The sequence below is a fragment of the Spinacia oleracea genome, chromosome 3, assembly GCF_020520425.1.
Source record: "Spinacia oleracea cultivar Varoflay chromosome 3, BTI_SOV_V1, whole genome shotgun sequence".
In the NCBI taxonomy this organism is placed as follows: domain Eukaryota; kingdom Viridiplantae; phylum Streptophyta; class Magnoliopsida; order Caryophyllales; family Amaranthaceae; genus Spinacia; species Spinacia oleracea.
This window is the reverse complement of record NC_079489.1, coordinates 75767547-75911725: the sequence shown is the minus strand read 5'-3', so window position 1 is coordinate 75911725 and position 144179 is coordinate 75767547. Positions and strand designations below refer to the sequence as shown.

At 37.9% G+C, this 144179-nt stretch overlaps 5 protein-coding genes, 2 long non-coding RNA genes and 1 pseudogene across 20 annotated transcripts; 3 read left to right on the top strand and 5 right to left on the bottom strand.

Moving 5' to 3' along the window:
* Positions 1 to 4541: 4541 nt before the first annotated feature.
* LOC110801206 (uncharacterized) lies at positions 4542 to 12553 on the bottom strand. Its single transcript, XM_022006536.2, has 9 exons — positions 12202 to 12553; positions 10145 to 11756; positions 9649 to 9875; positions 9228 to 9560; positions 8099 to 8345; positions 6412 to 6540; positions 6110 to 6325; positions 5445 to 5568; positions 4542 to 5123 (listed from the first exon to the last, which is right to left on the bottom strand). Exons 2-9 carry the CDS (start codon positions 11711 to 11713, stop codon positions 4888 to 4890), a joined length of 3081 nt encoding a protein of 1026 aa, XP_021862228.1. The 5' UTR covers positions 11714 to 11756; positions 12202 to 12553; the 3' UTR covers positions 4542 to 4887.
* A 33703-nt stretch (positions 12554 to 46256) lies between these two features.
* Positions 46257 to 47455, bottom strand: LOC110801200 (cold shock domain-containing protein 3). Its single transcript, XM_022006524.2, has one exon. It carries the CDS (start codon positions 47355 to 47357, stop codon positions 46470 to 46472), a length of 888 nt encoding a protein of 295 aa, XP_021862216.1. The 5' UTR covers positions 47358 to 47455; the 3' UTR covers positions 46257 to 46469.
* Positions 47456 to 51632: 4177 nt separating this feature from the next.
* LOC110801208 (ferredoxin--NADP reductase, chloroplastic-like) lies at positions 51633 to 54805 on the bottom strand. Its single transcript, NM_001426470.1, has 9 exons — positions 54527 to 54805; positions 54197 to 54449; positions 53777 to 53910; positions 53459 to 53537; positions 53216 to 53307; positions 53033 to 53110; positions 52873 to 52935; positions 52558 to 52792; positions 51633 to 52478 (listed from the first exon to the last, which is right to left on the bottom strand). The coding sequence occupies exons 1-9, from the start codon at positions 54632 to 54634 to the stop codon at positions 52411 to 52413; spliced, it is 1110 nt and encodes a 369-aa protein (NP_001413399.1). The 5' UTR covers positions 54635 to 54805; the 3' UTR covers positions 51633 to 52410.
* Positions 54806 to 55221: 416 nt separating this feature from the next.
* LOC110801220 (elongation factor 1-alpha-like) lies at positions 55222 to 55720 on the top strand (annotated as a pseudogene).
* Positions 55721 to 77464: 21744 nt separating this feature from the next.
* LOC110801197 (uncharacterized) lies at positions 77465 to 81427 on the bottom strand. Of its 5 annotated transcripts, none has more exons than XR_008930663.1 (8): positions 81029 to 81427; positions 80801 to 80936; positions 80505 to 80601; positions 79312 to 79515; positions 79045 to 79160; positions 78848 to 78914; positions 78401 to 78504; positions 77465 to 77994 (listed from the first exon to the last, which is right to left on the bottom strand). It is a non-coding gene; the product is annotated as an uncharacterized lncRNA (long non-coding RNA). The 5 variants fall into 5 exon arrangements; XR_008930664.1 differs by having other exon boundaries at positions 79045 to 79151; positions 80801 to 80948; positions 81029 to 81426; XR_002536846.2 differs by having other exon boundaries at positions 79045 to 79151; positions 81029 to 81425.
* Positions 81428 to 103612: 22185 nt separating this feature from the next.
* On the top strand, positions 103613 to 105441 carry LOC110801195 (uncharacterized). Of its 2 annotated transcripts, none has more exons than XR_008929494.1 (4): positions 103613 to 103709; positions 103836 to 103863; positions 103962 to 104068; positions 105123 to 105441. It is a non-coding gene; the product is annotated as an uncharacterized lncRNA (long non-coding RNA). The 2 variants fall into 2 exon arrangements; XR_002536842.2 differs by having other exon boundaries at positions 104788 to 105441.
* A 1261-nt stretch (positions 105442 to 106702) lies between these two features.
* Positions 106703 to 111786, top strand: LOC110801201 (uncharacterized). Of its 9 annotated transcripts, none has more exons than XR_008930661.1 (6): positions 106711 to 106942; positions 107039 to 107094; positions 107677 to 108160; positions 108349 to 108520; positions 111101 to 111200; positions 111306 to 111786. XR_008930661.1 is itself a non-coding variant. In XM_022006526.2 (5 exons), the coding sequence occupies exons 1-5, from the start codon at positions 106838 to 106840 to the stop codon at positions 111401 to 111403; spliced, it is 390 nt and encodes a 129-aa protein (XP_021862218.1). In that variant the 5' UTR covers positions 106713 to 106837; the 3' UTR covers positions 111404 to 111786. The 9 variants fall into 9 exon arrangements, 4 of the variants coding, with proteins under 4 accessions (XP_021862218.1, XP_021862217.1, XP_021862220.1 ...); XR_008930659.1 differs by having other exon boundaries at positions 108349 to 108541; XR_008930662.1 differs by lacking the exon at positions 111101 to 111200 and having other exon boundaries at positions 106712 to 106942.
* Positions 111787 to 134037: 22251 nt separating this feature from the next.
* Positions 134038 to 136977, bottom strand: LOC130469121 (uncharacterized). Its single transcript, XM_056838091.1, has 5 exons — positions 136727 to 136977; positions 136409 to 136647; positions 134633 to 134702; positions 134423 to 134521; positions 134038 to 134321 (listed from the first exon to the last, which is right to left on the bottom strand). The coding sequence occupies exons 2-5, from the start codon at positions 136483 to 136485 to the stop codon at positions 134223 to 134225; spliced, it is 345 nt and encodes a 114-aa protein (XP_056694069.1). The 5' UTR covers positions 136486 to 136647; positions 136727 to 136977; the 3' UTR covers positions 134038 to 134222.
* Positions 136978 to 144179: the final 7202 nt, after the last annotated feature.

Below are 144179 nucleotides of genomic sequence, written 5' to 3'. Positions count from 1 at the left end.
CTTCCATTGCTTTGTGCGTGCAACATTAATGAGCGTTTTCAAAAAAAAAATTAAAATTTTTAATTCAAAATTAATGACAAATTAATAAAACATATTAATTTCATAATTTTAGGGCGAAAAACCGAAAATTTATTAATCAATTAATTTCCGATTAACATGGATTCAAATCTAGGTCATAAAAATTAAAAATTTAACATAAATTAACAATTTTTATGGTGGATTTTAATCATGGATACCTAATTAAATTATTAATTAATTATGAAAATCAAATTAATTCTAAATTATTCGAATTTAAACAAATTAATCATAATTACAAATTAGGTTGTATAATTAACAAGGCTAGGCATTCAAACTTGTTAAACATATACTGTAGGTCAATCAAAAATTCAAGATTTATCAACAAGAATCGCAAATATTTAATTTAACATCTTAAATTTACAAACTTTTGCGTTCGAAAAACTAAAACCTCCGAAAAGTCATAGTTAGGCTTCGAATTTGGGAATTCTGGGTTCGGCCGAAAATTACTATTTTTGTCAAAAATTTAGAATGCCTTTTACATGCGGAATTGACACAAAAATCACTCGATTTGGTTGAGTAACTAACATTCTGCCGAAAAACTGCGTACATATAATTAAATAAACGCAATTTGCAATTAATTAACAATTACGAAAATTAATCACCCCTTTTAATTCCTTGCAAATTTGTAATATTTAACCATGTTTATGCAATTTAGATTATGAAAATAATAAGAGGCTCGTGATACCACTGTAAGGTTATGATTCATATGACAAAACATAAATCATGCGAAAAAACCATAAAGCCAGGAAAGCATATTATTTACACATAATCATTTAGCATAGTTTAGATGCATACACTTTGTTGCGTGCCCTCCCTAGCTACGCCCGAACCGAACAAGAACAAGTCTTTAGGACTCCAAGTGTCGTCCCTCCGTAGATAGTCCACAGCACGTCCGGATCCGCCTTAAGCTTGACCAACTAGAATCGCCCTTAAGGTAGCTTAGGAATTTCGGCTATTTAGGTGCAAGTGTATGGCTGATTTTCTTCAAAATCTTACCTTTAGAATACTTCAATTGTGTCTATAAGTTATAACCCTAGCCTCCTATTTATAGAGGTATGGAAAAGGAATTATAATCCTACTAGGATTTGGATTTATTAATTGGAATCCAACTTGAACTCTAAATAATAAATATAATCTTATTAGGATTAGGATTTAATCAATACACGAATTCCGATAGGATTAGGATTCGTTACGAACATGAGCATCGTAAGGCCACGAGCATCGCACCACTCGCGCAGGCCTTGCGGCCCACACGAGCAGCCGTTGCTCGCAGCCCAACAGCACGCCCAGCGTGCGCGCGCCAAGGCCTTGCTGGGCCTGGCGAGGCGTGGCAGTTCCATGTTGAGCGCTCGGCTTGCTGGGCGCGGGTCTGGCTTCGTGTTGGACCTTCGTCTAGCAAGCCTCGTCCGATGCTAATTCGTACGATGCGCTTCCGATTAAATTCCCGGTTCCGGAATTCATTTCCGATACGAACAATATTTAATATTTCCGATTCCGGAATTAATTTCCGTTTCGAAAAAATATTTAATATTTCCGTTTCCGGAATTATTTTCCGATTCCGATAATATTTCCGATTCTGACAATATTTCCGTTTCCGGCAATATTTCCGATTCCGGCAATATTTCCATTTCCGATAATATTTTCCGATACGTACCATGTTTCCGTTTTCGGCAACATCTACGACTTGGATAATATTTATATTTTCGATACGATCCATATTTCCGTTTCCGGCAATATCATCGTTTCCGGAGTATTCATTTCTTGCTTGTGACGATCTCAGCTCCCACTGAAACCAAGATCCGTCGATTCCGAATATCCATAGATGGAGTATTTAATGCCATTAAATACTTGATCCGTTTACGTACTATTTGTGTGACCCTGCGGGTTCAGTCAAGAGTAAGCTGTGGATTAATATCATTAATTCCACTTGAACTGAAGCGGCATCTAGCTAGGCATTCAGCTCACTTGATCTCACTGAATTATTAACTTGTTAATTAATACTGAACCGCATTTATTAGACTTAATATTATATGCATACTTGGACCAAGGGCATTATTTCCTTCATTCTCTACTTTGGTTTTCGGGAGACAAGGTTGTTTCCCTTTGGGTGAAGGGGTTTGCCAAAGGGGTTGAAAATGAAATTCTGCCGGAAGTGATGGCCTCCGGAGGGAGGTGAGCTGGTTGTCGGGGGGGTGAAAAAATGGTTTAAAATGTGGTTGTTTTTTATAAGGGAAAAATTGTACTTTCACTTGATAACGCGGGCGTCGAATAAAGGTTAACTATTTTTATTCTTATTTTAATATTTGCACTAAAGTAATTTGTACTTCGTAGTACTCTGTAAGGACTAAAAAAAACAAAAGTAACAATAGTATGTGACTCTATGTTGAAATTCAAGCAATGGAATGAGACATGCAATAACAATAATAATACGGATTTTTCATGAAATACCCCCGATTTTTGCCATACCAAACGCCCATTGAGATTCAATAATTCATAAAATACCCCTATTTCAATACTTAATACCCCAATTACCCCTATTTCAATACTTAATACACCAAATACTTTTAATGGCGTCATCGACCCTATAATGAACCACTTTAACATCTAATTAACTCACAAATCCGAAACTAACCCCTTAATTAGCTCCTTAATCAACCCACCCATTAACCCACTAACCCACCCATTTCTTTTTCTTTTCTCTCTCCCTCTCCTTCTTCCCTTTTCCCATTGATTGACAATCGGCCGCCAGTCTTTTTCTCCCTGACTCTTCCGGTTTGGCCTGCTGATTTCTCATATCCACCGTCACCGGTGCAATCAGAGTGAAAAGCACAACGCATCATCACTCTCTAATTCATTCTAGGGTTTGTCTCTCCTCTCTTATACCTCTTCAGTCTACCTCTTCCTTCCTCTCAATCTCATCTGCTGCAACGATGATGGAAATCGGGTCGTCCCTTCAATTTAGATGGTTGGGGCCCTCTGGAAACCACCACAACCACCGGCGCAACCCCATCTCTTCCTCTTACCACCGTCGCTTCCACCAACGTCCCCACCAATGTCCCCTTTGCCCCCTTTTCTCGCTCCGACAAGCTCGACCAAATCGCCGATTGCACTTGGAACCTGAATAACCCCAACAACCTACGAAACAACCCTAACGACTCCGTCTTCGATTTCTGTGGCGACGATTCCTTCGCCGCCGCACTCGCAGCCGACGAAGACGCCTCTTTCCGCCGTGTCAATGGTAAAGCCCCTCCTCGCCCTAAATTTAGCCCAAAACCAACGCCAAAAACATGCCAAAAACACGATGCGTTGATTGGACGGTGGGTTTAAGAAATCAGATAACTCAATTTGGGGTTTTTGGTTCCCTTAATCTTTTAATCTTAGTTAATTGGTGAAAGAAATTCAAGAAATTTACCAATTAAAGGAGCATCAATGGTGGGTGATGAAAGGGTGGAGGCGAAGGGCCGACGAGGTTGGTCGTGGAAGGGGATAAGGTTGCCGCAGCAACACCTTCGCCGGTGGCACAATAGGGAGAAGATACAAGTGGGATGCTAGCTGCTTCCTTCTTATTTTCATCACCCAACTTCATCGGTCCTTCGCCTCCACCGTGTTGGGTTTGGGGATGACGAGGACGAAGGAGAAGGTGGAGGAGGTGGTGGTGGTGGTGGTGGCGGGATGCTAGAGGTACTAGCAGGGTGGCTTCCATGGAGGAAAGGGAATGAGGAACGGGGAGAGAGCAAAGAAAAAATATATGGGTCAATTAGAAGGTATGGGTGGGGTAATTATATGTTATTTGGGTTGATTAAGGATTGATGACATCATCAAGGGTATTGGGTGTATACAAACTTTTCTATAAGGCGGTCTTATACAAAAGACCACCTTGGTATCATATAAGTTAAGCAATGGAACCAATTAGTTAAGCACTTGAACTAATTAGTTAAGCACTGAAACCAATTAGTTAAGCAAAGGAATTAATTAGTTAAGCAATTGAATCAATTAATTAAGTAATGTAACTAATTAGTTAAGAAATTGAACCAATTAGTTAAGCAACAAAAGTGGTCTTTCCGATAAGGCGATCTTACACAAAAGTTGCCGATTTTGTGTATTAAGCATTGAAATAGGGGTATTTTATGAATTATGGAAACATAATGGGCGTTTGGTGAATTATGGCAAAACGCGGAGGGTATTTCATGAAAAATCCGATAATAATAACATGATTTCGAGAATTAACAAATGATCCCGAATAAATTACTATTTGAAAATTTCTCAAACCAAACCGTAATTTTGAAACCGTAAACAAAATCATACCGCTAAAATACGACTTGGTGGGACTTAAACCAAAATCTGAACGAGGGGAAAGGATTCAAAATAAATCAGTTTTTTTTGTGAGTACACAAATTTGTTTTGGGCAGAAAGAGGGGAAAGGGATTAATAAGGACATACCGGACATTATTACAAACCCAATATCATGCATAAAGCAAAGACACTTCAACAAAATTTCATCGGTGGTTTGGCAAATCCAAAATATACAGCTTGTTTGGGAGCACGGTCGTGCCATTCATCTTGCTCCAATCCCTTGGGAGTTTTTGCTGGATATCATAGTACAAAGTGCAGAGTGAAAAGGATCTTCACATCAATAAAAGAATATTTCCCACCCAGAAACTAGATTAAGGTCCATGTGTTATTTCTTAATTGAACTTGCCATCAATGGGTTTCTAAATTATTTTACTTTCAGACAAAAACTTTTGGGGAGACCAAATATGCTCTCTTTTACTCAAAATTGATTCAGTTTACAAAAAATCAAGCAGAAGCTCATGGAAATTGGATTGGCTCTGGCTGCAATGCCTTCTGCACGAGCCCAGTCTGTTCTTTGCTATGAACTGAGATAAAACCAGTAGCAGTTGCTGCTGATGGAGGGCGCCCAACATACTTAATGTCATCAGCACTTCCTCTGTCTAAAGATTTCATTGCAGTACATAGACGAGGTGCAATGTAGCTGTAAGCACCCATGTTCATTGGCTCTTCCTGACACCAAACAACCTCAGCATCTGCAGCAAATATGGTAAGTCAAAACTCTGATACAACCAAAAAATTGCTTAAATATTTGTTGAATAACACCTTCTTACATGCAAGATCCCCTCCTTACATGCAAGTTAAATGATTGAAGCTAGACATCTATTCCCCTTGCAAAATGCAATCCTACCAGTAACAACCCCCCCCCCCCCCCCCCCCCAAACACACACACACACACACAGTTTTGGGAGATATACAGCCAAACTTTGACGACTATGGATGTGTCTAAACTATCCAACAAAAACCCCACAATACATGAATATAACAAGTATAACCACACCAATTTAGAAACTTACTTGGATACCGCTTCAACTCTCGTTGGATGAGATCATATGGGAAAGGGCAAAGCTGCTCCACTCTACAGATGGCAACATCGCTGCCATTTTCTTTCTTCCTATGTTCGTCAAGCTCGTAGTAAATCTACACAATTTCAGAATGAGGAAAAGTGGCTCAACAAAAACACCAAAAATAACTGCTTGAACTTCAGAGGACGTGCAAGTCAACGCAACATTTTCATGTCAAACACTTACCCATAAGAAAAACGAAGAAAGCCAAAATAATTACTCCCTCCGTATTTTAAAAAGAGATACACTTTGACCGGCACGTAGTTTTAGCCTTTTCGGAGGGTGAGTTGAATTTATTAAAATAAGATGAGAGTGGAGTAGTGGGTGAATTATTTATTATAGTAAAAAAACTATGTGAGCAAGTGTGGGACCACAAGAAAGAGAGAAATACTAATATAATTGAAAGTGGGGACCAAAACATGTCAAAAAAGGAAAGTGTATCTCTTTTTAAAATACAGCGGTTTAAAGAAAGTGCATCTCTTTTTAAAATACGGAGGGAGTAGCTACTAATTTCTCCAATGCCAACCAAATGTTTTGTCTACTTATCTGGCAAAGAGTGCACAAAAAGAGGAATCGAAGAAAGATGCTGTAATGTTAACCAAATGAAAAGTACTCACTTTCCCAGAACAGAGAATCAAGCGCCTAATGCCCTCCTCGCGATCTGAGTGCATATTCTGATCCTTGATGAGACGCTTAAATCTGGTTCCTTGTGTATCAAAACCAAGATGGCCCTGAACATCGTCGAATTCAGAAAGATTTGATTTACATTCTTTGTGACGAAGCAAATTCTTGGGTGACGTGACAATCAGAGGCTTGCGAAATTCCCTGTGTATCTGAATACAACAAGAAAATAGTATGAACAATTGAAAGATCTGTTTTCACAACGTTTCAGAATATCGGAGCTGCTAATTGCACTCACCTGACGACGCAGAACATGGAAATAATTAGCAGGGGTTGTTACATTGACAACCTGCCAATTGCATTCCTGGATCTGTTTCCGTTGTGTGGGTTCCATCTCAGGTATGACATAGGGGTTGTCATCACTCATCTGAACGAAAATTTTCAAAGCACACTCAGTTAAGTTTGCTTTCCCAGGCTAACAAATGCAAATACATGAAACAAAGCCCAGTTCCAATTTTATGTAGATTCTTGAATAACAAGCAGTTCAACAGCTCTGTATTAGGTCACAAGCCATTCTAAAACTACCAAAAACATATTCGTTGTGAGATCACTGGCGATTAAATGCACTTAAACCACTGGTCACCCAGAAATAGCATATATTAATTGCAATTCAAGTGACCAAATATGAATGTGTAACCATCCTAGGGTAGCTGTCGTTGCAGTTCTAAAATACATACCAAGGAGATGGATATGCAATGACATTTTGAAGCAAAAGATCCATCGTACGGACACTAACAACTAACTTGTAGAACAGGAGGAAGGATTATTTTAAATTTTTTGTGCGAATGAGCCACAAGGGCAATACAAATTACTCCCTCCGTCCCGGAATACTTGAAACGCTTTCCTTATCGGGCCGTCCCGGATTACTTGAAACGCTTCTAAAAATGAAAACTTTACATAATACTTTATTATTTTCTCACCTTACCTAAGGGCCCACCAACAACCCTACTACCCCAAATAAACATTAAATAATTCATGACCCCCACCACATCTCACTATCTATAATAAAAAAATACCCCACTACTAACTACCTTTCAATTAAATAAGAAGTCAATTATAATGAATTAAACTCCGTGCCGGTCAAACGGTTTCAAGTATTCCGGGACGGAGGGATTATAAAAGAGCTAGGACAATTTTTTTAGTTTCTGTAGCGTAGATCAGTCCTGGACAAACTCGAAAATCGTAAAGCTCAGATCACAAAATTTTGGAGCAACTTAGGTTGGGTTCAGGGCCTTCAGGCTCAACTCAATCACATGAACAACATTTAGCCAGAAATAGTGTATGCACTCACAATCAGACTTAAGTTACTTGAAAAGCTGTTTAATATTTTATTAAAAATATTTCCCTGCAGTGCCTGCACGCACATCTAATTACTAGAACAAAATCTACTTCTCCGGAAATTCAACCCACTTTTTATACAAAATTGAAAAATGGCCACACTAAGGCTCTGTTGTGTTCACCTTATTCCCACTTATTTTAGGAAACATAAGTTCAGATAAGTTCAGGAAAAATAAGGGTTGACCAAGTATAATTTATAACTAAAATAAGTTTTGATAAGTTCTAATAAGTTCGGATTAAGTCCAAATAAGTTCAGATAAGATAAGTTCAGAAAAAACAAGTGAAAATAAGGTGAATAGAACGCAACCTAAACAGTGCCCATGATTCATAACACAGAGCAACAATTTAATTATTAGCTGTGCCTGAAACCTACCTCCATACTCCACCCAAAACAAATAAATGAAAGAAAGAATATGAAAAATCTTCCACCACCATGCAGCACAGTGTTGAGTAATACTAAATAAATAAATAACAGCACCAAATTCATATATCTGAGAAAAGCAACTAATGAGATTCATATTCAGCAGTTCAGCAATTCAGCTTATTCAAGTAAAAATTATCAATGAAGCCATCTAATGGGGAGATACCTGTAGGAAACGTTCCAATCGTGAACTTGAATGCTCAGGCCCCTGACCATCATATCCATGAGGAAGTAGGACAACAAGACCAGTTTGCCGCAACCATTTCGCTTCCCCACTGCTCAAGAACTGATCAAAAATTACTTGTGCCCCATTAGAAAAGTCACCAAACTGAGCTTCCCAGAGAACCAAAGAATTGGGATTTTCCATGGAATAACCCAATTCAAAACCAAGAACGCCAAACTCTGATAGGGAGCTGCACGGAGAACACAGATTGAACAATTAAAATAAGAATTGAACAATTAAAGAGTCCTCAGAAGTCAGAACTACTAAATGCCATAGAAAAGAGGCGGGGAGGGTGGGGAAGGTTACAACAGAAATCAGCATAACTATTATATAAATGAGAACAATCAAATCACCGCAACCAGTAGACATCTGTTAAACAGAATACAGACAAGTAGACAACCCCTCTGATTTTTCACATAAAGAATTGCTTTCTTCAAGGATCATACATTCATACTCTTTAACTTGTTTACTTTTGTTACCCTAAAAACCTGATCTTACCCCATCGATTGACATAAACTACAAAATCTGCAAATCCTATGCTTTACTAACATGGTTTGTATTGGCATAGAAAACTACCCGTTTACCCTTAAGGCTGACGGGAGAAGAACACACCGGCAAATGCAAAGGTGGTAAAGGCCAACTAGGGCTCTGCATAGAGAAGACAGAGAAAAAAGAAAGCTGAAAATCACCCTTATACCCCTTTTCTGCATAATAATGCAAGTCAATGGAAATGTCTTTTTTCTCTTGGAACTTAATTTTCTCTGAAAAACATTCCGAAATAGGAATTCCTAGTTGTGAAAATTTCCAGAGCAATAAGAAACCATGGTTGAATCCTTCCGATAACATGTGTCCTCTAGACGTAAGAGGAAAGCATCAACTAAATTAAGTTCAACAGAGGCTTAGTATAACATTTGAGCCCTTGTCCAAAAAAACAAAAACAAATAAAAAGAAAGATGTCATACACCTAAATTGAAAATTTGTCTGCAGGAGACAACCCGCAACAGACATTGTTTGCGTTAACAATTGGGCTAACACCCAATTAAATAAAAAACCAAGTTTAAAAAGTACTCACCTGTTACTAACAGTAAACATTTCTTCATTTTGGTTTATTATGACATGGTCCAATGGGCAGTATTTATCTCCAGTTTCTTGATCGTGGAGTACAGAATGCCTATGGCTGAATGTACCCCTCTCAACATCCTGACCACTTAATCGGACATGATTACCTTCAACTAGCAGAGTAGCAAAGGCTAGTGCTTCACCAACAGCCCAATCAATGCCCTCCCCCGTTTCAATCATCTGAGCACGTTGCTCATAAATCCTTTTCACAGCTTTGTGTGGCTTGAAAGTTTCAGGAAGTGAGGTGATTGCCTTGCCGACATTCTTCAAAATCTCTGGTTTAACCCTGATCCATGATGTATAATGACAATTAAAACCATAAATCCACAGATGAAATGACACATAGTTTAAAAAGTCTGAAAAGAGAGAAGTACCCAGTGTTACGGATTCTGGAAAGCTGCTCAGGTGACTTGAAACCTAACCAATAAGCAGAAAGCCAGTCCCTCCTTTGAGGCACATCATTCTTGCTGGCATCAAACTCCTGATTGAGGATTGTCATAACCTTCTTTTGTATCTGATCAATAACCTCCTTTGACATTTCTCCAGATTCAAGAACTTTATTCTTGTAGATATCAAGTGCAGAAGGGTGATTTCTGATGACCTGTAAAAAAAGAAATTGAAAGGTAAGACGAAAGTCTTTTTTCCTTTGTTTTCCTTTTACTAACCCTCTTCAGTGATGGTTTAGTAAGGAATGTGACAATCCATGTCTAGTTGTCTCAAGTACAGCAGTCAATCTATACTAAATATGCAGTGGATGAACATGCATACAGAAAGACTAGTTAGGTAGATCCTCAGCAAGGTGATATAATCAACTTCAAGAAACATACACCACGGAGAAAAAGAAATTTGTAACAGTCTTAACAGACGTACCTTGTACATTTTTGGTTGCGTGAAAGATGGCTCATCAATTTCATTGTGACCAAACCTGCGATAGCAAACTATGTCTACCACAACATCTGAATGGAAGGTTTGACGCCACTCTGCAGCAAGCTCACAGACATGAACCACAGCCTCCAAATCATCTCCATTTACATGAAAAATGGGAGCATTTAGAGCTTTTGCGACATCAGTGCAGTATTGTGAAGATCTTCCTGCCGTTGGATCAGTTGTAAAAGCAACTTGATTGTTCACCACAATGTGGATAGTACCACCAGTGGTGTAATTTGGAAGAGCACTAAGATGGAGTGTCTCATAAACCACACCTTGTCCGGCAAAACTACCATCACCATGGATTAAAATAGCCACATTCTTTGTCCTGTCAACGTCATTAGAATAGTATTGTTTAGCCCTTGTTTTTCCAACCACAACTGGATCCACAGCTTCTAAATGACTTGGATTTGCAACCAGTGAGAGATGGATCCGCTTACCACCCCTTGTAGGCCTATCATAAGAAGTTCCTAAATGGTATTTGACATCACCAGTTCCTGTGTAAAGTCCAACCTCGTCTGTAGGTTTAGTGCCGCCAGCGAACTCACTAAATATTTGTCGAAGTGGCTTTCTTACAACATTACCCAACACATTTAACCTACCCCTGTGAGACATTCCAATGACAATATTCTCAACACCAAGATCTGCTGATCTATCAAACATCTCCTTCATACCAGGAATGAGAGTTTCACAACCTTCGAGACCAAACCTTTTAGCTGTAGTCCACTTAGTTGCTAAGAAACTCTCAAACTGAGTACTCCATATAAGCCTGTCGAGCATCACTTGACGTCTCTCGCTGTTATATTCCATTGGCGTAGGGGTCTCAATTCTGTCTCTCAACCAGTTACACTGCTCACGATCAGCTATATGCATATACTCGTAACCAATGCTCCCACAATATGCTTGCTCAAGACGGTTAAGGATACTTCTAAGGGTCTGAACAGGGCGGTTCTCTGACAAAAACCCAGCCATCCTCCATACACCAAGGAAAAATTCACGATCTAGGTCAGCGTCGCTGAACCCATGAACTTCCAGGTTCAAATCATCAGGAATCGGCCTTTGCTCCAGAGCCAACGGGTCCAACTTGGCTTTAAAGTGACCATTAACTTGGTAAGCCCTCACCAGTAGTAGTAAACGCATACTCTCTTGAATAGTCTGCCCGGAGATCCCTGGTGAAGTAGCAGCTTGGCCAACAAAGTTCCTAAAGAAATTATCCCATGACTCATCAACACTGCTAGGGTCAGCTTCCCAAGCCCTTTGCAACTCCTCTAGGTAAACACTACTAGTCCCATCAAGGAAACTATCAGTAAGCCGTGAAAGGGGCACAGGACGTGGAACAGGAGCTGCATTTGGTTTCGAAACCGTGCTATGGAAATTACGGGTCTGTGAATTAACAAAACAGCTGCTTCGCGAATCAATAAATCGCGCTCTAGACACGTAAGAACGCCCCTGTGCTACAGTCCTCTTAACAGCAAGCTTTGCGAGGGAAGATCCAGCTCTGAACCAAGCCATTGCTTTGGATCACAAATTCACCAGCTTAACAAAGCATCAAACCCTAGACCCCCAACATAAAATCAATTGTCATTCAATCTATAGAACTATTGTATTAAAAACACCCAAGAAACAAAATTACATCACGTTTACATACAGAATAAACAAAATATTAACAGAAAATTATACTACTACATTTTTTTTCTCCTAATCTAACATATTCTAGAAAAACATTACAAGTCAAAGTTTCAATTGAAAAAACTAACTACATCCATGATAAAATGGATTCAGTAAGCTCGTGTAAATCTTCAATTTCGCAAATACTTCGTAATAAGCAATGAAATTATTATTTTTATAAAAGTTGAGCAAATGTACAGTTCGTTGATTATGAATTTAAGACATTAGAATAAAGAGAAAATTAATCTAAATTGAAGAAATAATATATGAGATTTGAACTTTGAAGAATATGAACAACCAAAAACTAAAACAAAAATTTAAAAAATTAATACCTGAATAGTATTGGATTTGAGTAGAAGGTAGTAGATCGATAACCCTAATTAGTAGATTTGAAGAAAGAATTTCAAAAACTGGGAAAGGAATGCCTTTTCTTTATTACGGAGTATTATTCATACAAAGTTCTACTTTCTTTTTTTTCTTTTCCTTTTTTTTTTTTTACTGTACTCCCTCCGTCCCTTAATACTCGCACCGGTTTGACCGTTGCGGAGTTTAAGACATTTGAATTGACTTATTAATTTAATGGGTGTTTATTGATAGTGGGGTATTTTTTTAATATAGTTAGTGAGAAATGTGTAAGGGTGAGGAGTGGTGAGTGAAGGGTGTTGATTTTTAAATGATTTTTTGTAGGAAATAGGGGTGTAGGTGGGGTAGTAGGTAAGTGTGAGAAATAATATAATATTAGTAAAGATCTCCATTTATAGAAGTGGTGCAAGTATTAAGGGACGGCCCGAAAAGAAAAGCGGTGCAAGTATTAAGGGACGGAGGGAGTAGTTATTACTGAATTTACGACCGTAAAATATTTGAATTTCCACGGAATGATTCGTCTGGTAAGTAGAGCTGGCAATTTCAACCGAATCCGATGAATATCCATCTACCCGATCCAGATTATACGGACGAAAACCCGAAAATAAGCGGATGGTTGAAGGATGATGGATGGATCGGATGACGGGTGGGTCGGATATGGATGAAGCACCACCCGATCCACCACCCGGTCCAGCAACCTATTACATTAGTTGTATGCTTTAATTTATCATAATTTACTTTCATAATATATTTATTATTGTAAATAAAACTATACTAGACATAAGTGTAACACCAAATATTGTGTTCCACAAAGATAAATCTAAAGCTTTGTAAAAGTTACGCAATGGTTTTTCAAAAAGAAAAATAGTCATGTGGACTATATGTGGACAAATTATTCCTAATTGTAATATGTGTCACTTTAAGTTGTTTTTATATATCTTTAAATTTATTTCACCCGACCCACCCGAATCACCCGTGGATGATGGATGGGTCGGATGTGGATGAAGAATTTTACGGATGATGGATGGGTTGGATGACGGATGAAATGTCATGGATGGATGCGGATTGAGCTTCACCCGATCCAAACCCGATCCATTGCCACCCCTACTGGTAAGGCAAGGACCAGATTTTTTTTACCTTTTAAAATAGGAAAATTTATCAGAAATGACCTTTTAAAACACAAAAATTACGATAAATGACATTTTTAAAAAAATTGTGATATAGGGCCCAATTCGTATTTTTGTTGTCAATAAGGACCAAAGGCTATTTTCCGGTGGTCAACATCAATTTCCCGGCGTTGACCGGCACGTGGCCTACACATGTTCATTTTTTAACATTTTGTTTTAAAATAAAATTATTCCTTCCGATTCCCCCCCCCCCCCCCCTACTTCATCTTCTTCAACTTTAACGTTTCAGTGAGAAATCAGTTGTAGAATTTGCACCATTGTTGGATTGCTAGATCGATCAAAGAAGAGAGAGAGAAAGATGATAAGAAATAGGTTGCAATGGCTGAACACAATAGTAAGAGCATGTACATTGGGGCTATTGGCTCTCCAAGTAGCTCTCCAAGTAGCTCTCCAACAAGAACTAGCTCTTCGCCAACATTGGGGCTCTTGAGTGGTTCTTGAGAGGCTCTTGAGTAGCTCTTCATGGAGAGCTACTTCAAGATAGCTCTTGCCCAAGAGCCCTCCAAGAGTTGATTCTTGTTGAAAATTGAGGAGTTACTTTGAAAAATGGATAGTAACTTTGGAAAAAAATACAATTAAGTAGTAACTTTTTTTACATTTAATATTTATGATTCAATAAAATGAAAAACTAATATGTTTAATATTTTTTTACGGAAAATCTACAATAATGGTTACTTTTTCTTTTTTCCTTCCCTATTTAACAAGCCTAATATTGGGCTATTTATTTGCAACTAAAATTATTTTGTCAGTTCTTCTTTTTAACCCATTGGTTGAAAATGAAATCTAATTATTGTTAATATTGCAGTAACCTAAAATTTTCTATCATAATTACTTAATTTATAAGTTATTACCAATAAATATTAAAATTGTTTGATATATATATAAAATAAATGAAGAATTGACATGGGACCACAAAATGGTAAAAAAAAAAATTGGAGATCTCATTTGAGGAATCAACCAATGTTGGGTGTTTTTAGGAATGAATTCTTGAGTGTACCTTGTAGAGAGATAATGGTAGAGAGAGAGTGGAGAGCCCTCCAAGAGCTCTTTTGAAGAGCCAACCAATGTACATGCTCTAACAGAACAACCTTACTTCTTCCATTTTCTAATATTCTCATACCTTCCAATTCGTATTTATGCTTCTTCCATCTTCTCTCCCTACATCTCTCTCCGCCTTCTTTGAACAACAGGAAAGCCACATCCATATCCACACGTTCTAACCTTTCTCTTAGTTATATTCATCATATATAATACAATCAGCAAACAATTTAGCTCAAGAACCCTAATTTCAAGAGTCAAAAAATTGGGGAAATTTGAACAAAAAAATTGGGGGTTTTACTGTATCCTTGTACGAAATTGCACGAAAAGAAAAATGGTTGCTCGAATTTGGTTGATTTGAACTGCAGAGAGGAAATTCGTGGATTGAAGGAGGAAGAAAATGGTGATGCAACAGCTTGAGGAGAGAGTATCGAATGGGTCAAGTAGGGGGGGAATTGGAGGGAATCATTTAAAAAATATAAAAAATGTTAAGAAAGGAACACGTGCAGGCCACGTGTTGGTCAACGCCGGAAAATTGGCGTTGACCACCGGAATAGTATTTGGTCCTTATTCACAACAAAAATAGCGAATTGGGCCTTATATCACAACTTTTTTTTAAAAGGTCATTTGTCACAATTTTTGTATTTTAAAAGGTCCATTCTGACAAATTTTCCTTTAAAATATTTCTTCCGTTTTTGTACTTGTACGTTTGATATTTCACGTTTGTCAATACAAATTTTTAAGTATTGTTAGTGGAAGAAGATTTAGCTTGGTCTTGAGTGTTGTACTCCAAGAATACCTGCACGAAAGTGAGTTAACTGGTCTCGTAGGTGTCCCGAGGAAAGCCCCTCTGATGCCTAAGTTAACTGGTCTCTCTAGGTTAATGTATGTGTGAAAGTCATAATTGAACGTATCTTTGGTATGTGCACTAAGGCGAAATATTTATATCGTTTGTGTAATAAATGCATTTGGGCTTTATTACAAGTGGGTTGTGGGTTGCTTGAGAGGTGTAGAGCCTTAATAGAGAGAGTTGAGTTATGTTGTACTAGTTTTATATGCACGCTATGCGTGCGAGATCCCTACCCTTTAAAAAGACAAAACATGGCAATTCACATTTTAATTAATGGCTACAATACCCCTAATATCCTTCATGAAAAAAATTAGAATTCTCTTAAGAATAGTGCACGGACGAAAATGCCCTTATGACTCATCTCCTCTTTCCCCACTAAGCGTCACTATTCCTCTTCGCCACCTTCCTCCTACTTCCTACAACATTAATCAAATTCATGGGGTAACTCACTCCAAACTCACTCTTCCGCCCTTCTTCTCCACCTTTACTCGATCATCTCTAACCAGAAAAGTTCTCCCTCATCATGGTACATAGTTCTCTCTCCTCTCAACCAATTCTTTTAGTTTCTGCAAGGTTCTTCTTTCCATTTTCTATTCTCTCTAGTATTTATCTTTTGAATTAATGGCGTTTTTTCCATTTGAATGATATCTTGGAAGATTTTTCTCCTACAAGATTTCTGATAGCAAGTCGATAGAGAGTCGTCGGCCATGTAGACGAAGACAGATCTTCCATTTGGTAAGAGATTATTGCATATTGTGGTCGAATTCCAACATAATTTCGCTACTGATTTGATATATAGTATGTGGGTGATTGAAAACTGGTATTTAAATTGTAGTCGCACCTTCGGTTTCATGATTTCAGGGGTTAGGGTTTAGATTGGGAGGAGTAATCTAGGGTTTGACAAACTCGAATTTGTGAATAATTATTCGACATACCGAGTTTTCCAGTGAAATTCTCTTGCCATCAAACGTTTATTTTTTTGGGTTTAATCCAACTTCATCATTTATATCTGAATTTTGGATCTTTGGTGCAAATTTATTTGTGGGATTGTGTCAACAACATGATTTTTGTTAGATTGTTTCAGATTTATTTGTGGGAAAAAAGATGTGAATTTTGTTAGATTGTGTTTTTGAGTGTTATAGGATGTTTGAGCTAAATTTGATCACCCTTTGTGATAGACTGATAGCTTGCATTAGTAATTGAAACTTTGGTGTTCATGCTTGTTCCCAATGGATGATTTGAGATGATTTGAGTTTCCCCTGTATCTACAATCCACAAACACTACCATTCAAACGATCACGAGGCTTAGGTAAGTTGAGAAGGTCCAATAGATTTTGTCATTGAGCTGGTGTTATGCCCGCTAAGCCTGCTGTTTCCGGAGAGCTTGGTTGTGCCTTTGAAGTACTCATCTGCCCCGAACCCACTGTAGTTTTGTTGGCACGAACAGAAGACTCACCCTTCCATGCATTACTCCCAGTCGTTCCTCCACCACGTCCTCTTCCAGCAGAAGCTCCATCTCGGCCCCCACCACGGCCTGAAGCTGGTCCACCGCGACCATACCCCCTCCCACCTTTAGGTCTATCTCCCCACCATTCCGGGAAGCCATGAATTTGAAAACATGTACCCTGGTCATGACCTTCACGGTTGCAATGGGTACAAAATTTGTCAGAATGATCAACATGCTTAGATTTACCTCGAGTATCGGATTGAACCTTAAAAGTCATAATGTTGTCACGATCATCTTTTTCTAATGTCGAGCTTCCACCACGCAACCTTTCTTCTTGAATCAAGCTTTGATAAGCACGATTTAATGATGGAAGTGGTTCTTGAGACAAAAAAAAGTGACCTTGCAGACCCATATGCACCATCAAGTCCAATTAAAAACCAATGCAATCGGTCTTCTTCCACCATTTGTGTGTATTGAGCACCAAGGCCACACGTGCAGTTGCTACAACCTCCACATGTGCATGCCGGAACAACCACATAGGTAGTTAAGTCATCCCATATTTTTCTTAAGCGAGCAAAATACATCGCCACAAACTCTGTTTTCCCTTGCTTACAGTCAGCCAATGAAGATTTGAGTTGACAAATCCAAGTCCCATTCACCACACAATATCTCTCCTTCAAAACCTTCCATACTTTACTTGCATCTTTTTAATAAGATAAAGACGAACGTAGAGTTGGCTGGACAGTGTTTGATAGCCAAGCCATCAACATAGAGTGCATTGTGTTCTAATCTTCTAATTTCTCCTCTTCTGTAGGTTTTGGGACAGTCCCTTCCAAAAACCCAAACTTACGCTTTGCCTTCAACGCAGTTCGTATAGCTCTCTCCCATTCATCATAATTATCTCCGCGTAATTGGACTGGTGTGATTATGTTTCCTGGGTTATCATTTGAACCCAGGAAAAATACATCAACCTTCTTGGTTTTTCCTTCATCGTCTCTTGCCATCTCTCAGGAATTGTGATTCTTTTTCTTTCTTTCTTTCTTTTTTTTTTGTGTAAAAAATAATTTCTCTAAGGTTGTAACCTTACGCTCTTGATACCATGTTAAGATTCAACTTAATCTTGTGTTGTCTTTCATTCATCATGTACAATTCCTTTTATATGCAAATACAAAGGAAGTTACAATTTCCCAAAGGCAATGAAACTACCATACTAATACCTCCTAATTAAGTAGGTAACTTCTTTAATAACACCTCCTAGTTAAGTACAAGAAACTCACCATATAACTCCCCTAATAACTTCTAATTAATCAAGGATCATAAACATCTCAATAGTATTATAGATGATGAAGGATTTATGCCCCATAATATGTTGAAAAGTTTTTCCCAACTTAGGGGGAGACAAGCTATAATAAGTTGGCAAAATTGAAAGATAATAAATTGATCCACATATGAGTAAGTGTACATGTCAGCTTTATGTCTTTGAAATATGTTTAGGCATGAATATCTATGACTTGATTATGTTAAGTTTTACCTGTCTAGAGACATAAAGGTATATGATAGTCATAGTGCTCAATGTTATCTTGCCAATATTTATTTAAATATTTACACGTGAAGTGTAGATTATATGTATGGTTCCTACATAGTGATGAGATATAGAATTTTTAATATGAAAAGGGCAAGACAATGCAGTTAATGATATAATTGAAATAAAGAAAACACGAATATATATAGTGTATGTAATACCTTGGAAGTGGTAAGATATCTGAACTATAATAAATGGCCTATAAGAAAAGATGAATGGTACCTATTGAATAAGTATTCAGATAAGCATTGGTGAATAGCATGCAAAATATATGTTGAAGAATTTTGATAATACCGGTAGATGATGGAACCGAAATATAATGCATATGCGAGAAATAATGGACTTTTGAATAGAGGATCGCAAATCTATGTCTATTTCGATGTAGACATAATTATAATGATCAAATGAGCTCGTGGACCTGAATTCCAACAAGTTATGATTTGAAATATCCACATTGTACAATATTTTGCGTTTAGAGTATTACATTCATATACATGTGTATTTAATAGTTAAATGCATCATTCATCATACATTTAATTTGTTTTATGTTTTATCATTGTGTGATTTTAATTTATCCAGTTATAAATTTTATGTTGTATGCAAAAGTTTCTAAACTATTATCATGACATAAATGAATATACATCCAAAGCATAATAAGACAAATTTAAAACTTCGATAGAAATTTAAAAGAAGAGATTCTTACTCCATTTGGGCTAATAGTTGCGAAAGAAGTATATATATAACGTTGATTTAATAGCATTTATGAATCATGCAAATAAGAAAAGCTCCTAAAAAACTTATACATAATGTTCTTAAACATCTAGCCTTTTAAGTTTTTCATTTGAATGTCACAACATTGATGAGATATTATCAAAACTCTAAAAGATTATTTTTGAAATGTCATCTCAATTTCTCAACCAGTAGTTTGAGTACTTGAGAGTTACGAAATATACATATTAATTTATTCACGAAAGAATTCTTGTATGAATATGAGTTGATTCAAAATATAAGATAAGAGTATGTAATTTCCTTACAATGAGTTTTATTTTATGGTACAGAAGAACCATGAATTACATTATTAGTTATATTATACCCTAGTTAATTGGACAACGATATTATTATTTATCATATATATGTATTGCCATGAAAGTATGACTAGAGAAATTTTGATCAAAATTGATGATTACTACTATTTATGACCTCTAGAAGAAGTTTTATATATGTCCAATATGTAAGGATACATTTTGTAATATAGTGTATGAGGAAATGTATTTATCTCAGGTGAAACTTCGTTGATCTATAGAGGTATACTTCAAAAGATCGGTGACATAAATATTCACCTCATTTGTTCAAGCTAGTGGATAATTGAAGATTCAAGTCAAATCATGAAAAATCAATTTCAAGGAGCTTCTTGTTGGTACATTTGAAAAGTTATTCAACTATATTAGATTCATTTCACTAGAAGATCTCAAGCGATGTATTCATCAGGACAGAAATACGCATTGCACTCTTTTTCCCTTAACCATGGTTTATAATGAAGCACCATTTCATTTACATTATAGGGACATTGTATTGTTTTAGATAATAGAAAAAAGGGTACTCGCGCGTGTTATGGACTTAGGGTTCAATAAGGTCTTAGGTACAGAAAAAGTAAAATCCAATAAGCTTCCTTTCAAAAAAAAAAAAAAAAACCCAGTAAGCAAGGTATAAAAGCTCCAATAAGTTTGTTTGAATGAGTATTTAATATTGTGATTACTTGTGTCAGTATAATTAGGCTTTGTATTAGATTAATATTTTATTGTGATATACTTCCTTATTTTTTATTTGCAATACTTTATTTTTGGCACTATTCGCATACACTACTTTGTTTATTTTTTATAATCTTTATTTAACGAAAAAATATTCATGCGTGATCTTGTTAGAATTATCTTCATGGATAATTTTTAGAATACCAAGGTTTATAATTTTTTACTTATTGATAATTAAATACTCCTTCCGTTCTTAAAAATTAGTCCTGTTTTGACTTTTCAACTCGTTTCAACTCAATATTTAAACGTAAATATCTCCAAATACGTATGTTAAAAAATATAAAAATTTGATATTGTTAAACTACATATTAAAACGAACAAAATAGATCTCACATGAATATGTTTTGAAGTACATATTGGAAAGAAATGAGAAGATTCTCTTCAATTGTGAATAATGTCAAGATTCCAAATGGGACTAATATTCGAGAACAGAGGGAGTATATAAATTCTTCTTGTTGAGAAGATTAACCCACATGTGAGTTGGGACAAAGTGTCGCACGTGGAAGAAATAGAGAGAGATTGACTAGCATATAAGATAAGTGAGCTACTCCACATATCACAAATTGGTTTTAGGATGGAACACCGCCAGACTTATATGTGGCCAATATCTTCTAATATACGGATTCGTGTATGGCCACGTGAGTTTATCATGGTACAGAGCCGACGTTCCTGACCATTTATCAACGCCCAAGAAGGGAGGGGCCATTGGATTAAGAAGACCGAAGAAGGACCAACAAGGAAATGGTGACCTATCCAAATTGCAAGAGAAATAGATGTCCTCACATGTGAGTGCAGTGGCGGACCCAGGGTTTGAAGTCAGGGGTGGCACAATTTACTTCTTAGTGTCCACAATATCGTAACTTTTGATGTAGAAAATGGGTAATTCGCATGATTTTTTAAAGTTTAGATGTGTTATTAGTTGATTGTAGACGTTACAAATTTCAAAACGATTGTGATTTTTTTTTTAATAAATACTCCCCCGTCACTTTTTATTGCTCCATTTTCCTCTTTACAGTGTCATTTTGAGAATGCTCCACGCCTTAAATTATAAGTTTTTCCAGTTGCTCTCTCTCTTCATATACCTACTTTATCTGAAGGAAATAATGCCCTTGGTCCAAGTATGCATTCTATGTTACAGTCTAATAAATGCGGTTCAGTATTAATTAACAAGTTAATAATTCAGTGAGATCAAGTGAGCTGAATGCCTAGCTAGAGGCCGCTTCAGTTCAAGTGGAATTAATGATATTAATCCACAGCTTACTCTTGACTGAACCCGTAGGGTCACACAAATAGTACATAAACGGATCAAGTATTTAATGGCATTAAATACTCCATCTATGGATATTCGGAATCGACGGATCTTGGTTTCAGTGGGAGCTGAGATCGTCACAGGCAAGAAATGAATGCTCCGGAAACGATGATATTGCCGGAAACGGAAATATGGATCCTATCGGAAATATAAATATTATCCAAGTCGTAGATGTTGCCGGAAACGGAAACATGGTACGTATCGGAAAATATTATCGGAAATGGAAATATTGCCGGAATCGGAAATATTGCCGGAAACGGAAATATTGTCAGAATCGGAAATATTATCGGAATCGGAAAATAATTCCGGAAACGGAAATATTAAATATTTGTTCGAAACGGAAATTAATTCCGGAATCGGAAATATTAAATATTGTTCGTATCGGAAATAAATTCCGGAATCGGGAATTTAATCGGAAGCGCGTCGTACGAATTAGCATCGGACGAGACTTGCTAGACGAAGGCCCAGCACGAAGCCAGGCCTACGCTCAGCAAGCCCAAGCGCCCAAAAACACGCTGCCAAGCCACGCCCGGTCCAGCGCAAGGCCAGGCCCAGCAATGGCCTTGGCGCGCGCGCGGGGCTGCGACGAGTGGGCTGGCGCTGTGCGTGGGCCGCAAGGCCTGCGTGCGGTGCTAGCGTATCACTCGAAGTGTGTTACTCGAATCCTAAGGCTAGCGGGATTTGTCATATGATTAAATCTAATCCTAAAAGATTTAGTTTATTTAATTAGAGTCCTAGTAGGATTATAATTAAATAAATTAGTATCCTAATAGGATTCCAAATCCTTTTCCATAACTCTATAAATAGGTGCCTAGGGTCACATATTTACATCGAGTATTCAAGTATTCAAAGTGATTTTTGAGAGCAAAAATTCAGTCACACTATTGCCTATAAGTGCCGAAAATTCTAAGTACCTTAAGGGCGATCCTAGTTGGTCAAGCTTAAGGCGGATCCGGACGTGCTGTGGACTATCTACGGAGGGACGACACTTGGAGTCCTAAAGACTTGTTCTTGTTCGGTTCGGGCGCAGCAAGGGAAGGCACGCAACAAAGAGTATGCATCTAAACTATGCTAAATGATTATGTGTAAATAATATGCTTTCCTGGCTTTATGGTTTTTCCGCATGATTTATGAATTGTCATATGTATCATAACCTAACAGTGGTATCACGAGCCTCTTATTATTTTCATAATCTAAATTGCATGAACATGGTTAAATATTACAAATTTGCAAGAATTAAAAGGGGTGATTAATTTTCGTAATTGTTAATTAATTGCAAATTGCGTTTATTTAATTATACGTACGCAGTTTTTCGGCAGTTTCTTCGTTACTCATCCAAATCGAGTGATTTTTGTGTCAATTCCACATGTAAAAGGCATTCTAAAATTTTGACAAAAAAAATATTTTTCGGCCGAACCCAGAATTCTCAAATTCGAAGCCTAACTATGACTTTTCGGAGGTTTTAGTTTTTCGAATGCAAAATTTCGTAAATTTAAGATGTTAAATTAAATATTTGCGATTCTTGTTGATAAATCTTGAATTTTTAATTGACCTACTGTATATGTTTAACAAGTTTGAATGCCTAGCCTTGTTAATTATGCAATCTAATTTGTAATTATGATTAATTTGTTGAAAATTGGAATAATTTAGAATTAATTTGATTTTCATAATTAGTTATAATTTAATTAGATACCTATGATTAAAAACCACCATAAAAATTGTAAATTTATGTTAAATTTTAAATTTTTATGACCTAGACTTGAATCCATGTTAATCGGAAATCAATTGAATAATAAATTTTCGATTTTTCGCCCTGAAATTATGAAATTAATATTATTTATTAATTTGTCATTAATTTTGAATATAAATTTTAAATTTTTATGCGATTCGCTCATATAACTTGCACGCACAAAGCAATGGACGCTACGTGTTACCCTTAAGGGGTGTTGTATAGTGCCGGCATGTGACGACGAGCAAGGGAGCTCGTCGCCCATGCGGTACGAATGCAATGAGCAAGGCCATGGTGCACGAGCACAAGGCAGCAGCCCTGCCTTGTGTCGTGGGCTGTGTGCAATGGGCGAATGGGCGAGGGTGAGAGAAAGGCACGAGCAGTCGCGTGTGGGCAGCAAGCGAGCTGCGTCACAGCGCGCACTGCCTCGCGCAAGCGTGCGGAGCCTCGCGCGCAGCGAGCGTAAGCTCGCGTGCCACGAGCGCTGCGCCCAGCGATGGCGTGCGAGTGCTTGTTGTGCGTGCGACGAGCGCTGCGCCCAGCGATGGCGTGCGAGTGCTTGTTGTGCGTGCGACGAGCGCTGCGCCCAGCGATGGCGTGCGGGTGCGTGTTGCGACGTGCGACGAGCGCTGCGCCCAGCGATGGGCTGCGGCAGCATGCTCGTGCATCGAGCGCTGGCGCGCGCAGCGAGCACCATGCGTGATGCCTTGCGATGGTGAGCAGCAGCGATGCGAGGAAGCGCATGGGCTGCGCGCACATGGCCAGCGATGGCTGTGTGCGTGTGGCCCATGGGCGTGCGATGCGTGGGATTGTTGCGTTGCAATTAGATCGTTTTGAAATTTTTAATTTGAAATTTTCAGTTTACGTAATTTTAATTAATTTTAAAATTAATAATTTAAATTATTTTCTTGGATTTTAATTTTGAATATTGTAATTATAATAAATTTTATTTATTCTAATTATTTTACTAAAATTAAAATCATGAATTAATTTAAATACGACTGAAATTAAATTAAACTTTTTGGATTCAATTATAAATTTATATGAGCTTTAAATTTTAATTAAATTTGTATGTTTCCGGTTAGACTAGAAATACATTTTTTATGTTTAAAATTAGTAAAGCATATGAATTTTTTGGTTTAAGTGGGAGCCCTTTTTAGTCATAAACTCTTGATTAGGTCTACAAATCCTTTAAGGTTAAAACAACTTGATTAGAATTAATAAGGACTGAATAATTGGTAGATTATTGGTGCCCTTGATTAATTGCTGCAAATGTTTACGTGATGCATAATGTGTTTTACTAACCAGCTATGTGGGCCATTCATGATAATGAATGGGTGAATGGTATATATTGTATATGTACTGTTTTGCAGGTTATGAAGTGACTAGTATGGCCCAAATATGATAGAAAATATGGTCTGCGTACCATTAATTTGAATGTAATTGGTCTAAAGTACCAAAGTTGTTTTTTCAATTCAAATGTGGTCTGCGTACCATCAAATAGTTGTAATTAGTTTTAATTATAGCGTATTCTATTTGAAGAAAATGGTGCCTCCCACGGAGATTTTCAAAACGGACTTTGAAGTTAAAGCTTCAAGATGAAGTCGGGCCATACTAGATCACATTTATCTTATGCATGTTTTAAGTTATTTATTGCTTTTAAATATGTCTTAAAATGCATGAGATCAAAAGCTTGATTATGTTGCATGATTAAGGATTTTAGTTCACTTAAAATCTAACCAACATAGTAAGAGCCTTAAGTTCCAAACTTAAAAATTGAGTTAAAAGGTGCCATGCCAAAATATACACTTGCTTGGATATCCTTTACATCAATCTAGTAATAGTTTTCGCTCAGCGAGGTGTTACTTATTGGTCCTAAAGGGGCAAGGTACACAAATAATTGTGAGTACATGTTAGTTTTGGTGAAACTCAACGATATAAGTAAGGAGTCCTTTTATGTCGTGGCAAAATCGATAGGTTTACCTAATAAGTTCTTAGACGTACCTATCAACCAAGAATAGTTCCTAGACTATTAGCAAAAGGCTTTTGCTTACCTAAGATGTTTTAGGATTAAGTCGACAAACTGTGCTTAGTTCTTCAATGATTTTAGGATCTTGGAATCATTTTATTCACACCTGCCGGAACACATAACTTGAATAAAATTCTTAATGAACATTGAATTATGCATGTATGCTAGAATTTAAGTTTATTAAGAGAAACTGTGAATGGTTATTTATTTGTTTATTCTTTTCAATTGTAGTTTTAAATATGGCAAACAACAATTCATTCAACATTCGATCAATTCTCGAAAAGGAGAAGTTGAACGGGAAAAACTTCCTTGACTGGCAAAGGAACTTGCAAATAGTTCTTATGCAGGAAGAAAAGGAGTATGTCCTAGAAGAGGCGATGCCCGAAGCCGCAGGCGACGGGGTCACTCAGGCAGCCCTCAAGCGTTGGATTGATGCCAACAAGGATGTGAAATGTCTAATGCTCGCCACCATGAGTGCAGATCTGCAGAAAACGTTCATCAACTCAGATGCTTTCACAATCATCAGTGAGTTGAAGAACATGTTCCAAGATCTGGCTCGAGTCGAAAGATTCGAGACTCATAGGCAAATTCTTGAGACCAAGCTTAAGAAAGGCGAGCCCGTAAGTCCACATGTTCTCAAAATGATTGGACTCATTGAGAATATGAGTCGGCTGGATCAGCAATTTACTCAGGAAATGGCTATAGACACCATCCTCCATTCTCTTCATAGCGGGTATGATCAGTTCAAACTGAACTACAGTATGAATAGTCTGGACAAAACGCTCACTGAGCTTCACGGTATGCTGAAGACCGCTGAAAAGACGCTCAAAAGTGATAAGCAGGATGTGCTTATGGTGCGTGGGGGAAAGTTCAAGAAATCTGGAAAGAAGAGGAATGCTAAGAAAGATGGCAACAAGGCCAGCCCAACTAAGAAAACTGGCGCCAAATCTGTAAAGAGGAAGGTCAGTCAACCCACTTCTGAATCCGAATGCTTCTACTGCAAGAAGAAGGGGCATTGGAAGAGAGATTGCTTGAAGCTAAAGGAAGATCAGAAGAACGGAACAGTCGTTCCATCTTCAGGTATTTTCGTTATAGAATGTATACTTGCTAATTCAACTTCTTGGGTATTAGATACAGGTTGTGGCTCACACTTATGTTCCAATCCACAGGGACTAAGAAGAAGTAGAAAGTTAAGCAAGGGTGAAGTCGACCTACGAGTGGGAAATGGAGCACGGATTGCTGTATTAGCTGTAGGAACTTATTATTTGTCGTTTCCCTCCGGGCTAGTTTTGGAACTGGAAGAGTGTTTCCATGTTCCAAGTCTTACTAAAAACATCATTTCAGTTTCTTGCTTAGATGCTAAGGGATTTTCCTTTTTAATAAAAGACAATAGTTGTTCGTTTTATTTTAAAGAGATGTTTTATGGATCTGCTAGATTAGTCAATGGACTTTATTTAGATCACGACAAACAAGTATATAACATAAATACCAAAAGGGCCAAAAAGGATGATTCAGATCTCACCTATCTGTGGCATTGTCGATTAGGCCATATAAACTTGAAACGCTTAGAAAGACTTCAAAAGGAAGGAATTCTAGAACCATTTGACTTAGAGGATTATGGTAAATGCGAATCATGTTTACTTGGCAAAATGACAAAGCAACCTTTCTCTAAAGTTGGAGAAAGAGCAAATGTGTTAGGTTATGATACATATGACAATTCATAAATCATGCGGAAAAACCATAAACCCAGGAAAACATATTATTTACACATAATCATTTAGCATAGAATAGATGCATACTCTTTGTTGCGTGCCTTCCCTAGCTGCGCCCGAACCGAACAAGAACAAGTCTTTAGGACTCCAAGTGTCGTCCCTCCGTAGATAGTCCACAGCACGTCCGGATCCGCCTTAAGATTGACCAACTAGAATCGCCCTTAAGGTACTATTATTTTCGGCACTTTATAGGCAAATGTGTGACTGAATTTTTCTCTCAAAAACTCACTTTGAATACTTTGAAACTTGTGTTATAAATTGTGAGCCCTAGCCTCATATTTATAGCGGTATGGAAAGGGAATCGAAATCCTATTCAGATACAAATTAATCAAACCTAGAATCCTACAAGAACTCTAATTTAATTAATTTATCAAATAGAATTAGGAATTTAATCATTAACCGAACTCTGCATGTTTTAGGAAACGTGCACGAACACAAACACTTGCACACACACGCACGACAGCCACGATGGGCCTCATGCGTGCGCGCGAGCAGCAGCCCACTCAGCGCCCGCGCGCGCTGCGCGCTGCGCGCGCTGTGCGCACTGTGCGCTGCGCGTGCTGTGCGCGCTGTGCGCGCTGCGCGCTGCGCGCAGCCTGCTGGGCCTGGCCTTGCTGTTTGTGCGGCGCGCTTGGCTTGCTGGGCGATGGCCTGGCTTCGTGCTGGGCCTCGTCCGGCAGGCCTCGTCCGATGCTTATTCGTACGATGCGCTTCCGATTAAATTTTCCGATTCCGGAATTCATTTCCGATACGAACAATATTTAATATTTCCGATTCCGGAATTAATTTCCGTTTCGAACAAATATTTAATATTTCCGTTTCCGGAATTATTTTCCGATTCCGGTAATATTTCCGATTCTGACAATATTTCCGTTTCCGGCAATATTTCCGATTCTGGCAATATTTCCATTTCCGATAATATTTTCCGATACGTACCATGTTTCCGTTTCCGGCAACATCTACGACTTGGATAATATTTATATTTCCGATACGATCCATATTTCCATTTCCGGCAATATCATCGTTTCCGGAGTATTCATTTCTTGCCTGTGACGATCTTAGCTCCCACTGAAACCAAGATCCGTCGGTTCCGAATATTCATAGATAGAGTATCTAATGCCATTAGATACTTGATCCGTTTACGTACTATTTGTGTGACCCTACGGGTTCAGTCAAGAGTAAGCTGTGGATTAATATCATTAATTCCACTTGAACTGAAGCGGCCTCTAGCTAGGCATTCAGCTCACTTGATCTCACTGAATTATTAACTTGTCAATTAATACTGAACCGCATTTATTAGACTTAACATAGAATGCATACTTGGACCAAGGGCATTATTTCCTTCAAAATGAACTATTGGGTTTAATCCATACAGATGTATGTGGACCAATGAGTACAAATGCTAGAGGTGGTTTCAGCTACTTTATCACTTTCACTGATGACTTCAGTAGATATGGTTATGTCTACCTAATGAAGCATAAGTCTGAATCCTTTGACAAATCAAGGAATTTCAGAGTGAAGTAGAGAATCAATTAGGCAAGAAGATTAAGGCACTGCGGTCTGATAGAGGCGGTGAATATCTGAGCTATGAATTTGATGACCATCTGAAAGAATGTGGAATTCTATTAGAATTGACTCCTCCTGGAACACCACAATGGAACGGTGTGTCGGAACGGAGGAACAGAACCTTGCTAGACATGGTCAGGTCAATGATGGGTCAGGCCAAACTTCCATTAGAATTTTGGGGACATGCACTAAATACAGCTGCACTCACTATAAATAGAGCTCCGTCTAAAGCTGTCGAAAAGACTCCATATGAATTATGGTTTGGAAAGCCTCCAAATGTGTCTTTTATTAAGATTTGGGGATGTGAAGTATACGTCAAACGATTAATTTCAGACAAACTTCATCCAAAATCTGACAAATGTATCCTTGTGGGCTATCCAAAGGAAACAAAGGGGTATTACTTCTACAATACATCTGAGAACAAGGTGTTTGTTGCTCGAGATGGTGTCTTTTAGGAGAAAGATCACATTTCCAAAATGACAAGTGGGAGAAAAGTAGACCTCGAAGAAATTCAAGTCGAACAACAAACTCTAGAGAATGCTCAAGATGACATTCAGGATGAAACTCAGAGATCTTTAGAAGAATCTGGTGAGAATCATGGTCAATCTAGAAATGTTACCCCGCGTAGATCGCAAAGATATAGATCTCAACCGGAAAGGTACTTAGGTATTTTGACGAACGAGATCTATGACGTTCTATTACTTGAAAGTGATGAACCTGCGACTTACAAACAAGCTATGACGAGCCCTAGCTCCAAGCAATGGCAAGAAGCCATGCAATCTGAATTAGACTCCATGTCTGAAAACCAAGTATGGGATTTGGTCGATTTGCCAGATGGCTACCAAGCCATTGGAAGAAAATGGGTTTTCAAACTGAAAAAGGACAAAGATGGGAAACTTGAAGTTTTCAAAGCTAGATTGGTTGCAAAAGGTTACAGGCAAGTCCACGGTGTGGATTACGATGAAACCTTTTAACCAGTTGCAATGCTAAAGTCTATTCGGATAATGTTAGCAATCGCTGCATATTACGATTACGAAATATGGCAGATGGATGTCAAAACTGCTTTCTTAAACGGTGTTTTAACAGAAACTGTGTTTATGACACAGCCTGAAGGTTTTGAGGACCCAAAGAATGCTAAAAAGGTATGCAAGCTAAAGAAGTCAATCTACGGATTGAAGCAGGCATCCAGGAGCTGGAATATACGTTTTGATGAAGCAGTCAGTGACTTTGGTTTCATCAAGAACGCAGACGAATCTTGTGTATACAAGAAGGTCAGTGGGAGCAAAATTGCTTTCCTAGTATTATATGTCGACGACATATTACTTATCGGAAATGACATTCCTATGTTGAACTCTATCAAGATTTGGCTTGGGAAATGTTTTTCGATGAAAGATCTAGGAGAAGCACAGTACATATTGGGCATCAAGATTTACAGAGATAGATCTAAAAAGATGATTGGACTTAGTCAAAGCACTTATATCAATAAAGTGCTTGATAGGTTCAAGATGGCAGACTCCAAGCGAGGTTACCTACCCATGTCTCATGGAATAACTCTAAACAAGACTCAGTGCCCAAAAACACTTGATGAGCGTAGACGAATGAATGGGATTCCATATGCATCATTGATTGGTTCAATAATGTATGCTATGATATGTACACGCCCAGATGTTGCGTACGCACTCAGTGCTACGAGCAGATACCAGTCAGACCCAGGAGAGGCGCATTAGACTGCTGCCAAGAATATTCTGAAGTACCTGAAAAGGCACAAAGATGACTTCCTGGTCTATGGTGGAGATGATGAATTAATTGTTAAAGGCTATACGGACGCAAGTTTCCAAACCGACAAAGATGATTTCAGATCACAGTCTGGGTTTGTCTTCTGCCTCAACGGGGGTGCAGTAAGCTGGAAAAGTGCTAAGCAAAGCACCATTGCGGATTCTACAACTAAAGCGGAGTACATTGCTGCACATGAAGCAGCAAAGGAAGCTATATGGCTAAGGAAGTTCATAGGTGAACTTGGTATAGTCCCCTCCATTAAAGGACCAATAACCCTGTATTGTGATAATAACGGAGCTATTGCACAGGCAAAGGAGCCTAGACACCACCAGAGAGTCAAGCATGTACTTTGTAGATTTCACCTTCTACGAGAGTTCGTTGAAAGAAAAGAAGTCGAGATAAACAAGATTGGAACTGATGACAACATATCAGATCCATTGACTAAACCTCTGCCGCAGGCGAAGCACAACTCGCACACTGCAGCTATGGGAATCAAGCATATTGGAGAATGGCTTTGATATCCCTGTTTAATGTTTTAAAGTTTTAGAGTTTAAATCTTTGTAAAACATTATTGGTTAATCATTCACAATAAATGAAAAGAATTCATTTTTCCATTTAATTTGTGGTTTATTAAATGATGAGTCCCTTCAATTTGACGATATATTCAAGATAGACTGTCAGGACCAGTCCTGTGACTAAGAAATGTCTATCAAGTGAACTTGAATGTCAAAGGTTGAAAATGGTCCCTAGTCGGAGTTTTCTATAAAATTGGACGCATAGAAAACGTTAGACGATTAGAATGCAAGATGACTAGTAGTTCTGTTTCTTGAACTATGTGGACATGGCAATGTCATAATCATTTGCATAGATACTTACTTTGGGAAGACTAGTATCGGACAAGACCTATGAAACTTTACTGTAAGAGATGAAAATCTGTCATAAGTAAATTTCATTAAAATTATTAGACACTAAATCCTCAATACCTGAGTGATTTGAGATTACTTGTTTGAGAACTGGTTGCTTTGACGTTGACCAACCGTCGCACCGTAAAAGGAGGCTATAAAGCCAACGCTCAGGTAATCACCTATCAAACGAAGTCTAATCTCAAGATCGCAAGATTGGGATTGTCCTCCCATAAATCGGGATGAGATGCTTAAAAGTTGTACAAGGCCACTCGGAGAGCTAGAAACTGTGAAATGCATGGCCGTGCTCGGATGAATCATAGGCTATGATTATCTGTTTATTTGATCAGTTGAACTCTGAAACCGAGGAACACCTCTGGACATAATAAGGATGACCACTCTTACCTTATGTTCAAGAGCAAGCATCGAGCGACAAATGAATTAGGAAATGCACACTTGTCCCTAAGGACAAGTGGGAGACTGAAGGAAATAATGCCCTTGGTCCAAGTATGCATTCTATGTTAAAGTCTAATAAATGCGGTTCAGTATTAATTAACAAGTTAATAATTCAGTGAGATCAAGTGAGCTGAATGCCTAGCTAGAGGCCGCTTCAGTTCAAGTGGAATTAATGATATTAATCCACAGCTTACTCTTGACTGAACCCGTAGGGTCACACAAATAGTACGTAAACGGATCAAGTATTTAATGGCATTAAATACTCCATCTATGGATATTCGGAATCGACGGATCTTGGTTTCAGTGGGAGCTGAGATCGTCACAGGCAAGAAATGAATGCTCCGGAAACGATGATATTGCCGGAAACGGAAATATGGATCGTATCGGAAATATAAATATTATCCAAGTCGTAGATGTTGCCGGAAACGGAAACATGGTACGTATCGGAAAATATTATCGGAAATGGAAATATTGCCGGAATCGGAAATATTGCCGGAAACGGAAATATTGTCAGAATCGGAAATATTATCGGAATCGGAAAATAATTCCGGAAACGGAAATATTAAATATTTGTTCGAAACGGAAATTAATTCCGGAATCGGAAATATTAAATATTGTTCGTATCGGAAATAAATTCCGGAATCGGGAATTAAATCGGAAGCGCGTCGTACGAATTAGCATCGGACGAGACTTGCTAGACGAAGGCCCAGCACGAAGCCAGGCCTACGCTCAGCAAGCCCAAGCGCCCAAAAACACGCTGCCAAGCCACGCCCGGTCCAGCGCAAGGCCAGGCCCAGCAATGGCCTTGGCGCGCGCGCGGGGCTGCGACGAGTGGGCTGGCGCTGTGCGTGGGCCGCAAGGCCTGCGTGCGGTGCTAGCGTATCACTCGAAGTGTGTTACTCGAATCCTAAGGCTACCGGGATTTGTCATATGATTAAATCTAATCCTAAAAGATTTAGTTTATTTAATTAGAGTCCTAGTAGGATTATAATTAAATAAATTAGTATCCTAATAGGATTCCAAATCCTTTTCCAATATCTATAAATAGGTGCCTAGGGTCACATATTTACATCGAGTATTCAAGTATTCAAAGTGATTTTTGAGAGCAAAAATCCAGTCATACTATTGCCTATAAGTGCCGAAAATTCTAAGTACCTTAAGGGCGATCCTAGTTGGTCAAGCTTAAGGCGGATCCGGACGTGCTGTGGACTATCTACGGAGGGACGACACTTGGAGTCCTAAAGACTTGTTCTTGTTCGGTTCGGGCGCAGCTAGGGAAGGCACGCAACAAAGAGTATGCATCTAAACTATGCTAAATGATTATGTGTAAATAATATGCTTTCCTGGCTTTATGGTTTTTCCGCATGATTTATGAATTGTCATATGTATCATAACCTAACATTATCAACCTATATGCAAAATCTACACCAAATTCTTAACAAAGTAAATTTTGACCGTGTAGCAAACAAACAAGGACGTAGAGAATATATCACTTCAAGTGTAAAACGAATGTAAAAATAATGACTACTATTACGATTGTGAAGTAGTTGAAGAAATGTATCTTATTCTAACCAAATTGAAATCTTTTTTCCTTTAAAGTTTAGTCCAATTAGCAACAAATATGAATATATTTCTAAAAAAAACATCAAAATGTGAAAAATACTATGGTTTATACGTAGTATTTTTTTTAAAAGAAAAAAAAAGCAAAAATGGACTAAAAATCAAAAAGAAATACAAATAAAATGTAAGTAAAGGTAATCGAACTCTTGACTAACAAAAGCATTTATCTAAAGGCCCATTAGGCAACAACAACCACTGTGCCAGGCTACAATATTTCTGATAGTTGTGCAAGTTTTTAGTATGTATATCAACTTTAAGTCTATTTTTAGGTTTTTTTCCTTTTTCCCGCCAGTGTGTGAGTGAGAGTTTTGAGAAGATTAACCCATATGTAAGTTGGGACTAATTGTCCCACGTGGAAGAAATAGAGAGAGATTGACAAACATATAAGATTGGTGGATTACTCCACATATCACCAATTGGTTTTAAGATTGAAACTCATCAGGCTTATATATGGTCAATCTCTTCTTATGTACGGGCCCGTGCATGGCCGGTGAGTTTATCAATTCTAGTTATGGGTTGACAATCATAAAAAAAAACAAAGTGTTGCCGGTATAAAAAGAAAATGATGAAGATTATTTTTAAAATTTTATTATTGGTTAACAGCTACGAATGATAGGTACGAGTAGTAATTACTTCGTACTTGAGTAAAATATTAACACAAATTCTTAATATTGAAGTATTAATTACTATTGGAGTATTAATTATTAATATTTTCGAAAATGATAAAGGTCGCAACATGCGACCTTTAAGTCGTGTCACAATGATGACATGACATTCTTATGTGTCATGATTTAAATTGGAAATTAAAATATTTAACTTATATAACCTATTATAAATGTTTCAAAAAAAGGTAGGAAAATCTTAATATTCTAATTTATTTCCTTCTTTATATCGACTACGTTATTTACATTTTTTCATAGTAAAAATATTGAATTGATAGTAAAAATATTCCGACGCATAGCCTAGGTGGCGCCTATATGTACCAATTAAACTTCGACATGTAAGATTGCGACAAATAAATATTGTCGCAACTTGCGACAAATAAATATTGTCGCAACTTGCGACATTTATCATCACCCTAATATTTTATACATTGTATAATTTACATACCTAATACTAATATAAAAGATGTAATTATCAATAAGAAAGTAATTAATAATTCTATTAATTTTACCTACGTTTGTTTACGATTTTAATTGTGATTTTGCGATAAATTATTTAATTATTCTAATTACTAAAGTTATAAAACAAAAACTTTTGTGTGCACGCTATTTTACTGTACATCCGGCCTAGCGCGTAAAAGTGGAAAATAGAACTCACTCAAGGTAAAAAGTGATCCACACCAAAGATAAAAGTGAACCAGACCAAAGATATAAGTGACCTTATTCGAGGACTAAAGTTATCTTACTCAAGGATAAATGTGGTCTTAACCAATGAAAAATGTGACCCTGACAATAGACAATGAAATGACTCTAATAATTAAGAGTGATATGCTTGTTACAAGTTATAAACTTATAACTATGACCAATACAACACCAACAATGAGAATACACCAACATACAAGTGTAATATAGGTAGGCTATGTGGGGCTTGAACCCACATCATGTATATTGCACATTGCTCGACCATTTGAGCTAATAGTCTTGAAAATAAGGTAACTTATAACTATAATAAAGAAAACTAATAACAACAATAAGGGTAACTAAAAGAACAAAATATGTGTGGATAACCTTCCTCTTTTCGGCCGCCTCACAATATATTATCGTAGATCAACCTTTCTGAATTTTTTTTGTAAGGTTTAACGTGTTTAATAAGATTCAATAAGGTGTAATAAGGTACAACAAGGTTTTATAATTTCCAAACAGATTCTATATATTCAGATAAGTTTAGATCAGATCAATTCAGGTATTATAAGATGGAAAAACGCACCCTATCCTACACATTTCCATGTATTTACAAAAGAATTGAATTCATTATACACGATCCTAATTATTTTTATAAAATTTGGCTTATCGTTATATATATACTTATAGTAACATTTCATTGTAACATCAAACCATTATATTCATAAAACAAATATATTACTTATAGTAACATTAATTAAGTAAAAGCATAACCAACTATATATTAAAATATGTTTAAATGTTTCTAAACAAGTTTATGTGATGGCTTCTTCCTCATTAAATGAGTTTTCTTTTCAATGAAACTATGTTGTAAAACGTTTTCAATGAAAATAATTTTCCATGGAAAATATTTTCTAAAGGAAAATGCAATTTCAAACTAGTTTTCATTTATTTGGTTTCTTAAAAGAAAATTAATAGAAAAAGAAAAATGGGAGAAGATGTGTAAACATTGAGGGGAAGAAGGAAGTGGGAGATAGAAAGTAGTTTATCTTTCTTTCAAATGGGAACATGTTTTTCCACTTTTGAGGGAGTTATGGAAAATCGTTTTTCATCCATTGTCAAACCAAACAACATAAGGGGGTGTTTGGTTAGCGGTTTCTAAGTATGACGTATGGATTTAGAATGGTCTAAACACATACCATGTGTTTGGTTGGAGTTTTTTAGAGTTTTAACCCATAACCCCCAAGGTATGAGATTTAGAAACTTAGAGCAAGATTAGCGGTAGTCTGAGCAATAGTATGAGCAATAGTCTTATTGAATATTAACTTAAGACCTCCCATTTAAGTGGAAGGGTATGAGAAAAGTCTGAGTAAGAGTTTTGGAATTCCAAGACTCTACTTAAGACGTTTAAATATACATTCAATGTTAATTATTATTATTTATTCTTTTTTATTTTATTATTTTCATAAGTTTGATAAGTCTTGAATGAGTACGAGGGGTGAAGTGGATAAATTAAGTAAGTCTAAAAGGGTTTCAACAAGAATCTGATTAATTGAAAATTAATAAAATTAATAAAAAGATGACGGGGAAGTCTTAGCTTATACTAGGGCTAATCTTGCTCTTATGGTGGAGGTGGGTATGACTCATACCTTTACTCTATGTATCAAACAAAATGAAAAACGCATCCTTAATTCAAACCAAACACAGGGTATTAAGAAACAAGTTGCAAACTCATACCACCTTGATATCAATCCTGATTCCATCCTCATACCAGTTTACAAACCAAACGCCCCCTAAAATCATTGGAAAGGGAAAATTATTTTCCATGAAAACGTTTTACACGAAACTGAACAGACCTTAAGTGAACACGTTTTAAAACTTAAAAACATATTATTTACAAGACCTGGGCATTGTCCGGGACAAAAAGAAACTAGTTGCATTCCAAATATAGGTATCGAGTTTGATCCAAAACTTATAAAAAAATACAAGCAGTGTTTAGTTATGAGAGACTTAGAAGAAAACAAAAGGTGTTTTGAGGTGAATTAGAGGTGTCATTATTTCAAAAAACTAATGGTAGTGTTTGGTCAGGAAAAATATGGGAAAATGTTTTGGAAAGCTACTCGGTATTTCTTAAAAAGTTCAATATAGGAACTTTTTACATTACACTAGAAGTTTGAAGAATTGAATTCAATAACAACTTTATCCTAATGTTGTCTAAAGTTTTGTCTAAAGTTACAAGTTTACAATCATTACTAACCTCCGTCAACACATTAACAATTATATATTTACTTCCGTCAACACATTAACAATTACTTCCTCCATTCTTATTTGCATAACACAATTGAGTTTTAGACACTATTTACACAAACTCTTTTAATTTCTTTTTGTGAGTTATACTTATGAAAAAAACATAGTCGTATGGGGTCTTATTAGATTCGTCTCAATAAATACTTTTTAAATATCAACTTTTTATAATTTTTTCTTATCCATAATTGAAGATATTAACGTTTGAAACCGTGTATTGACAAACGTGAATAAATAATTGTGTCATTTAAAAAAGAACAGAGGAAGTATATATTTGCTTCAACCAATCAAACCTGCTAATACAAATCGCTAATAATTAATCAAACCAGTTAACAACTACAGACTACGATTAATTATCAATGATGTCTTGTCCTAGTAGTTAAGAGTTAAGATTAAGGACCAGTGTATAATAGGTCTCAAGTGTAAATCTCCTACCCCATTTGTAATTTATATTACCCTCGTGGCTCATTCGCACCAAAATTTTGAGACTGTCCCAGTTATGTGGTAAGGGCGTTATAAATTCTAGAACCTTGTAATTCAGAGTATTGTAATATTTCTAGTAGTTACTCAAATTCATTTTCATTACATTAATTACAGCCTACTGTTCAGGTTAAGATGCATGATGATAGAAGTACACAAGGTGTGCAAGAGCATCTTGCACACCACCACTTATAATATGCCACCTCAATTTTAAAAGATTCCTCTATTTTGAAAATTTCAAACTGAAATTTGAAATGTGTTTTGAAATTTTAATTTTGAATTTCAAATTTGTTTTAAGTTCTCAACAATCAGCAATTAATTATCTTTAATTCCCCATAAATGCAATGAGTGCATTCCCCATAAAGGAAACGAGTAACCAAAAAATCATCTAATATTTTGATCTTTTCATGACTAAAATGATCCCGTAAAATAGTTTTGATCCGCAATTAAAAAAATTTGGTTATTTATCCTCTTGAGAAGAATCGAACACGGGTTTGCGCAGATAGAGTAGATGTTGTAACAGCTTAGTAGTGACCATTGTAGCAAGGGGTATCAGCACGTAAGTCATTGCAAACATAAATCTTTTAATCTAATTTTACCGAGTTTGAGGATTCTACATATGATTTATGTAAAGGTGAAATGATCCTTTATAATCGTAGATAATATTATAACACATTTTATAATCGTAGATAATATTATAAGACATCTAATTTTACCGAGTTTGAGAATTCTACATATGATTTATGTAAAGGTGAAATGATCATTTATAATCGTAGATAATATTATAACACATTCATGTGTTCTATCTATCTTTTCTAATCTTGGTGGTGGGTCATAATTTTGTATTATAACAAGAAGTAAACAACTTACTGGGTAGATGTTTATGAAAATGTTAGGAGTTACACATCTATTTTACTTGAGTTTTTAGCGGCGGGTGAACCGTGACTTTTATCGGCGGCTTTAGGGTTCATTAACTAAATTCCATCCCCAGAATTTCATCGCGCCGATGCCCAAAAACAAATTTCTCTCTTCGATGATCGCCACCTTCATTTTCCTCCTCCACAGACAATCGAAAATTGTGGTGGTGCTATTTTTTGGGCGGATTCATGGTGGTTACTTGCAATTTATGAATCCCAAATTAACGAATTTGCAATTGGAATTGGAATGTCCCAAATTTATGAATTTGCAACAAATCCCCGATTAAATAAAATCAGATTTAATAAATTAACAATTTATACTGCAACATAAAATCTATAATTGCAATTGAAGTTCAGATTAATCTTGGAAACGCAGAATCAGATTTCCTTTGTTCATGCTCAATAAAATATATAATGTATTTAGAGGATCATTTTATTGCCATCTAACACAGTAGGATGTAATTGAAATCTTATCATAAAATCTATAATCATTCTTGTTGTATACTTTGTATTGTAAATATTCAGGTGCTGATACCCCTTGCCAAGATGGTCACCAAGACGCACCTTGATTATGTACCCTGCACCCTTGTTCGAATCCTTGCAACTGCGTAACACAAATTTTTTTTAATCTGAATAGATAATTATTCGGGATCATTTTATCTTAGAGAAAATCAAAAGCGAAACTGAAATAACTTATTAAAATAAATACAATAAATTTATTTATGATATTGTTGTAGATGTGTTGATACCCCCTTGCCATATTGGTCACCGCAATACATTATCTTATAGAGGCCCTGTGTTCAAATCCTTGTAAATGCATAACACAACATTTTTTTTTATCTGAATAGATAGTTATACGGGATCATTTTATCTTAGAGAAAATCAAAGAACTATTCATTGGACTACACGCCGAGTATGATAAACAAAAATTATGTACAAGGAACTATTTATTGAACTTCCGATCCTAAGAGTAAAGTTTTTAAAATAATTTTCTAGAGTAAATATAAATCCAATGTTATATTTCCAATATACCTCTTTGATAATAGGGACATTAAATATTTGCGTACTCCCGATAAAAGTAACAAGTTACCAAAAAATTGTACGGAGTAGAACAAAATTAGCTCAGTTCTCTGATTTCTTTATCACTAAAATGATCTCGTACTTGATCTGTGACAAATTCAAATAATATGTTATTTCCTTGTAAATAATCATGGTGGCAAGCAACGAGTCTTTATCACTCACTAAAATGATCCCTAAACCCTACTATAATCTGATGACATTTTAATTTTTATCTATTTAGATTCAGATGATTTCACAACAATTATTGATTTTTCATTCAATTATAACATTTGGGTACCGTTATACAATTAGGTTAGCGTAAATAAAATATATATATATATATATATATATATATATATATATATAGCTTAAAACAAATCGAGGTGATTTCTAAACAATTATTTAAACATGTGTGTACCGTTATAAAATTAGGTTAACATAAATAAAATATATATAACTTGATACAAATTATTGTCATACGAACATTTTCGCATAATATTAAATATTATTTTTTACTATCAATTTGGGTTTTCTTAAGATCATGACTTATATATATTTTTTTTAAATTTAATATTTATATTAATTATTTGTTATAACCAATGTTGATAAACAATATGGATAATAAATGTTGTGTTAGTCCCCATAAAAAAACTTTACGGCTGCACATAACATGAAATATAGGCGTGAAAAAATAACTCATACTATATATAGTTAAATGAGACTTATAATTATATGTTGACGATTTTTACACTAAATTTAATAATTTCCATAAAAGTAATGAGTTACCCAAATAACATTCCAATTCTATAAATATGATTTTTTTATTAAAATGATCCCATAATTGATTTGTTAATATTTGCAACATAATTTTTATTTTTTTTATATTTTTTATATATAGGACTTAGATTGAAATTATTTCTAAACAATTATTTATTTTTCATTCAAATTATAATATTTGTGTAACGTTATACAATTAGGTTAATGTAAATAAAATATACGGAGTATATAACTTAAAGAAAATTGAGATGATTTCTAAATAATTATTTATTTATTTGTGTACCATTATAAAATTAGGTTAGCATAAATAAAATATACATAACTTGACACAAATTATTGTCGTACGGACATTTTTCGCGTATTATTCAATATTATTCTTTACTATCATTTTGGGTTTTCTTAAGATCATGACTTATATTTTTTTTAAATGTAATATTCATATTAATTAATTGTTACAACCAATGTTGATAAACAATGGGGATAATAAATTTTGTGTTAGTCCCCATAAACAAACTTTACGGCTACACATATCACGAAGTATAGGCGGTTAAAAATAACTCATATTATTCATAATGATACTATATATAGTTCAATGATACTTATAATTATACATTGACGATTTTTACACTAAATCTTATCATTTCCATAAAAGTAACGAGTTACCCAAAATATATTCTTAATTCTATAAGTCTATAACTATGATTTATAGTTTATTAAAATGATCCCATAAATGATTTGTTAACATTTGTAACATAATTTTTATTATTTTTTATTTTTTTATATAGGATTTAGATTGAGATGATTTCTAAACAATTATTTATTTTGATCAAAGTTTTCCGAAATTTTTGGGAGTGGTATATTTTACGTAAATCTATTTTTTTTTAATAGGACCACAAAATATTTAGTTTTGAACACAACAAATACAATTAACATGGTGTTAATTTTAGGAGGGGTTTGTTTTACATATAATCTCTTTTGTGTAAATGATCAAAACAATCAACTTTTTACATATAACATGATTTTAGTTTCAGAGAAGGGTTTATAGTACATAGAATATGTTTTGTTTTTAAAGGATCAACTATAATTACTTCTGAACACAACAAATAAAATTCATAATGATTTTGGTTCATCAATTGAAACAAACGTGGGATTTTTAAAAAATAAAATCCTAACCTATTGTTAAGATTCGAACACGGGTGAATGTTAGGCAAAAGCGTTGAAGTTACCACCACTATGACAAGGGGTATCAGCATGTCTACAATTGCAATACCAATTTATACGACTTATAAAAATCAATGATCCCATAAAAAGATGTCATTTTTTAAAAACATTGTTTTTGCTAGAGCCAGGATTGGAAGGCATGTTGATCGCAAATATATTGAAGTTCAAGAGGTAAAGCAATGACCATAAGTCCATGATGACAAAGGGTATCAGCACGTTAACATTTGCAACATAAAACATTTTTATCTATATGGAGGGAGTGAAAGAAATAGTGCCCTTGGTCCAAGTATGCATATAATATTAAGTCTAATAAATGCGGTTCAGTATTAATTAACAAGTTAATAATTAAGTGAGATCAAGTGAGCTGAATGCCTAGCTAGAGGCCGCTTCAGTTCAAGTGGAATTAATGATATTAATCCACAGCTTACTCTTGTCTGAACCCGTAGGGTCACACAAATAGTACGTAAACGGATCAAGTATTTAATGGCATTAAATACTCCATCTATGGATATTCGGAATCGACGGATCTTGGTTTCAGTGGGAGCTGAGATCGTCACAAGCAAGAAATGAATACTCCGGAAACGATGATATTACCGGAAACGGAAATATGGATCGTATCGGAAATATAAATATTATCCAAGTCGTAAATGTTGCCGGAAACGGAAACATGGTACCTATCGGAAAATATTAATGGAAATGGAAATATTGCCGGAATCGGAAATATTGCCGGAAACGGAAATATTGTCAGAATCGGAAATATTATCGGAATCGGAAAATAATTCCGGAAACGGAAATATTAAATATTTGTTCGAAACGGAAATTAATTCCGGAATCGGAAATATTAAATATTGTTCGTATCGGAAATGATTTCCGGAATCGGAAATTTAATCGGAAGCGTATCGTACGAATTAGCATCGGACGAGGCCTGCCAGACGAAGGCCCAGCACGAAGCCGGGCCATAGCCCAGCAAGCCAGCACGCCACAACGCACCAGCCAAGGCTGCACCAGGCCCACCGCAAGGCAGGCCCAGCGCGCGCCAAGGCTGCGGCAGCGTGTGGGCCTCGTGGCAATGGGCTGCGAGTGCTCGCGGGCTGCGCGCGCGCGCATGGCGCCCCTCGTGGGCTGCTGTGCGTGCGTGTGTGTGCGTTTGTGTTCATATACGAATCCTAAAGCTATCAGGATTCGATATATGATTAAATTCCTAAACGGATAAATTAATTAAATAAGAGTTCTACTAGGATTCTAGTTTAATTAATTCGTATCCTAGTAGGATTCCAGTTCCTTTTCCATACCTCTATAAATAGGTGCCTAGGGCCATAATTTATAGATACAATTGAAGTATTCTAAAGGTAAGATTTTGAAGAAAAATCAGCCATACACTTGCACCTAATAGCCGAAAATCCTAAGCTACCTTAAGGGCGATTCTAGTTGGTCAAGCTTAAGGCGGGTTCGGACGTGCTGTGGACTATCTACGGAAGGACGACACTTGGAGTCCTAAAGACTTGTTCTTGTTCGGTTCGGGCGCAGCTAGGGAGGGCACGCAACAAAGTGTATGCATCTAAACTATGCTAAATGATTATGTGTAAATAATATGTTTTCCTGGCTTTATGGTTTTTCCGCATGATTTATGTTTTGTTATATGAATCATAACCTAACAGGGAGTATGATTTTAGTTCTTTTAATCATATATATATTTTTTAAATTCCGATGGTATCAATTAACAAATCACCTCTTCGTATAATACAATAAAATAAGAAAATAACTTCATCACGAATGAATTAAGTCGTGAAAGCTTTCACTTGACAAATGAATTAATGTCATCACGAGAGTCTTCACCACGTCGAATTATGAACCCAAGTTGATTCCTGATGCACAAAGGGTAATTCAGATAAATTTGTTTTATTTTTATTTTTTGATGAATAAGTTCAACAAACACGAGTTTATTTTTTGACGGAGTGTTTTAATTGTGAAATATCTTGTTAATAAATGTTGCATTTGAAGAGATCGTGTTTTAATTTGTGGGATCATTACATGTATACTGAAATCGGAATACATACTGTTTATGAACTTCATTAGCTATCGTATCTTGTATAAAATTTTAGGTAGCCCACTATGATGTGCTGATACCCCCCGTTAAATTGGTTACTTGATTACCCTTCCACTAGCTAAACCCGTGTTTGAACCTATGTGGTTGTTGAAAAATAATATATTTTTCCCCATTCATTTTTTATTTATTTTAATGAGTATTTTTTATACAAATTCTACAACCAAAACACATTTAGTAGTATAGTCTATACAATTTCTAGAATCAAAATCATAACTTAATCAAACAGGTTTATTGCTATACAAAAGGTTCAACATTGTCACTTCCAATTCATCATCTCCGGATTCGTAGAAGACGAATAATAGTTACATCCATTGCAATATTAACTATTTTTTCCAGCCATTGCAATAGGTCCAACTTTTGTCACTTTCAATTCATCATTTCCAGTACATCTCAACTGAAACACTATAATAAATATGATTGAAAATCTCTTAGTAATTTCATCAAACAGGTTATATGCATCACTAAATCCATGGAAGTTCTTTTAATGGCAAACTTTTACATGCCTCGAAAAAAAATTATAACTCATTTAGATAGTTAATGCATTCGAAAATGGCAGAAAATAGAATGAAAAATAGAAATTCAGAGGGTGGGAAAAATGAATCACATACTTTGCAGTTGCTTTAGCAATATAAACCAGAAAAAATATCTCTTTGCAATTCTCTTATTATTAGTGGAGGTGAAAGATGAAAATTTGAGGTGAAGAGGTGTTTGGCGCAAATATGAAAAATGGGTATTTTGGCGCAATTAAATCCCGCTCAAAAAACAGAATGGCGCAAATGGCTGAAAATATTTGCCGCCCAAAAAAAATATTTCAGAAAGCTTTTCCCTCTCTGTTTTTAGTGGGATTTGTGAGATGGCATTGCGTAATTGGTGGTGTGTAAGATACCTTTGCACACCAAGTGTATCCCTAGCCTATTCCATATCCGGTTAAGATTATTGGATCATCTGAGGGAGGCATAACTGTTAACAATAATCCGCATTTTTATGTCTTGACTCTCGAGGAATCAAGGGCAGATGTTTCTATTGGCTTTAGGTCTTCAAAAAGTCTCATCATCAAATATCATCTTTTAATACCGTAATTAGAATGCAGACACAACCGTAGCACTATTTGTATTATCCAGTACAAACGGCAGCAACATCAGGCTTCCATTCTTACACCAAAATGACAATGGAGATTTCATTTTTGTTATCAGGTTAGATTACAACCTCACATTAGATTCTGGCTTACTGCATTGCAGCTCACTAAACAGCAAATAACTCTGCATCAATCAACTAACAAGCGAAATGTTCTGTATAATCCAGAATTCTACCAATTGGCGAACTAAAGGATGAGCCAGCAACTGCCAGAAAAGTTGGAAAAAGAAGTTGACCAATACACAGCCAGGCCCAGAATAATACTCTCTAATACACTGATATTTCATATTATCGGTATGCATCCGACAGGAAGCTAGGAAAGGCAACTTAAGCTAGATCAAAAGCTTGGTCTAAGGTTCAAAAATAGCCAATCCACTGGTGGCGATGAGAAAAATCAAAACTCGACAAGAGACTACTAAATCTCTTTTAACCATCCAAGTGCAATGAACCCGACTTCATTACAAATCAGCATATACTTCCATCTCCAAAGCAAAACCAAAGCTAGTACCACTAGGAATCAAAACTGGGATAGACCTGGCCACAACTAAACTAAATATAATTGGACAAATATAAACAGAGGCTAGACAGGGGTTATACCAAAGCTGTTAATCGCTACAACCACATGTTCCACACATAATTAACATATATAGATCCAACATTACATGGGATGTCTAATTCTAAACAATAACTTGAGCAAATAGAAACACCAACAGACAACAGATAGTGTTCTCCTCATTCTACAGCAACATATAACATAACTAACACTTGACAGTAAATTTTGAACAGAGCTAAAAAACAATCAGAAAGCTAGAAATAATGTCCCCTGATTAATAAAGAGAACTCTAAAGCTTAGAATAAACAACCTCCAATTGTACTAAAATCTATTAGCACTTTATAGAAGCATGTCAGAGGAGTTTCAATCCAACTTATAAATTTGATAAACAGATAGGAATGAGATGAGTGCTTTTATATAAGTTAATAAAATCTAAGTTTTTCACCAAGCAATCAAAGAAGATGATGGGAAGAGGTCAACTATCAAGAAGTATGACACCCCCTAGAGTAAGATTATTACAGTTAAAAATCAAGTACACTTGCTGGCAACCTGAATTTAATCAACAAACACAATGCTTCAGTTCTAGAGGAAACATATCATCACCCTGAGATACTAATCTTAAAACAAAACAAAGCGAGACTACAAAGCGTAGGAGATCAAAGCATATCTGAACATACATCTTTTACTAAGAAAATAGTCTCAAAGCTCAATTCAATCTGCAATTCTGCATCCAAGACAATCTTTTCTTTTGTAAAATCTAAATAGGTAGGTTCAAAAACAAGTCCCAACTCAAATTTTCAAGATTCAATTAATAATTGAAATCTGATATCTGATCCTTAATCTGAAAAATCAATACCAATTGCATACCCAAATCCATCACACGATGTCAAATATTCCATAATTCAATCATACGGCCCATATCTCATGCAATTCATAATGAGTAATTGAGGTGTAATCAAGTATAAACATCCACAAACAAACCGCAACAATTAATATCATCAGAAATAATTGAGGGGAAATCAAGTATAACATTCACAACCAAACCACAAACATTAATATCATCCAAACACACATCAAAACATTTAATCATCGAAAACTAATGTAATTCGAATATCAACGGTTTAAACTCCAATCCATCCTATGTATAACAAGCCGAGCCAAAAATAGGGTGGAAAAACTATAACAGCATAACAAAAAATCATTCTAATAGAGGAGTACTATTTTATACGAACTCCATGCCAAACTAAAGGAAGAGATAAAAGTACGTTACTCTAAGCCACCGCATTAGAGCAATCTCTTGCAATATGCCCCGGTTCCCCACACTGATAACAATTACGGCCGCCGCTAACACCTCCAGATCTCCGCCCAGAACTGGGCCTATCCTGGCTACAATCCCGAGCTAAGTGACCAGGCTCACCACAAGTATAACAGGCCCCACTACTGCCTCCAGCTCTTCCCCCAAATCTCCCGCCAGAACTGGCCCTTTCCTGAGCACAATCTCGAGCTAAGTGTCCAATGTCACCACAGTTGTAACAAGCCCCACCACCGCCACCAGCTCTCCCTCCGTATCTCCCACCAGAATTGACCTTATCCTGACCACAATCACGAGCCATGTGTCCAATATCACCACAGTTGAAACAGGCCCCATCACCGTCTGCACTAACCCTACCACCACGACCAACGTTGGAACCGCCGCCAGCACTTCCGCTTTGGCATGCTCGCGCAAAGTGTCCGGACTTCCCGCAGTTGTAGCAGTTTCCGCCTCCACCAGACCCACCGCCTAAATTATCCGAACCTCCTTCACAGTCACGAGCGATGTGACCAGATTCACCGCAATTATAACACTTTCCACCATCAGAGTAATTGTTTCTCTGCCGACCACCGCCACCGTTTCCAGAAGATCTGCGGGCAGCGGGAGGAGGAAGGATGGGAGCGCCGTCAGGTCCAGTAACATCGACGGCTTTCGGCTTGTTGTCTGAGCCGACGGAAAAAGTGAATTCGACGGTGGCGCCTGCGGTAAGAGTACGGTAACCGTCAGATTTGATGTCGCTGTGGTGGACGAAAAGATCTTCACCATCGTCCTCGGGCTTGATGAAGCCGAAACCCCTAGTGTCGTTAAACCGTTGTACGACTCCTCGACATCGAGATTCTTGCGCCATTGTTAAAAAGAGGCAAACCCTAACCCTAGACTTAAGAATTTTTGTGCGAAGGAAGAGGAGTGAGAAAATTGATCGGGACTGGATTCGGTATATAAAGGCTAAAGAGGCCGTTAAACCCTAGTGGAGTTTGGTATTACGGTGCTTTGTTCTGGAATTTTTTTTATTTCCCTGTGGACTCCGTTAAGAAACGGGTTAATATCTGGGCCCATTGAATCTCTTATTCCATTTTTTTTTTACTTTGACGATTTTTTTTATTTCCCTTGAACACTAGTGGATTTTTTTGGTTTTTTAAACTATGATTTTCTTTACCAATCAAAGGAAAAAATAACTACAAAGATGCACCAAAATAGTGACAAAAAAGCCCCCTTGGTCACCCAATTTTCATTGCACTCGGGTTTTTCTTATCTTTCAAAAAAAAAAAAAAATAGTGACCAAAAAAACATAGTTTTCCTTATTATTTACTCAGTTTCAACTATATTTTCTTCCCCCTTATCTTTATTGTTTATTCGATATCACTTATTTTTGTTAAAATTAGATCATACTATCAAATTAAACCAAATAACAAAAAATTTAGATTGGACCACACTAAACTAGACCAAATAAAGGAAAGATAGTCAAAGAAAACATTCAGACTGGACCATATCATAAAAATTCAGATCAGACCAAATTCTGAAAAATCATACTAGACTAGATCAGAAACTAAACAATGGAAACAGGAAAAAAAATAGAAAAATCAGACCAGGCGAAAAGAACAAAGCATTAGGTAGTTTTGTTTTTTTATGCCTATTAAGATGTAATTTTCCAATTATATGAATAGCCTATTGTTGATGATCAATAGGGGTGGACAAGAACAAAATTGTTCGTAAATAGTTTGAAAACGGTTCGATAAAAGTTCGGCTCGATCTAAATTCGTTTGTCAATGAACCTAGCTTAAACTTGAATTTGTAGTTTGACTACTTAACGAACCAAACTCAAAATCATTCTTGTTCGGCTCGAAATCTCCTGGGCACATTATTTGGAGAAAAATAATGCGTGTTCATGAGATTGTTATCATTTAATATTAATGTATAATCTGTCAATAGAATGACAAAAAGGGGTACTTTTTACATAAATTGTCCAAGAAAAGTAGTAACATACGTAGTATTTTTTTTTATTGTTGTAATATGCTTCATCCGTTTATCGAGTGAAGACTCGAAAAACCTCGAAGCTTGGCTATAACACAAAAATTCTTATCAAAACTAGTGCGATAAGGATTCTTAAGCTCGAGGTAAGTTCGAGTTCGAGTTCGAATTTGATTTAATTTAACCAAACCAAGCCGAACGATATTAGAATTCGATTGGATTCGGCTCCTGATTGATGAATAATAAACAAAGATTCACATAGTGACTTTACCCTAAAATTATCAAAGTCATCCAAAATAAGTCTTATATGTGAATTTACATACCCATTCTCATAAATACTTTGTACTATTTTTATGTGTAAACTAGTGTGTGGCCCGGACGTTGCCCCGCGTTTCGACTTTTACTAGGTTTTTTTTGTAAATATGTGCACATGTAGTTGGTGTCGTCCGAATTACGGTGGTGACACGTACAAGATTAGGGGCCGGACAACAACCTTCTCAATCTGAAGCCCAAAATATGAAAATAAAACAAAGTAGGATCATTTTCTTCATTATTTTTTTTTGAGGGAAAGAGCGAGCATTTATATTAAGTACTCGATGTCCACCAAAGTATGAATACTTTGGGGGAAAGAGTTCATACAAATTCGTTCTGTACTATTACCGGTTTCCCATCTAGCTATAGCATGAGCTACAATATTGCGCTTACTCATTTTCTTCATTATTAGTTGATTTATTAGTCAACCTCCGTTAATGTTTCCCCCCTTACTCATTATTACACTTTATTACACCGGAAACTTTTCTTTTTTTTGTTTGAGGCTTAAACTAAGAAAGCAATAATTGTACATTTATAAATTAATTAATCATTCTTTTTTTCCCCTTTTTTGTATTTATTTTATTCAATGTATTATTTTTGGTAAAAAGAATATATACGTTTATATAGAAAATATAACATAAGTTGTGGTTGGTTAAGGTGGTAGGATGTGTAACATTTAACAAAGTGGTATGGTATTCGATCCTTGTTACATGTTTTTTTGGTCATAATGACATGCAATAATGCTAATTAGTAGTGATGTGGCGTAATAACGAAAGGTATACGTGACACGTATACGTTATTAAGAACGTCTTTTAATATATTAACTAGTGTGTAGCCCGGGCGTTGCCCCGGGTTTTGACTTTTATTCGGGTTTTTTTTTAATTATGTGCACGTAGATATGGTGTCATCATCAAATTACGGTGGTCACATAAGAACAGTGGCCGATCAACAACCTCCCAGATCTAAAACCCCACATCCAAAAATCTAAACAAAGCCGGATCCTTTTCTTCAAAGTAATAACTGTACATTTATAAATTAAATAATCATTCCCTTTTTTGCATTCACTTTTATTCAATGTATTGGTTATTGTAAAAAGAATATATTTGCTTATATAGAAAGATATTACATAAGTTGTAGTTGGTTAAGATGGTAAGAAGTGTAACTTTTAACAAAGAGGTCTTGTGTTCGATCCTTATTAGATGTTTTTTGGTTGTAATGACATGTCATGATGCTAATTAGTTGTGACGTGGTGTAATAAGGAGAGGTCTACGTGACACGTATACGTTTTTCAAAACGTCTTTTAATATATTAGTATAGATAGATAGATATAGATAATGCATTTTATTTGAATTTCCATGTGTATATTAGGCTCCGTTTGGTTTGTTGTAAAACGTTTTCATGGAAATCAGTTTTCCTTTTTCAATCTTGTTGCGTTATTTGGTTTGTCAAGGAAAATAATTTTTCATAACTCACTCAAAGGTGGAAAAACCTTTTACATTTAAAAGGAAGCGAAACCACTTTTCCACCTCACCTTCCTTTTCCTTCTTTTCCTCAAGCTTCATCCTTGTTCTCCCATTTTCCTTTTTATATTAATTAAGGAACCAAACAAACAAGAAATAGTTTGAAATTATATTTTCCTTTGAAAAATATTTTATGCTAAACAAAACAGATCCTTAGTGTGAATATATTGTCAATTTTTTTTTTTGAGGGAAACGATCGCGGCCGCTACGATTGGTTATTAATCAAGCAAAAATCTGAAGCTATTACATCTTTTAGTACTCCCGAACACCCTCTAACCCACACTCGAGTAGAGAACTCAAGTGGGCAAAGATGTGCCATTGTGTGAGCAGCCATAATGGCCTCTCTATACATGTGTGAAAACTTGATATAACTAAAACTGCTAGCTATGGAACATATATTGTCAAGTTTTGAGTACATTTAAACGAGATATAACTAAAACTGCTAGCTATGGAAAACTTGATATATTGTCAAGTTTTGAGTACATTTAAACGAATTTTTCTATTTTTTCGCTTATATTTTGCAACTTTTTAATTGAATTAGCTTATCATCTTGGAATTCGATCGCCGGATTAATATTTCCCAATTCACGAAAGCTCAATTTATTTTCGATGTTGATACTGTTTTAGAGGATGTTTTATCTGTAAGTAGTTCTTTTAATCTAGAACAAACTAGGGGTGACAATTAGTCCGAGTTCAATCTGACTCCGACTCAAATCCAACAAAAAGTATCAGATCTAAAGCTTGTTCTTTTGGATTTAATTTCAGGTCCATTCATTTCAGTTCAGTTCAATTCAGATCCATTCAATTCAGTTCAATTCAGTTCAAAATTAAGTACAACATTATGTTCATATTCGTCTTTAATGATCTTATTTTCTTATTTCGTTTATTAATAATGTTCAATATTAACTATAAATTATATTGTAGTTCATCTTTATTTATTTTTATTTTTATTATTTATTATTGTTATTATTATTACGATTATCATTACTAGTAAAATTATTATTATTACTATTACTATATATTACTATTGTTACTCCGTTTAATATTATTTATTATTACTCATTATTATTATTATTATTATTATTATTATTATTTATTATTAATTACTATTTACGATTTCCTATGTACTACTTACTACTTATGATTTATTACTTATTAAATTATTTACTATTTATTCAGTTCGATTTAGTTCCATTTAGTTTGATCCATTCAGTTCAGTTGAGTTCAATTCAGCTAAAAAAGGTCAGAAGAACACGGCCTAAATTCAATATCCGACCTGAACCCTGCAGGGGATGAAGTTTGTGTAAAATCTGACAAATCCGACCCGAATCATATTACTAATGCCATTTCATCAATAAGTATATGAAAATTACATTATAATGTGTTATCCAAAACTCTTATATTTTTGAGATTTTAATTGCTAAAATAATCCGAATCCCATTGTGGCCGACCCAATACGAACCAAAATATCCCAACACAAATCCGATGAATATAACCAGAGTCCTAATCCAACTTAAAAAAATTCGAGTCCGAATCGAGGTGGGTTGAATACGGAATTCATAAAATCTGACCCGATCTGAACCATTGTGAAACTGACTTGACATTTCTTCCGGAGTTTGACAAGAGGCGCATGAATTTCTTTCAAAAAGAGCATATATCTATGACTCTATACGGAAGACTGTTGGGCATAATTTCCAGATAAAAGTCCCTAGTTTTGGAGGGATAGCCATTATCCGTTGAAATCCTATTCTTCTAGAATCTAGATGTTGTGGAAATTCATGACTCATGAGCAGGCAAAGTAGCAGAGCTTCACATTTGTAATGCCACAGAAGATATAAACAGATTAATAAGATGTTGACTCTGACTCTGATGAATTCCTCGTGTACAAGTGACTGTCAACCATGTATATATTAGCTGAAAAAGTAGTCTTCCAACAAGAGCTTTATACTATGGTGCTAAAATGCAATTGGCTTATCGTCATTACAATATGGGGAAAAAAACTTACCCACCTATCTACAAGGTGCAGTGAGATAATAATGGCAATAGATAAATATAGAAGATGCTTCACAAAAAGGAATAAGAGATCTTTGTACAAGAGTTATTAGTAGACTTCAACGTTCCATTGTTCTGCCTTCTTCAACTGCCTCTTGTATTCAATCCAATCAATGCCTGGAAAAACAAGAGAGGAAAGTATTAATAAACCCATTATGTTGCAGTTTAAAACAATACAGATTCCTTAAAGTTATACCTTCTGCAGCAGCCAATGAAACCATAATGTCGTCAATTCCCTTTTCCATTCCCTTGAGACCACACATGTAGACATAAGTATTATCTTTCTTCAACATTTCCCATAGCTCAACTGCGTATTGTGCCATTCGGGTTTGAATGTACATCTTCTCCCCTTTCTCGTTAGTTTGCTCTCTGCTCACTGCAAAATCCAGCCTGAAGTTGTCTGGAGCCTTTTCCTTCATCTTCTCAAATTCCTGTCAACGTTTTATTTTGAAAAACAGCTATGATTGTTGTCACATTGTTTAGGCTAGATGATAATAAAGATGTAGCTCACCTCTTTGTAGAGAAGAGAACTGCTTGTGGGTACACCCAAGAAAAGCCAAGCCAAGCCGTTAAACTACAAACCAGAAAAATTAAGGGAAGTCTATCAGTGAGACAAATGAAAAGGAGCTTATTCTAAAAGACAGTAGCACAAGCATGCATATTCAACCCACCTTGTAATCATCATGCTTTTCGAAGAACATCTTCCACAAGAATGAACGGAAAGGAGCAATCCCCGTTCCAGTTCCAAGCTACAACAATGGAGACGGTGTTCATTACTCATTAGGCTAGAATAGTGATGGAAACCATAAATAATATAAATAGAACACGATGACAAGCTCAGGAATACAATATACCATGATAATTGTCGCGTTAGGGTCTTTGGGCATGAGCATCTCCTTTCCAACTGGTCCTGTTAACTTCACTTCAGCACCGGGTTTCAAGTCACCTGCATAGAGTATACAAACTTTGAGCTGTAAAGTACAAGCTCTATGGTACTTTAAAGTAATGTAGAGTCCCTTGTTATACATAACTATACAACTAAATCATATATACTTGTACGTGATAAAGCAACGTTACAGAGTTTATGGCATCCTTACACAAGAAGTTGGAGCAGACTCCCTTGATCGTCTCTCCAGCGTCATTGGTGTAGATGAGTCGTTTTACACACAACGAAACCTAAAAGCACAGAGAAATCAAAAAATTTACGTCGCAAGAAAGATGGAAGTTTAATCAACATTACTGAAACAAATGGTAATAAAAGACTTTTAGGAAGTTGAAAACACTAATTTGGTACTCAAGTTAAAAACTGGTCAAATTTCAAAGTTGGGATTATGCAACTACGCGAATCCTTGGAAAATATGCACAACACAAACAACATTATAAATCCAGTAGGCAGTAGGGCCCTTGAAACATACAGATTTAGCATCACCAAAATCACCAAGAGCACTGCTGGCGATCGAGTACAATCTCAACTTATGGGGCTTTCCATTCTTGTCTTCCCCATCTGGAATAACCCCAACGGATTGCCCTTCTCTGTAAGGGATCTCTCCTACACAAACACACAACCAACTTCAGAATTCCAGTGGAACTAGCAATAATAACAACATCGATCAACATCACATAATTCATAATTCATAATTCATAATTCATAATTCAGTAACAAATTAAACTCATCCTAATGTTTGACATAAGAAATAAGGCACATATTTATATACTAAAATGTTGACTACATTACAAATTTACAATATATATAACCGAATTCTTAAATAATTATCTTACTCGAAAGTGCTTAATCATATGATCAAAGTGTGGCCGGATAGTAATATAGAAATTACCTTCATGGGAAAAAACCATGTGCCAGGTCTCTCCGGGTGCATCATCCCCAGTAATTTTGGTGTTAAGAAGACATCTTCCAACGTAAGGGGTCTTAGGCTTAAACTTGTTCACTGTAATGCCTTCCTCCATTTTCTTTGAATGTTTCTCTACCTTAGCAGGAGCAGGTGGAGGTGCCTCCACATCAGAGGCGATCTGGGCCCTGATGGGTCCCATTTTCCCAGTTGCAGATACATTCCTGTAGTACAAAGGAACCTGCAGCACCCAAATTAATCATCTCATCATCAAAATAACAAATTATTAATAAAAAACACAGTGAAATTGGGAATCACCTTTTTGTAGCTGATTTTGTCAGGGGAAATGACGGAGGAGCTTCGGGCGGAGAGAGAGGTGGTTTTGGTAGAGGGGAAAGAAACAGCGGCGGTGACAGCGGTGGTCATGGCGGAGTACGATGATTGGAAGAATAAGAAATGAAAGGAGGAGAGAGAAAAACAGAGTTAAGTTTGATTTAGTAGTGAAGTGGGTGATGGAGGAGTGGATTATGTATTGGGTGGAGGAGATTCAAGGAGCAAATTGGAGTGGCAACTATGAAGATAAGTTTATGCAAAAAAAATCTGCCATCACTTTTTTTTTTTTTTTTTTTTTTTCATGTGTTTTATAGTGTAAGTTAGACTAAGGTTTTCATTCATGGGTCCCTTTTTATTGGCCTTCAATGGTTTTTGTGGTTAATTGTTCTTGTCATCTCTTTGATTTTTTTTTTAAAACCAGTAGATATTCATTAATCGTGATCCCAAGCTTCCATCCTAATCTTTGTATCTATATGCCTAATTCCAACGTGATATCAGATTTTGTTTATATAAAGTTAGTCTTATATGCACGCGGGATTATATAAAAACTTTAAATTGTATTACAACCAATAAATATAAAATTAGATACAAATATGTTCACAAAGTTCATATTAAAAAAATTAAGGTTAAAGATTGGAGCCTTCGAGGTATTGGAACCGTGCTTGTAGGACGTGACTGGTGTGTTGAAGCCTGGTATGCTTGTTACCTTCGGTCCTACTGGACTGACTGCTGAAGTAAAATCAGTTGAGAATTGAGATGCACCATGAGTCCCTTCCAGAGGCTCTCCCTGGTGACAATGTTGGTTTCAATGTAAAGAATGTTTCTGTCAAGGAAATCAAGCGTGAATACATGGCATCTCACTCCAAGAATGACCCTGCTAAGGAGGCAGCTAACTTTATTGCCCAAGTCATAATCATGAACCACCCTGCACAGATCGAAAATGGTTACACCCCAGTGCTGGACTGCCACACCTCTCACAATGTTGTTAAGTTTTCTGAGCTTCTGAGCAAGATTGATAGGCGGTCTGGTAAGGAGATCGAAAAGGACCCTAAGTTCTTGATATCTCCAGCAACATCCAGTAACGTACTTGATATCTCCAGCAACATTCATCACTCAAATCAAACCATCAAACCATTACTGCAAATTAAACCTAACCAAATGAGATTTTATTTAGTATGACCACCTAACACCAACACCTAAAACTCCTCAGTTCCACATCTGATTTCCGAAATTCAACCGAAAATATAGCCGATAAACCACAAACCATATGACCACCTAACACCAACACCTAACACCTAAACCAACAATGCTATATCCGAACAAATAAGTTAAAACATGCATGATTCTTAAGCAAAGTCAAAAAACATACAACTCTAATCAACCCACAAATTATTAAGATAAAAATAAATTTTTGAGAAAAATAAAGCTGAAACAATAACTTTCAAAAGTTCACTCAGAGAGCCTAAACCATAAGGTCAGAAACTCTAGTCCACAGTAAGTTATCAGGTCCATGAGCACGGCCCGAGGAACGAACTGACTGCAACTCGCTTCGTTGTAGTACACAATAAACTCCAAAGTAAGATCTAATTCAAAAATGCAATATGATATAACCACTTCTTTCTGGAATGCTCTCCTGCTGCTATAAATGTGGTTCAAAAAATTGTAAAAAGGTTATGTTCCTCTATTACAATTTATCTGATATATATTATTACAATTTACATACTATTATTATTAATTATTATCCGTTTTCCGAGACAATAACAGAAAATGATAATAATTTACCCCCAACAAAACCACTCCACCAGCAAATGTTAGAAAGATAACTTCATACAGAAAGAATGAAAGCAGCAAAAGAAATAAATGTATTTCTTCATCAGTGACCAATATTAACTTAAAATAAAGTAAAATATTTATATTCACCTTAGAAGCAAAAAAAAAAAAAAAAAACATTTTCTTTATCAAGAAGAATAATTTCTAGAAAATGTTGGTGTTAGTGATCTAGTGAATGCTTAAGTGTTTTCCCCAATTTTCTACTGATGAAGTCCCTCACAGTTACTATAGTCATGGCTATTTACTAATCAGAAAACACTAATTCTGTGAAATATCCAAACAGCGAAGATTCACTGAAATTTTGTGCACATAATAGTTAATGCATATAAAATTCAGTAGTGTAAATTAATATTAAAATAAACAGAGCAAATCTAGTAAACCATTTTTTGAACATAATAAATTAAGGAGTAAAATGTTTACAAATATACCGATCTCCCTCTGCATTTCTCTCCCTCTGTGTCTGAACATTTCGTAGGCTTGACACATCACCGGTTTTGGATCTCTACCAACCTGAGAAAATGGCCGAAAGCAAGGTTTTTAAGAAATCACTTACTCTTTTCTAGGAAAGAGACACAGTAAAACACACGATTATGTTGATGAAAGAATTAATAACAGCAGGGTTCATAGACTATTGCAAACAACTACTACAGTGCTAAAATTTTAATAAACTAACCAAACCCTGAAAATATTACTCAAAACTACACCAATTAACGACAAAAAATATGAATTTGACAACAAATTTCACCTAACTATATCACATTTTCTTCAATTGGACAAAAACTCCCTTTCAAGAAACGGAGAGGCGGAGAATATTATGGAGTAAGAGAGAGAGGTGTTAGGTTAGATACATATAAATCATATATATTTCATGCGGAAAAACCATAAAGCCAGGAATCCAAATTAATTGCCACATAACAATTAGCATAATTTAGGATGCATACCCTTTGTAGCGTGCCCTCCCTAGCTGCTCCCGAACCGAACAAGAACAAGTTTAGGACTCCAAATGTCGTCCCTCCGTAGATAGTCCACAGCACGTTCGAATCCGCCTTAGATTTAATTAACTAGAATTGCACCTAAGGTATTATGTTTTATTTGAATATTTGAGGCAATATTAACGTTAGTTTTAATCCTTTAAACTATGTGAATATACTTGAAATTATGTGTTCATAAATTGTGAATGCCATCACATATTTATAGGGTAGGAATAATGGAATTAGAAGTCTACTAGGTTTCAAGTAATCTAATTCTATTAGAATTAGACTTTAATTAAAACTAGTAACTTTAGGAAATTAATATTTTAATCTAATCCTGATTGCTTAAGGATTTGATGCATGCACGAAATTCAACACACACACGCGCACGACCCACAAGGGGCGCAGGCCATGCGCGCGCGCGGAGAAGCCCACACGCTGCTCGCAGCCCAAACCCTGCTCGCAGCCCATGGGCGCGCTGGGCCTGGCTTTGCGCTGGGCCTTGCGTGCCTTTGGCTGCTGTTGCGTTTTGCCTTGCGCGCTGGGCTTGCTAGACGTGGGCCTGGCTTCGTCCTAGGCCTTGCGTCTAGCAAGCTCGTCCGATGTTTATTTCATACGACGCGCTTCCGATTAATTTTCCGATTCCGGAATTCATTTCCGATTCGAACAATATTTAAAATTTTCGATTCCGGAATTAATTTCCGTTTCGAACAAATATTTAATATTTCCGATTCCGATAATATTTCCGATTCTGATAATATTTCCGTTTCCGGCAATATTTCCGATTCCGGCAATATTTTCATTTCCGATAATATTTTCCGATACGTACAATGTTTCCGTTTCCGGCAACATGTACGACTTGGATAATATTTATATTTCCGATACGATCCACATTTCCGTTTCCGGCAATATCATCGTTTCTGGAGTATTCATAATTTGCCTTTGACGATTTCAGCTCCCACTGGAACCGAGATCCGTCGATTCCGAATATCCATAAATAAAGTATTTAGTTCCTTTAAATACTTGATCCGTTCACGTACTATTTGTGTGACCCTACGGGTTCAGTCAAGAGTAAGTTGTGGATTAATATTATTAATTCCACTTGAACTGAAGCGGCCTCTAGCTAGGCATACAGTTCACTTGATCTACTGAATTATTAACTTGTATAATTAATATTGAACCGCATTTATTAGATTTAGCATTAAATGCATACTTGGACCAAGGGAATTATTTCCTTCAAGAGGAGCGGGATACCAAGTAGAAGGGGGAGAATAATGCCGAACAAAGAATAATCAAATTTTGGGTTGAATACAATTGTGAAAGTGTGGAGGGTATCAACTATGAATACAAATTTTTGGTTGAATACAATTGTGAATACAATTGAATACAATCACATCAAATTCATCTATATCAGGCTATCATCTCTAGTCTGAACTCTGAAATGCAAGTATAAACCCTAATTTCACCATCATATAGTGATTCAATAGTAATGAGCACAATCAAAAAGTTCTCCTTATATTAAGGAAAACTAAAAAAGAAGGACAACCAAAATAGAATTCCCTAATGTGGGTTCATCTAATAATTAAAAATTGTTCAACAATTCCACAAATAAACATCAAATTCAATAAAAAAAACTAACCATTGTTGTTAAAACTTACGTATACTCGGATCTATCATAGGAGCTAGGCTCCGACCCATTCCCCATTTATCAAATGCACAAACCTCCATACTCGCATTCCCTGCATTCGCATCATCAATCGTTGATTCATCATCATTGGGTACCTCAGTCCTAGCCAACCCTCTGAATTGAGGCCCCATGAATCATGTATTCCAGCTAAACCTGATCATTCAAGATCATTAAAATTTCAATTATAAGTCCTTAAGCCTATCTTCAGCAACAACAACAACCTAAAAAGATTGGCGATTACATTTCAATTTCATGAATAAAATCCAATTTAAAATTCCCCCAATAAATTTAAATTCTAAGTGATCAGGGTATCGATTGAAAATCCAAAATCCAACCATATTAACGATGAATTTCAATAAGCAAGAACCCTATGTAACAAAACCGTAATTACACATTACCTCCAACGACAAAATTTTAATTAATCGGGGCTTAAATTGAAAATTCTGCAAGAAGTTGAAGTGAATTGAACTGAAACCCTAAAACCAGATTAGGCGAATCAATCACTGAATTGAAAAAGTGGAGAGAGAAGCTTGAAAAGTAAATCTGAAAGGATGAAATTGAAGGTGAGATATGAGAATTATAGCTACGTACCAACTTCTTGTTTCAATCTTCATATCTGTCTGTGCCATAAGAGCCCCTTTTTTGACGACGTTGCCGAGTCGGTCGATTACGCACGACGGCTTCAACGGCTCGTTTGAAAGCGCACAGGTTGTCCACTTGGAGAGCTGCTTTTCGCTTGGGTCCCCTCTATCACGCTTCTTCTCGGCGTACATATTCAAGTAGCAATCCCTTGACTCCGCGCAAGTTGAATCGCCATCGCCGCCGCCACCAAGAAGGTTGAAGTGGAGATTTACAGTGGAGTTTTGGGAGATGCCGGAAGAGCCGATGGTGGAGGATTCGTCTAGAATTTTCCATTAAACGAAAAGAATACAATCCCAGAAGTAGAAGACGAAGATGAATCGAAGAATGGATGATAGAGAAAGGGAGAGGATGAAGAATTACCATGGTTGCTGCTGAGGGATCGGTTTGGAATCTCCAGGGTTTGGAAGAGGAATCGAAGAATGGAAGATAGAGAAAACGGGAGTGAGGAGAGAGAAAACGACGGTTGAGGAGAGAGAGCGAGAGAAAATAGGGGCAAGGGAAAGAAGGAATGGTTGAATACTTGAATGTATCAGGGTATTTTAGTCTTTTGGGTTGGGGACACGAAAAGTGTAGTTACTAAACTGCCCCTCCCCTATTGGCTTATATAATAGAGATTAATTGGTACACTTTGATCGGACACATAGTTTAAGGAAAGTGAATTATTTTATTGAATTATGAATTATCGCTAAACGATAATTTCATGAGAATTACTAATTAGTTATGGGTTTAACTCGGGATATAATCACGAGATAAAAATTTTGGTTAACATTTGGTGAAACTTTTAAAATAAACTTTGGATCACGTAACTCGAGATCTTTATGTTATTTTCTACAAATAGTGTGTTGAGTTTGAAAGACTGAGATTATTCTTTGTCTAAGTATGAAATAATATAAGTGATTTATGTTTTGATACGATTTGATTGTGGATTTATATATCGTTTGTACTTTATTCATAATGAAAATTATTTATAAGATCTACGTTATAGTGTTGAGTACGTAACCACGCACGATTAAAAGAAAATCAAGTTGACTAGTCTTAATTGAGTTATTAAGCTAACTTGGTGTTGTACACATTTTAAAAGCTACCATTAACAAGGGTATATGGTAGGTCAAAGGCCCTAAATTAACAAAGGCCCAATAATTAAATCAGGCCCAATTTAGTTACAACTCCAAGAAGAAGAAACAGAATAACCCAATGAAGGATAAGCCCAAGAGAAACGCGAGCCCAGAGAGATCAGATTTCCAGCGTCAGACACAAGGAAGTTAAGAGGCGTGGAATAAGTCAAGGCTGACGTGGCCACGATCACCCATTTTCTCTCCTCTGTTCAAGCAGTTACTGGAGTAACTCCCACTCTTCCATAAACCGCTCTTCAACCTCTTCTCCTTAGGGGTATGTGTACATCAAGAACCGACATTTGGAAAGACATCATCAACACACAAATAAAATATTTTTTTACTTTCGTATCTTTCTGTAGCTTTAGCCCTAGCGCTTAGTGTAGTATGTCCTAGGCTCAGTAGCCTAGCAGTAGCGTAGCAATAGTTCGTAGCGTTTTCCTAATGTATTGAAGAACTTTTGGCAGTTACGTGTACATTTCTTCATGAATTAATGTTTGTCTGATTTTCATTATATATCAATCAATGATGTTTGCCTAACTTTGTATGTTGTTTTCTTAAGCATTTCATTTTGCATTAACTTTGTCATAAAAATCATTGCATTTGGTGATTTCATACAAATTACTCTCTCACGAGCGAGGCCTCTACATAATAAGGCTAGCCGTCATTTTAGGGAAGTAACCCTAGACACCTTTATTCGACCTACATAATAAGGTGTTATTGCTTGTTCGCGTATAACGTCAACAAGTTTTTGGCGACCACAGTGGGAGAGATAGTCAATAATCTTATAATCTCTTGCAATTCTAACTACATAATTTCTCATCTAAAATTACGCCACCTAAAACTATGAGAAACAGAAGAGGAAATCCACAAGAGGACGATGATCAAAACAACGACATCTCTCTAGAAAACCCTCCTTGACCGACAACTTTGTCCATGAGGACAGTGCACTTCCTCTCCTAAATCTTACAGAGATTAAAAGGCCACATGATGACACTAGAGCGTCTAACCCGAGACCAGAGTCAGACGATTCCTCTCCTATGAGGGGTGTTCAGGCCTCTACTTACACCAGAAATCTGATAATCACCTTGTACTTAGAGATTGTGAAAGGTCTATTGGCTAAACCTATGGAGAGTTAGAGGGTCCAATTTGATTCTAATTACTGTATGCTTGTAGAAAATTCTTCTAGAGTATTGACAATTATACTAAATAATGTATCTATGAGGTCAACTTCCCAATAGGGTTCCTTGAACTTACTCTCTAAATTTCACAGTCTAACCTAGCCATGTACAGACTTAGCCAATCCATCCCTAGAATTACATCTAGGTCTCCCAGACTAAACTCTATCGAATTAGAAGGAAGAATGCAGTCTTTTATATTCAAAGGCAAGTTCTTAAATAATTTGGTACACCTTATGGTTACACCAGTAGGCATACTAATAGGTAAATCAATTACCTCAAAATCTAGTAACTTCAAAATTTTAACAACAGAGGGCGAAACAAAAGAGTAAGTTGCCCCCGAATCAAATAATGTTTTAACTAGCACGAAGTTAATAGAGAAAGTACTAGAAACTACGTCAGCCGACCGTTCAACTTTATTTTGGCTCATCACGAACAGTTTACCTAGAGCCTTGTTATGGTTGTTATTCTCATTAGTAGGTTTATGGTAGTTTCCCTGGTTGTTCTGCGCCCCTACAGGCTTCGAACCCTGATTTCCTGACTGGTTAAATCCCGACTTCCCCTGATTACCACTCCTATTGCCATCCTGCTCCTTCTTTTGCTTAGTAAAGCACTCATACTCCCTATGACCCTTGTTTTAATAGTAGCTACAAGTCACTGAGTCTCCCTTGCAGTCTTTACCAGATGGTTATTGTTACACCTTTTGAAGTGGTACACTCTCTCAGATTAGTTCCTATTGTTGTAGTTGCCCTGATTGTCCTCCCTTGGAAATTCCTATTCCCATTCCTATTCCTGTTCTTCTTGAAATTTTCTTGGCTTCCCCAAGCATTATACTATTTCTTTTTCTCACCCACTACCACATTCTTCTTATCAAGCCGAGATTGAAGGCCATAAATGTGGGCGGCTCTCCAGTAAACGATGTCTAAAGATGAAAAAGTTTCACCACCTAACCCCGGCTGAATTTCATCAGTCAACCCTTCTTCAAACCTTTGGGCCTTTAACTCTTCAGTGGCTACTACCTCGGGTGCAAACCTAGATATATAGTGTTATGAATTTGCTATAATATTCTAATATGGCCATACCCTCCATCCTAAGGTTGATAAATTCTTGGGCTTTTTGTTTCCTCGTAAAAGCAGGGTAAAACTTCCCCCTTAAGGAAGTAACAAATGAATCCCAATTGAATCCCTCAACAGTGTTAAGTCTAGCCCCATTTTCTCTCCACCACAAATCAGCTTCATCCTTCAAGTACAACACAGCTTGATCCACTCTCATGTTCTCAAGACAGTTCACATCCCAGAACAATTTCTCAAACTCTCTAACCCAGTTCTCTAGGAAGGTAGGATCAGCTTGCCCCTTAAAGTATGGTGTCTTTGTTAGGTTATGATACATATGACAAAACATAAATCATGCGGAAAACCTTAATGCCAGGAAACCATATTATTTACACATAATCATTTAGCATAATTCAGATGCATACACTTTGTAGCGTGCCCTCCCTAGCTGCGCCCGAACCGAACAAGAACAAGTCTTTAGGACTCCAAGTGTCGTCCCTCCGTAGATAGTCCACAGCACGTCCGGATCAGCCTTAAGCTTGACCAACTAGAATCGCCCTTAAGGTACTATAAATTTCGGCTAATAGGGCAAGAGTGTATGGCTGATTTTTGCGAAAATCTTACCTTTGAATACTTGAATCTTACGTCAATAAATTTGTGACCCTAGGCTCATATTTATAGAGTTATCGAAAAGGACTTAGAATCCTATTAGAATACCAATTTAATTTTATTAGAATCCTGTTAGGACTCTTATTAAATAAAATCTATCTACTAGGATTAGGATTTAATCATAGAACAAATTCTAATAGCTTTAAGATTTGTATTGCACACAACCGTACACGAGCACGAACACGAGCACCACCCGCGCAAGCCTTGCGGCCCACGCGAGCTGCACTCGCTCGCAGCCCAAATGTCGCAGCCCATATTGCTCCGCGCGCGCCAAGGCCTTGCTGGGCCTGGCCTTGCGCTGGGCCTGGCGGGGCTTGGCTATGTGCGATTGATGCGTGTGGCTTGCTGGGCGATGGCCCGGCTTCGTGCTGGGCCTTCGTCTGGCAGGCCTCGTCCGATGCTAATTCTTACGATACGCTTCCGATTAAATTCCCGATTCCGGAATTTATTTCCGATACGAACAATATTTAACATTTCCGATTCCGGAATTAATTTCCGTTTCGAACAAATATTTAATATTTCCGTTTCCGGAATTATTTTCCGATTCCGATAATATTTCCGATTCTGACAATATTTCCGTTTTCGGTAATATTTCCGATTCCGGTAATATTTCCATTTCCGATAATATTTTCCGATACGAACCATGTTTCCGTTTCCGGCAACATCTACGACTTGGATAATATTTATATTTCCGATAAGATCCATATTTCCATTTCCGGCAATATCATCGTTTCCGGAGTATTCATTTCTTGCTTTTGACGATCTCAGCTCCCACTGAAACCAAGATCCGCCGATTCCGAATATCCATAGATGGAGTATTTAATGCCATTAAATACTTGATCCTTTTACGTACTATTTGTGTGACCCTACGGATCCATGTCAAGAGTAAGCTGTGGATTAATATCATTGATTCCACTTGAACTGAAGCGGCCTCTAGCTAGGCATTCAGCTCACTTGATCTCACTGAATTATTAACTTGTTAATTAATACTGAACCGCATTTATTAGACTTAACATTATATGCATACTTGGACCAAGGGCATTATTTCCTTCAGTCTCCCACTTGTCCTTAGGGACAAGTGTGCATTTCCTAATTCCTTTGTCGCTCGATGCTTTCTCTTGAACATAAGGTAAGAGTTGTCATCCTTATTATGTCCAGAGGTGTTTCTCGGTTTCAGAGTTCAACTGATCAAATAAACAGATAATCATAGCCTATGATTCTTCTGAGCACGGCCATGCATTTTACAGTTTCTAGCTCTCCGAGTGGCCTTGTACAACTTTTAGCATCTCATCCCGATTTATGGGAGGACAATCCCAATCTTGCGATCTTGAGATTAGACTTCGTTTAATAGGTGATTACCTGAGCGTTGCCTTTATAGCCTCCTTTTACGGTGCGACGGTTGGTCAACGTCAAAGTAAGCAGTTCTCAAACAAGTAATCTCAAATCACTCAGGTATTGAGGATTTAGTGTCTAATAATTTTAATGAAATTTACTTATGACAGATTTTCATCTCTTACAGTAAAGTTTCATAGGTCTGTCCGATACTAGTCTTCCCAAAGTAAGTATCTATGCAAATGATTATAACATTGCCATGTCCACATAGTTCAAGAAACAGAACTACTAGTCATCTTGCATTCTAGTCGTCTAACGTTTTCTATGCGTCCATCTTTATAGAAAACTCCGACCAGGGACCATTTTCAACTTTTGACATTCAAGTTCACTTGATAGACATTTCTTAGTCACAGGACTGGTCCTGATAGTCTATCTTGAATATATCATCAAATTTGAAGGGACTCATCATTTAATACTAAACCAAGATTAAATGGAATATGAAAATACATTTCATATATGATAAATGTTCAACCCCAATGTTTTACAACCATGGGCCTCAAACCCATCTTTAAAACAGTTTATGGAATTCAAAGCTATGCTTGATTTCCAGTGCTACAACGTGAGTGTTGCTTCTCACTTGTTGCATAGGTTTAGTTATCATGCTTTGCCAATCTTAATATCCTTTTCATCGAATGTTCTTCGAGATATGATGATAAGACCTTTTGAGTTTGTTTATTATGTAATCTAGTCTTTCTTACTTCGATAGCGGTTCTACGCATTTTGCAATGAAGAACCATTAAGTCAGCAGACATGTGATCCACCCAAGTTCAGTGAAGAACTCTTTAACGTAAACAACCCTGTTTTATTGCTTCTTAGGCAATAAGTACTTTTACTTCAACTGTATAGGTTGCTAGTGATGCTTTGGTTGGATTTACTTATCCAGGCAGTTCACAGATATGTGGAAGACTTTCCAGCTGTATCTTATAACATAGAAATTAATATTTAATTTCCCACGCAACAACTCATGGTCTCCAATCCATGTTGCCATTTCAAAACACGATGCTCTTTAGCTTGTCCTTGTCAATGGATAACTCCAAAGGAATCTTTCTTGATCCTTTGCCAGTGTTTATGCGTGTAGCATCAATATTTAGCATATCTTTATTTCCTTGAATCAAGAACTATTCCTATGTACCTTTTCAAGTACCATAAGTATTCTTGATCTCAATCTAGTTGATCTTCACTTAGATCAATAGAGATTGGTATATGTTCGTCATGCCTAAAGCCATACGATACATTTTTGGCGATCCTCATATTATATCATACATGATAAATTCTTTTGCAGAATAATTTCTAATTGAATTATATTCATGTAACTTTAGCTTATTCTAGTTTCAGTAGATACTGAATCCAGCTAAATGTGTTGACATATAATATAGGTTTAAGAATCTCACTTGGATCCTTTGATGTTTAACTTAGTAAATGCTTATACATAGTTCAAACATTCATTACTTAGATTTATTCATATGGGTCGAATATCTCCAATGGAGTCTTTCGTGTTTGATTTAGTAAATGCCATTACTTAATCTAAAACAATATTATAAGATCTTTGTAAATAGATCTTAATACCCAGTATGTACTAAGTTTCGCCTTGGTCCATCATTGATGAATAATTTCAAATCTAAGTTATTAGCATTTGAATGTTATTTCACAATAGAGAGATATGTGTATGACACACATAGGACCAATTTAGTTTTATGTACTCCCACTAAACTTCTTATATATCTATAAGAATCATGTACATTTTATGAAACTAAAATACTTATTAGCTTCACTAAAATACAATTCCAATTCCCAATTGCATGCTTAAATCTGTATTTAGATTTCATAAGCTAGCATTCATTTCAAGCATTATTTGGATCCACAAATCCTATGACATGTCATGTACATAGTTTCTTCCAACATTTGATTGAGGAATACGTTTTGTCATCCAATTGCCATATGTACCAATATGCAATCATTGCTTGAATTATAGACTTAAGCATTACGATTTTGCATGGGGTTTCAACACAATCCACACCGTGAATTTGCTTGTAACCTTTAGCAACTAATCTAGCTTTGTGTGTGATCACAATTTCATGTTTTATGGTTTTATCCTCAAAACAAACTTGCAACCAATAGGTGTGAAACTATTCTTGAAATCAACAAAATTTCAATTTTGTCATCAAAACATTGAGTATGTTTTATGGCCTCTAACCATTTAAAACATTTGAGTCTATATATGGCCTCTAACCATTTTAGGGAATCTGGGTTTCGTCATAGCTTTCTTACAGGTCACAAACTCATTAATAGTTTGACTGCAAGTTGTAGGTTTCTTCACTATCTAATAGAAGAATCGCATAGCTTCAGTGACCTGAACTCCATGTTTCTTCACTATCTAATAGAAGAATCTCATAGTTTCAGTGACTTGAACTCTATGTCTACTTGGGTATAGAACATCAAACAATAGAATATCAATAGCCACTTGAAAGTCCTTTGAATATTCTGTTCTCCTTGAAGCACTTGTAAAGTCTTCTAAGAGATGCCTATTCTTTAAAGCCACTTCTAAAGTCCTTAAAGAATACATGTTCGGATTTTCTAAAGAACTTCGAAAAGCCTCCTGAACGTCCGTTTATGTTTGTTGTTCGCCTCGAAGACTTTCGAGGTCTATTTTCTCCCACTTGTCATTTTGGAAACGAATCTCCAAAAGGACATTATTTCGAACAAACAAACATTATGTTCTCAAAAATTCGTGGTAGAAATAATACCCTTGTGTCTCATTTGAATAAATCACAATGAAACATATATCTATACTTGGGCCTTAGTTTGTTGAATAACAAACACTAAGCTCCCACTGAGTTTTAGGAACTCTTTAGATATATTATGAAAAGATATTCTGAAATTACTTTTCAATAGCTTTGACGAATTTGGTTTAGTTTGGTAGTAGTTGAGCATTTTGTTTTAGAAATTATAGGAAAAGTCTGTATGATCCATCATTGATCGAATCAAGTACTAATCGACTTCGATCATTCCAACTTAGATATGCCATATCTTATGGAGCTAGATCGTGAAATTACAACACACAATCATTGATGACCATTTTTGGTCTCAAGTAATCATCAACATGATCTATCCTAGATCTTTATGATTTCTTGCCATGTGGATTTTATACTGATGAATCTTTGAACTAGCCAAACAGATTCAAACTTATATCACTTTGAGTAAATAAACCAATATTCACTCAAATTTAGGTGAAATAATAAAGTCATAAAATCTCTTTCTTTAGCTTTGAACTCTATCGTCTAGGCGTTCTAACAATAGTTCATATCTTTTGTTACTTTCAACAAGTAAGACTAGTTGTCTTGAATTGATCTAGAAATCAATCAACTTTCAAAAGTCCATCAAAATAGAGCTTTTGAACGTTAACTTGTTGACATGGTCTAAGCAAAAATGCCAAAGATTAGTGGAACTCAAATCAAGGGGTTGATTTGAACCTAGTAAAGTTTTAATTGTTAAAGAGTTGTTTGTTTTTAATCAAGCATATTGACTCAACCCGTAAATGACCATTTCATTCAAATAAACAAACAAACATTATTTTTGTTTTTCTTGAATGTGAGTCTTTCTGTGTTTGAAACAGAAATTTAGGTATGCTGATTATATTTAAAGCAATAAATAACTTAAAGCATGCATAAGATAAATGTGATCTAGTATGGCCCGACTTCATCTTGAAGCTTCAACTTCAAAGTCCGTCTTGAAAATGGATTGGAAACTCCGTCTTGAATTTCGCCATGGGAGGCGCAATTTTCTTCAAATAGGATAAGCTATAATTAAACTAATTACAACTATTTGATGGTACGCAGACCATATTTGAATTGAAAAACAAACTTTGGTGCATTAGACCAATTACATTCAAATTAATGGTACGCATACCATATTTCTATCCTATTTGGGCCATACTAGTCACTTCATAACATGCAAAACAGTACATATACAATATATACCATTCACCCATTCATTATCATGAATGGCCCACATAGCTGGTTAGTAAAACATGTTGTATGCATCACATAAATATTTGCAGCAATTAATCAAGGGCACCAATAATCTACCAATTATTCAGTCCTTATTAATTCTAATCAAGTTGTTTAACCTTAAAGGATTTGTAGACCTAATCAAGAGTTTATGACTAAAATTGCTCCCACTTAAACCAATAACTTTATATGCTTTACTAATTTTAAACATAAAAATGTATTTCTAGTCTAACTAGAAACATACAAATTTAATTAAAATTTAAAGCTCATATAAAATTATAATCGAATCCATTTATTTAATTTATTTTTCAGTTAAATAAATTTAAATTAATTCAAGGTTTAATTTTAGTAAAATAATTAGTAATAATAAAATTTATAATAATTATAATATTCAAAATTAAAATCCGAGAAAACAATTTAAATTATTAATTAATTAAAATTATTTCCGAACTGAAATTTTAAAATTAAAACTTAAACACATCAATAGTTTGCAAGACGAGGCACTTGGGCTTGCGCCCAAGCCCCATCGAGCTACGAGGCTCATGCCTGTGCCATTGATCGTTGCACATTGCCCGCACAGCGACACCGCACACACGCCCCATGGCCACGTACACACGCAGCCCCGAGGGCCACGCTGCGCGCAGCTTGGTGTTGTGTCGTGGCTGCCTACCTTGCGGCAGGCTTGGTGCGTCGTGGCGTAGCGCTGCTGCCCACACGCATCTCGCTTGTTGCTGTGTGCCCATAGCCCTCGCCCATCGCCCTGCACGCACGCCTTGGCGTAGAGCCTTGCGTGCCGCATAGCTCGTTGCTCGATGCATTTGTACCGCACGGGCGACGAGCTCCCGTGCTCGTCGTCGCGTGCCCGCACTATACAACACCCCTTAAGGGTAACACGTAGCTTCCTTTGCTTTGTGCGTGCAACGTTTTCATAAAAATTTAAAATTTTTAATTTAAAATTAATGACAAATTAATAAAACATATTAATTTCATAATTTTAGGGCTAAAAATCGAAAATTTATTAATCAATTAATTTCCGATTAACATGGATTCAAATATAGGTCATAAAAATTTAAAATTTAACATAAATTAACAATTTTTATGGTGGTTTTTAATCATGGGTACCTAATTAAATTATTAATTAATTATGAAAAACAAATCAATTCTAAATTATTCGAATTTCAACAAATTAATCATAATTACAAATTAGGTTGTATAATTAACAAGTCTAGGCATTCAAATTTGTTAAACATATACTGTAGGTCAATCAAAAACTCAAGATTTATCAACAAGAATCGCAAATATTCAATTTAACATCTTAAATTTACAAACTTTTGCGTTCGAAAAACTAAAACCTCCGAAAAGTCATAGTTAGGCTTCGAATTTGGGAATTCTGGGTTCAAATTTTAGAATGCCTTTTACATGCGGAATTGACACAAAAATCACTCGATTTGGATGAGTAACGAAGAAACTGTCGAAAAACTGCCGAAAAACTGCATACATATAATTAAATAAACGCAATTTGCAATTAATTAACAATTACGAAAATTAATCACCCCTTTTAATTCTTTGCAAATTTGTAAAATTTAACCATGTTCATGCAATTTAGATTATGAAAATAATAAGAGGCTCGTGATACCACTGTTAGGTTATGATACATATGACAAAACATAAATCATGCGGAAAACCTTAATGCCAGGAAACCATATTATTTACACATAATCATTTAGCATAATTCAGATGCATACACTTTGTAGCGTGCCCTCCCTAGCTGCGCCCGAACCGAACAAGAACAAGTCTTTAGGACTCCAAGTGTCGTCCCTCCGTAGATAGTCCACAGCACGTCCGGATCAGCCTTAAGCTTGACCAACTAGAATCGCCCTTAAGGTACTATAAATTTCGGCTAATAGGGCAAGAGTGTATGGCTGATTTTTGCGAAAATCTTACCTTTGAATACTTGAATCTTACGTCAATAAATTTGTGACCCTAGGCTCATATTTATAGAGTTATCGAAAAGGACTTAGAATCCTATTAGAATACCAATTTAATTTTATTAGAATCCTGTTAGGACTCTTATTAAATAAAATCTATCTACTAGGATTAGGATTTAATCATAGAACAAATTCTAATAGCTTTAAGATTTGTATTGCACACAACCGTACACGAGCACGAACACGAGCACCACCCGCGCAAGCCTTGCGGCCCACGCGAGCTGCACTCGCTCGCAGCCCAAATGTCGCAGCCCATATTGCTCCGCGCGCGCCAAGGCCTTGCTGGGCCTGGCCTTGCGCTGGGCCTGGCGGGGCTTGGCTATGTGCGATTGATGCGTGTGGCTTGCTGGGCGATGGCCCGGCTTCGTGCTGGGCCTTCGTCTGGCAGGCCTCGTCCGATGCTAATTCTTACGATACGCTTCCGATTAAATTCCCGATTCCGGAATTTATTTCCGATACGAACAATATTTAACATTTCCGATTCCGGAATTAATTTCCGTTTCGAACAAATATTTAATATTTCCGTTTCCGGAATTATTTTCCGATTCCGATAATATTTCCGATTCTGACAATATTTCCGTTTTCGGTAATATTTCCGATTCCGGTAATATTTCCATTTCCGATAATATTTTCCGATACGAACCATGTTTCCGTTTCCGGCAACATCTACGACTTGGATAATATTTATATTTCCGATACGATCCATATTTCCGTTTCCGGCAATATCACCGTTTCCGGAGTATTCATTTCTTGCTTTTGACGATCTCAGCTCCCACTGAAACCAAGATCCGTCGATTCCGAATATCCATAGATGGAGTATTTAATGCCATTAAATACTTGATCCGCTTACGTAATATTTGTGTTACCCTACGGCTACAGTCAAGAGTAAGTTGTGGATTAATATCATTAATTCCACTTGAACTGAAGCGGCATCTAGTTAGGCATTCAGCTCACTTGATCTCATTGAATTATTAACTTGTTAATTAATACTGAACCGCATTTATTAGACTTAACATTATATGCATACTTGGACCAAGGGAATTATTTCCTTTAGTCTTAACTTTGGCTAGCCTTTCAAACATGTCTCCAGCAGAATCATGACACTCAGTTCTCTTTTGAATCAGTCTTTCCGCCAAAAGGCGAATAGCAGCAGCTAACTCACTGTTGTTTGCCATTTGTGTGCGACCTCAAATTAATGATTCTACCTTAGGTCCGATACATAACTTAATGACATTATCTACAAAGGAAATATTTGATTTGATCATAGAGATTGCATCAACAAACACTTATTCAAGAAGGTACAACAATATTTGAGTAATCATCGTCACTCATCCATAAAGAATATCCACATACTGCACATAAGGCATAACATTTTGAATCATATTGGTCATAAGGGTCTAGATCGCCCCTCATTTCCTTTATGTACTCAAATCACTTACAATTTTTTTGTGGAAATTAAATTCATCTATATATAATTAACCTTGAGTGTGCAAACAATAAAAGAATTAATCCCTTGTGTGCTACTTAGAGTTTGGAGTATTATCGAATTCTCAAAATGGAAAAGAATACTTTAACTTTTATTGCTAACTCTATCAAGGTTTATTATATCCTTGAAAAGAATAAAGAACAACTCAAACTTCTATTTCTTTGACTTTAACTATTGTTGCTTTGCTACTTATTCTTTAAAACATAAGAGAATTAACTAACTATTACAACTACAAATGCTTGCGGCATCTTGCCTATCTGTTCTTTCCTTGGAAACTTGCGGGGTGAAATCTAGATCTTCAGGATCATCAAACTCTTCCTCCGGGTCTGAGTCTTCTTCCATGTCTTCATCTTGATGAGGCTCACTTGCCACCTCACCATCACCTTCAGGCTCCACATCTGAATCACTAGAGATCTCAATGGTAGGCTCATAGGCCACTGGGTTAGGGTTCTTTGCCACAACCACTACATTCTCATCCTCCACGGCTACATCATTTCTCTCTAGGTCATTATTTGCACCAACTCCCATAGGTTCTATAACTGCATCCCCACGGCTACATCATTTCCCTCTAGATCATCATTTCCCTCTAGCATTCTCATCCTCCACTACATTGTCATATGCATATGCTTATGTTGGTATGGTTTTGATGTTTAAAAAACAATTATCAGGTGTTACAACAAAGTCTTGGTGGTATACAAATGTTAGATGGAACCATTCGTTATTTTTCTGAGCCCGCAACCCTCTTACCTCCAGGATATGTTGGTCATCCACCCCCACAATATATGACTCCCTATGTCTCTACTCTCCTTGAACCCACTTTCTCCTACCTCAATAATGGTGGTCATGATCTCTGAGTCGTATCTCCACCTACCATCCCTAGTCCCATAATTGGGCAAATTTGGGGTTCCATCATCATAATGCATGTCTTTAAACCTATCTTGAGCTCTAAGTATGGCATTTTGTTAGGTAAACAATGAACAATAGTGGATGCTATGATATCTTCTCTCATTAAGATGGTGTGAGGGGGTCGAAAAAGCACGAGGCTAATGCGTGACCTCGTCCCTCGTGGGTGTGACGATTCTTTTTATTCAATCAAGTGTAATTGGATTTCCTGTGAGTTTACACCCAATTGACTAGTAATATAGGAGTCACCATTCAGTTTTTAACGACAATGAGAAAAACTGACAAAACCCGATTATCGTGACATAAAGGGAGTGCAATTATGTTTGACCACGATGGCCGTAGGTTCCCTTGTGATCCCTGGTGTGGGGATCTCTCAACATACACCCGCAAGGTAGAGATTGAGGGTTTGGGGGACTGTAACTACCGAGAGGAGTACTCGCTCGTCGATAACTCCAGAGGCAGGATATCCTTACTAGCTCAGCATAAATAATTGAAGGGACATGCGTTATCTATTAAACTAATCTGAGTTGATTTTAGCAATATGCAACATATAATACTAGATCGATCGCGATTATCTGATTTAAATAGCATTAAGGGACCTAGCATGATAATCCAATTTCCCAAAAATATTATATTTGTTAGGCGTGGTAGAACAATCAGATTTAGTTAGTTTAACAGTTCATAAAAAGGGCGAGGAAAGCTATTAAATCATAGAAAAGGGGCACATTACGACGCACCCTTGAGAGGTGCGTCACGGTTCTCAGAAAACTAACCACTTTGACTTTGCTATTTCTCCTTTTTATTTAACAAATCTCAAATTATGGGACAGGATACGTTCTGTTCGATTTATGGATCGATTGCGACAGAACGCGTGAACAATTTCGCAGCGTGAGGCTTAGGCTAGGGGTTGGAGTCAATACTCAGAATATGATTTGTGTGTTGTGATTTCACTTCGAACTTGGGCTATATTTATAGAAAAGAGTTTGTTGAAAGATAGAATTGCAGAGCTCTAATCCACAAAGAATTAGAAAAAAACACGTACCCAGGTAATTCCAGCGCCCAGGCCTGGGCGCCGAAGATTTCGGCGCCCAGAGCCAGGCGTTGAAAATAGGGTTTGGGCTGTTTTCTTAGTCAGATTCGGATTCCTGAAATCCGTAGTGTTTGAGACTTAATCGAGTCTTTTAGTGCGTATCAATTTCATGACGGAATGCGTCGGGGCCCGTTACGAACTCTAGGCTTGTTAGGATTTTAATTAATACGTAACTCTTATTTCCGAATCATATTAGGAATAGGATTCTCGCAGTTTTCTATCTCATTTAGGATTTATGTTGGAGTGCAACACCTAATTCTGACAGGTTTCTATATTTTATGACTTGCCACTTTTAGAAGCTACCCTTTACGGCAGTTACTATTTTTAGCAGGTTTCCATAAATAGCAGGTTTCTATAAATAGCAGGTTTCAGGTGAAACGAGAAGGGTGATTGAGATTCGTTATTTTATAGGAGATGCATTGTCAAGTGGAGATTTATGTTTTCATCATCGAACCTTCCCTTTCGGGAATGGGGAAAAAAGTAGGTGTCTACAGTTAGCCCCCACTTTGACTGAGTCTTGGAGTAAGAAGATGGTCAAAGTATTAGACGGAGTGCGTCACACAAGCCATGGTGACCTATTTTTTTGTGAGGGTCTCACGAGCCCCCGAGTGATAACATTTGACTTAAGGGTCATCACTTTGAAGTGTCGACATATCCCTCACGTGTCATTGGGATTTGTCAACTGATAGTATAGAAACTTCCTCACTTTGTCATTGGAAGGATCTAAAGGTGCGTAGAAACTCCCTCACTTTGTCATCGGGAGTAGCTACAGATGTTTTCGAAATCAAAGCTGTAAAGTGTAATTGGGCCTGGCCAAGCCCAATCACGAGGTAAAAATGTTTTTAAAGATTCTCATTTTTAGGGTTAGCTAAACGAGAAAACCCCCTTGTTTTTATGGGACGTAAAACGAAGGAAAATCCAGCACATCGTTCTTTTTTTGGAAAAAACGGAAAACCAATCTTTGAATTTTTTGTGGAAAAAGGAAAGCTACTCACATCGTTCTTTTTTTTTTGGAAAAACGGAAAACCAAAAGCTACTCACATCGTTTTTGGGAAAAACGGAAAACCAAAAGCTACTCACATCGTTTTTGGGAAAAACGTAAAACCAAAAAGAGTTATCGCTGCAGCGACTAAGGACCTGCGCGGTTAGTGACGCAGACCCCACCGGCTAAAGATGGCGAGCCTGTCCGCTAAGGGTGGACACCCCGTCCGATAGAAGTGGACGAATCTGTTTTGAAATTTGTTTGTGTTTATTTTTTGAACATAAGGACCTACGTGGTTTGCGCCGTAGACCGCGCCGGCTGAAGATGGCGAGCCTATTTCATTTTGTTTTTGAAGATTCTATTTTTCGAAAACTGAGGACCTGCGCGGCTAGTGACGCAGACCCCGCCCGCTGAGGGTGGGCGAGCCCATTTTGAATTTCTTATTTTTCCTATGTAGAAGGGCTTTTGTGATTACAACCTGTTGGTGGGTCGCAATATTTCCTGATCAGGTGTGTCCTATAAGTGGGTCCACACTGTGTATATTTTTAACGATATTGCAAAATACCGTTCTTGGGAAAGAAATATCAAGATAACGGATATTTTACACAAAATAGGGGATTGCGCGTGCCCGACAGCGAATATTCGCTGTCTGGGAAGCATTTTCAGCGCCCAGCTCTGGGCGCGAGAATTTCTAACGCCCAGAGCTGGGCGTTGAAAATGCGAAGGGGAGACGGGTCTTTAAATTCGCGGACCGTCTCCTTCCTTTCCCATTTCCACCATTTTCGCTCAAGCTCCTCACCTCTTTCAACTGATTTCTTGCTCGTTTCTTCACTTTTCTTTACGAATTCTACTCCAAATCACTTCCTAATCTTCCCAATGTAAGTAATTTTCAGTAATTTTGAGCTTTTTTGTCAATTTGAGTATTTTTGTCAAGTTTTTTTTTGTGCATGAAATCGATTTGGGGGTTTTTGATTTTGTGCCCCTTTCCTTCAATTAGATAGTTGGAGATGTTCTACATAACATGTTAATCAGTTTGTGCATGTTAAGTTTCGCAAGTATGTTGATTTTTGTTGAATTTGGGCATTTTTATACTAGCCCCCAAGTATACCTACGATTTTAGTGTTTTCTTACAATGTAGGTGTTTTTTGGTATATTGCTTGCGTTCCTCATAATTCATGAATGACAAATTATGGAAGAATTTTGATGTTGTTGGAGTTAATTTTTACTTAGTGAATTTTTGCTCATTATGAACTTAGTATCATGTTTTTAGGGAACAAAAATTGTATGACTCCATTTTATGAGTGGAATGCACTCCTTTAGTGACTGGTGCGAGTGCCAGTTTTGTTAAAGGTATAATGCCTTATTGTATTATTGATCATCATGCCTGACGAGTCGTCACCTCCTTCTGGTGGCCACGAGGAGCGTGGCATGACGCGTCAGTCTGCTGGCGCGGGTTCCCTATGGGTGGGTCCTGAGCTCTCACTACTAGAATTTCCGTGTTATGGCGACGCCTTTTGAGCTGATTAGTGACGCCTAAAGGCGTCGAGAAAAAAGGCCTCGACGCCTGCCCTTCGCGTCGAGGAATCGTTAGTCGAGAATTCGCAACGCCTTTAGGCGTCGAGAATGGGGACGCTCTCCGCTGTCCAGGTCATGATTAAGGCGTCCAGAATTGCTATGCCTTACGTCTTCTGTGTAGTTCAGCGTCAATAATGGTGACGCCTTTATGTGTCGAACAGCTCGACGCGATTTGCTGTCCATGTGTAATTTACGGACGCTTTAAAGAGTCGAAAATTACTTTAACCCGCCATCACCCTTATATCTTTAAGCCAAGATCCCTACATAGAAAAGTGTCGAGAAATAGACAATTCTAATATTAAAAAAACGCTTCTATAACAAGCTAGCTTCAACAGCTTTTATAGCAGCAATAGGGAATATTTTCACGTTAACTCGTTATATTTCAAAAAATATGAATAAAAAAATATCAGTTACATGGGTATGCTTACATCAAAACTCCCTCCAATATAAAACCTAATACTTTGCAAAAAATTATCTAACAAAGAATACAATCAATAAATAACAACATGGCGTCAAATCAATATAGAATCCCAACTCTGTCTCCTCTCTAGCAACCTCATCTTTATGCATGAGAGTTATGCATTTCAGTTCGTACAAGCTTTTCATACGTGTTCGGCACCAGAGAGGGTGAATGATATAAATTTTCAGCAAGCACATGATTTGGCTTGGTGCTTAAAACACGATTCTCAGATCTAGCAGAAATCCTACTCGTATCACCTGGTTTAGGCAAATCATAAGAATGGAACTTCCTTGAAGACGATGTCTGCAATTGTCTTATCTTTTCTAGATCAGCTGTTTTGAATTTTTGCAGAGTAAACAGTGGGGCTGATTGGCCGATGATCCTCTTTTCTCTTATAAAAGAATCTTCATGGCTATCTTTCACATTTCTCTACAAATATCCAAATATCAGATGAGTATCACAGTTCTCGAAATAATAAAACTAGCATTTTTTCATTATGAAACACATAACACCAGTACCACATACGGAGTAATGGTCAAGACAATCAATGGACGATTGGACGGGAAAGAAATATATAATATCATACGATTATGCAAGAATTTTAAAAAGACAGAAGAACATTCCCTCAAAAAAAAAAAGACAGAACATAAAAATAAAACAAATAATTAAAACTAAGTCCAGAAGTAAAATATTCCCTAACCTACTTCACAATAAATAAAATAATTAATAAAAGGTAGAAAACAAGACAATAAAAATTTGCCTATAATAGATATATCTTGAGAATAATAGAACCTGAAAATTTTAAACATGTGTCTTGAGAAGAATAGAACTTGACCTGTTCAAATATCAAAATCTTACAGATGTTCTTCTGAAACAGTTTCATCTAGAAATGCAACAAAACATGTATCTTGCCAAACCCTTTCCAAATCAGAAGCATACCTGATCATAATTAAGGTGTTAAACAATAGAGGTTCCCAGAACCTCATATCTACATAAGAGAAAAATACAAAGTTGACTAATGAGGACGAGAAAATTCACAATAACAAACTTCAACACAACTATGAGATTAAATTCAAACTTATAAGCAACGACAAAACTAGTTAAATAATATCTGAAGCCTAATGTCGGGGATATTTCAATCAATCGACCATAAATCAGGGAAAAAAAATATCTTTTAACCAGCGAGTGTGAAGTAATCGATATTCTGCATTCTCTACAATAGTTTATTAGAACAATATCAGAACAACATCGGTCATTTCATTTCAACCAAAACATGAGGTACCTTGGATAAACACCACAGCCATGACATTGAATCTGAAATGAAGAATCGCTAATGGTCTTCCCCGCAACTGTGATTCGTGAGGACAATGAGAAGGATGAAGAATTTAATAAAAAATAAAAAATTTAGACTAAAGCAAAAAACGAAGAACAAAAAACAAGAAAAAAAGCAACGAGAAACGTAGGAGATGGTGGACGAACCTGAGACAATTTGGCAGGTATAATTCTACACAGAACATTCTCTATGAAACTCTAGCCTTCTCTTTATTTGCAAATTTGTAGATGCCGAATATCCTCCATTGCACTTGCTGAAAAAACTTGAAAATAAAGGCAAGTTAAATAAAAAATAGTATGCAATCGAATATATAACACGACTTGATGTAAAAGTTGAAGATCTTTTACTGAATGCTACTCTTAAGATGAAATCTTGTGTCTAAAATCAGTAAAGCACTACACCCTAAACGATACCTTGTATAGGTTTAAGACTTATGTTGTCAGTTTGGTGGCATCATACCATGCACGCCTATTTACCACTTGTGTAATTTCAGTCCGCAGCAGCGGCTGTACCAAATGTTTCTTTCCCAATGAAGTACGCAGAAGGATCCTAGAAAACGAAGGAACTACGTCTCTAGAAAGATCTGCACTCAGCAACACTATTGCTTTGACTGAAATCTGAATACAAAAATAATCCCTCGAGTTTAGGGGCATTCTTTAGGATGAATCAGAACAAAATAACTAGCTGCGTAGCGCAAATAACATTGGCTCAAGATCAACATCTACAGGTACGATGTCTGATTTATGCAGATATTTCCACACTGTACACCAATGGCAATAATATACATGATTACCTCCCATTATACTATCGAAAATATGAAAACAGTACTAGTAACATCAGCTAATTCCTAACCTTGAGATTTTATGGGGAGGAAAAGAAAAGCCTTTGTTTTCAGAAAGGAGGGGTGGGGGTGAATTCTGATAGTTTTTCAGAAGTCTTATTTAAACCACATAACCACGTATTGGAACTCGAATAATATCATTTAGATAATGACCATAAGATCAAACACAAAAGGTAAAATTCTGGCTTCATTTTCCATGAGGCCCATGACAAGTGAAGTGATCTCCAGCAAACATGCAGAAACTTTAGAAACTGTTCACCATCCATAACAACAATTCTCATGTTTCTTAACCTGAGTGACATCATCTCAAACCTCTGAAACGCAATCAAATTTAGCATTCCAGTATGAGTCCAGATTCCTAATTCAGATTCTACAATCATAACATAAGCTCTCTACAATGCACCTTGATTTACATTAATTCAGCCGCAACTTGGTAAGCATATAATAATATTACCCCTCCTACTACTTTCTCAAAATAAATTTCCTCATTGCTACTTCTAAGTTCTAACAGTTTTCTGTCCCTAGAAGATTTTCCATATTTCTTTTAGTTCGCCTAATGGAAATTATTTTTGAATTATACTGCATTTCGTTAAGCAAAACCAATATGTCTTGACAACAATCTCAAGACTAGAGTTACCTGAACATGGTAACACAAAAAGCACATATGTTCCCTTATTATAGTTAAGAGAAAAGAGGAAAAACTCTAGTTCCATCCTAGTTTAAGCAATAAAAAAAAATGATTCAAGAATGAATAATGGATAGAACCTGAGCAATAAAGTGCTCGGGTAGCCCGTGCTGTGGAGAATCCCATTCCCTTCAAGTTCCCGAACCAGATTTTGATCAACCTCAGGGACAACCATTTCTGCAGAAAGCAATCGTGAAGTAGATAATCAGGATTCAAAAATACCGGTTTGGTAAATATCAATGGGTTTTCAAGGAGGAGTTCAATTGTTGAAGATAGTATAAAAAATTAGCTAATGGGCACACCAATAATAACATTAAAATCCGGCATAAATAGTCCAATAATGCAGAATTGAGATGAATCAGGCGGAATAAAATACCTTGAGATTGAGCATCAACATCCATAGGAGCAGAATTGGAAGAATTAGGTGATTCAAAATTAATAGGTTTGGTGACTTCAGAAGTCTTATCCGTAAATTCAGTGTGGCCTGTTCTTTTAGTATGAAAATCTCTCTCCTGATTGAATTGCTAAAGGGGATCAAATTCAGAAATTGCAAAACCCTAATAAAAACACACAGAAAATGAAAGAAAATGAGACAGAAATTCACGGTTTGCCGCAAGAAGAACAGACGAGATTGACAACAGGTTCAGTGAATTCGGAGAAATTGGAGTGAGAGGTGACATCGGCATGTTCTTGAACTTCTTCAACGGATTGAGAAGGGTTCGGCAGTCTCCGCACGACATTGTCAGTCGCCGATTAACCAGAGTAATCATAATTTTATCAACAACAAGAAATTAAAACAGACAACTCACATTAATCATGAACAAGAAATTTACTATAAAAAAATAAGAAGAACATCAAAGAAACAGAGAAACGGACAAACCTGAGCATCAATGGCGATTTCGGATTTGCTGAGGGGGGGTTGTTGAGATTTAGATAATTTAGGGTTTCCAATGACGGTTTCTCTCGAGCTGAGAGTTTTAGCGGAATAGGATTTGTAAGCGCTGAATAGGCTATGATAATTTATTTCTTTTCTTTTTGTTAATTTAATTTTCGGACAATGATCTTTAGAGTATAACACGTGCAAGGCACGCTTTTTCTCGACGCCTAAAGTTGTTGCCAAAACCCTCGACGATGGAAGTCGTCGAGAAAACGTTGTCATCAAAATTGTCGTCCATTTTAGGCGTCGAAGATACGCGAAACTTAATTTTCTACCCAACGCTTACCCCCTAGCGTAGAGGTCAGGGCGTCTTGAAATACCCTGTTTTGTAGTAGTGTCTACGACGGCCGGGACCTGCACTACGACCTAGAGCACCACGTGACTTCCCGCCTTCACGCGAGGAGGGAGACTACGGTTCGCGGCTACGGTGCAGCGACGAGTGAGACTGTTTTTGGTTTCCTGAGCTCGGACGCCCAGGCTTCGGTGAGGGCGAGCTCACTGTTTCCGGTGGTCGAGACCTTCTGGGAGATACTGCGGCTTAACATCTCCCTGTCCTTTCTGCGGTCGTTCATGAGGTGGTGGTGGGATACCACCAACACTTTCCATTTTCCTTGGGGGGAGATGACGATTACTCCCGAGGACTACACGGCTTTGACGGGCTTGACCTTTACAGGGAACCCCGTTCGTCTGAGGTCGGATGGCCCACCGCCGACTGTTGCTGAGGGTACCAAGCTCCTGGGCTCGTGGATGGGCATGAGATTGCCTTCGTACCAGCCCCGTGGGATACCTTTTGCTGACCTGATGTGGGCCTTGGAGCATGGGGTAGAGGAGTCGTCTTCGAGACAGGCTCGTGTTCTACCTCCATTTCATTACTTCCACTTTTCTATCGGGTCCGACTGACACCTTTGACCCGAGGTGGATAGGCATGGTGGAGGACGTGTCTACACTGGGTGACTATTGCTGGGGCGATTTGGGCTATGCGATTCTCGTCGGCCAGATGAGCTTGGCGGTGCGCGACTCGGACCCGAGTAGACGTCACTTTGTCATTACATTGGCGGGAGTTCCGCGTTTGATTGAGGTATGTGCCTAGAATTTCTTTTGTTTTCTCGCTTTTACCGGGCCTCTTTTTTTTTGACATTTTATTGTCTTTTCCTTTTGCAGCTGTGGGCCTTTGAGCACTTACCTTGGTTGGCTCCCCGAAAGGGGCAGAGGCCTTTGGAGTACCCTGCCGGTCGTCGTTGGGGTTGGAAGAAGAAGCTGACTCCACGTCCACCGCCCGATACCGTGTGGGATCTCATTCGGGACGGGAACCCTGAGCATGTGCAGAATCTTATCCTCTATCTCGTATTTTGCCATTTTTTTTTAATTTTCTATGTGCGAGATCTGACCGTGTTTGTACAAAACAGGTGGTTTTGACCCCATGGCTCTCCTTCAGGGGTACTTATGCTTCGGTCAGGGATAGTTATGCCCTGAGCCAGACGCGGGTCTTGTTTGTTGGCCGCCGCGACCCTGTCTGGTACCTGGGAGAGCGGGTACGTATGCAGACGGTCGGGTTTTTTTCGGTGCCTAAGCCTCCGCCTGCGACCATGCTGTCCACTCGTTCGATAGGCGAGTCGTGGAGGGTCCACTCGAGGACTGGCGTGCCGGCGACGGAGTTGGTGATAGCGGGAGCTAGCTATTACCAGTTTATCCAGGATTCTCTTCGTCTCCCGGAGCCTGGCGCTGTGAGTTGCTCTCTCTTCTTGTATTGATTTTAATGTTTTCATGCCCGTGCCCATGTGTTTATGTTTACTGTGTTTTGTGCAGGAGTATCCTGACCCTTCGTTAGGGGGATGGGTGCTTTCCGATGCTCGGATCTCGTATACTGGAGAGAGTGGATCCGAGATTGTGGAGACTTTCCCGGAAGACAGGGTTTTCCATGCTCCGCTCCCTGAGGGAGTACAGGCGGTATGCACCTTTTATTTGTGCACTCTTTTTGCATCTTTTTATTTTTCTTTTGTTACTAACATTCCTGTTTCAGGTTCCGGCCCGTACGGCCAACGCGATGGTGGGGGTGATCAACCGGTTGAAGTCCGCGTTGGTTCGGGCCCGATCTGCACTTTCTTGCAGGAGCCCCCACTCTACTCGGGTAATGTGCCCTCTTTTTTTCTTTTGATCTGTACCTTTTGTTTGGCTTTCTGTTACTCACCCTCTTTTTGTCTTTTCTTGTAGACGGGTGCTGGACGAGCCGGGGCCGACGACGCGGGTCCCTCGGGCGGGGGACACAGTCGTGAGGAGAGAGAGAGGGCACGGCACTCCCCCTACGGCATCGCCGTTCCAATGCGGGGGTGAGTTCTTCCGGGGAGAGGTCCGAGCCGGAGCGTAGGCGACGTTCCGTGTCGGTGGCCCGAGAGCCTAGCCCCGAGTTGCAGTCACAGCCTCATTTTTGGGGTGATTCTGGCTGGGGGTCCTCATACCACGGGGAGTGGAGTGGATGGACCGGCGAGGCTTGGAGACATGAAGCCGATGACGAGTCTTAGGCTTACCTCCTGTTTTGTATATATTCATTCTTTTATTCCGTATGTATATATATTTTTTGCGATTTTTTTGGTGCAAGAATGTTTTGAGCCTTCCGTGGGATTTGCCTTAACATATTATAGTAATATTAGCTTTCTAAACCAACGACGAATTTTGAAAAGAGAAAGAATTCCGTAAAAATAATGAGTTCATACAAGAGTGCACACATATTTTTAGACTAGCCGACTACTTGGGGTATTACATATGCATGTTCACTATTTTTCGGTTTTTGCCGACTCTTGCCATACTCCTTTGTTGGGCTTGTTCCTGAAAATTCTTGTGGCTTTGTTTTTCATTCTATTTGGTCTTGCCCGTGCATGGGTTAGGGTATAGTGCCCTTTGCAATATCCTTTCTTCTTGATGCATTGCATGACTTTATTATTTTTTAATTTTTGTTGGACCGAATCCTTGATAAGGATTGCCTACGTATCTTGTCAGAATCAGGCCGCGCGTAGTTCTAGCTTTTTGAAATATTTTGAAAGGGTGTTCATTACACGTCTGCTTCCCCCCCAAATGTTCGTGGTTCTTTTGATGGTTCGAAAAAGGAGTACGAACACTTGCAGAAGCGGGAGGATAGGTGGCAAGAGAGAATGACGCCCATACACGGGCGTAGGAAATATCGGCGCCCAGGCCTGGGCGTGAAAAATAACAGCGCCCAGTCCTGGGCGTTAAAACATGGTCCTTCGCCTTTTTCTACTTTATCGAGTTTTATGCCGTTTGCTTAGAGTAATGTGCAGAATGCTTGCTTATGAGTCTTAACGTGTTTTATTAGATGCCTTAACTCCGGACTGAATTTTATTAAATATAGTACTTTTTCAATTGGTCTAAATTCGTGAGGTTAGCGAATTCCGCTCCATCTATGTTGGCTAGTTGGACTGCTCCGCCAGGTAGGATGGTCTTTACAAAATATGGCCCTGTCTAGTTAGGCCGAAATTTTCCTCGAGGGTCCGTAGTAGGCGCGCGGACTTCTTTTAACACAAAATCGCCTTCTTTGATATTTCGAGGTTTGACTCTTTTATTGAATTGCCTTGCGATGCGCTTTTGATACACTTGCACGTGATGTAAACTCTGAACCTCCGTTCGTCTAAAAGGGCGAGCTTGTGGTACCTAGCTTGAACCCAATCGGCCTCGGGCAGCTTGCTTTCTAGGACGATCCGGAGGGAGGGAATTTCCAACTCGATCGGTTGAACTGCTTCCATTCCGTATACCAAAGAGTAGGGTGTTACTCCAATGGAGGTGCGGATTGAGGTTCGATAGCCCCATAATGCGAAGTGTAATTTGTTAGGCCAATCCTTATAATTTTCGGCCATTTTTTCGATTATGACTTTAATATTTTTGTTGGCCGCCTCTACCGCGCCATTCATTTGCGGCCTGTAGGGAGAGGATTTATGATGTTTGACATGATATTTTTCGATTTGGTCTTGGACTTCGGCCCTAAAGTGGGAACCTTGGTCACTTATGATTTCATGTGGAACCCCGTATCGACAAAATATGTTCTTTTCTAGGAATCGAGCGACATGTTTGGCCGTTAATTTTGCATAGGAGACTGCCTCTACCCATTTAGTGAAGTAATCAATTGCGACTAAAACGTACTTGTGTCCCCCTACGCCTGTTGGTGTTACCTTGCCGATTATATCTATACCCCAGGTGGAAAAGGGCCATGGAGAAGTGAAGGTGTATAGTTCTGAGGGAGGCAAATGGTTAAGGTTACTGAAGATTTGGCATTTTGGGCAAGTTTTTACAAAGTGATGGCAATCGGTTTCCATAGTGGTCCAATAGTACCCTGAGCGGGATATTTTTCGGGATAGCATTTTTCCGTTCATATGGGGTCCGCACACGCTGTTATGGTATTCTTCCATTAGTCTTTGGGCTTGGTTTTGGTGGACACAAAGTAACTTGATTTTATTCGGCGTGTACTTGTATAGTTCTCCCAGAATTATGCTATATTGTGAAGCGAGGAGGCGTAGGGCCTTTTGTGCTCGCTGTGAGGGGGTCGAAAAAGCACGAGGCTAATGCGTGACCTCGTCCCTCGTGGGTGTGACGATTCTTTTTATTCAATCAAGTGTAATTGGATTTCCTGTGAGTTTACACCCAATTGACTAGTAATATAGGAGTCGCCATTCAGTTTTTAACGACAATGAGAAAAACTGACAAAACCCGGTTATCGTGACATAAAGGGAGTGCAGTTATGTTTGACCACGACGGCCGTAGGTTCCCTTGTGATCCCTGGTGTGGGGATCTCTCAACATACACCCGCAAGGTAGAGATTGAGGGTTCGGGGGACTGTAACAACCGAGAGGAGTACTCGCTCGTCGATAACTCCAGAGGCAGGATATCCTTACTAGCTCAGCATAAATAATTGAAGGGACATGCGTTAACTATTAAACTAATCTGAGTTGATTTTAGCAATATGCAACATATAATACTAGATCGATCGCGATTATCTGATTTAAATTGCATTAAGGGACCTAGCATGATAATCCAATTTCCCAAAAATATTATATTTATTAAGCGTGATAGAACAATCAGATTTAGTTAGTTTAACAGTTCATAAAAAGGGCGAGGAAAGCAATTAAATCATAGAAAAGGGACACATTACGACGCACCCTTGAGAGGTGCGTCACGGTTCTCAGAAAACTAACCACTTTGACTTTGCTATTTCTCCTTTTTATTTAACGAATCTCAAATTATGGGACAGGATACTTTCTGTTCGATTTATGGATCGATTGCGACATAACGCGTGAACAATTTCGCAGCGTGAGGCTTAGGCTAAGGGTTGGAGTCAATACTCAGAATATGAATTGTGTGTTGTTGTGTTTTCACGTCGAATTTGGGCTATATTTATAGAAAAGAGTTTGTGGAAAGATAGAATTGCAGAGCCCTAATCCACAAAGAATTAGAAAAGAACACGTACCCAGGTAATTCCAGCGCCCAGGCCTGGGCGCCGAAGATTTCGGCGCCCAGGGCCAGGCGTTGAAAATAGGGTATGGGCTGTTTTCTTAGTCAGATTCGGATTCCTGAAATCCGTAGTGTTTGAGACTTAATCGAGTCTTTTGGTGCGTATCAATTTCATGACGGAATGCGTCTGGGCCCGTTACGAACTCTAGGCTCGTTAGGATTTTAATTAATACGTAACTCTTATTTCCGAATCATATTAGGAATAGGATTCTCGCAGTTTTCTATCTCATTTAGGATTTATGTTGGAGTGCAACACCTAATTCTGACAGGTTTCTATCTTTTGTGACTTGCCACTTTTAGAAGCTACCCTTTACGGCAGTTACTATTTTTAGCAGGTTTCCATAAATAGCGGGTTTCTATAAATAGCAGGTTTCTATAAATAGCAGGTTTCGGGTGAAATGAAAAGGAGAATTGAGATTCGTTATTTATAGGAGATGCATTGTCAAGTGGAGATTTATGTTTTTATCATCGAACCTTTCCCTTTCGGGAATGGGGACAAAAGTAGGTGTCTACAGTTAGCCCCCACTTTGACTGAGTCTCGGGATGAGACGATGGTCAAAGTATTAGACGGAGTGCGTCACACAAGCCATGGTGTATGTGACCTGTTTTGCGAGGGTCTCACGAGCCCCCGAGTGATAACATTTGACTTAAGGGTCATCACTTGAAATGTCGACATATCCCTCACGTGTCATTGGGATTTGTCAACTGATAGTATAGAAACTTCCTCACTTTGTCATTGGAAGGATCTAAAGGTGCGTAGAAACTACCTCACTTTGTCATTGGGAGTAGCTACAGATGTTTTCGAAATCAAAGTTGTAAAGTGTAATTGGGCCTGGCCAAGCTCAATCACGAGGTAAAAAATGTTTTTTAAAGATTCTCATTTTCAGGGTTAGCTAAACGAGAAAAACCCCCTTGTTTTTATGGGACGTAAAACGAAGGAAAATCCAGCACATCGTTCTTTTTTGGAAAAACGGAAAACCAATCTTTTAAATTTTGGAAAAAAGGGAAAACTACTCACATCGCGTTTTTGGAAAAAACGGAAAACCAAAAGCTACTCACATCGTTTTTTGGGAAAAAACGGAAAACCAAAGGCTACTCACATCGTTTTTGGGAAAAACGGAAAACCAAAGGCTACTCACATCGTTTTTGGGAAAACGGAAAACCAAAAAAGTTATTGTTGCAGCGACTAAGGACCTGCGCGGTTAGTGACGCAGACCCCGCCGGCTAAAGATGGCGAGCCTGTCCGCTAAGGGTGGACACCCCGTCAGATAGAAGTGGACGAATCTATTTTTGAATTTTGAAAATAAGGACCTACGCGGCTTGTGATGTAGACCCCGCCGGCTAAAGATGGCGAACCTGTTTCATTTTGTTTTTGAAGATTCTATTTTTCGAAAACTGAGGACCTGCGCGGTTATTGACGCAGACCCCGCCCGCCGAAGGTGGGCGAGCCTGTTTTTGTTTTTTGAAGAACTTATTTTCTTTCGAGGGATGCTCGGATTTAGTTGCAACCTGAATGTGGGTTGACAACGTGCTTAGACGGACCATTGTCTTGTGGTCATCATCTTTCATGGTTTTGAGCTAGTCTTTACGGCTCAATTTTGCCACTACCTGGTCTTTGATCAGAGGACCATGCATAAGTGTCAATGACGACCTTTATCTTGAGGTCGTAAACCGGTTTTATCTTTTGAGACATCCAGACACGGGACTTCGTACAGCGTAGTCTGGCAATATTGTTTTACCTTTGCATAATATATAAAAAAGAACCATGACACAATCAGACCTAAAACAACTAGTCTCTCTCCTTTAGCATGCCTACCAACATCAACCTTCAGTTCAATAACAATCTGCTCCAGAGCCTTTTTTTGTGACTTCAATTTTGCCACTTTCTCTTCCAATTCACTCTTTTTAGGTGCAATTTGATCCCTCGCACGCTCCTCTATGAGCTCTTGTTCCCAGATGAAAAACCCACAATCCCGATTCTTCAGAAGCAAAATAAAAAGGAATTGTTAGCCCTAAAATTCAGAATTCATAATTAAATTGCTTTAAATAATTGAAATACTTACCGGCCAATATGAACAACCATAAAAGTAGCTTCCAACGTTTTCCCCACGTTTGGCTAGCCTTGCCTTAGCCGGGATGTTGTGGTGGCATTTTACGACGTTCCCAGATCGCTGACCTCTTGAATTTGATGAAGACCCAAAAGAGCTTAACTCCATACTTCAATGGAGATTGAGGCAGAAGATTGAAGGAGAAGACAGAAAAATAGAAAAGAAAGAGGAAGAGAAGAGCTTCAATGAAGTCCTTCGTTATTAATACAGTAATAAGGAAGAAGAAGAAGATAGGGGGTGGGACCCACGCTTAATGAAGTTACCGGCAATACTGAGTTCTAAATTTACTAAGACTGTTTATAGAAGACAAATCATATATTTAGGATTAATCTGGAATAATCAATACTTGGGATTATTATTGGAAGACCACCCATAGTTGGGATTATTAATGTTAATTTTTCCTTTAAATTATAAATTTCAGATTATGCAAATTATATAATAAAGTTATTAATTTTCAGATTATTAAATTACTTTGAAATATTAATTTTGATTGTTTAAAGTATGAAATTCAAGGTTTTTATAATTGTAAATCATGGTAGGGCAAGTACGGATTATTAAATTTATTGTTTCGATGTGCTAGGAACATAGATTGGCCTTGGGGAAGTTTTTAAATGAGTTTATATTGCTGAAAACTTAAAGTACGATGTTTGCAAAAAGTTTTCAACGAATTTCAATCACTAGTTCAATAATTATTGTAATCCCCCGTAATTTTATAAATTTTATTAATATATTTTAACGTATAGTTAATTATATTTAAATAGAATTTACGAATTTTAGAAATAAATATATAATTAACGTATATTTACTTTATTACATTAGAAATATTTTAACGATTTATGCAATCTAAAATAATTTTTAGAATTCTATGTCGAAAAGAATTTTGATTATGAAAACACAACTGAATTTAGAAAACAATCCTAACCATTTTGGGATTCAAACAAACTCAATTCTATATATTTTTGTTTTATATTTTTTTTGTTTTATATTTTTTTTGAGTACATGTATTTTTTGGTGGTACGTATATCTGAATACGTGTTGTACCCCTCCAAGTGTTCGTTATTGTTCCGTGTATGTGCGGATAAAATGACGAGCACTTCTGGAAAAATTTTAGCAAGCAGATAGATTCAGCGCCCAGGCTGGGGTGCTAAAGATTTCCGCGCCCAGCTCTGGGCGCTGAAAATGATTTCTGGGCGGATCTTTTTTGATGCGCTAAATGCTTCTTTTTCTTTTTAGACTAACTTTAGAGGCGCTTTGCAAAGTTCCTTTTTTATTATTCACATTTTATTTTTTATTTTTTTTCTTACGTTGAGCGTAGAATGTACTTTTCATTTATCTCTTTTTTTATTTGCGACTCAAGACGGCTTGAAAGATGGGTTGAATGAGATAGGATAATTTGTATAGGTATTGGTCAAGCATGAGGATTATATCTACTAGGACTCACAATTTGCAGCCTCAAGCTAGTGTCATGAGTTTACTTCAACCAAGGCTAATGAGTAGCATGGGGACGGCTCAAGGGTATATCAACAGGATGTATCCAAACAAGTTATATGGTCATTACGCTAATGGTGGCGTAAGAGCAGGTTTTGGAAATAATGGGTATGACGCACGTGTCAATGGCCGTGCGTGGTTTGCGGTTGACAACAAGTTCAAGAACAAGAGTCTAGGTAATGGTTTCTTAGGTTATGGCAATGAGAACATGGATGGGTTAAATGAGCTGAACAGGGGCCCCAGAGCGAAGGCGTCTAAGAACATAAAGATTGGAAAGGGTAGACCTCGTAGAATTTTATGATTTGGATTGGTTGACTCAATTCTTTTCCTTCGTTTATTTGGGTAAATTTCGCACTTTGGGAGGTAGGGGCTAAGCATTTCATGGCTCGCTCTTTTCGCTCTCCCTTTTCTCTTTCTTTTTAAGTATTTCATGGCTTGCTCTTTTCGCTCTCCCTTTTTTCTTTCTCTTTTTTCTTTTTTGCTTGGGATTCCCCCCTTTTTATTTGGGCTAAAAGGTAGATGGTTGTGGTCTTTGAGTCACGAAGCGAGACTGAGTGAGTCTCGTTTGGTAGGCCTATAGTGGACCTTTAACTTTAGTAGGCCTAGGGTGGACCTTTAATCTTAGTAGGCCTAGGGTGGACCTTTAAATTGTCTTACTTTGCAAGCGTTTTTAGTCGTTTCTTAAAATTTGCAAATAGCGTAGATTCAAAATGTTGTTTTTACCTTATTGAAATTTAACGAAAGAACTACATCGAAAATAATTTTTTGCTTCTTTTCAGATTCCAATTTTCGGGATTTAATTGGAAGTTGTGATTTAGACTCGAACTTTCATTAATTTTTTCTGATTATAACCCGTGTAGGAATACAAGGAGGTGGCCTAGACTCAAAATAATGACGTGGTGTAAGCCTATAATACTTGACCAAGCGACTCTCAGACTTAGGCTAATTGGACCATAACTTTCGTTGGTTGACACTTTAGATTTTAACCCTTGGGTGTTCATTTGTCATATGCCATTTTGCTTAATGTTGGCGAGGTAGTTAATTGGGGAGATCGAATTTTTATTTTTGCAAGACTAGAATCATTAGTGCGGCTTCTCTCTTAGTGTGTATTGCTTTACCCCAATGGTAGCCTTATGGCATGCCGATTTGGGTATTTTCATGGTTTGTCATGTTGCATTCATGGAAAATCTTTTAGTTCGTACTTAGGAATACTTCAAGGGGCGAGTGGCTGGAGAGGACTATGATAGTCGTGACCCAATGTGATCATAAGCCTTGAGGCCATTAATTTTGTGCCAACGGTATTGATACCTTAGGTTCACTTTGGGGGTTGTGCGACAATGGCGGAATGATTTTCAGAATGTGACTGTTTCCATTTTGCAAATACTATAATATATTCTTTTTATTGGTGAGAGAGAGTATTGAGGCCGTGGATTCTTAGCAAGGGATGACAATTACATATGGGTGCTTATTAATTGATTTAAATGTTAGGAGGGGAGACTCAATATGGTTTAACCTTTTAACTTGCAGAACGACACCAAGCATTTGGACCGATTCTATGGATAAGACAACTAAGACTTAGGATTTGGATTGTACTTTGGCATAGCCTAGTCTAGACTCGGATTTATTTGAATATTTATTTTTTTCTTGAATATTTTGCCCATGTGACATTCAAGGTCGTTTAATTAGCATGCTCGGTTTTGGTGCCGAGCATTGTCGTCGTAGGAGGCCTAACAACGACACAAAGAGTTATTTATTTTTTATTTTTTAGTCGCTTTTAGAGTCGAGTGCCTTTTCATACGCCCTTGCAGCAATTTTTACGAAAAGTTTTTTTTTGCTACATACATTTTTTCATGCGCGGGCACCGAGGCTGCTGTGCCTGACCAAAAGGCCAGGCAGCAACTTCAGCGCCCAGCAGTGGGCGTGAGAAATTGTGGCGCCCAGCCAGGAGCGTTGAAAATGCGTCCCTGGCTGGTTCTAGTTTTCTGTTTGCGTATACTTTTGTTTTTGCGACTTTAATTTTGCGTGCTTGCCTAATAACGTCCTCTACGCGTTGTGCAGCGTTTGTGGGATTCGTTACAGGCCATCCCGAGCGTCGCTTATTTTTGTGGCGATCATTCGGGTTTGCGGAACACGTATTTCGGTATAACTCTTTGGCAAATTAGTCTATGAATGTTTGGGCAATTTTTAAGGTCGTTGGTTTTCTAGGATAGTTTGTCACACACAATCACATATTTCGCTACACATAACTAACATTACATCATGAGGCGATAATAACATGTCATGTAGTTTATGATAGGCTTCTATGGGTAGTTATTTGCGCCTAGCTTGGTACCGCTTCTATCGTAGATCCAACACATGCCCCGGTCGAGGTAGTGTCTTCAACAGACGAATTTCGCTCAAGAGGCCAACCCGCAAGTGCAAGCCAATGGGGCATGCAGGCGAGAGGGACCTAATGAGCGAGCGATTGGGTTCGGGATAGGTGTACTACCTGCACAAGTACCGAGTGGGCAACATGCGCAGCGTATGCACCCCCCTATTGGCGAAAAAAGGTATCCTTAGTCCCAACTCCCGAGGGAGCCAAGATTCGTTATGCTGTTCTGCCCGTTCACATTAATATGCTGATTTTCAGGTCGTCCCAACTTGATGGGGAAATAAACGCGGGGTAGGATCGTTTCACCCTTTGGCTATTTTGATTACCTACAAGCACGAGTATTTCCTTCACTATCCCCAGTGGAGTCGCCACTGTGAGGGGGTCGAAAAAGCACGAGGCTAATGCGTGACCTCGTCCCTCGTGGGTGTGACGATTCTTTTTATTCAATCAAGTGTAATTGGATTTCCTGTGAGTTTACACCCAATTGACTAGTAATATAGGAATCGCCATTCAGTTTTTAACGACAATGAGAAAAACTGACAAAACCCGGTTATCGTGACATAAAGGGAGTGTAATTATGTTTGACCACGACGGTCGTAGGTTCCCTTGAGATCCCTGGTGTGGGGATCTCTCAACATACACCCGCAAGGTAGAGATTGAGGGTTCGGGGGACTGTAACTACCGAGAGGAGTACTCGCTCGTCGATAACTCCAGAGGCAGGATATCCTTACTAGCTCAGCATAAATAATTGAAGGGACATGCGTTAACTATTAAACTAATCTGAGTTGATTTTAGCAATATGCAACATATAATACTAGATCGATCGCGATTATCTGATTTAAATTGCATTAAGGGACCTAGCATGATAATCCAATTTCCCAAAAATATTATATTTATTAAGCGTGATAGAACAATCAGATTTAGTTAGTTTAACAGTTCATAAAAAGGGCGAGGAAAGCAATTATATCATAGAAAAGGGACACATTACGACGCACCCTTGAGAGGTGCGTCACGGTTCTCAGAAAACTAACCACTTTGACTTTGCTATTTCTCCTTTTTATTTAACGAATCTCAAATTATGGGACAGGATACGTTCTGTTCGATTTATGGATCGATTGCGACAGAACGCGTGAACAATTTCGCAGCGTGAGGCTTAGGCTAAGGGTTGGAGTCAATACTCAGAATATGAATTGTGCGTTGTTGTGTTTTCACGTCTAATTTGGGCTATATTTATAGAAAAGAGTTTGTGGAAAGATAGAATTGCAGAGCCCTAATCCACAAAGAATTAGAAAAAAAAACACGTACCCAGGTAATTCCAGCGCCCAGGCCTGGGCGCCGAAGATTTCGGCGCCCAGGGCCAGGCGTTGAAAATAGGGTCTGGGCTGTTTTCTTAGTCAGATTCGGATTCCTGAAATCCGTAGTGTTTGAGACTTAATCGAGTCTTTTGGTGCGTATCAATTTCATGACGGAATGCGTCTGGGCCCGTTACGAACTCTAGGCTCGTTCGGATTTTAATTAATACGTAACTCTTATTTCCGAATCATATTAGGAATAGGATTCTCGCAGTTTTCTATCTCATTTAGGATTTATGTTGGAGTGCAACACCTAATTCTGACAGGTTTCTATCTTTTGTGACTTGCCACTTTTAGAAGCTACCCTTTACGGCAGTTACTATTTTTAGCAGGTTTCCATAAATAGCAGGTTTCTATAAATAGCAGGTTTCGGGTGAAATGAAAAGGAGAATTGAGATTCGTTATTTTATAGGAGATGCGTTGTCAAGTGGAGATTTATGTTTTCATCATCGAACCTTAAAAGTAGGTGTCTACACTCGCGGGGAGGTGTTTGGGGGGAATTCCCCACTTGTTTTGTAACGAAGGATGTCCGTATACCATGGTTCTTCTTCGGTGTTTTCAGGTTCGGAGTCTATGGCACAGCAATAAGCCGGCTCTTTCCTTCGCTCGACCCGAAGGGTCATCCCGTCCCATTCATTCGGGATGTTGAGCATTGAAGCTAGCTTCGCTAGTGCATCCGCGAATTGATTGTCGTCTCTTGGTAAGTACGTATACTCGATTTTTTTCAAATTGCTCGACTATTTGGTCTAAGTGAGCTTGATATTTTGAGAGACTAGTGCTTCGAACCTTCCATCTTTTGGATATATGGTTGATTATTAAGGAAGAATCCCCGAAGACTTGTAGATGTTTGACTCCGAGGCTAACTGCGGCCTCTAGCCCAACTATGCAGGCTTCGTATTCGGCGGCGTTGTTTGTGGCCTCGAAGTCAAGTTTGACGGAAATTGGTATATGGGCCCCTTCGGGACTGACTAGGAGAACTCCGACGCCGCATCCTTTCTGGTTGGACGCGCCATCGAAGTATAGTGTCCAATAGTCGTCTCGTATCATCAGAAGTTCCTCGTCAGGGAGGAGGTAAGCTTCTGTGGTTTCCTCATTCGTAGCATGCTCGGCCAGGAAATCGGCTACCGCTCTTCCTTTGATTGTTTTTTCTGGCATGAATTTTAGGTCGAATTCTGAGAGCATGACTAGCCACCTGGACAGGCGACCATTTAGGGCGGGCTTTTCGAACATGTATTTTAAGGGGTCTAGTTGTGACACTATATGAACAGTGTGGGCCAATAGGTAATGTCTGAGTTTTTTGGATGCCCAGACGAGGGCGAGGCAGGTTTTCTCAAGTTCTGTGTATCTCGTCTCGTACTGTATAAACCTCTTGCTCAAGTAGTAAATGGCTCGCTCGGATCCATGTACACACTGTGATAGCATAGTTTCCGCTGCAGTATCCGTGACGGTTAGGTATAGGCGTAAAGGGATTCCAGGCAAAGGCGGGGAGAGGACGGGTGGTTTGCTTAGATATTCTTTGATTTTATCGAAGGCAGTTTGGCATTGTTCATCCCATTCGACTTTTTCTTCTTTTCTTAATTTTTTGAATATTGGCTCACAAGTCATAGTAAGCTTGGAAATGAACCTACTAATGTATTGCAGCTTTCCTAGGAAGCCCCTTATCTGTTTTTCAGTTTTTGGTGGGGGCATTTCGGTAATGGCTTTGATCTTGGATGGGTCAATCTCGATTCCTCGCGTACTAACAACATATCCTAGCAATTTTCCAGAGGTTACCCCGAACACACATTTTTGTGGATTTAGTCTCATGTTATATTTCAAGATTCGGGTGAAGAACTTTTTAAGTGCCGGGAGGTGACCGTGCCGGTCTTTAGATTTGACGATCATGTCGTCCACATAGACCTCGATTTCTTTGTGTATCATGTCATGGAGTAACGTGGTGGCTGTTCTTTGATAGGTGGCCCCCGCGTTTTTCAAACCAAAAGGCATTACAGTGTAACAATATGTACCCCAAGGGGTAATGAAAGTTGTTTTTTCCATGTCTTCTTCTGCCATGAGTATTTGGTTATATCCGGCGTACCCGTCCATAAAGGAGAGGAGCGCGTGCTCTGCGGTGTTGTCTACTAGTATGTCAATGTGAGGTTGAGGGAAGTCATCTTTGGGACTGGCTTTGTTGAGGTCTCGAAAGTCTACGCACATTCGCACTCGTCCATCTTTTTTAGCTACGGGGACTATATTGGCCACCCATTCTGGGTAGTTGGAGACTTTTATAAAGCCGGTGTCTAATTGTTTAGTGACTTCTTCTTTTATTTTCAAGGCTATCTCTGGTTTGAGCCGATGTAGCTTTTGTTTTACTGGCGTCATTTTGGGATCTAGCGGAATTTTATGCTCAGCAATTTCTCGATCTATTCCTAGCATGTCTTTGTAGGACCAAGCAAAGACACCCTCGAATTCCCGCAAAGTGGAGATTAGATCGGCCTTTTCAGTGGGAGTTAAGGTGAGGCCAATTTTAATGATTTTAGGATTTTCTTCTGTTCCAATATTTACCGATTCTGTGTCCTCAATTATAGGAGTTTTGAGTTCTTGCTCATTTACAGCTTTTATCAATTCGGTATATTCCTCTTCTGGTTTTTTTTCGTGCTCATTAGTGACGAGACATTCTGCATTATTACTCTGTTTTTTAAGCGGCATATACTCAAAAGTTTTGTGTATCTTATTAAAGTCATGAAGAATTACATCAAAAAGATCTCCCGGAGTAGATATTTCCGGGTCTAAACTATTTTTGGGAGGGGTTACAATTTTGCTAGGTTCGGACTCGGAGTCAGACTCGGATTCAGACTCTAATTCTTCGTACATCGGACCCTCTCCCGCAGATATCTTGAACTTCATCCCACGAGCATTAGTCCATTTGAAAGTCTTGCGCCACCCTCGTTGGATTTGGTCATCTTTTGAGGGTGATGGAGCGATCAATTTAGTAGGATCGAACAATTCATCTTGAAGAGCTAATGCCATAATTTCTGGTTCATTCTTCGCTCTTTTCTTTTCTAACCCAAACAATAGCCCGAAAGCATGTGAGTTGGGGAGCGTTTTTGGCATAGCACGATTCTTTGAGGCGAGTGGCCTTTGAGAACGTAAAGGGTCGTGTTCCAGAGCATGCATCTCTTGGGTTTGTGCGACCTCTAGGTATAGATGTTCGGGATATGCTTCTTCCATCGCGTTCCTTGATGGCTTATCACGGGTAGGTATTCAGGGGCCCTGCATTATTGTTGGGGAATAGGAGACACATTAGTTTGTTTCGTGAGTCGGTTTTTAGACATTTTATGACTACCCTTAAGTCGGACTAGTATATTTGGACTACTATGTGTGCACTATGAATTCTTTATATTTTCGAAAATCTTTGCCCGCGTGACATTCACAATTATTGGCATGTTCGGTTTTGGTGCCGAACATTGTCGTCGTAGGAGGCCTATCAAAAACACAAAGAGTTATTTATTATTTGTTTTTTTTAGTCGCCTCTAGAATCGAGTGCTTTTTCTTACGCCTTCGTAGCAATTCTTTTTTTTACGAACGTTTTTTGGTGCTACGTGTTTTTTTTCTTTTGCGCGGGCACCGAGGCTGCTGCGCCTGACCAGAAGGACAAGCAGCAACTTCAGCGCCCAGCGTCGGGCGTGAGAAATTCTGGCGCCCAGCCAGGGGCGTTGAAAATGCGTCCCTGGCTGATTCTCGTTTTCTGTTTGCGTCTACTTTTGTTTATGCGACTTCGATTTGCGTGCTTTCCTAATAACGTCCTTTACGCGTTGTGCAGCGTTTGTGGGATTCGTTACAAGCCATCCCGAGCATCGCTTATTTTCGTGGCGATCATTCAGGTTTGCGGAACACGTATTTCGGTATAACTCTTTGGCAAATTAGTCTATGAATGTTTGGGCAATTTTTAAGGTCGTTGGTTTTCTAGGATAGTTTTTCACACACAATCACATATTTCGCTACACATAACTAACATTACATCATGAGGCGATAATAACATGTCATGTAGTTTATGATAGGCTTCTATGGGTAGTTATTTGGGCCTGGTTTGGTACCGCTTCTATCGTAGATCCAACACATGCCCCGGTCGAGGTAGTGTCTTCAACAGACGAATTTCGCCCAAGAGGCCAACCCGCAAGTGCAAGCCAAGGGGGCATGCAGGCGAGAGGGACCTAGTGGGCGAGCGATTGGGTTTGGGACGGGTGTACTACTAGAGAAAGTGGCGAGTGGACAACATTCGAAGCGTGTGCACCCCCCGATTGGCGATGGGTATCCTTAGTCCAAACTCCCTGAGGGAGCCAAGATTCATTATGCGGTTCTGCCCGTTCACATTAATATGCTGATTTTCAGGTCGTCCCAACTTGATGGGGAAATAAACGCGGGGTAGGATCGTTTCACCCTTCGGCTATTTTGATTACCTACAAGCACGAGTATTTCCTTCACTATCCCCAGTGGAGTCGCCACTGTGAGGGGGTCGAAAAAAGCACGAGGCTAATGCGTGACCTCATCCCTCGTGGGTGTGACGATTCTTTTTATTCAATCAAGTGTAATTGGATCTCCTGTGAGTTTACACCCAATTGACTAGTAATATAGGAGTCGCCATTCAGTTTTTAACGACAATGAGAAAAACTGACAAAACCCGGTTATCGTGACATAAAGGGAGTGCAATTATGTTTGACCACGACGGGCGTAGGTTCCCTTGTGATCCCTGGTGTGGGGATCTCTCAACATACACCCGCAAGGTAGAGATTGAGGGTTCGGGGGACTGTAACTACCGAGAGGAGTACTCTCTTGTCGATAACTCCAAAGGCAGGATATCCTTACTAGCTCAGCATAAATAATTGAAGGGACATGCGTTAACTATTAAACTAATCTGAGTTGATTTTAGCAATATGCAACATATAATACTAGATCGGTCGCGATTATCTTATTTAAATAGCATTAAGGGAACTAGCATGATAATCCAATTTCCCAAAAATATTATATTTGTTAGACGTGGTAGAATAATCAGATTTAGTTAGTTTAACAGTTCATAAAAAGGGCGAGGAAAACAATTAAATCATAGAAAAGGGGCACATTACGACGCACCCTTGAGAGGTGCGTCACGGTTCTCAGAAAAGGGGAACATTTATTTTTTTCTTGAAAACTTTATTCGAACATTATTTTTTGAATATTTTGCCCATGTGACATTCAAGGTCGTTTAATTAGCATGCTCGGTTTTGGTGCCGAGCATTGTCGTCGTAGGAGGCCTAACAACGACACAAAGAGTTATTTATTTTTTATTTTTTAGTCGCTTTTAGAGTCGAGTGCCTTTTCATACGCCCTTGCAGCAATTTTTACGAAAAGTTTTTTTTTTGCTACGTATATTTTTTCATGCGCGGGCACCGAGGCTGCTGTGCCTGACCAAAAGGCCAGGCAGCAACTTCAGCGCCCAGCAGTGGGCGTGAGAAATTGTGGCGCCCAGCCAGGGGCGTTGAAAATGCGTCCCTGGCTGGTTCTCGTTTTCTGTTTGCGTATACTTTTGTTTTTGCGACTTTAATTTTGCGTGCTTGCCTAATAACGTCCTCTAAGCGTTGTGCAGCGTTTGTGGGATTCGTTACAGGCCATTCCGAGCGTCGCTTATTTTTGTGGCGATCATTCGGGTTTGCGGAACACGTATTTCGGTATAACTCTTTGGCAAATTAGTCTATGAATGTTTGGGCAATTTTTAAGGTCGTTGGTTTTCTAGGATAGTTTGTCACACACAATCACATATTTCGCTACACATAACTAACATTCATCATGAGGCGATAATAACATGTCATGTAGTTTATGATAGGCTTCTATGGGTAGTTATTTGAGCCTGGCTTGGTACCGCTTCTATCGTAGATCCAACACATGCCCCGGTCGAGGTAGTGTCTTCAACTGACGAATTTCGCTCAAGAGGCCAACCCGCAAGTGCAAGCCAAGGGGGCATGCAGGCGAGAGGGACCTAATGAGCGAGCGATTGGGTTCGGGATAGGTGTACTACCTGCACAAGTACCGAGTGGGCAACATGCGCAGCGTATGCACCCCCCTATTGGCGAAAAAAGGTATCCTTAGTCCCAACTCCCGAGGGAGCCGAGATTCGTTATGCTGTTCTGCCCGTTCACATTAATATGCTGATTTTCAGGTCGTCCCAACTTGATGGGGAAATAAACGCGGGGTAGGATCGTTTCACCCTTTGGCTATTTTGATTACCTACAAGCACGAGTATTTCCTTCACTATCCCCAGTGGAGTCGCCACTGTGAGGGGGTCGAAAAAGCACGAGGCTAATGCGTGACCTCGTCCCTCGTGGGTGTGACGATTCTTTTTATTCAATCAAGTGTAATTGGATTTCCTGTGAGTTTACACCCAATTGACTAGTAATATAGGAATCGCCATTCAGTTTTTAACGACAATGAGAAAAACTGACAAAACCCGGTTATCGTGACATAAAGGGAGTGTAATTATGTTTGACCACGACGGTCGTAGGTTCCCTTGAGATCCCTGGTGTGGGGATCTCTCAACATACACCCGCAAGGTAGAGATTGAGGGTTCGGGGGACTATAACTACCGAGAGGAGTACTCGCTCGTCGATAACTCCAGAGGCAGGATATCCTTACTAGCTCAGCATAAATAATTGAAGGGACATGCGTTAACTATTAAACTAATCTGAGTTGATTTTAGCAATATGCAACATATAATACTAGATCGATCGCGATTATCTGATTTAAATTGCATTAAGGGACCTAGCATGATAATCCAATTTCCCAAAAATATTATATTTATTAAGCGTGATAGAACAATCAGATTTAGTTAGTTTAACAGTTCATAAAAAGGGCGAGGAAAGCAATTAAATCATAGAAAAGGGACACATTATGACGCACCCTTGAGAGGTGCGTCACGGTTCTCAGAAAACTAACCACTTTGACTTTGCTATTTCTCCTTTTTATTTAACGAATCTCAAATTATGGGACAGGATACGTTCTGTTCGATTTATGGATCGATTGCGACAGAACGCGTGAACAATTTCGCAGCGTGAGGCTTAGGCTAAGGGTTGGAGTCAATACTCAGAATATGAATTGTGTGTTGTTGTGTTTTCACGTCGAATTTGGGCTATATTTATAGAAAAGAGTTTGTGGAAAGATAGAATTTCAGAGCCATAATCCACAAAGAATTAGAAAAAAACACGTACCCAGGTAATTCCAGCGCCCAGGCCTGGGCGCCGAAGATTTTGGCGCCCAGGGCCAGGCTTTGAAAATAGGGTCTGGGCTGTTTTCTTAGTCAGATTCGGATTCCTGAAATCCGTAGTGTTTGAGACTTAATCGAGTCTTTTGGTGCGTATCAATTTCATGACGGAATGCGTCTGGGCCCGTTACGAACTCTAGGCTCGTTAGGATTTTAATTAATACGTAACTCTTATTTCCGAATCATATTAGGAATAGGATTCTCGCAGTTTTCTATCTCATTTAGGATTTATGTTGGAGTGCAACACCTAATTCTGACAGGTTTCTATCTTTTGTGACTTGCCACTTTTAGAAGCTACCCTTTACGGCAGTTACTATTTTTAGCAGGTTTCCATAAATAGCAGGTTTCTATAAATAGCAGGTTTCGGGTGAAATGAAAAGGAGAATTGAGATTCGTTATTTTATAGGAGATGCGTTGTCAAGTGGAGATTTATGTTTTCATCATCGAACCTTCCCTTTCGGGAATGGGGACAAAAGTAGGTGTCTACGGATGGGTTGCTCTTGTATCTTAGCAAAATACTCACATCGAAAATTTCTTCACAAAGAGATGTGGGGTCTCGACATCGATCTTCTCAAGGGATCCTATGTTGGTGTACTTGGAAAGAAACATTTTATTCCTGAAAGAAGAAACTTAAGATCTCACTAACGATTTTCCAATCAAACCATAATCAAAGTTCGATAAAACAATAGGTGTGTGGGATCAAACAATTTCTCCTATGCACATTTAAATGCAACACTTAAACATTTAACACATTCACATATCAATTAACTTCTTATGCTAGAATTAACTAGCTACTAATGCACATAAAATTCTATCCTATATGCCCTTCCTATACTACATATCTCTCATAATATAATTAGAATAAAGTAAAACATTTAAGCAATTTGAATAATAAAACAAGAATGATTAGTAAGAAAAGAAGAAACGAAAAGTAAAATAAATAAAAGAATTAAATTATTATTTTTACGTGGTATTATAGCAGTGACCAGAATTTTTATTTTTTATTATTTTTAAAAAAAAATCGAATATATTTAATTTAAATTCGAAATAAAAACACACTTAATTCACACAAAAGAAAAAGTTTTGAATCCTATAGCATAAAATTTGAACTCCCTTTTCCCCCTTGAAAATCAATTCGGACCCTTTCGAATAATAAAAGAAAATATTTCGATCTATTTAATTTAATTACGTGGAGCTCAATTCAACGAAATTCGTTTTAAGTAAATAATTATTTAGTTAGGCGCCTAAAACTTAAAATAGACACGAAGGGTCAAAAACATATAGCTCCCAGATACCACTTTGTAACACCCCGACAATTCTATCTTTTCGAAAATAACCTTTTAATATAAAACATAGAGAATTATCAAGGTATTATCGCCCGTGTGTAAACGTATCGGCTTATTCAAAATTTTGCAGCGGAAAACATAAAACTAACTTTAAGTTTATAAATAGTCAACTACGGAATTAACTCCAAAATCAACGAATGAAAAACAAAGTCAACATAACTAATTCGACGAGTTCAAAGTCCACTTAAACAAAACCAAAGTTAACTTAGAATATTAAAACTAAACTACAAGCTCTCCGATCCCGAACCCAATGATGCATCATCTTCAAACCTGTAGATGGACAATGCTTATTGATCCCAAGAGACTGCTCACCAAAATAGGTTATCACAGGATCAATAAGGCATAGCCATGATCAACACACACAAACAAAGCACGTAATCAGCAAAGTTGAGTACTACATAGTAAAAAGGTAAATAAATATTCCTAACATGATATTAATCTCTATTATATAAGACAAGAGGGGAGGGACATTTCGTAAAACCACTTTTGGTGTCCCCTATAAAAAAATTACTAAAATGCCCCTATTAACCATAACTTATACTAAAAGTAATTATTAATTACAATTAAAAGGCAAAACAAAATGTCAGACAATATCCCACAATAAATCACGTTATAAGGCAGAAAGTCAGAAAATAGAAAAAAGGAAAACAACAAATAAGTTCCTTAATCATAGCAAATTTCCTTAATCATAGCAAAATACTTACGAAACCCAAAATTACGCTAGACAATGGTATATCAAGTTAACAGCATGCAAAATGTCAAAGTTAAAAAAGGAAAAAATAGTTTACATGAGGTTAAGATGGTTAAGGGGTCGATGGACTTCATGGGAATAAATCAGTATACAACTTATTACATGTATACTCCGGGCTAGCAGCAGGAATGGCGTGATGGATTTAATTGTATGCTATCCTCTTCCCCATTTCTGAAACTCTTCTCTCATATATATTGTAGCTATGTTCTGTTCTTTTTCATATTTTCTTTCTTTAAGTAACTGTTTTCTGTTGGTACATGATTACTGCAATCAGTAAAAATGGTGTCCCAATCGGTCCTAAGGTAATTTTCTGCAACCCGGCCTGTATGTGTATATAATACATGATGCTAAGCGCGATCTATCATACGTAACATACAATTGTTTTCACCTTTGTATGTAGGAAAACTCTTACTGGCTTTATGAGGTACCATGAGGTCTATACAAGGGGATAAACTTCATCAAGGAGCGTAATGACAATCCCCCGTATGGTCATTCTGTCTGAGAATGGTACCACTCTAAAAAAAACTTTTCATCATCTTAATCATTTGTTGCAGTTTTAATTATAACCTATACTACGAAAATGTACATGATTGTTTTATATATAAGAAGATTAGATTCAGAAGCAATTAATTAATAAGAAACTTTTCATTTTTGTATGAAATGCAAGTGTGGATGATCCGGGTAATGTAACCTTCTAGAGGAATTTTGGTTATAATCATGTGTGGTTTTATTTTATGGGGTTTTTGTGTGATTATGGTTTTTGGTTATGGTCGTTGTGGGGATGCTTTGAGGAAGCAGTAGGGGTGGAAATAGATTGTAGGAGGATGAAGGTGAGGAGAATAAGTGCCCCCTCCTATACCAAATTAGGGTGTTTAAGTTTTGGTGAAGTGCGTCTTTGGTTAGTGGTCTTGGCATTGGTGTTAATCTGGTTAAGGGAAGGAGGTTTGTGTGGAAGTAGGGCTTGCTGTTCATGGGGTTTGGTTGTTAGTTGCTTCTTGAGAGTTAATTTTTAAATTAATTCTCATTTTAGGTTAGCGGTTAGATTTATTCTGGTGGCTTTCAAAATCCTTTATTTAAACGCTGCTCCTCGACTTTTGGGGGTTCATAGCATGCTTTTTGAGTCATGGGTAATGACTCTTTTTTGTGAGCAAAGTGTTTCGCTTACAATGTTGTCTCAACCAACTCGTGATGGTCCTTTTCTTCCCCTTCTTTTCTTGTCTTCCAAGTGTCACAGGTTTCCAGAGATCTCTCCTATAGTCTAACATTCCAGCTTCGGGTCTGTCCTCGACGAAGAAATGACAACCAAATGTGGAAATTAACCACTGGTTTTGAGCAACCAGAGAATACAAGGAGAAGAAACTAACTCTTTTGTGTTAATTAGTTTTTGTATAATAGCTACTAAATCCCAGTGTAATGTTTTGGTAGCTTTTAGTTATAGGTTGTAGTCATGTTTTTAAGTTCTATGTAAATTTAAGCCTATGTCAAAAAAAAAAAAAAAAAAACCCTTCTAGAGGAATTGCATGATGCGAAAGAGTTCACTAATATACATGAAAATTATTAGGTGCACTGAAAAAGACCATCAATCAAAGGGGAGAAAATGTTGTTGGCTACTTTGCGTGGTCATTGGTCGACAATTCCGAATGGAGATTGGGATATACTTCACGATTTAGTGTAGTGTATGTTGAATACAAAGACCTTAAGAGGTATCCAAAGATGTCTGCTTATTGGTTCAAAAACATGCTTCATAGAGGTTAGAATCGCTCAATCGAGGATCATACATGATACCCTCTGTTAGTACTTAAGTACTTATGCTTTGTAATGAATTTGATGATATTTGAAATTTACAATGTTTTTAAGTTTAATAAAGATGTTCTTTAGACCATCAATCTCGGTCCTTTTCTCCTAAAGCTTTATATTTGAGAGGATCAAAGCTCATTCAATGTCTCAAAATTATCTTTGTTCTCTCTATACTCTTTGCATTACACATTGACAATGTTCAATTTCATATGTACACTTGCGATTTTCGGATTTTATGTAGGTTTTATAGTTCGTCATTATATTTGATAACCGTCGTCGATAAAATTTAGTATAATAAGGTATGTTTTCCACCAACCGCTTAAAATAAGTACGGAATACTTCTTAATATGAAGTAATAATTGGTTATAGGTTTTTTTTATGTCATTTAATGAACAACTTATTATGTGCATCAACAATTTTATTTTTAAATATAAGAAAAACTACCAACATTGATTATAGAATTACAAGATTACAATTAACAAAGTTAGAAAAAAACTAACTAAAAGCCAACTTGAACTCCATATTGTTCCACAATCTAATACAACACATTTTAAGTCGCACCAATATTCAAAACTCAAACCTTTGTGTTGGTTAAATGTAAACTTACAATTTTTAGGTTTTGTATAATCTCGCACGCATCGCGTGCATATAAAACTAGTAAAACATAAGTAAGGACAACAAAAACATATTAACTTTGAAGACCACATTTGACTATACTAGACTAGACTTTTTTATAGCGTTAATATTATTTTAATTGGAACACTCAATGTACCGAGTTGTCTAACTAGAAGCCTTCACTAAGGAAGACGAGGTACGGGCGTGACTCCATAACCCCAATGACCTGAGACACCGAGAAACCTTTTAAATAAAATAGAACGCGGTGATCAATCCGGTCCCAGAAAAAGCCACGGGCTACCACCATGAACCCCAACTCCTGATTGTCCGTCACTTCAGACGTGCACAGTCTAAAGCTATTGCTATTCAGTTTCACTTTACATGATTTCTTAATTAATACTTTGGTATAACTCGTGAATCAAATAAATACTTTAATCAACAAGTATTCACAACTATTTTTATTTTGGAATTAAATAAGTGATCACAAAGCCACTACAAGAAAATCAGGCTTGGGCGACGAGTTATAAATGTATGGGCGACGAAAATTATGTTTGTAGCCCAAAATAGAATAAAAGGCGACAACTTCTAATTTCGTTGCCCAAAGATATGATTTTGTGCGACAAAGACATTTTCTGTAGCCCAAAATATTTTATGGGCGACAATGCAATAATAAATTTTGGGCCACAAAATTTTATGTTGTTGCCCTTAACTATATTTGTGCAACACCTTCTTTTTATGTGGTTGCCCATTGTAAACTAAATGACTCAGCCGACAATTTAGCACTCGTTTCCCTAACCCAAAAAAGGCGGAAAAAAGCCCGCTTTCTTATTTCCGGCTACTCCACGACCTACTCCACGATTCCAAATGCAGAAACAGAACAACTCCTCCCTCTCCTTCCCCTCTTTCTCTTCCAGATGTGATTCCGAGTGCTACACTTCTCCGACGTTTCTTCTTCACGAAAATTACCAGGTAAATTATTGAGAACTACAATTTCATTATTTTCTGTCAATTTCAAGAGAGATTGAGCGCTCAATCCCTAAATTAATTAAATTTTTTTAATTACAGTCTGGGAGGTTGGTGGATCGGCGGCTAGGTCATTTCCGGCACTTCTCTTCTTCAAGGTTCTTATCGCCTTTGCCTTTCTTTTTTACTTTTGCACTCATGAGTTAAAAATTCTCTGCAAATCGATCTCCATAACTGTTGTTTGATTTGTTTGATTGAAATTAATTTTTTTTTTTACTTTGGGTTGAATTTGTTGATATGTTGGTTGAATAAAGATTTGAAAATTTTGTCGTTTCAGTTAATTTGCATCAAGTTCAATCATTATGTTTGAATTCCGTTATTTCATAATTTGGATTTCGATTTGTGTGGTATTTTAGGTTTACAAGTTCAATTTTATAATTGAAGGATGAATTATATAAGTTAGTTTTTTCATACGGAGTACTAATCCACAAATTATGCTGAATTTTGTTTTTATATAAAAGTGCTAGATCCCTTCGCTGGCAAATTTTGGGGAACTGCAAACTTCTCTTTTCTTCACCTACGAATCAATGTTAATGAATCAATAGTGGGATAAGTTTCAAACTGTAGGAGTTTAGGATTATTTTGGATTCAATTCGTTGTCATACCCACATTTAGATAGTTTGCTATCTTCTTTACCTCCAATGCACCAATCTTATTCCTATTTTGATTTTGTTTTTCAGGCAATTTGTCAAAAGTGGATGCACTTCGGTTAGAAAATTTGTAACTGGGTCAACTACTACACTAATTGTAAGTATAATTCAATTTACTTCTTTGTTTTTTAATATAATAAATATTTTGAGACTAGCTTTGGTTTTATTATTCCATTTTCTATTATCGATAATTGAAATTCTCCAAGATATAGGATTTGGTGTATGTTATACAGACTTGCATTGAATTGGTTAGCTTAGATATAGTTGAGGTGTATTTGACATATAGTATTAATCATTTATAATCCATGATCTTGCCTTGAACTGGTTAGCCGAATTACAGTCAAATTACAGTCAAATTACAGTCATTGATGCTCTAGCCGTGCAGGTGCCAAATCTTATTGCTTTGAAAGAGTTTTCAGAGGTAAAATCTTATAAGTTTACAATTGTTAGATGTCAAGATTTCTTCTTGGGTTTGGTGCTTCAGCTCATCAACGACATCCTCGACCTCTACAAGGTTAATTGAGTCGGGTTTTATATTATTGACCTTGTATTATTCAATTTCTTGAGACAGTTTCTTAGTGTCCATAATTTTCTTAGTTAGCTGCAGTATTCATGGGATTGAATTCTTAAGATGGGTTGTCTCTAGAGTAAGAGCTTCAGGATTGGTTTCATCTCATGTCCTTTTTCTTATGTTCGCTGCAGGTTAATTAAAGATTCCTATTTCATATTTCATTGTCATGGAAAGGTGTTGCTGTTGATAGTTAGAATGGGGTTACTATAGTAATTCCCAAAGGGAGTACCATACCTTGTGTGAAGGTTGTGACCATGCTTCGGTTAGGTACATTTACCGTTGATGTGCAGTATACAGATGCCAGTAAGATCAGTTCTTACATGGGTTAGTATACTCATGGTCAATTTATGTTATCTATTTAATTATGTAGTGATAATACTGATCGAGGGAAAAACTAGGTTGTTACTAGTCTCTCCTAATCAAACAAATTACCTAAACTAACCACTAAACACAAGTAAAGCGGTAAGCAAGGGTCGAAATCCACAAGGACTAAGGTGCGCTAATTTATGCTAATCGAACAACAAACTAGGTCGAAACGGGGTTTTGGAAAATCCTAATAGACTAAAACTAATTAAACTAAACTAAGAAACCAAAAGTAAATGAGATTAGGGAATGGGTCAAACAACATATCATGGAATGGACATAAAAGAATTGAAAACGGGGAAGATTCACAAGCACTACATGATAAGCGTTGAATTCACAAATAGCTCCAACTATCTCCCGACGTGCGAGCAATTTCCCTAAGAATCAAACATGAACTCCCGTTCTACACTATCATCCCGGGGTAAGTCGAAAACCCAATTCAACTACATAATCAAGTTTAGGTCTTTAATCCCTTTCCAACCCAACTAGACTACTCCAAGCAATCATCGCACACTTAATTGATCAAGTTAAATGCAACATGTATTGGAAATGCCTAAACATGCAATAATTTAATCATGAAAATCCCTAATTTCCAATCACAAACAACAAAACCAATCAATGTTGAGTTTTCACCAAACCCTAATCAATAAACTACTCAGTCAACATAAAAATAATAAATTTAAAGACTTTAATAACTAATAACATGATACTAAGCAAAAACAACAACTAATTTAAAGATTTAATTATAAAACTAAACATTAAACTAATCTAATCAAGAAACATATAAAACAATAAATAAGACAATAAATGAAGAGAGAAGAGTAAAGAAAATCTCATTGAAATCAAGTTCCCCATCTTTGATTCTTCAAAATCCAATTTCAACCCATGTTTCTCTCACTTTCTCTCTCTAAAAACTAACTAAACCCTAGAAAATTAAAGAGAAAAATAAACTAATTATGTACATTGTTCTCCCCCTTTTTTAGAAAATGGGATTTAACTATTTATATCCATCCAAAAATAAAATAAAGAAAAATGAGTAAAGAAAAAAAAAAAGAGAAGGAATTAAAAAGAAAATAAAAGAAAAATAAAAAATGAAAATAAAATAAAATAAAGAGAAAAGAAAAAAAAAAAAAAAAAAAGGAACACAAAGCTCCCAGCCTCCCACCAAAACCCCCGTAGCTTCCCCTCCACTAGAAGACAAAAAAGAGTGAAAATAAATAAGGAAAGTAAAAGATAAAAAGGATTAAAAAAAAAATGAAAAACCCCTTCCTTCCAAAACCAAAACACCAGACCCTCCTTTCTTCGTCCTCTACGCATCACCATCATCTTTAATCATCGTCAGCAATCGACCATCATCCACCATCGATCTTCTATCAACGCATCATCATCAGCCCGAATCACCGTCTATCACTCATCAATCATCCATCACCATCACATTCTAATTCGATTCCATGGCTCTAATTCGCAGCTCATCTTCAATCAATCGGAGCCGTACGATTTCATTAATTCCGTACCAAATTTGAGCGCTCAATTATTCGTCCGAACACATGGGAAGTTCGACCGAACGTAATTTTGGTTTGGGCGAACTCTATTGAGGTTCGACCTGACCTCATACTTACAGGAACTATTATAAACGGGTTCGGTCGAACTTAATACGGGTTCGATCGAACCCAATTGCTCTGTTTTTCTCTGTTTCTTGATTGTGTTTTTGGGCGTTTCTTGGTGTTGTGGTTGGGTTGGATGTGGCGCATAGGTGTTGTTGATGCTGATTGGTGTACGAAGATGAGGTTGGTGCTGCATAGGTGTTGCTGAGTGGTTGTTTCCGGCGGCTCTTGTTGATAGGTGAAGGGTGTGGTGTAGGATAGAGGAGGGTGTGGTGTAGGCTAAGGAGGGTAGCTGATGTTTGTGTGTATTAGACTCTTGGGCAGCCCACAAGCAACAAAGCTCATACCCCAATTTTCTTGCTCTTTGACATAGTAACACAATTTGACTTGGCCTTTGAAACTCATATCCCAAACTTCGAGCAAGCACGCCTACACAATTGAAAATAATACGAGGCGCGAAACTTGACATGTAAAAAAAAATAAGACGAATATAAATAAATAAATAAAATTAACAATAATAAATAATAATAATAATAATAATAATAATAATAATAATAATAATAATAATAGAAATAAAAATAGAAAATTAATAACAAAAACTAAATAATTAAACTATAAAATTATAAAACCAATAAAATAAATAAATTAAGAAATTAAGATCTAAAAACTAACAAAAATAGCTAAAAGCACTAGACTAAGCAATAAATAATTAAAATAAGAAATTAAGGAAAATAAAGACTAAAAATGCTAAAAATAGAATAAAACTGACTCAAATAATGCCTAAATTACTACCTTATGAGTGACATAAATGTCACTCATCAAATACGCTATTACAACATGCAATTTGTTGTTTATTTTCCCGCTTCCACTGCCATTTTCAATATCCTTTCGCTCTGCACCCGTTTCTGTGGAACAGATAGATTGGCCCTTTTCAATCGAGCAACGGTGATTGTGCAATGCTTAAGATCAGAGTGCGGTTGAATCTGCATGGAATTGTGTCAATTGAATCAGCAACGGTGACTCTGCTACTAATTTATTATTGGTGGTGAGACTGGTGACAGTGATTTGTACTTTAATGGTTAGTTTGCTTATGAATTTTTTTTATTTTTTTTTATTTCCAGCTCTTGGAGGAGAAGAAGTTGAGGTTCATGTAGTTAAAGAGACAAAATGGACACTGATGATATTCCAACTGAGACTCCCTCTGGTGAAGCTGATGTAAACATGCAAGATGCGAAGGGTCACTAGAGGAAAAAACGTGATAAGTTGCTCTTAAAAGTGGCTTATAAGTTGCCCTTCGTAAGTGCCACCAATTGGGGGGTCACTTTTGTAAAATTATCAAAAGTTGCCCTTAAAAAGGGCAACTTATAATCTTATAAGGTGCCCTTGTTGCAAACAAGGGCACCTTATGTGAAACTTATAAGGTGCTCTTGTTGCAAACAAGGGCACCACTTATGTGAAACTTATAAGTTGTCCTTGTTCCAAACAAGGGCACCTTATAAGCTGCACATAAGTTGCTCTTGTTGCAAACAAGGGCAACTTTTGAGTTAATCTGCAATATAATTCCTAATATTCTGCAATATAATTTCTGATTTTGAAATATAATTTCTGTTTCATCAAACATCAGCTTGACATTCTCAAAAATGATATAAATTTCAAATTTCCAATAATATTACCGAATTAATTCAAATGTAATTAATTAAATCGATAAATAACAAAATAATGTAAGAGTCACGAATAACTACAAGCCTTCTCTATTTATTACACTGAGTTTAGTTCACAATCGTTGAAGTAAGTAGCCCACTTGTCTCGAACTTCATCCAACTCCTTTTTGGTAAAGGCTCCTCGCTTGGAGTTTTGAAAACCTTTAAAAAAACACCGTACATGCAAACCAATAAATTAAATTAAGTTTCATATGCGAAAACAAAAATTATATTGGTCGCGAAAATAATTATATTGGCCAAAAATGACATTTTTGAACCCAACTACCAATAAACGAACCTCTTTCCACATTTTAACCCTTTTTCATGATTTATAAGATTAGTCAGATGATTATAAGACTCATTTTAAGTTCGTTATGCACGCCTATTGGTCATTTGGATCGATATAGGTCATTTATGGCCAAAAATGGCATTTTCGATCCCAACTACGAACAAACGAACGTATATCCACATTCTAAACCTTTTTCATGATTTAGATGATTGGTTATATGATTATAAGACTCAGTTCAAGTTCGTTATGCACGCCTATGGTTCATTTGGGTCGATATAGGTCATTTATGGTAAAAAATGGCATTTTCGATCCCAACTACCAACAAACAAACCTATATCCATATTCTAAATGTTTTTCATGATTCTTATGATTAGTTATATGTTTATGAAACTCATTTCAAGTTTGTTATGCACGTCTAAGGGTCATTTGGGTCGATATAGGTCATTTATGGAAAAAATGGCATTTTCGATCCCAACTACCAACAAACGAACCTATATCCATATTGTAAACGTTTTTCATGATTCATATGATTAGTTATATGATTATAAGACTCATTTCAAGTTCATTATGCACGCCTATGGTTCATTTGGGTCGATATAGGTCATTTATGGTAAAAAAAATAGCATTTTCGATCCCGACTACCAACAAACGAACTTATATTCATATTCTAAATGTTTTTCATGATTCTTATTATTAATTATATTATTATAAGACTCATTTCAAATTCGTTATGCACGCCTAAGGGTCATTTGGGTCGATATAGGTCATTTATGACCAAAAATGGCATTTTCGATTCCAACTACCAACAAACGAACTTATATTCAAATTATAAACCTTTTTAATGATTAATATGATTAGTTAAATGTTTATGAAACTCATTTCAAGTTCGTTATGCACGCCTAAGGGTCATTTGGGTCGATATAGGTCATTTATGGCCAAAAATGGCATTTTCGATCCCAACTACCAACAAACGAACCTATTTCCATATTCTAAACGTTTTTCATGATTCATATGATTAGTATTATGATTATAAGACTCATTTCAAGTTCGTTATGCACGCCTATGGTTCATTTGGGTTGATATAGGTCATTTATGGTCAAAAATGGCATTTTCGATCCCAAATATCAACAAATGAACCTAAGGACACTTTCTAAATCTTTTTTATGTTTGATATGATAAGTTAGAGCCTTAGAGGTTACTAAGATTTATTTCAAGTTCTTTATGCACATCTAAGGCTCATTTGGCCCGATATAGGTCATACCGAGACAAGTATAATAAATTCTAACTTCCTCTATTTTTACTTTTTATGTCAACCAAACAACTAGCCAATCTATAAATTACCATGAATTTCAAATTCCCTAATTTTTAGATGTCAACCAAACAACCCCTTATACTTTGTGTATTTCCTTAGTTAAGTCTGTTTTTATTAAAGATGCAGACGAAGTATTATCTGAATTATTTCTAATCAATTTTCCTTTTTTTGTTTTGTAACTGAAGTAATAGTTAATACAATTTGCATTAAACTTCAAGTAAACTTATTTTTCATCATAGCATTTCAGCCAGGAAGCATACTATGAATAAGTACACAGAAAGAAAGCACAACAAAAGTCTAACCTGGATAATAATAATTGTAATAGCTAGCAAGTGGATTATACACATCTTGCCCAGCACCTGACTCTTGACCAGTCTCACCTTTGACGTTGGGGACACCCTGATTAGATGAGGTGAAATCAGAAGTGATCCCATTGTCAGATGCGACCTAGTGAATGTCAAAGAAAGACTTATGAGTTTTACTTTGCATAGAAATTCCAATCCAGCAAAGATGAGCAGGGGTGGGGGGTCTTTGAACAATGATTACACATACTAATCATAACACACTACTTAAGAAGTCAATTACAAGAAACCCTATCAAGATGGGCATATCATTCATAACAAATTAACGACGTTTCTTCCACCTTTATCCTTTCTTAAAGAAGATACCACCTTTATATTGTCAAAGGCAACAATATCACTCATAAGAAAAGCTGAAGGCATCATCACTGCTTTTTGTCCATAAATTTTCTTTACTGTTCGACATGCACATGCACCTATAGTTTGTAAAAGCAACATGTGACATTCTTACAAAGCTAAAGCACATTCAACACTTTTTTTTTCATCATTTTTTTATTCATAATTAATTAATTACCCTTAAACAGTTCGACAATGGACATGCAACTCTCCCCCCACCCCTCCTCCAACATTATGCAACTACATTTCAACGGTTACGATGAACCGTAGCAATGTCATGTTCACTCTAATATCAGCATACCAGTTCCTATTGATTCACATCTACCTGAACAGCAGCTTCTAGTAGGTGTTAAGGTACAACCGTTCAAGATCCAACCCTCATAAAACCATGATCAAATCAGTGCCCCAACACTGATAAAATAAGATCGGGAAATGGTCTTTCAGAAAGATGAGAAACCAACTGAAAACAGGCCTGCATAAACCAAAATAGACAAAATAGAAGGACAGGGGAAAAGTTTTCATGAACAAGAGGATGAAAGCAAAAAGGCCAATAGCAAAATAGTTATCTCCTCGTCCCGTATATATAATAATTGTTTAAATATATAATTGTTTTTTCTTAAATTATTGAACCAAACACTATGTTAAGCCTTGTTATTTGGATACATTTCTGATATAGAAGTGCAAATTTTCTATATTTGTTACAGCCCTTACAGTACCTTCTCATACTCTAATCATTTCTCCAATGTATATATGACAGCCCATGTTCACAGATACATACAAGTTTCAAACAGAGAATTCAAATAAGAGGCATATCAGTTTCCAGAAAAAACAAAGCGCGGGAAGCAACCTAGGCCAACAAAAATACTATGCTCTTAGAAAGTAATATGACTTATTTATATACCACGGACATGCTAAAATTTGAATACAAAGACAGTTGCGAACAAGGAAAACTTCTATGATGTTTATTTACTTTTTCCTTGGAGAAATATGGACTTGGAGTGGATGCTTCATCACTGTAATGAATTCTTGCTTCTCAGATAAACTCTGAGCAGAAGCAATATCCACCCTATTCGAAAAGGATACGAGTGCTACAGCAAGTTGTCGATCTCTTAAGGTGATTTTTTGCTAAGCTTCTAGCTTAAGAGTAATTTCACTTACCTTCTTATTGTAGTATTCTATGGTATCAACCATATTGCTGCAAAGCAAGCCAATACGATTGGTAGGTCTAATTCCCTCAGGACTACCAATTGTTCTTGATTGTACATAAATTGTTTCCCCTCATCCATGGTAGCTAGGGTTCCTGCAACATAGTATAAGAAGAAAGTCAGTTTCAAAAGATATAACACTACTAACATAAGGAAACTGATTTCCCTCTTCTTATTTTCATCTTCTTCTTGCACAAGTAACTGCTAACTAAATCATAATGAACGTTTACAAGGTATCAAAACAAGAAAAGTGATATAATTCTATTAGAAGTAAGAACATGACTCAGATCATGCAGGGCCATGTTTAGAATCAAAATAAAATTATTGACCCTGCTCAGTGAAACCAACATTGTGAGAACAAAACGTTGTTAGGAGGCTTCTCTCTGTATCAAAGAATAATTAATCTAGCCCTTAGTTACAGGGCTTTAGGAAAGCGAACATGACAACAAGGCTACACGCCATCCCGATTTCTCCATTGATATAACAAAAAAAATCTTGGTGACAAATATGTGCCCGGATATTGTGGCAGTGACACAAGCACAAAAATATAGAATCACACCAACACTTGAATACAGAAGCATGTTGCCTAAGGGATTCAAGACTTACTTGCGCCATTCAGAAGCTTAGATGATGTATTTCTTGTTGAAGCCTTTTCAGATATTACTCTAGGTATATGATCACAAAGTTTCTTGTATGGTCTGATTAAATAACTACTCTAACATGTATAGTATCATTGTCAGAATATCAGCTCATGGACACAGTTGGGTCATATGTTGAGCTTACAACCTAGTGTTCTATATCTTCTATTCTATGAAACCCAAGGATAATACATTTTAAATATTTTTTTTGATAAAAGTTTTAATAGTGAGATTTTGAATTGAAGTATTTTATTAAGTTGCAAATACTTCCATTAATTGTCAGTAAGGAAACAATCTAAAGTACGGAGTAACAAGACTACTGAAGACGACGACTAGCTTTGCATTAAGAGAGACTTTTTGGTTAGTAGAAATATCAAATTATGCACTTTTATAGATTATCTGGATCAGTCTAGAGTCTAGTAATATCAGTTAGTCCAGCACTCCACCACTGAAACACCAACTCTTTGCTTTATAGAGAACATCCTCCAGCACTTAGTATACATCCAACCATAAGGCAAAGTTTTTCTGCGGTCTCAGGCTAACATCATTGAGAAACTGCTAAAATATCAGCAAGATAAAAGACCAGTAAAACTTTTTATGGGACTCAACGACAATTATGCATTACTAGGAGGCATTATTCTATTAATGAAGCCTTCACCTAATATCATCTTGTTATATAACAACAGAAACCTAAAGAAGTCAGTGACCACACACAGTTTTTCCCCGAGTCAGCAGTAACGATAATGCTCATTGCGTTTCTATTCCAACTCTAGATTCAACTCTACTCCAATAAAAGAACCTGAATCTGCTTCACTGAATCATTTCTATGGTTTTAATTTCAATGTAACTCAATTTAAATAATCTTAGGATAAAATTCACATAGGCCATTAAATTATCCAACTCAATTTAAAAAGAGAACGTTGAGATGTAGCCATACCTCAATTGCTGCTGATCGATGAATTCAATTTCAGCTGCGTCAGAGTTTAATCCGAGATCCTCAATCAACCCCTAGAATTCTGCATAAAATCAAACAAAATCAAGTAAGGTTTAATAATCGGAAAATGAAGAGGAATCTGAAACGAATTGCAAATACCAAAAAGAAGAAAACCCTAACTATTACGGAGGAATTATATGAGAGAAACTGAGTTTTCTAGTCGGTGATGGTGGTTGAATTCGAGGTCCTAGCAGGTGAGGGATGAGGAGGAGAGAAAGAGAGCTGAGACAAGCAGCATAGCCACTGTACGGAGATGAGAGAGAGGGGGGATACAAAGGATGCGCTTGTTTTTCACCGGAGCTTAATAATTTTATTTAAAAAAAAAACCACAAAGGATGCGCTTGTTATATAAGGGCATCCTTTGTGTGGGAGCTTTTAACAAATTTTCTACTAGTGGGTGGTGCAGAAATCCCAGCTGCAAAAAATGGTACCCCTGTATCAGTAGAAAAGTCTACTTCTGAATGTGATGACAAGCCAAAGCAGATGGATACTGATGCCAAGGTATGTTAAGGGCTCGGTCTCTTCATTTTTCTTTCGGAGCCAGGATGTTGTATGTAGTCTTATAGTGCAATAAACTCATAGATTTTGGTGTCATCCTTCCTCTTTTTCTGAACAAGTCATTTTTTATATTGTTGGTTAGCAAAGTTACCTCGTGTTATGTGAATATTTGGACACTGATGTTTCTTTTTGGGTTGTTTAGGGTTGCATGACTTTTATAGACAATAACTTTGTTTTGTGAGGTTATGACATAAACACATATCAGTTACCCTTGTGTTATGTGATTTTTTTGATTTGTAAAAATGAAATGAACACATATTTTTGTCTAAGTTTTCTATCTTATTTATGATAAATTCCTTTACATATTTTAGGTAATTGAATATATATGTGTCAATTCCTTGCTCCGTCACACTAAATCTAGGCCTGAATGTTGAAAAGATAATTTCAAGGCCCATTGCATAACAGATGTAGCTTTTAGATACTTGGTTGATTTGCTACCTGGTAATTGCACATATAACTATTTCAGTTGAGTCCTTACAAGTTTCATGATGCGGCTGTGTGGAGCTTCATTTTTAGTCGGTATGATGCTCTGTTGTATTTCGTGGACTTCTGGGATTGCATTTCGTTGTTTACAATGTGTTTGACAAGTCCTTGAATATGAATGTTCTTCTCTTCTGTTACTTGCTTGCATATTTCTGGTAGACTTCAGTTTCCTTATCCATGCTATATTGGTATTTCACGACCAACCTAATTTAGTTTCTGTTTCTCTACTTTGAAGTTGAAGTGCAAGTGTGTTTGAAATATAAGTAAAACGAGTTTTCCTTTCATTTTCAAATTTATTTGATTTTTCCTTTTGTTATCTTTTACGTGTTAGAGATTAGTTTTGGTTTCTACCAATTATACTATGTTCTTGATTTCTAGTGTCGAGCCTATGTACCCATTAGATTATATGCAACTAAAGATTAGATTATATGTTAAAGATTAGACTGGTTACCATTTTTTTTAATCACACAAGTACCTAATTTGGCACATTATTTTATCAGGAACAATGGATCAAGAACATTGTCCTAAATTGGGTCGAGGAACGCTATTTGAAGTATGGATTCAAGTTTTCCCTATATGAACTCCTTGGACTACAACTAGAGTTAATTATTAGTTTATTCCAACTTTTAGTATCTATGGAACAATATTTTGTAAGATGATTACATATATACGATGTTAGAGTGACATTTATGAATTTAAAATTTATTGTCTTTTGATAACCATGTACTTGTTATTCAAAATTGTTTTTTTTAATTGTTTTAGAACACATTATCATTTATAATTTGGCAAGTGATTTAAACTTATGTGCAACAAGAACTTTCGTTGCCCATAATACTATGTGCAACAAGAATTTTCGTTGCACAAAGTACCATTCAAAAAATGAAGACTCCTTTGGGCGATGGAATCAAAAGACTAGTCGCACCAAGTGACAATTAAAGGCAACGAAAAAGAAAATTTGTCGCCCAAAGATATCCACTTAAGGACAACAAAAATGTATGTCGTTGCACAAAGTTACCAACATACGAAAACAAAAGTAAACATCGCCGCACATTTGTTTACTCTTTAGGCGACAAATATAAAAGTCGTTGCCCAATAGAATCTTTGGGCGACGACTTTATACGTCGCCCAAAACTCCTTTTGTGCAACGAGATTTGATTTCGACGCCCAAATGTACCAAGGGCTTCGAGCCTATAGCAACGACCTTAGACCTGGATAAAATCGTCGCCCTAAACTTAAGGCGACGAATTTCCCTGTTTGGGCGACGACTTTTTCCGTTGCCCAAAACAGTTTTCCTTGTCGTGAGCTTCCAAGCAAGAATTCATTCCAACTAATTTAATCTTTCCTTTACCAATGGTTAACTACCTTTTATAGGTGTAAAGTATCAACTTACTGAACAAGGTCCACAACCCTTAAAGTAGTGAAATGCTAAAAGGGAACAACGATCAATAATGATCTATACCAATATATTAAATAATATAAAGTTCCCAAAATGACATGCTTGCACCAATAATCCATGCCAACATGATATAATTCTCATAATAAAACTCTATGCTCAACGTTTTCACCCAACGACATTGAACATGTAATTTCAACATAAATAAGTTCATAAATATATTCAACATGGTTTCAATCATAGTAGAACATCCACAAACACACAGGTAAGTACGTACCTTGTGTAAACAAATTGCGAGGCCACTGTAATAATTCAAAAGTCACCTATGGAGAATTCTCCACCTAAACACAACAAATATAAATTCATATCAATCCTCCATGAATTTACAGCAACATTAGAATACTTCAAACCCTTCTTAAACATAATTAGAACATTCCCCAATATCAAAACTTAACTACTAAACCTCCTAGCATAGTGATTACTACACTAATGGTTACAAATCATCATAAACTCCAATAAACACGCCCTTTACAAATTTCCAGCAATATAAGATAATTAAAACTACTCCAAAATATATTCAACATGCTTAAAATCAAAAAAAATAGTAACTTTAATAATCTATAATCATCCTACCATGATTTAAAACTAAAAATTCATGCTTTATTAATCTAAAACTTTATTTAAATCAAATTTAAAAATTTAAAAATTTATAATTTAATTATGCATAACATATAATCTGAAATTCATAATTAAATCATAAAAACTATAAATTTAATTCAAGAAAACGTAAATTAAATTGTTAAAACATAATTAAAACATTAATTAGTTTAAGGGTTTAATAATTAACCAAAGAGAGAGAAGGAATGAAGGTTGCCCGGAGGTGATGCAGCGGCGCGGCGGCAAGGGGGAAAGCTGGACGGCGGACGGTCAGGACCGCGCTGGGCGGAGGAGTACGGTGGTGGATGTGCTAACTTGCGCAAGAAATAAGAAGAGAAGGAGAGAATTCCATGTGAAAGAAGAGAGAGACGAGGTCGGCGGAGGAGCTGGATGACCGACGGTCAGGGCGGCGCTAGGCGGAGGAGTACGGTGGTGGCTGAAGCAAAGAGAGGGTTTGAGATTTTTTGCGTTAAGGTTCACGAGAGGGTTAGAGCAAATTACGTGAATTGTTTTCTTTTTTGTGGGTTTGTGAGTTGAGAGGAGAGAGTCTAATTGTTAGTAACTTTGGGGTTTGGGGTATATTTACTTGTGGACTTTACTAATTGGGATAGGATTAGAATTGCTTTTAGTGTTTGAATCCAAAACCGATTAGAAGTATTTTCCAAATTCAAACGTGTTTTCGTAATTCAAATTCTTTTCAAAGTATGATTCTAAAAATTATGTTTCATTGCATAAATCATTAAAATATTTAGAATATTATTAAATAAAATAAATGTACATTAAGTATATATATTTATTACTAAAATTCATAAATTCCATTTAAATGTAAATAACTATACGTTAAAATATATTTATAAAATTTATAAATTTACGGGGAATTACATACTTGCACCTGGTAACTGCACTATGGGGCACGAGAAGCCGATTTGTGGTCGTGGGCTTGGAAGTTAGATGGTCCGCCGAAGCTGAGTCATTTTCTATAGCGTGCGTGCAAAGTTAGTCTCGCAACTATGGGTGTTTTGTTTAGACTCCATGTACGACAAACAAGTGATTGTCCGATTTGTGGAGCAGGGGACGAGTCTATCTTACACTCCTTATTTTCGTGCAAGCACGCAACTGCTATATGCGAATGTAGTGAATTTGGCGACATACTTGTAGATGCTCCAAGCATGACTTTGGTTGATCGGTTCATATGGGTTGCTGGTAGGCTCACTAAAGATAAGCTCCATTTATTCTCTTTCCTTGCTTGGGCAGCTTGGTGTAGTCGTAACAAGGAAATCTCTGAAACTTCAAATGTTGATGCGGTAAGATTGGCAGCAGGTTTTGTGAAGCTAGTCGAGGACTACTGCACCTACAATGCGAAGGTTTGTATGCATCCATCACCTGTGAGGGTGCTTTCTTCTATTCAATGGTTTCCACCTCCCATGGGAACTGTGAAGGTGAATGTGGATGCCCACATTTATGACGGTACGTGGTTAGCTTTGGGGTTGTTAAATGGGACGGAGAAGGTAAAATTTTGGTAGCGATTTTCAAAAGGGTAGGTGCGAACTTGGGGACGGAGATGGCAGAAGCAAGAGCGGCTTTGTATGGGCCGGAACTGGCTAGGTGGCTGGGATATGAGCGAGTTGTGTTGGAGTTTGATTCCTTGAATGTTGTTCGAGCCATTGCAGAGACAAGAGAAAGGTGTTGCACCTATTTTCTTTTTTTACGAAGACTAGGATTTGGGCCGCGCGCTATCGCGCGTGCATGCCCGCCGGAATGAGCGATGATTTTTTATCTGCAAACTCAAACACAGTAGAGGCAAAAAAAACCAAAAGCAAGAAAAGTATACAAGGATAGCCTAAGTCCAATTATATTTGGTGTCAAAACTTTTCGTTTTCAATTTCAATCAATTTTCATCCCTTCTTTTCATTACAATAACTAATTCTTATTGCCAAAAAGAGCAAAGACGGTAATTTATGGTTTCCATACTATCTACTCTCAATCCCATTTTCACTGGATTAGTCTAAAAATTTCAAGAATCGCAGTTAGTTGCAGCAAAGATTATCATTGGGAAGTTTGAGCAGGACAAATGTTGGTTTTGTTGTATTTTTTTGTTTAATAGGCTAGCCGACAAGAGAACATGAGACAGGGTAAGCCTGCCAAGTCAATCAATCAAATTAAGCTAACATACCCATAGAACAAATCTAATTTGTATGAAATGTCATCTTCACTAATGAGCTACAAAATAAATGCAGTTAAAATCAACAGTATACTCTCGAAGCTTGTCTGCAACCTTGATCAGTTGGTTAAAAACAAGTTTTGTACTCATCTTTAACCAGTCCAGATGTATTCGAGATTGACAAACATGGAAAGTGCCTTGTTGACGACTTCACGCTTGTTTTAGACCATCACAATAGTTGAACATACCCAAATTAAACAAACACCCAAAGGGAAAGGGGGCCTTCTACTTAAACATCTCTTGGAATTGAGGCTAGGCACTGGCATCATAGGCCCTCCTTCAGCATCCACGGGTTGGATCACAGCCTGTCGGCTGAAGCTCATTTGATAGTCGTGCTCTTCTGGGCTAATTTTACACCTTTCATCTATGGCCTTAACTGGCGCATTAGCTATCTCATACTCTCCGTTATATGCAAACGCATCCTTGTACCGATCAACTTGATCTCCAAACAGCGCGCCTCGCATTTTGTTACCCTGAGGAAAAAAAATCCTTGAATATTAGAATAAAATCACATACGGAGTAACAATTAGGATACAAATTACAAGTACATGTTATAATGGTGCAGTAACTTAAATATTTAACCATAACTCCCACGCTTGCCATCTACCCTGCAAAGAAATCTGTTTTCAAATTTTCATCAAACAACGAGGATAGACAACAATCAAATCCTTTCACTGGATCCTAAATACAAACTGATATCAGCGAGTTATCATACTCGGGCTTAGGAGCTCGATACATCTCACTTTTATATGCAAAGAATAACACAAGGCGACGTTGTAATAAACAAGTTGTATATAACTTGGAAATCACCATAAAAAAATACTTGTTATAATAATTTGTACATATATAGGTCGCAACCAGTAATATCTGAAAACAGAGTTTCTTGTTTGAAATTATAAATATTTCCTAGAAACCACACTTAGTTTGGTAAGGCCTTTATTAACAAATGTTGTCTGGTTCAGGAAATTCTGTTAGGTGATAAATTGTTAACACTAATTTAGGGAGTATATGGGGAGACTTGTGTATTTATCAAACTAAAAGGTGTTTATTCTTGCAACCCTTTAGAGAATGCTTTCATTTGTAGGACTAAATGTGCATGAAATGCATGAAAAAATTGATGCAAAACCAAAGTTGGACTTTTAAGCCTTGACTTTTATATAGGTATACCTTATCATCTTCAAGAAGTAGTGACTGATACAACACTCCCTTCTTCGGAGACACCTTGGCTCGCCATTTTTCTATGATTTTAACCTTCACTTTATTGCCCTTGCTGTTACTTAGCATTCAGCTCATCGAGGTAACTAGATTCCATCTTTCACACCTTCACAAAGCCAAATGCAAAAGATTAGTGAACACATCATTAATCACAAAGCCAAATGCAAAACACGTTATGAACTACTTATGCAATCATTACAGGTTTATCTTGGCTGGTACTTTTGATCATCACTGTTTTGGACAAATTCGACTTAGGGACGAACTTGTCTTGATGATGGTGCTAACAATCGATCGAGCTAGATAATTGAATATGGTGAGAACAAGTTGTAAAAGCATAAGGTAATTGTAAGTTTATTGCTTGAGAGTTGCGTATATAAAACAAACACGACTAAGCCATTTTATAGGCATTTACAACATGAGTGTAACGTTTATGGAATAATTGCCCATAATTAGATAATAAATCCGTAATGAAATCCGGCTCCATCAACGGTTGTAACGTCCGTTTTGAGCCCAGCAGTTGGGAAGACCGTTCGAATAGTACCACCTCACGCCCTGTTGGCATCCACGCACACAATTCCTGCCACGTATGCCCACGTCACCAAGAGGTTATTTTCCCCCCTAACAATTGTCCCCAACCCCATTTTGAATTTCATTCCGGGAAGTTCAAAAAGGAAAAATGGGTTTCATGAAATAGGAAAAGGAGAAATTGCCTCTTAACCTCCCCAACACTGACGGCGTTAGAGTCATGATGATCTTTGCCTTGGGGAAACCAACCGCCCAACTGCGCCAATAAATAAGGCTGCACTTCCAACCATCCGAAATCACTTCTGCAATCTCTCTCCTCTCTTTTTCCTAGAAAAAACGATCGGCGCCCTTTCTCTCTCCTTTCCTCAGGTAACTGCTCAATTCTTCTTCTTCTTCTTCACTTTCCCTCTTCTTCTCCGATTTTCCTCATGTCGCAGCGAATGGGAATGAAATCCACTCGCGCGAAGAACAAGAAGGTGGTGGTGGAGTGCGATCTGGTTGAGGGCCCAATTTTTGCCCCTACCCATATACTGGACAAGAAGAATGCTCGGCCGACCACTTGGGGAAAGCAGAATGTGGAGGCACTTAGGGAGGAGTGTGGCTTTCCTCCGTCGGCGGTAATTCGGTTGCCGCAGCCCGATGAACGGGCCGACTGGGTATCGGACGGTTGGGTGTGCTTCTACGAGTACCCCTTCAAAATTGGATACACTTATCCTTTCTCGCCTCTGGTGAGAGGGGTTCTGAGGGCGTTGGCGGTGCCGCCGGCGCAACTGATGCCACAGGTCTGGAGGGTAATGCGCCTGGTTGACCATTTGGCGGGCCAACTGGACATGGAGTTCCGGGTCGAGGACCTTGTGTACACCTACAAGGTCCAGAATTATGGGGCTGGTAGGTACTTGCTGCATGTCAAGGATGACAGGGAGGCCCTTCTTGGTGCGGATAAGTTGAACGACCGTGGGTGGATGGGTCGGTTCTTTTTTGTGGAGTTGGCTAGTTTAGGGTCTGACTCCGACTTTTTGACGGGAGAGTGGATGGCTAGAGGTATTTGTTTGTTTTTTGGTGTTTTTGGGCTTGTTGATTTGACTTTGTCTCACTTTTTTGTTTTTGTAGGTGCATCCTTCGACACAGTTGGTGTCGGTGCTGAAGCCATAAAGAAGACTGCTGTGCTGCTGGGAATTCCTCTAAAGGACAGAGCCTTTGTCGGCACCAAGTTCGAGCGCGAAGAGCCTCAGGAAGAAGAGATCTCTGAACCTGTGAGCATGTCGACATCAACAGGTAAACATGGGTTAGGATTAGTTTACAACTTCAGGTTCGTTGCCCTTTTTCAAATTACAATCGTTGAGACGAGACTAAGTCGTCAATAAATATTGTTTAACAGGAACTGGCCCCTCGACTCGTTCTGGTAAGGCTCCCTCTGCGGATGCACTGCTGAAGAAGCGGCTCGAGTCACTAGGGAATACGTCCCAAGCCAAACCCATCACCATGTTGTCACCTCCGAAGCCGCCAAAGACCTCAACGGACACCACGGTGACAGGGGAGACCAGCTTGCTCATGCCTACTGAGAAGAAACTGCCACCTCCGCCCCGGAAGAGGAAGTTTTCAGTGGAGTTCCCTGACGACTATGGGTCGACAGACGCGCCAAGGGTTCAGCTTTGTCCCGAGGTTGATCGTTTGTGGATGCCGTCAAGCCGGGAGCGTCAAGAGACCTTGTCCCCAGTAGCTGCAACTGTTGAGAGCGTCTTGGATGCCTGGAGGGTATGTCTCAACTCCCTTTGTTATTTTATTGTAGTTTCGTTCCCTGCATGCCATCTTCGTTTCGTCAGTGTAGTGACACTTAAATTACTTTCTTTTTTTGAACAGTCCCTGCAATCTGCTTTAGCCACATGTCATCATGTCATAATGTTAGAAGATCAAATAGTAAAATTGAAAAACGACATGAAGAAGGAAAAGCAGGAGGCTAGTCGTCTTGGCGATGTGGCCAAGGAGGCGACGGAAAGGGCTGAGGCGCTGCAGGTGAGTCAGGAGAAGGGGGCTGTTGAGGTCGCGCAGCTGAATGCTGAGAAGGAGACGCTGGTTGTCCAAGTTGACGAGCTGAAGACGTCTCTCTCCAAATTCAAGGCGAGGATTTACGAGTGTGCTGGTTACTACACTTGGAAAATGAAGGCCGAGATGATGGAGGAGTTCAAGGCGGGCGAACATGTGAACTGGACGCCTGACGAGGTCATTGCTCAGTTTAACACTGCATTCCCCGAGGACTATATCCCCCTGGTGCCGTTAGCGATGAAGAGGACGTCGAGGAGGGTGCGACTGCAACAAGCCCCGATGTCGAGACGACGGCGGCACCAGGCGATGGCGAACAAGGGGAGAATGCAGGCCCAGCAGACCATCAGGAGTAGTTCTGTCCCCCCTCCTTAAAAAATTAAGTATTTGAATAGTGTGCTTGTCAAACAATGGTTTCTTTTGTTTTTTAAACAATGTTTTTGTGTGATCGGCCTTTGGGAAGGTCAAAAAAATATTTGTGGCTGTGTTTCGCCTTGAAGGCGGCAGTCTTTTGGATGTTTTTGGGCTTGTCCAAGGGGACAAGTCATGTAAATATTTGTGTGGATTTCCAATCTTGTGTTTTCTTGTTTGTGTTTGGAAAAAATGTGTTTTGTTTTTGCAGGTTGGGCACATACCTCAAGATTGACTTTAGCGACGCCTCCAGCCTGTCAGAGAAGAATCTGCAAGATGTAAACTGTAGAAAATGTATAACTGTATTCCATTGTATGTGTATTGTACATTGTAGTGTACCAGGCGTTTTTGTAATGGCCTAAATCGTGTTTTGTTATTTGTACAGTTGTTTTTCAGGCATTTTGTATGGCCCAACTCGTAAGATGTAAATTGTAAATGTAAGCTTCGTAACATGTAATGTATACAATCAAGTTTGAATAAAACAGGCGTTTATTTCTCATCACTTTGTGTCTCTGAATACGCGTACACAATTTCAATTATGCTCTCTTGTATGTTGTACCTTCACCATGTGGGCATCATACTGTCAACATAGCAGAGCGTGAGGATTGGCTGTTGGTGGAGCCAACGGCCCTCCGATGCTTAAGTCAGTATGGAGCGACATGAAAATGAAAGCAAATTACGACAAGGAGAAAAAAGAGAAAGAGGGAGTTCGAGGAAGAATACTGGACGAGGTCGAGTCGAATCCTTATGTTTGCTGTTCCTCCCAAGTATACACTTATGATGTCGTCATGATGTTGTCTGCAAAACGAGATGGTGGCGTGAGAATTGGCCGTTGGTGGTGCCAACGGCCCTCCGATGCCTAAGTCAGTAATGGTGATATCATGTAAAAAGGAAAGAAAAAAGATAAAGGGGAAGAACTTAACTTCTGGTTGCCTATAAGTGCATACAACCCGAGATATTCTCGATTCCACAATATGCCGTGCGCACCCTATCTCGGGGATGTCGACATAATGGTGACGACTGCTAGAGTACCTGTTGCGTTTAAAAAGAAACTAGAAAGAAAAAAACATGTGAGTGTTCAAAAGTGGTATAGTTTTAAGTGTGTTGCGTTCCAACTTCTTGGGATGGGTGTGTCATCTTTGTCAACCAACTCATACGCTCCATGACCTGTTCGTCTTACGATCCGGTAGGGACCTTCCCATGTCGGGGCTAGTTTACCGTGTCGAGGATCCTTTTTGTTTGGGAAGACCTTGCGTAGAACCCAATCTCCCTGCTGAAATACTCGAACCCTTACATTTTTACTGTAGCTGTTTGCTACTGTTTGCTGGTAGGATGCCATCCTAACCAATGCTGCTTCTCTGAGTTCGTCAGCGGTATCGATGTCGTAAGCCAGGACTGAGTTGTTCATCCTTGGAGTCATGAAGTTACTTCTTGCTGTGGGGAGCTCGACTTCGGGAGGAATGACTGCTTCGCAACCGAAGACCAAGGAGAAAGGAGTGTGATTGGTCGCCGTCTTGGGTGTCGTTCTGTCGGCCCAGAGGATCATAGGTAACTCGTCTGCCCATCTCCCTTTGGCGTCGTCGAGACGTTTCTTGAGGTTGTTGATGATGATTTTGTTACTGGATTCGGCTTGGCCGTTTGCTTGAGGATATCTCGGTGTTGAAGTGTGCAGGGCGATGTTATACCTGCTGCAGAATTCCTTGGTTTTGTTACTGATAAACTGAGAACCATTGTCGCAGACGGTCTCGGAAGGGATACCGAACCGACTGAGGACGTTGCGTTTGATGAACGAGATGACTTCAGTATCTCGAACTCGCTTGAAAGCTTCTGCTTCGATCCATTTGGAGAAGTAGTCAGTCATTGCCAGCGTGAAGACGCGCTGCCCTGACGCTTGTGGTAATGGCCCCACTATGTCCATCCCCCATTTCATGAAGGGCCAAGGGGATAGGATGGGGTGGAGTACTTCACAAGGTTGGTGAGAGATGGATGCGAACCGCTGGCAGGAGTCGCACTTCTTTGCAAAGGTGATTGCGTCCTTCTTCATGGTGGGCCAGAAATATCCCATGGTAAGGGTTTTGTGGGCTAAGCTTCTTCCTCCGGAGTGGTTTCCACACTCGCCATCATGTATGTTGCGCAGTGTCGACTCGATCTCGTCATGATCTAGGCACCTTAGGTATGGTCCTGCAACTGATTTTCTGAACAATACTCCGTGGATGAGGATGAATCTGGAGGCTTTCATGCGGAAGGACCTTTCGTGGGTAACTCCAGGTGGGATGGTGTTGTGTTTGAGCCAGTGTATGTATGGGTCGCGCCATGAGGGCGTTTGAGTGGGTTGGGGCTGTTCGGTGATGGGCAGGTTATCTTTGGTGATGGCTGGATACATTAAGTGGACTACGGGGATGGAGGTGAGTTTAGGTTTGATGTTGGAGCCGAGATTAGCTACGGCGTCGGCCTGGGTGTTTTGATCTCTTGGTACTTGTTGTAAAATGCATGAGTAAAACTTGTTCACGAGCCTTTTTGCTATTTCCAAGTAAGCCTGCATCTTTGAATCCTTTGCTGCATAAGAACCATTAATCTGACTGATAATTAACAAAGAGTCACAACGTACCTTAAGTCGGCGGATGTTCATGTCGAGCGCTAGTGATAATCCTAGGATCAAAACTTCATATTCTGCCTCGTTGTTGGTAGCTTTGAACTCGCAACAGACAGACTGCACTATGGTGTCCCCTTGTGGTGATTTCAGCACGATGCCGAGGCCTGTTCCCCGTATATTCGAGGAGCCGTCGGTGTGTAGGGTCCATGTTGAGGAGGATCCAGCGTCGGTTAGTGTGTTTACTTCAAGATCGACTTCGAGTTGTAGGTTCGGGCTGAAGTCGGCCACAAAATCTGCTAGAGCTTGTGACTTGATGGCTGTGCGAGGTTCATACCTGATGTCGTAACAACCTAATTGAATGGCCCATTTGGACATCCTGCCAGATAACTCGGGTTTCCTCATGATTGACTTCATGGGATAGTTAGTTCTAACAATAACAGGATGGCATTCAAAGTAAGGACGTAATTTAACGGAAGCAACAACAAGTGTAAGGACAAGTTTTTCGAGATGAGAGTACTTTGTTTCGGCGCTAAGTAGAGACTTACTGATGTAATAAACAGGTAGTTGTTTCCCGTCTTCCTCTCGTACTAATACTGTACTGATGGTCGACTCCGTCACCGCAAGGTACACCTGTAATTCTTCATTGTCTTTTGGTTTGGATAGCAGGGGAGGGTTCGTCAGGTACCACTTGAGTTGCTGTAAAGCGGCTTCGTGGCGGTCGGTCCAGCTGAACTTCTCATTCTTCCTAAGAATGCGTAGAACAATTTGCATTTGTCGGACGACCTGGAGATGAAGCGGTTGAGGGCGGCCACTCTGCCTGCTAATTTTTGCACGTCTTTCTGGTTCCGAGGTGATTGTAGGTTGACGATTGCACGGATCTGATCAGGACTTGCTTCGATCCCTCTTTGCGTAACCATGTAGCCTAAGAACTTTCCAGAAGAGACCCCAAATGAGCACTTGGTGGGGTTGAGCTTCATGTTGTATTCTCGCAAAACGTCGAAAGCTTGTCGGAGATGTGTGATATGATCCGAGGCTTTTTTAGATTTTACGAGCATGTCGTCGATGTAGACTTCCATTGTGTCGCCTAGCTGGTTTCTGAACATTTTGTTGACTAAGCGTTGGTAGGTGGCGCCGGCATTCCTTAAGCCGAATGGCATGACCTTGTAACAATAAGTACCCCGCTCCGTGATGAAGGCGGTTTTCTCTTGATCTTCTGGGTGCATCAAAATTTGGTTGTACCCACTGAACGCGTCCATGAATGAGAGCATCTCATGTCCTGCAGTAGCATCAACCATGGCGTCGATGTGGGGTAGAGGAAAAGAATCTTTGGGGCATGCTTTGTTGATGTCGGTGAAATCTATGCAGACTCGCCACTTCCCGTTCTTCTTTCTTACTACGACGACATTGGCTAGCCAGTCCGGATACTTCACTTCCCTGATCTTCCCTGTATCTAGCAGTTGCTGAACTTCGTCATTGATAATTTGGTTGCGCTCAGGAGCGAACTTTCGTCGCTTCTGCTTGACGGGCTTATGATTGGGGTCGACACTGAGCTTGTGAGTGATGACGTCTGGGCTAATGCCGGGCATATCTTCATGGGACCATACGAAACAATCTGCGTTGGCTTTGAGAAAAGCGACAAGTTCCGACCTGATGTTGTCAGGAACATCGCATCCAATAAAAACAACCTGGTTTGGCTTTGCGGGATCCAGGATGACCTCATCGAGCTGTTCGGACTTGGGCTCGTTGTAGCTTACCGGTTCAGAACTGGACTGTAATTGCTATAAAGAGGATTTGTTAGTGGCCGAAGGCTTCAGGGCCGCTTTGTAGCACTCTTTAGACTCTTGTTGATCTCCCTTGATTTCCTGAACTCCCCATCGAGTTGGGAACTTAATGGTTTGGTGATACGTCGAAGGGATGGCCTTCGTGTCGTGGATCCATGGCCTGCCCAAGATAATGTTGTAAGATGAAGGGCAATCAATAACACAAAATTTTACCTGTTGGTTTATCCCTTGAGCGTAAACAGGTAAGGTGACTTCTCCGAAGGTAGTCTTTGCTTCGCCGCTGAACCCTATCAACACGGTGGATTTTTTAACGACGTCCGTATCTGGGATAAGCCCCATCTCTTTGAGGGCATCGAGCATCATCACATTAGTTAAGCTGCCGTTGTCGACGAGGACGCGTTTGATCATGCAATTCCCAACTGGAATGGAGATCACTAGGCCATCGTGATGTTTATCCGAGATGTCCCCTGCATCAGATTCGTCAAAGGATATAGGGGTTAGATACTTGGCGGCTACGGCTCGGGCCGGTCTATCTATCTCGTTCTCTCGAGCGTGTCTCTTCGCTACGGAATAAGTTAAACCACAAATGTCAGAACCTCCAGCAATAAAATTCACAGTTTTAGTATGAGGAGGAGGTGGAGGAGGTCTAGATGGAGAGTTAGAATTGTTTTTGTTGACGACTCCACGAGCTTTGTCTGACATGACGTCCTTTAGCTGTCCGTTCTTTAATAGATAAGCCACTTCTCTCCTTAATGCGACGCAATCGTTGGTTGTGTGGCCGATGTCAGCATGGAAGTCGCACCATTTCGAGGGATCCTTCTTCGACTCAGGTTTGCTAGACTTTGGCGGCCATTGCACTGCTTTCCCCATCTTTGAAAGGTGGTTCATTAGACCTACAGTGTCAACACAAAAAGAGTATTCGTTAATTTTTGGAGGTAGATCCGGGCTGTTCTTCCAGCCGGAGTCGTCATCATCTTCCACCACTGCTACGTGATGAGGTCGAGAATAAGGAGCAGGACGATCATTGCTTCTCTTGGGGTAGGGCAATCGTCTTTCCGTCTTCGAGTAGTCGTTGCCCCCTTTCCGAGAATAAAGAGTCTCTTCCAGCCTCACTTGGGCCATTGCTTTAGCTTGAGCATCTTCGAACGTCTTGCAGGGGTATTTGATTAGATCCCTCCAGAGGTCGGTTTCGCCATATAACCCTTGTCTGAATGCTTCGATAGCTGTTGGGACATCACATTCAGGGACGGTCACTTTCTCCCTAATGAAACGGGCTATGTAGTCCTTCAGAGGTTCGTCGGGGCGTTGAATTATTCGGTACAAGTCACTTGTTTGCTTCTCTAGGCACCTGCTGCTGGCGAATTGTTGATTGAACATATTGTCGAGATGAGCAAAAGAGGTGATGCATCCATTTGGTAGGCTGGTTAACCATTTCAAGGCGGGCCCAACTAGCGTCGAACCGAACCCTTTGCAGAGGCTGGCTTCTCTCATTTGTTTGGGAACTGGAATGGTCATCATCCGTTGTTTATAGGTCAGGATATGTTCTCTTGGATCGGACGTCCCGTCATACATAGGCATATTGGGTGGACTGAACCGTTTAGGGATGTCTATTGCATCAATGGGATCAGCGTACGGCGAGTCGGCATAACTGTCTAGGCTGGTTTCTTTGATTAGTGTTGGTACTCCTGGAATTTTGTTTATCATGGTCATAATTTGTTGGAGTTGGTAATTGGTGTTCTCGCAGATGCTGTTGAGCACCGGGACAAGTGGGCTGAAGGTTTCGGGAATACTGGCGTGGAGATGCTGATAATAGGTATTTTGGGGGTATACACCATGAGGCTGGTGGGGAGTAAACTGCGGTACCACTTGCTGCATATATTGGGGCGTTCCTTGAGTCGCGTGGGTACCTGCAACATAAGGGAAAGGTGTTACAAAGCCGTGACTAACCGGAGCGACTGACCTGTTAAGAGGAGTGTATGGAGAATAGTTTCGAGAAGAGTCAGGTCATATTAGTGCGCTTGGCAACACTGTTTGTGGCGCCTGGTTGGCTGGGGGAGCTGTCATCAACTGGGGGAGCGTTCCTGGTGCCGAAGCGACTACGTTGACAACAGGTTGGACGACTTGCTGGGAGAGGATCTGGTCCCGTTGCATCTGAGCTACCGGCGCCAATCCTGGTGTTGGGAGTGAAACGGGTAGAGGCATCGACATGGTCACCATTGGGGGAGGTAACGGTCAGGATGCTGGAGCGGAGGTAGGGATCGACATCATGGCGGATGTCGTCGTGCCGGCCTGAGATGGGATGACCCGAGCAGCCGTCGTGGTGACGGTTGTCGTCGATGTTCCTGCGGAAAATGGTTGAGTTGGGGGTGGAGGAAGCCAACTCGGGTTAGAGCGGGGATGATTCGGTAGTGGATCGAACTCGCGGATCTGCTGGAGAACAGGACCTTCAGGTTCGCCAAAGGGTACGTGGAGGGGGTGATCCGGGGCAGCATCGAGATCCAAGCGGCGGTTCAGCCCGGAGGTGTCGCGTCGGTATTGGAACCTGGATCCGGTGGCGATGGAGGCGGTAGACCTGACTTGGGATTGCAGCCACTAGTGGAAAAAGGGTCATTTGCATCGCACTTTTAAGCATATTTGCGTCGCACATCGTGCGTGGCAAAAGCTCTCGACGCAAATGACTAAAAGTCATTTGCGTCGCACATTTGTGCGACGCAAATAACCTTATTTGCGTCGCACAATTAGCAAAAGTGCGTTGCAAATAACTTTTCAACATGGTGCCTGAAAAGTCATTTGCAACGCACATTAGCTAAATGTGCGACGCAAATAAGGTTCATTTGCGTCGCACATTTAGCTAATGTGCGTTGCAAATGACTTTTCAGGCACCATGTTGAAAAGTTATTTGCAACGCACTTTTGCTAATTGTGCGACGCAAATGACTTTTAGGCGCAAAAAAAAAAAGTCATTTGCCACGCACAATAGCTTAATGTGCGACGCAAATGACAATTTTAGCGCCAAAAAATTAAGTCATTTGCCTCGCACATTGAGCTAACGTGCGTTGCAAATGACTTATTTTTTTAAAAAAAAATATTCGTTTTTTAATATTAGTTGGAAATTCCGACATGATCGTCTTTGAAATTAGACGGTTCATTCCCAATACCGGGAATACATTTATAATTAATACCTGTCACAAAAGTTTACAACGTAATTAACGTTCCCAATAAAAGGCAATTAAATTCGTCATAGATCGATCAACCAACATGTTACAACAAACATAAAATTATTACAACAAAGGTACGTAGCTAGCTAGAGATCAAGTTCATATTACAAATTAAGCTAAAAATTCGACATTGTTCATGAAGTAATCTGCCCAAAAATCTTTCACCTCATTAATCTCCTCCGCTGAATAAGGCAATGTTCTTGAAAAATCCTAAAAAAGTGTAAATAATTCAATTTATCAACGATTGATCAATATAATAGTTTTGTGTACTTCAATTTATTATATAAAGTACGTAGTTTATGAGAACATACCTTAGTAAGATCTTGACTATTACAATGATTCATTATTATGTCGTACATAAAACGCATGACGTAGTAGCCACAATCTAGTGATCCCGGTTGTTGAGCACACTAAATGCATTAAAATAAATAACACAAGTAAAATTTCTATCACATTGTATGTTATAATTTTGAAAAACTTATTTCTTAGGTAAATAATAAACTAATTATATATATATATACCTGTGCTGGAATCCATGTTAATTTAGTTCCCTTAGATTGTCCACCTAGTCTCTTGTAACTCCGAAAAGCACTACACATTCGATAAAATATGCAATTATATATACTTTGTTTACACATGTAAATGCAAAGAATATTTTACATGTAAGTGCAATTATATACTTTGTTTACACATGTAAATGCAATTATATACGTAGTAGTCACATTTAAGGCTAATTGGGTCGTACGTTCTAGGTCATTTTTAGGCAAAAATGATGTTTTCGAACCCAACTTTGAACCAAAGAACCTAAGGAATGTTTTCAAACTTATTACACGTCTCATATGCATAGTTATAATTTTCTAAGGCCCTTTACAATCTATTATTTCACATTTAAGGCTAATTGGGTCGTCCTAGGTCATTTTTAGGCAAAAATGATGTTTTCGAACCCAACTTTGAACCAAAGAACCTAAGGAATGTTTTCAAACTTATTACACGTCTCATATGCATAGTTATAACTTTGTAAGGCCCTTTACAATCTATTATTTCACATTTAAGGCTATTTGGGTCGTCCTAGGTCATTTTTAGGCAAAAATGATGTTTTCGAACCCAACTTTGAACCAAAGAACCTAAGGAATGTTTTCAAACTTATTACACGTCTCATATGAATAGTTATAACTTTGTAAGGCCCTTTACAATCTATTATTTCACATTTAAGGGTAATTGGGTCGTCCTAGGTCATTTTTAGGCAAAAATGATGTTTTCGAACCCAACTTTGAACCAAAGAACCTAAGGAATGTTTTCAAACTTATTACACGTCTCATATGCATAGTTATAACTTTGTAAGGCCCTTTACAATCTATTATTTCACATTTAAGGCTATTTGGGTCGTCCTAGGTCATTTTTAGGCAAAAATGATGTTTTCGAACCCAACTTTGAACCAAAGAACCTAAGGAATGTTTTCAAACTTATTACACGTCTCATATGCATAGTTATAACTTTCTAAGGCCCTTTACAATCTATTATTTCACATTTAAGGCTTTTTGGGTCGTCCTAGGTCATTTTTAGGCAAAAATGATGTTTTCGAACCCAACTTTGAACCAAAGAACCTAAGGAATGTTTTCAAACTTATTACACGTCTCATATGCATAGTTATAACTTTGTAAGGCCCTTTACAATCTATTATTTCACATTTAAGGCTATTTGGGTCGTCCTAGGTCATTTTTAGGCAAAAATGATGTTTTCGAACCCAACTTTGAACCAAAGAACCTAAGGAATGTTTTCAAACTTATTACACGTCTCATATGCATAGTTATAACTTTCTAAGGCCCTTTACAATCTATTATTTCACATTTAAGGCTATTTGGGTCGTCCTAGGTCATTTTTAGGCAAAAATGATGTTTTCGAACCCAACTTTGAACCAAAGAACCTAAGGAATGTTTTCAAACTTATTACACGTCTCATATGCATAGTTATAACTTTCTAAGGCCCTTTACAATCTATTATTTCACATTTAAGGCTATTTGGGTCGTCCTAGGTCATTTTTAGGCAAAAATGATGTTTTCGAACCCAACTTTGAACCAAAGAACCTAAGGAATGTTTTCAAACTTATTACACGTCTCATATGCATAGTTATAACTTTCTAAGTCCCTTTACAATCTATTATTTCACATTTAAGGCTAATTGGGTCGTCCTAGGTCATTTTTAGGCAAAAATGATGTTTTCGAACCCAACTTTGAACTAAAGAACCTAAGGCAAAAATTTTGGCAAAAATGGCATTTTCATATGCATACTTTACTTACTTGTTTAGTGGCTCCTTAATCATCAAATTTCTCTTCTTCTGTTGAGAATCAAATATGTAGACCTCACGTTTAGACATAAGATGAATGTCTTAGAACTAAGTGCACTCATGGACCTCGTCATGTACAATAGAATTCGATCTGCATCGGACTTTAACATGGTGGCCGAGATCATCTCCGGGCACATGAATCCAATACTATTGGGGTGACAATCATCGTGAAAACACAACTCACTCAAAGCCCTATAATATAGAGTGTAAGAACGTTAAGACAATCATAAAAATCAAATTTAGGGGCAAAATATGAATTTAGGTAACTCACGTAGCAAAAACTTGTATTATTGATATATTGAGCCATGCTCCCGAGAGAAGTTGATCGGTGTCTTCAACGGTGACACTAATTTCAAAGTCCTTTTCCATATTGAATGTCCTTTTAGTGCAATGTACCTTAACGTGCTCCCCTTCTTTTAATCCCAACATCATAGTTTTCATCACATTGCACTTACCACTCAAATTTTGCACTTTATAATTTTCAAGGAAATAGGTTTTTGATTTAGTGTTGGACGCTTTTGTTCCACTTCCCCCAACCACTATCTCTTTCCCTTTGTTCCCTTTCCCTTTAGGCTCTTTACTTGTAGGCTTGTTTACCTGAGGTATGATTTTCAAATAACGATATACATATTAGTGAGCATACATGGTATAATAGTTCTACTTCAAATTATCATGCATATGTTAGTTACCTCCTCATTCGTAAGCGACACCAAATGTTTTGGCCACTGAGTGAAGGTACCATGAGCTTGAGCAAGTTTCTTAATATATTGAGAAGGCACGGGGACGGGAGCTTCTTTGTACGCGGGCTCAAAATCATCAACGCTCACTTTCACGTTATCGGACGTGACGTCGTTGTGGTGATCAAGGAGCAACTCTGGACATATGGTACCATAGGCAACAAAGACTTTCTCCGAGCCTATGTTCAGGTATAGATGGCACGGGACAGGTTCCTTATTATTTATTTTGAACAATAACGCAAATACAATGTAACATGTTAGAAAAGTTCAATAGAATTAACTAGAAACAAAGTACTTGAAAAACACAAATTATCATACCGTAATGTCGGCAAATGGATCTAAACCCCCGGAACGACAACTACTATGAACATTTGCGTCTATCCTCATATGGCTTGGTATTTGGACACCAAGTTCTTTAGCAAATGTGATAAATTTCTCCATGACCATGGCATTCATCTTGGAGTTCATCTCTTGTATTGTCTCATCTTTGACCCTTTTGGTCACTCTTGCTTCCATTTCCTCCATCTCCGCATCTCCATACCGTCGAAAGCTACGCCGCTCTCCGGTCCCCCACACAGCTTTGATGCCTACTCCACCACCAAATGTTAGTGGTCTCCCTTCTTTAGTCTTACCAAGTGCACGAGATAAGACATCATCTCGTGCACTTTTGGGAACAAATTCCCCTTCATCTTGTTTCCTTTTCCATTCATCCTACATGAAATCAAATGGTTTTGAGAAAAGTTCAACACTTGGTTTCATATTTAAGAACATATATGAAATTAGAGGAATCACAACATTACGCAAAATTGTTAAATGAACTTACAATATTTTCTTTGACCTTTTGTGTGCCCTCATCCGGCAAGTAAGGATTTCCTTTCTCATCTGGTTTCGATCTTGCAAGAAGCCATAAACATGTCCTACTCGGCAAACTTGAAGAAATTGTAGACGCAGAGGAACCTTCAGATGACGAAGAAACTGAGGGAATGTACCCTTTTCTCTGCCATTCACTTGTCATTTCAGCATATGATTTCTGTCCCATATGATGAGGATATACGTTGAAAGATTGACTTTGTCTTGCTTTCTCACTTATTTCCTAATTTTAGGGGGGTAAAAGAAATTATTACAACAAAATAAAACTTAGATTATAACAAGACTTTAAATAAGAATAATTTTTATACCTCAGCTTCTTCGGAGATACGTATCTTCACAAATTCCTTCCATATATCCTTAGTTATATAACTATACAAATCATATGGCATCTTTTCATCTTTTGGCCTTTTCCTTGTACCCCGAATCCAACCAGTCGTCAATCTTGATTTGAATTCCCTCCAACGCTTATCACAACTCTTTAAGACAACTTCTTTCTTAGTTTCATCTGTGATATGAAATTCTCTCTAAATGAAAGAAAAAGAAAAGGAACAAGAAAGTCTTTTAGCACATGAAAAAGACACGTAGATATGTACAACTGAATTTCCAAAATAAAACCGGTTACCTTGACGTCTTCCCACAAAGTGTCTTTTATTCCTTGTGAAACATCTTCCCAGGTTCTGATCAATATTGAAACCTTTGCGCGACTTATCTCGCCAATGTGATTCTTGTAATCCGTTGCCCATTTCCCTGTGGGTCGGTCCAAGTGATCCCATTCAATTTTTCTTGGAACCCCGGGCATGGATTTTATTCCTTTTGTAGGGCCTCTTGGCTTCTTTTTTTGCTTTTGGGGCACTTGATTTGGTGATTTGTTAGAAGGACCTGAATTTGCGTGTTGATCTTCATCCATGCCTGACGCTACTGCATTGGAAAATCATCAAAATTACATACCTTCAAAAGCAGGATTTTAAAATAAAAATAAAGTTCTGATCAGTTCTGTGCACTGATCTGCACAGCTCAGATCAGAACTGTGCAGATCAGTGCACAGAACTGGTCAGAACTGATCAGTTCTGTGCACTGATCTGCACAGCTCAGATCAGAACTGTGCAGATCAGTGCACAGAACTGATCAGAGCTGACCAGTTCTGTGCACTGATCTGCACAGCTCAGATCAGAACTGTGCAGATCAGTGCACAGAACTGGTCAGAACTGATCAGTTCTGTGCACTGATCTGCACAGCTCAGATCAGAACTGTGCAGATCAGTGCACAGAACTGGTCAGAACTGATCAGTTCTGTGCACTGATCTGCATAGTTCTGATCTGAGCTGTGCAGATCAGTGCACAGAACTGGTCAGCTCTGATCAGTTCTGTGCACTGATCTGCACAGCTCAGATCAGAACTGTGCAGATCAGTGCACAGAACTGGTCAGCTCTGATCAGTTCTGTGCACTGATCTGCACAGTTCTGATCTGAGCTGTGCAGATCAGTGCATAGAACTGGTCAGTTCTGATCAGTTCTGTACAAATGCTGGGGAATGAATTTGAATATGCAAAATTTTGGTCCACAAACCCACCCAAAAACAGACTGTTCTTTAAAGATTAAGCAACAAAGAAAGCACAACCAAGCTCCTGAAATAACCTTCAGATACTAACAACCAGCAATTAGATGGTACACAGGAACTTAGCAGACACTTAAATCCAAATAAGATGTTTTTTTTCCGGGTTGGGAGGTAGTTTGGGAGTGCAAACATGGATGACATAATATCCAGCTCCATGAGCATAATATAGAGACCAGTTGCATAAGAATTCAAGGAGTATGGAAATTCCCTGAATAAAGAAGTATCAGGTGTAACCATCCATCATCCTTTGAACAACCACCACTATCCTAAAGCCTCGTACTAATCTATTATTCCACATTTAAGGGTAATTGGGTCGTTATAGTACATATTTAGGCAAAAATGACGTTTTCGAACCCAACTTTGAACCAAAGAACCTAAGGAATGTTTTCAAACTTATTACATGTCTCATATGCATAGTTATAACTTTCTAAGCCTCGTAATAATCTATTATTCCACATTTAAGGGTAATTGGGTCGTTATAGTACATATTTAGGCAAAAATGACATTTTCGAACCCAACTTTGAACCAAAGAACCTAAGGAATGTTTTCAAACTTATTACATGTCTCATATGCATAGTTATAACTTTCTAAGCCTCGTACTAATCTATTATTCCACATTTAAGGGTAATTGGGTCGTTATAGTACATATTTAGGCAAAAATGACATTTTCGAACCCAACTTTGAACCAAAGAACCTAAGGAATGTTTTCAAACTTATTACATGTCTCATATGCATAGTTATAACTTTCTAAGCCTCGTAATAATCTATTATTCCACATTTAAGGGTAATTGGGTCGTTATAGTACATATTTAGGCAAAAATGACATTTTCGAACCCAACTTTGAACCAAAGAACCTAAGGAATGTTTTCAAACTTATTACATGTCTCATATGCATAGTTATAACTTTCTAAGCCTCGTACTAATCTATTATTCCACATTTAAGGGTAATTGGGTCGTTATAGTACATATTTAGGCAAAAATGACATTTTCGAACCCAACTTTGAACCAAAGAACCTAAGGAATGTTTTCAAACTTATTACATGTCTCATATGCATAGTTATAACTTTCTAAGCCTCGTAATAATCTATTATTCCACATTTAAGGGTAATTGGGTCGTTATAGTACATATTTAGGCAAAAATGACATTTTCGAACCCAACTTTGAACCAAAGAACCTAAGGAATGTTTTCAAACTTATTACATGTCTCATATGCATAGTTATAACTTTCTAAGCCTCGTACTAATCTATTATTCCACATTTAAGGGTAATTGGGTCGTTATAGTACATATTTAGGCAAAAATGACATTTTCGAACCCAACTTTGAACCAAAGAACCTAAGGAATGTTTTCAAACTTATTACATGTCTCATATGCATAGTTATAACTTTCTAAGCCTCGTAATAATCTATTATTCCACATTTAAGGGTAATTGGGTCGTTATAGTACATATTTAGGCAAAAATGACATTTTCGAACCCAACTTTGAACCAAAGAACCTAAGGAATGTTTTCAAACTTATTACATGTCTCATATGCATAGTTATAACTTTCTAAGCCTCGTACTAATCTATTATTCCACATTTAAGGGTAATTGGGTCGTTATAGTACATATTTAGGCAAAAATGACATTTTCGAACCCAACTTTGAACCAAAGAACCTAAGGAATGTTTTCAAACTTATTACATGTCTCATATGCATAGTTATAACTTTCTAAGCCTCGTACCATACATCCAACTCCGATCCATTTTCAACCACTAGACCAAATTTTGTCAAAGGTTAGAATATAAACTAGGCTATTCATATCATTATAAATCCAAAATTTTGTAGCAAACCCAAAACATGATTTCATATATCACCTAAATTCATTTCATACCCAAAACTTCATTTCATAACTTTTAATTCAACAAAACCTAACAACTAAAATTCAACAAAACCTAAATCCTAAAATGTACCCAATTAAAATTCAACTAAAATTCAACAAAACCTACAACTAAAATTCAACAAAACCTAAATCCTAAAATGTACCCAATTAAAATTCAACTAAAATTCAACAAAACCTACAACTAAAATTCAACAAAACCTAAATCCTAAAATGTACCCAATTAAAATTCAACAAATAATATCAACCATTAAAATTCAATTATAATGCATAATTAAAATTCAATTATAATGTCCACAATTAAAATTAAAATGCACAATTAAAATTCAATAAATATCAAAATTAAAATTCAATACCTAAGAGAGGAGAGACTACAATGAACAAGGGCGGCTGAGTGGGCGGCGGCGTGAAGGAGTGAGTGGGCGGCGGCGTGAAGGAGTGAGTGGGCGGCAGCGTGGACGACTTCCTTGGCCGTGGGCGGCGGCTCTAAAAAGGGAGTACAGCAAGAAGGAGTGAAGCAGTGAAGTGCAGCGCAGTGAAGGGGCAGCGCAGTGAAGAAACGGCGGAAGGCACGGAAGGCGGCAGTGAAGCAACGACGGCAGGGTGAAGCCGCCGGTGAGACTCTAGCAGTGTTGGTGTTTGGTTTCGTTTGGGAGTGAAGCAGTGTTGGTTGTTTGTCGAGAAAAACCTAAGTCAGAATGAAGCTTGAAAGCAATTAAGCGTGAGCGCGAATTCGAAAAAAAAAAAATCAAAACACATTTGCGTCGCAGCTTTATTAAACTGCGACGCAAATGACTCTAGGATGCCCCCCAGAGTCATTTGCGTCGCAGATTAGTAAATCTGCGACGCACTTGATTGAGTTAATTGCGTCGCAGTTTTACTAATCTGCGACGCAAATGACTCTGGGGGGCATCCTAGAGTCATTTGCGTCGCAGTTTAATAAAGCTGCGACGCAAATGACTAAATTTTATGCTAAAATTTGTCATTTGCGTCACATGTTCAGAATGGCGTGGCAAATGCGGGGATGCAAATAAGCCTTTTTCCACTAGTGAGCGCTTCGTTTTCCCTTTGGAGGATGCTGATGCGCTGCTCCATGGCTTCGAAGCGGCGAGTGATGTCGTCGGATGAACTAGCGTTTCCGGCCATGGTGATTGGAATGGTATTATCGAGCTGCTTTTGATTGTCAGCCCCACGGTGGGCGCCAAATTGTTTTGGACAAATTCGACTTAGGGACGAACTTGTCTTGATGATGGTGCTAACAATCGATCAAGCTAGATAATTGAATATGGTGAGAACAAGTTGTAAAAGCATAAGGTAATTGTAAGTTTATTGCTTGAGAGTTGCGTATATAAAACAAACACGACTAAGCCATTTTATAGGCATTTACAACATGAGTGTAACGTTTATGGAATAATTGCCCATAATTAGATAATAAATCCGTAATGAAATCCGGCTCCATCAACGGTTGTAACGTCCGTTTTGAGCCCAGCAGTTGGGAAGACCGTTCGAATAGTACCACCTCACGCCCTGTTGGCATCCACGCACACAATTCCTGCCACGTATGCCCACGTCACCAAGAGGGTATTTTCCCCCCTAACAATCACCTACTGGAAATGAAGCTTCTTCATATATAGGTTATAGTAACAAAAAACCAGAAGCCCAATAAACTATATGTACATTGGAACTATATTGATTATTTAGTAAAAGACTAACAATAATTTGTAGCAAAATCTATGGACCATAACTTAATAGGTTAATCGCTAAATATTTTATAATGTAATAAATTAATCAATCAAGACTACGGTGTAACATAGTATTATATGCCAGGACCCAGATTCAAACATGTGACCACAGAGATATCCCAACCATGTAAAACAAAGCCTTCTTTTATGCATATAAGACATACCTGCAAAGCGGAGTCCCTGTCAGGGCCGTTTTTAAATATTTTGGAGGCCTTGTTCTAAGCTTGTCCAAATCTTAAAAGTGGGCCCCTAATACAAAAAATTGTGATAATAAAAATATTATTTTACGAACAATACAATTTTATTCCTACAAATTGGAAAAAAACAAACAAACTTTATTTTAAATTAACAGCTGTACTCGACTCAGGCTGCTACTAAATTTTAGCCGGCTGAAAATTCAATTCCATGCTCCTATTCTTTAACTTCAAATTAAAAGAAATAAAAAACAGGAATTAATTAATAAAGAAACGAAAGTAGAACAATAAAAATACATTACCTAAACAACTCAACCTAACAAAACGAATTAAGAAGAAAAACAATTCTGCTCATGGAACTTAAAGGGAACCCAGCATCCCCTTGTTGCGGCCCATTGCTGATTAATAAGAGTTCTTTTTTCACCAAAAAAAAAAGATGAAAAAAAATTGTAATTTCATAAACTGATTGTCTGATACTTACGAAATTGGTAAACATGGGATTATGTTCTTCATCTTCATCGGATATAATTCTTCCATTGATAACAAATTTAATAGAAAATGCCATTGAATTGAATATCTGATAAAAAAAAATTGGATGAATTCTTCCTTTGAAATTCAAGAGAGTAATGGAAAATTGTTGATTAGAATCTGGAAGGATTGAAATGAGATATTGGAATTGGAAATTTGGGATA

What these genes read in the sequence shown, in the direction of transcription:
- LOC110801206 (XM_022006536.2), bottom strand. Translation starts at nt 11,713, where the DNA reads ATGGCTTGGTTCAGAGCTGGATCTTCCCTCGCAAAGCTTGCTGTTAAG. An exon ending in TCCAGAATCCGTAACACTGG is followed by an intron (nt 9,561 to 9,648) that starts GTACTTCTCTCT and finishes ATCATGGATCAG; the next exon opens with GGTTAAACCAGAGATTTTGA. An exon ending in TGATTCTCTGTTCTGGGAAA is followed by an intron (nt 5,569 to 6,109) that starts GTGAGTACTTTT and finishes GAAATTGTGTAG; the next exon opens with ATTTACTACGAGCTTGACGA.
- LOC110801200 (XM_022006524.2), bottom strand. Translation starts at nt 47,357, where the DNA reads ATGGCGCAAGAATCTCGATGTCGAGGAGTCGTACAACGGTTTAACGAC.
- LOC110801208 (NM_001426470.1), bottom strand. Translation starts at nt 54,634, where the DNA reads ATGACCACCGCTGTCACCGCCGCTGTTTCTTTCCCCTCTACCAAAACC. An exon ending in ACAAAATCAGCTACAAAAAG is followed by an intron (nt 54,450 to 54,526) that starts GTGATTCCCAAT and finishes TGGGTGCTGCAG; the next exon opens with GTTCCTTTGTACTACAGGAA. An exon ending in CATGGTTTTTTCCCATGAAG is followed by an intron (nt 53,911 to 54,196) that starts GTAATTTCTATA and finishes GTGTTTGTGTAG; the next exon opens with GAGAGATCCCTTACAGAGAA.
- LOC110801201 (XM_022006526.2), top strand. Translation starts at nt 106,838, where the DNA reads ATGCAGAAACAGAACAACTCCTCCCTCTCCTTCCCCTCTTTCTCTTCC. An exon ending in TTCTTCACGAAAATTACCAG is followed by an intron (nt 106,943 to 107,038) that starts GTAAATTATTGA and finishes TTTTAATTACAG; the next exon opens with TCTGGGAGGTTGGTGGATCG. An exon ending in CGGCACTTCTCTTCTTCAAG is followed by an intron (nt 107,095 to 107,676) that starts GTTCTTATCGCC and finishes TTTGTTTTTCAG; the next exon opens with GCAATTTGTCAAAAGTGGAT.
- LOC130469121 (XM_056838091.1), bottom strand. Translation starts at nt 136,485, where the DNA reads ATGTCTAAACGTGAGGTCTACATATTTGATTCTCAACAGAAGAAGAGA. An exon ending in ATTAAGGAGCCACTAAACAA is followed by an intron (nt 134,703 to 136,408) that starts GTAAGTAAAGTA and finishes TCGAATGTGTAG; the next exon opens with TGCTTTTCGGAGTTACAAGA. An exon ending in ATAGTCAAGATCTTACTAAG is followed by an intron (nt 134,322 to 134,422) that starts GTATGTTCTCAT and finishes ACACTTTTTTAG; the next exon opens with GATTTTTCAAGAACATTGCC.